Source organism: Canis lupus, chromosome 12 (genome assembly GCF_011100685.1).
Source record: "Canis lupus familiaris isolate Mischka breed German Shepherd chromosome 12, alternate assembly UU_Cfam_GSD_1.0, whole genome shotgun sequence".
NCBI lineage: Eukaryota > Metazoa > Chordata > Mammalia > Carnivora > Canidae > Canis > Canis lupus.
The window spans coordinates 2199860-2344038 of NC_049233.1; the positions used below are offsets into that span (position 1 = coordinate 2199860).

Here is a 144179-nt window from a genome sequence, read left to right on the forward strand (position 1 = left end):
TATCATACTAAATGATGTATCTGTTCTTACACTTCAGCAATTGCTTAAGATCATACCTTATACTTCTTTAAAATACCTCAACTTTTCTCAAGTTACCGTTTCTGCCAACCTTCCACTTCTCTCTATATTTTTTTTGCAGGATAATTTACTCTCTGAATGCTCTGCACTTAAATCTTTGGAGCATCAGTTGTCATTTGTGGTTTTCCACCCTCTTTGAACATTCTCCTTGCTTGCTATAATTTTCCCACATTAGAGGCTTTCCTCTCAAGTGGAACGTAGACACTGGTGATACAGGTGTTTTCTCTAAACAGCTCCCATGATGGCTAGGAGTTTTATTACTGCTCATGTTCATGAGAATCTAGCTTTATAATTACCAAGTAGTTTGTGTGCTATCCTTTAATACAACCCTTTTCAGCTAACATTTCCCAGAAGTAAATTCTTTCCTTTCCAGTTTATTGTGGAGGCCGAGAAAAATTAAGGCCATCCCACCTAAAGTTTAGCATTAGCACAAGTACAGCCATCTTAGGCCCCTGTGAATAACAGCTGAACTTTACAGGAAAAACTGCAGAATGTCCTCAATGTTCTTGGCAGGGAATCCCATGTCAGAAAGACAACAGAGCCCAGCCAGTGGTAGAAAGTCCCATATTAGAATGAGAACAGAGCTCAATGCCCTTAAGCCCCATATCAGAATGTAAACAGAACTTGAGAAATTCCTCCACCCCTTCTGAAAATCCCCTAGACCAGCCTATAAAAAACCCAGCTGGAACCCACTTCGGGGTCCAAGTGCCTGCTCCGCTGTGTCGGGTGTACTTGGACCCAAGCTCCAGCTTGCTAATAAACCCTCGTGCGCTTGCATCGGTGTCACCTCCTTGGTGGTTTCTCAGATTCGCAATCTTGGGCACATTTATGTTGATGGGATCAGTTTCCCTAACCTTGAAATATTTTCCTCTGAATCTCTTGCTCTTTGTTACTTTTCACTATTCAACTGGATTGGATCCACTTTCTTGGTTTAGGCCTCATTTCTCTGGAGTATCATCTTCAAGGTCTTCCTCGGAGCACATGTAGTAGGTAAAATTTCTGAGACCACACATCACTGAAAATATTTTCCCCAAAATACGATTTATACTTTAGCTAACCATTAAAATCTTGATCCCGGGATCCCTGGGTGGCGCAACGGTTTGGCGCCTGCCTTTGGCCCAGGGTGTGATCCTGGAGACCTGGGATCGAATCCCACGTCGGGCTCCCGGTGCATGGAGCCTGCTTCTTCCTCCGCCTGTGTCTCTGCCTCTCTCTCTCTCTCTCTCTGTGTGTGACTATCATAAATAAATAAAAATTAAAAAAAAAATCTTGATCCCTTCAGAAATTAGAAGGCATTGTTTCACTGGATACTATTATATAATGCTGCTGATGGGAAACAAGATGTCAGTTTGAATCATGTCCTTTTATAGATAATCTTTTCATAGAGATTTACTTGGTGAAGATTTCTCCTGGTCTCAGTGTATATATATTGTTATGTATATATAACATTGCATATATATTTCTTTTCACTGTTCCCATTTTTAATCAATTCTTTCTTAATTTATAAATAGGTTAATGAATTTCAAAAATTGTGGATTCCACTATGTGTGTATTTATATTAATTTTTACAATGACTTTTTACTGAAGTATAGTTGACATAACATATTTGTTTTAGGTGTACAACATAGTGATTTGACAATTCTACACATTATGTCATGCTCACCACAATAAGGTAGTTGCTGTCATCATATATTATTACAATATTATTAACCATATTCCCTGTGCTATACTTCTCATCCCTGTGATGATTCTATTTTGTAACTGGAAGTTTGTACCTCTTAATCCCCTTCACCTATTTTGTCCATTCCCCCACCCAATTTTACAATGGTTTTAGATTTATAGAAGAGCCCAGAGTTAGTGCAGGTGTTGCCATGTACTCCATCCTGGTTTACCCTATTAGCATTTTAAACATTTGTATAAAATGATATACGTTTTATATATATTTATATATTATACATTTTTACATAGTGCTATACTCACACTAATAAACCAATGTTGATGCATTATTATTAACTGAAGTTCATGCCTTATTCAGATTTCCTTAGTTTTTACCTAATTCTCTTTTTCTGTTCTAGTATTTTATCCAGATACCATATTACATTAATTTGTCATGTCAACCTAGGCCACTCTTGGCTATGACGATTTCTCATAATTTATTTTTAATTACTTTGATGGTTTGAAGAGTTCTGACAAAGTATTTTATAGAATGTCCTTCAATTAGGGTTTGTCTTCATTTTTCTTAAATGGTTAGACAAGAGTTATGTGTTTTGGGGATGAAGCCCACACTCTATTGAGTGTAGACAGTCACATCACGTCAAGGGTACATGTGGTCAACATGACAACACTTTTGACGTTAATCTTGATCACCTGGTCTTAATCTGGAGTTATCAATTAGTGATAGCAGAGAATGATAGGCAGAATAATGGCCCCTTAAAGATATCTACATCCTTATTCCCAGAATCTGTAAGATTATGTTATATTACATAGTAAATAGGGATTATCTTAATAGCAGAAAAAAATAAGGTTGTCAATCAGCTGACTGTAGGATAGGAAGATTATCCAAGATTATCTGAATGGGCCTATTATAATAAAGATCTTTAAAAGTGAAAAAAGGAGATCAAACAAAGGTCAGAGTGATGCAGTAGGAGATGAATTCAACCTGCCATTTCTGGTTTGAAGATGAAGGATAGAGACCATGAGCCAGAGAATATGAGCAGCCTTTAGAAACTGGAAAGGGAGGGAAACAGATTCTACCATAGAGCTTCCAGAAGGAAATAATGGAATCCTCCCAACACCTTGGTTTTAGCCCAGTGAGATCTGCCAGACTTCAGAACTTTAATATGATAATTTGTGTAGTTTTAAGACACTAAATTTGCGGTAATTTGTTAGAACAGCAATAGGAGACTATTATAAGGATGTTTAAAATTCAAATTGTAATAGTCGATTTATCTATTTCTCCATTTCAGTTCTATTAGTTTTTGCTTCATGTACTCTGATATTCTGATGTAGGTACATATACGTTTAGGATTGTTGTTGTTTTTCCAGAAGTTTTTAATTAGATTCTGTTGTGCCCAAGATTGCGAATCCGAGAAACCACCGAGGAGCCGACACCGATGCAAGCACACGAGGGTTTATTAGCAAGCTGGAGCTTGGGTCCAAGTATACCCGACACAGCGGAGCACCGACTTGGACCTCGAAATGGGTTCCAGCTGGGTTTTTTATAGGCTGGTGTAGGGGATTTTCAGAAGGGGTGGAAGAATTTCTCCAAGTTCTGTTTACATTCTGATGTGGGGCTTTCAAGGGCATTGAGCTCTGTTTTCATTCTAATATGAGACTTTCTACCATGGGCGTGGGCTCTGTTGTCTTTCTGATATGGGATTACCTGCTGAGGACATTGAGGACATTCTGCAGTTTTTCCCATAAAGTTCAGCTCTTATTCACAGGGGCCTAAGATGGCTGTACTTGTGCTAATGCTGAACTTTAGGTGGGATGGCCTTAATTTTTCTCGGCCTCCACAATTCTAGTTAGTTAATATACAATGTAATATTAATTTCAGGTGTAGAATTTAGCAACTCAACACTTATATACAAGGATTATTATGTCTTCTTAGGGAATTAACTCCTTTATATGTATTACACTTCAACTGAAATTAATATAAATACTTCGGCTTTCTTACAGTTACTGTTAGTATGATATATCTTTCTCTATCCCTTTACTTCTAAGTATCTGAGTCTTTATAATTTAGAGTGAGTTTCTTATTGACAATTTAGAGCTGGGTCTTGTCTTTTTTATCTATGCTGACAATCACAGTCATTTAATCGGTGTATTTAAACCATTCATGATTAAGATGATTTTTTTTATGGAGTCAAATTAATATCTACTACCTTTGTAACTGTTTTCTATTCGTTGTATTTTTTCTTTTTTATCTCCCTTCTCCCTTTTCTACCTTTTCTGTTTTCTTATTTTTGGTTTTCTTTTTTTCAGTGCAAAATAGTGATTTTATTAAAGCATGGGGACAGGACCTGGGGGTAGAAAGAGCTGCTGCATGCTGCTGCCCACTGTTCCCTGCTGATGCCCACTGCTCCCTGCTCACCTTTTCTAGTCTTTTTTTCTTTTTTTTTTTTTTTTTAAGATTTTATTTATTTATTCATGAGAGACAGAGAGAGAGAGAGAGAGAGAGAGGCAGAGACACAGGGAGAAGCAGGCTCCACACAGGGAGCTCGACGTGGGACTCAATCCCAGGTCTCCAGGATCATGCCCCGGGCCAAAGGCAGGCGCTAACCCAGGGATCCCTCACCTTTTCTAGTCTTGACAGATCTTTTTATGTGATTCTATGTTACCATCTCCTTTTGCATATCGGTTGTACTTCTGTTAAAAACCTTTCAGTGATTTACCTGAAATTTGCAATATATACTTTTAAATAACCTAAGCTCACCTCAAATAACCCTATACCACTTCATACATAATGTGAATATTTTGTAATAGAGTATTCCCAAATAATTTTTCTTATACCTTTTCTTATACCTTATACCTGTCATTCATTTGTCCATATGCTATAAACACCCAAAATACTGCTGTTATTATTGCTTCGAATGGTTAACCTTTATATCTATTAATAATAAGAAAAAAGAAAGTTTAATTTTATTTTCGCTTTTTTTCTCTGACCTTCTTTCCTTTTCTTATGCAGACCTATTTTTCTGATCTATGTCATTTTTCTTCTGCCTTTTCACATTTCTTGCAGGCCAGGTACACCAACAACGAATTCCTTTGGTTTTTGTACATAAATCTTTATTTCTCCTTCACGTTATTTTTTATTGAGGTGGAATCCACGTCACATAAAGCATATGATTCAGTGGTATTTATTACATTCACAGTGCTGTGCAACGATCACTTCTATCTAATTGTAAAACATTTTTATCACTCCTGAAGGAGACTTCCCACCTATGAAGCTGTCACTTTTCATTACTTCCTTTCCTCAACCCTCAGAAACCACTTATCTGTTTCTTGTCTGTATGGCTTGACCTATTCCAGATATTTTATATAAATTTCATTGTACCACATGTGACCTGGCTTTTTTTACTCAGCACACTGTTTTTGCTGGGCATATAATTCATTCCACTCCCCTGATGGATTCCAATTCACTCTCTACCTTTTCTTGCTTACATGGTTTCTGACAAGAAGTTGACTGCAATTCTAATCTTCATCCCTCCATGGGCAATATGTTTTTCTCCCGTAACTTCCTTTGAGATTTTCCATTTGTCTTTGGTTTCATGCAGTTTGAATATAATGTGCTTAGGTGTAATACTTTTAGTGTTTATCCTTTTTTGGTATTCTCTGAGCTTCTGGGATCTGTGCTTCCATATCTGTCAAATAGTTTAGGATGTTCTCAGCCATTATCATTTCAAATATTTCTTCTGCTTTCTCTCTTCTTCTGGTATTCCAATTGCACAGATGTTACATCTTTAGATAGTGTCCCATAGTTTTTGAATGTTTATAGTTTGTTCTCTTTTTGTCATTCTTTCTTTTTTTTTAACATTTTAGTTTGGGAAATTTCTGTTCATCTCTTTTCAGGGTCACTAACTCTCTCTTGACCATTTTGAGTTCACAGACAAAAAAAAAATGCTGTCAAATTTCTGTGTCTGCTTATGTGGCTTATCTGGTCTTGCATGTTTCCTTTTTTATTTCTAGTGGAGACCTTTTCATATCATTCATAATCATTTTAAATTTCCTGCCTGATAACTACAACTTCTGTGTCATATCTGAGTTTCATTCTGATGCTGAATTTGCTTCTTCAATTGTTTTCTGTCTGTGTGTGTTGTTTTGTTTTTGCCTTTGGCATGCCTTGTAATTTTTTGCTGAAAGTCATACATGTTGGATGAGGTAATAGAAACTAAAGCAATTAGGCCTTTAATAGAAGGATTTATGTAAATCCAATTAAGAGTTGGGCTATATTTAATGTTTTCCACAGCATAGGCACTAAAGGCTTTAACTTCCTCTACTGTCTTTGTTTTTGTCCTCCACTTGGCATTGGGGTTTCACTATGTACTGTTTTTTAAAGTTTAATTCTAATTTCCTTTTTTATTGCTTGTTTGACCCAAGGTTTATAGAAGCATGTTCTTTAGTTTCCATATATGTGGGGATTTTTGCTGTTATCTTCCTGGGTTGCTTTCTAACTTAAGTTTACTGTGAACAGAGAAGATACTTCTTATAATGTATCTTATAATGAATCTTTTTTAATTTATTGAGATATAGTTTGTGGCTCAGAAGATGGTCGCTCTTTGTAAATATTCTGCATGAACTTGAATAGAATGTGCTTTCTTAAGGGGAAAGGAGAGAAAATGAGTGGGAAATATCAGTGAGGGTGACAGAACATGAGAGACTCCTAACTCTGGGAAATGAACAAGGGGTAGTGGAAAGGGAGGTGGGCGGGGGGTTGGGGTGACTGGGTGATGGGCACTGAGGGTGGCACTTGATGGACTAAGCACTGGGTGTTATGCTATATACTGGCAAATCGAACTCCAATAAAAAAAAATATACGAAAAAAAAAGAACGTGCTTTCTTTTGCTCAATGGTATGTCCTATATATGTGACTTTGTTTCACCTAATTTTATCAGATTTTTATTTATGAATTCTGAAGGTCTGTTAGATAATATTAAGCATTTATCATTTATGTTTATTGTAAATGATTATTGTTATATAAACATTTAGTATTATAACGTTCTTATGATGAATGATCCCTTTATTGTTATAGAATGACCTTCTCTATCCTGGATAATATTCTTTCTTTGTTCTATAATCTACTGTGATGCTAATAGAGCCATTTCAGCTATCTTTTCATTAATGTTTGTATAATATGTCTTTTTCCATCCTTTTAATTTTAACCTATTTGTATTTTTGCATTTAAAGTATTTTTCTTGTGGGCAGCATATATTTGGCTATTTATTTTCTTAACCAATCCAACAATCTGCCTTTGCATTTAATGTCATTATTGATATAGTTCAAGTCTATCATCTGTTTATTTTCTGTTTGTTCTATCTATACTATCTTAACTTTTTCCTCTTTTTCTGTTTTAATTTATTGATTATTTTTGATGATCCATTTTCTTGCCTTTTCTGGCCTATTAGCTGTAATTTTATTGTTATTTTAGTGGTTGTTCACAGTTTATGGCATTCACATTTAACTTAAAACATTTTAAGCTTGACTGCTGTTACATTATTTCATGTCTAGTAGGAGACTCACAGCAGTATATTTTCATGTTTTCTTCCTGGACTTTGTGCTATTGTTGTCATACATTACATTTTTTTCTTCTGTTATAAATTCCATTCTTCATTGTTACTATTTTTGTTTAAAAAGTCTCTTATCTTTTAAATTTTTGAAACAATAAAAAGATATCCTTCTATAATTACCCATACAGATATCTGTTCCCAGTGCTCTTCACTCCTTTGTATAGATACAAATTTCCATTAGTTACCATTTTCTTTCTGCCTAAAGGGACTGTCTTAAACAGTTTCATTCATTTCATTTCATTCATTTCATTTCATTTCATTTCATTTCATTTCATTTCATTTCATTTCATTTCATTTCTTGTAGTGTAGGTCTACTGGTGATGACAAGGTTTTTTTTCTGCTTGTCTATAAATAAAAACATTTTTTAAAAGATTTTATTTATTTATTCATGAAAGACACAAAAGAGAGGCAGAGACAGAGGGAGTAGCAGGTTCCCAGCAGGGAGCCTGATGCAGGACTTGATCCCAGGACTCCAGCATCATGCCCTGGGTTGAAGCAGGTGCTCAACCGCTGAGCCACCCAGGTGTCCCAAATGAAAGCATCTTTATTTCACCTTTGCTTATGAAAAATGTTCACTATGTATTAAATTCTATTCTGATGATATATGTTTATTCCAGTACTTTATGATATTCCTCCACAGTTTTCTCAGTTTCACTGCTTACAATGAAAAATATTCTGTCATCTTTACTTTTGTTCTTCTATACATAATTTAATTTTTTTTACTCTGGTTTCTTTAAATCTCTGGGCTATTATTTTAAAAATTTACTTATTTATTCATGAAAGACACACAGAGAGAGAGGCAGAGACACAGGCAGAGGGAGAAGCAGGCTCCTCGCAGGGAGCCCGATGCAGCACTCGATCCTGGATCCTGGGATCATGCCCTTAGCCACCCAGGTGTCCCTAAATCTCTGGTTTTAAGTAATTTGATTTTCATGTGCTATGTGTTTTCTTTACATTGTGCTTTGAGTTCATTGAATTTTGCTACAGAGTGAATGTTTGTGTGTTCCCAAAATACATATGTTGAAGCCTAATCCCCAAAGTGATGGTATTTGGTATGTCCACATTTGGGAAGTAATTAAGAGATAACAATGGAGCCCTTAGAAATGGAACTAGTGTCCTTGTAAAGGAGACCCCACAGAACTCCATCAACCCTTCAGCCATGTGAAGACACAGTGAAAAGACAGCCATCTACAAACCAGGAAACGAGCTCTCACTGGACACCAAATCTGAAGACAACTTCTCAGCCTCCAGAATCATGAGAAATAAATTTCTGTAGTTTATATACCACTGAGTATATGGTATTTTTGTTAGAGGAGCCCAAACAGACTAAGACAGTTTTTTGGGTCTGGAGTTTATAATGATCAAATTTAGAATATATTTTTGGTTCTTATTTTCTCAAATCTTTTTTCTGTCCACTCTCTTCTTCTTTTCAAGGACTTCGGCTGCCTTTGTATTGGGCCCTTTGAAGTTTTCCCATGACTATTGATAGGCTTTGTTTTTTTCAATTCTTTTTTTTTGCGTGTGTGTTTTATAGTTTTTGTTTCTATGTTTTATAGTTTCTATGTTTTATAGTTTTTGTTTCTATGTCTTCCAAATTCACTGATCACTTATTTCTGCAATGGTTAATCTACTGCTAGCCATATTCAATATAATTTTCATCTCACACATTGTCATTTCCATCTAAAGAAGTTAAATTTGTTTTTTTTAATGGATATCTCTAGTGAATTTTTTGAGTATCTGAAATATAGTTATAACTTTTATTTTCATGTCATTGTTTCTTAAATCTAACACCTGTATCAGTTCTGTGTCTATTTCAATTTATTGATTTTTCTGTTCAATTTGAGTTGGGTTTTCCTGCTTCTTTTCAAATCTGTTAATTTTTTATTGGATGTCAGACACTGTGAATTTTATCATGTTGAGCTCTGCTCTGGAATGAAGTTAGATACTTGTAAATAAATTGATCCTTTTGAGTCTTGCTTTTAAGATTTGTTCATCCGTATTGGATATTGGATCAGTTTTTAGTGTAGTGCTAATTATTCTCTGCTACTAGGGCAAGATTTTTCTGGGTATTCTACCCTATATCCACAAATTTACCAGGTTTTTCAGTCTAGCTCATGAAAGTACATTCTCTTCTTACCCCTGTTTAAACCTTAAGTACTATTTCCTCTAATCATCTTATTAGAGGGGGAAAAAGAGCCTTTCCTTACTTCTACTGGTGAATATACTTAGAATTCCCCAAAGTAGTCATTTCCCTTATTAATATCTTTGGCAAAGCAATAAAATGTCTTTCTTTAAATACTTCAATATATTCTCTCCTCTTTGGTTTTCCTAGACCTCTACCATGTTGACGTCATCATATTTGTTAGAACTGGTTTGTGCTTAGATATTTGTCTTTTTCTTTCCTCAAATTATCCTTGTATTTAAGATATAGCTTAGCATGTATCAAATTATAACTTTTCTCCAACATTTGAAAATAGCACTATTTTGTCGCTTTTATTTAGCATTGCTATGGAGAAATGGGAGGAGGTTTTTCTAATTTTTACTCCTTTGAATACTGCTTTAACAGTGCTACTCAAAGTGTTGTTCACAGACCAGTGAGCTATATTAACTATTTCTTACCAGTTCTTTATGAGACAAATACAGAAATAGAATATTACAGATGTTTTAGAACAAATCAACAGAGAAATTTTAAATATATTGAATCTAACAATAAACTAATTACAACTTGTAATTGTATGCATGTTTTTTATTAACTTCATATTTCTAGTAATTTATTTTAGAAAATTATCAGTCTTTGGGGATCCCTGGGTGGCTCCGCGGTTTAGCGCCTGCCTTCAGCCCAGGACGTGATCCTGGGGTCACTGGATCAAGTCCCACATTGGGCTCCCTGCGTGGAGCCTGCTTCTCCCTCTGCCTGTGTCTCTGCCCCTCTCTGTGTCTCTCATGAATAAATAAAATCTTAAAAAAAAAAAAGAAAATTATCAGTCTGTGATATATTAAATATAAAGCAAGAAAGAGCACTTATAACAATAGCAACTACAGCATAAAAATTCTTCTCTGCAATTAAGAAATACTGCTTAATATAATCAGGAACTGTGTTCCTGAGGACTTATGGAGCCTCAACCCGAGAGGCCTCATAATCAGTGAGGCTGAGGTCACGGATTAGAACTGGCATGCTAGGGTTTACAGAGAATGGGCTATTGTCTTCACAGTATAGATTCTTCCTGTAAGTCACTTAATATTGCAGAGATGGGAATGCTCCATGCATTTAAGATTGAAGTAAGGATAGACTGACCCAGAGAAGTTTGTCTGGGTGAAGGAAAAGATGTGGGTGCCCTCAGTCATGTCATAGAAAGAAATGTCATTGTCTTCATAATCCAAAAAAATCACAATCTTTTGTGGACACTTTCCTATCTGGAGACAGTCATCCTGGGAAATGTTTGGGGGGCAACAGGTGAGAGTCCGGTATTCACTTCCTTTCTTCTCTAAGACTCTGAATTTCTTGTTTTGTAGATCTGTGGATAGCTCACTCTTGTCTGTGAGTTTCTCATAAACACCGAGAGTCCACTCATCAATGTCTTTAATATTTACTTCCCAGTAGTGTTTTCCTGAAGTGAAGTCTTCCTGATTAAGTGTGATAAGGTTGCAGTCTCCTTGCTTATCACTAAGAGACAGATCCTGTGTTTCCACTCTAAAGTTCTCATTTCTCTCTGAGTCAGAATTATTCTGATGAAAGATTTCCATGTTCACAGTCACATTGGCTGGGAAGAAAGAAAAGGGAAAGGAAGGGTCAATATTATATATTATATAATATATATGTTATATATATATATTTCAGAAAGCTGTTGTGCTGGTGAAACCTTAAAGAAATTAATCAAGTAGTGAAAGAACCCCTGTCCTCTGAATGTGTGTGTACTGGGAAAGGTGGAGCTGTGGAGTGCTCTCACCATGGGTTCAATGCTACTTAGCTCATTTTATCTTACCTATGCTATTATCAGTGTCTTGGCAGAGTATCAGAGTGAGTTGGGACTTGCAGTGTTTACTTGAGAATAGTGTTCTTCCCAACTTCTCTACAAATTCCAACTATGTTCTTCAATTAGTAATAGGCTCCATGTCAGCTGGCCTCTTTTAAAAGAGCAGCTGTGTTACTCATCATTTTGAGCACTTTTTACACAGTTGGAGATCTCCTCAACTGAGGGGCTATAATTTCTGTTCAGAACCAAGTGCCCCGACCACCACAGGTGAAAAAGCATGGCCAATATGTGAAAGTGGAAATATAACCAGAGTAGCTAATCCTAGCAGCAATTTTCAGTTGAGGCCAACAAATAATGATCTTCATGTTCTTTCCTTTCTTTGCCTCTGTCTTTTTAACTAGGAGATAATGTTGAGAGGGAAAAATGGGATAACAGAAGGCAGGTTAGAAAGGGGTCAAAAGGATAAAAAAAAAAAAAAAAAAAAGAGCTACTCACCACACTGGAAGTGTTTCTTCCTCCAGTCTGAAAAAGAGCAATTCAAATTGAACCTGTGATGGAAGCATGCCCACAGAATGAAAAGGAGGGACACACTTCCTTTCCTATCTCTTCTCAGCTCTCTTTTCCTCCTCCTTTGAGCCCTTTGAACTCTGCAGTGTCCAGAAACTACAAGACAAAGGGTGTACTTCCTGCATGTGTCTCAATTAGAAATGATCCCCTCATTGGGCGGATGCTGGAGGAGTAAGTCTGGAGAACATCTAGAACAGGGTCTAGTGTTCTAGGCACCTATGCTTTTAATACTTTTGTGGCACTCCTCATTGAGGATGAAAGCTATACGATGTCCTTTCATTTTATTTTATTATTTTATTTTATTTCAGGGTTTTCCCAGCCAGTGACCACCTCAGAGAGTAGAGTTTAAGCTTATAACCAGGGCTTTTAAATGTTCCTTTTTTATTTTAATGCTTGTAATCATGTTTTTAATATTTTTCTCCAGAAATTTCTTCATGAGGAATAGAACTACATCTGCTTCTGCCTGGACCCACTTCTCTTATGACAGAACTTGTGACTTTATTTAAAGACTGGATATTCTCTTAGTGTCTTGGGGCAATAGGCAGTAAGAATTTATCCATAGGGATGTCTGGGTGGCTCAGTGGTTGAGTGTCTGCCTTTGGCTCAGGGCGTGATTCTAGAATTCTAGAATGGAGTCCCACATCGGGCTCCCTGTAGGAAGCCTACTTCTCCCTCTGCCTATGTCTCTGCCTCTCTCTGGGTCTCTTATAAATAAATAAATAAATAAATAAATAAATAAATAAAACTTAAAAAAAAGAATTTATCCATAATTCTTGATGGTCTTTCACTGAGATGCTTCTTCAAAGAAGGGTAGCCCTCTATACATAGAATTGATGAATATATAAGGAGGCTGAGATCAGGAAAGCAAAAAATGATTAAATTCTTCAGCTGTGATGGAGCTAAAACTAAAATCTGTATGTCCTCATCCTTACTATACTTTGTTCTCTCCTCTAGAATCATGGGAACATTTTTAAACACCTTCTGAAAGAAAACTATTAGTAGAAATTGCATACTGACTTTAACCCTTGGGAGGGGCACCTTGACCTATTTTATCAAAGTACTTATCACACTGTGAGCAGTTGGCTGGTTCTTACCTTACTTCTTCCAATGGATCTTAATTTCTACACAGTCAGAGATTATGGTTTATGCCATCAACATCTAGAACAATAGTGAGCTTATAAAAATTTCACAACTATATATTTAAGGAAAGACCTAGTATGCTTTTGAGGTCTAACTCTGTATTGCACATGCACACACACTGTCTTAAACACACACAGTACATGGACCAGAGATTAGAATATATAAAATAGCCAATTCCCTCTATCATCAGACAAATATATCTTCACAATGGTAGTAAAATATTTAGAAAGATTGTTTTTCAAACTTTTTCAAATATAAACCTTGTTCCTGTATATTGAACTTTCCTTTCCTTATTTCAAATAGGTAAAATAAATAAAATAATAATTAATATATTTTCCCAAATAGAAAATATAATATATTATCTGCTTTTTAAAACTTTATTGAGAGTATAGCAATGCTGATATAATATAGAGTATTCTTTAGTCTTCTTAAATCTCATCAAAATCACTCTGAGTTCATTCTTCCCTTCTCCATAGTGGATGGGTTAACAATTGATGTTGAGTCATACTCAATAATATAGAATTTATAAGTCAACAGTTATTTCTCCTTTAACCATAGCTGTAAAAAACAACTGAATATATGAGCTTCCAAATACAAAATACTATAGATTGATACCAAATAAATCTTTACAACTTGCAAGTAGATGTGTGTATGTGTGCTTATATCTCTACTTATTGCACTCAGAATATCAGAGACACATAGCAAGATCTAAGTTACTTACCAGGATACAGCAGGGCCTTCTTCCAATCTAAAACATAACAAATCCAGTTCAGACAAGGCAAGACATCCAGAGCCTCACATTCTCCTCCCTCCCCCTTATTTTTTTTCACTAGTCACTCTTAAATCTTTCAGTCTTTCCCTTTGAGGAGAGGGAGCTAAGAAAGTGTTAGACATCAAAACTTTGAGTGGTGAGGAAAACCCAGTCTCTTACCTTCAAGGTATAGTGCCTTTCGCTGTTCTGAAAGAAAGAACATTCAGTGAGTCCTAGAACAGATGTAGAAAGGGGAGAAAATTCTACACAGGGCATGAGAGGAAGTAAGACTCACCAAGCTCTGCCTTGAGTTTCTCTGAAAGAAGAGATAAAAAATCCATCAAATTGGGTTTTGGCTTCTCTTGAGTTCATGGAGTAGCTGAATGAATTCAATGTGGCCCTTCCTCAGAGGTCCCATAGTTAAGTAGGTAAGAACAATTAGCAAACACACATTCAGAATCTAAAATGACAAGTGCTAGGAAAAGTTACATGGGAAACGTCATAAGTTCATTGAGGAAGGAGTGCCCATGCTTCAATGGGAATTTAAGATTTCTTAGGTGTTTAAGAAGCTTATTCTTGAAGGAAGAATAGGAGGAGAAGACAGGGGAAGACATTTCTACAAGGAGACATAACAGCACAGTTTGGGTACAGACGCATGAAGGCCATGGTGTGGTTTGAAGAGCCCCACCTTAGAGGCCTGATAGCCACTGCCCACAACTATCCAAGCTTCTCACATGGTTTCCTCCTTTTCATAGGGCTCCAGCTTTATGGAATTTGAATTTATGAAACAAGGGTATTCCATGTTTCCCTTAGGGTCCTTTGGCAACCTTTTATTTCCTCGCCTGCCTTATACAACCTGTACCCCCAGCTTTTCCATGAACCCTATTTGCTCTGCTTCCTTGATTTACCTGTGGCCTTCTGTGCCATTTCCTTTTCATTTTTCATCTGATCTCTTTCATTAAGTTCTCTCTTCTTTTTCTTTACTTCCTTTTCTTTGGCTTGATGTTCTCTCCAGCCAGTGTAGCTGATTCCAATGAGGAGGAGCATCAGCACAGGGACTGTCCCAGCCAGAGCTGCTTTCCATGGGTCCATCTTGGGGAAGAAAGGCTCTGACACAGGCATGTGAAGACACAGTGAGGACTAGCCTGGAGACCATCCTGCCCTTTCCCCAAAGCTTCTTGAGCCCTCTTTCCCTCTTCCCTGCCCTCATCACACTCCCAACTCTGCTTTGGGGTTTGTGCCTCATTCACCTGGGAGGAAGATGCATGATACTTTCTCTTGTCCGGAGAGGGGATTCTGGATGGAACAGGTCACATTGCCCAGAGAGCTGTCCATGACCACAAGAGATGCTTCCACATGGAAGAGCCCATCTTCATCTTGGGTCTGAGACTCAGAGAGGGACTGTAGATTCACTCCCAACATGTCATTCCACTGTACCTTGGGTTTTGGAAACCAGCCATCTGAAGAGCATAGCACTCGGATCCCACCATCCTCAGGTCCCATCATGTGAACATGAGGCACAGAGCCCAACCCTGAGGAGATAAGGCATGTGTTTAAGGCCTGTGGTCCTTGGGGCTTAGGAGTCCCTGAGGCTGAAGGTTGAAGTGCCCTCACTATACTGATAAGTAAACTGAAGCTCAGAGGTCAATAAACCTCTCACAGTAAATGTTAGGACAACCTGTGATTCAATTTTGAAATCTTGAAAAGTTGATGTCTTTGCACTAAGACTAAGAGAGCTTGGGGTCATTTCAAGGAGAGGAAAAAAACAGGTACAATTAAAGTTAGAAAAAGAAGCTTAATTCTATAAATTGTTTTTCTCTACTGATTGGGTGAAAACTAATGTCTGAGGGTGTCAGTACCTGTCTGAATTAATACTAGTCAATTAATTTTCTGGGGTCTTTTAGGATACCAAAACATATTCAGAAATATTGCCTTATTTGGTGTTTAAAGTGAATAGAATATATAGTCTTATCCTCACTGCACAGCTTAGAAAATTGGTATTCTGCAAGGTAAATTAATGTAAGAATATAAGGATGATCATAAGAAATGCCAAGGTAGGAATCCAGACATCCTCATTTTTCTTTTTGCTTTATACCTTGATATACATATTCTATGCCAAGTTAACATACCTATGACATGCAGCTCCACAATAGCCTCTTGGGAGCTCTGACCATCCTTAAAATGACACTGGTACTGGCCATGATCAGAGGCACGAACATGTTGGATCAGCAGGGCCACACCTCCTCTGTTGATGGAGTCCCTCACCAACTCTGTCCTGCCATGGTACTCCAGCATTTGCTCCCCACCTTGTTCCTGTCCATTCTGGTACACAAACACAGCTGGAGAGAATTGGGTTCGGTACCACCGAATGTGCATGTCAGCTGCACTCTGCTCTGGGGACAGCTGGCAGGGCAGAGTGGCATTTGCCCCTAGCAGAACCATGATGGGCTCAACGGGTCCCTTCACAGAAAACCCAGACACTGCATGAAAATCAAAGACAGATTGGGGAAATGAGTGAGGGGGATAAGACAAAAACACCCATCTTAATTTCTTTCTTATTTGCATTGTTTCCCAAAAAAGTTATATATATATATCCTAACTTTATATATATATAACCTAACTTCTTTAACTATATTCTCCAGAAGTAACAACTACTGATAGTTTGGCATTTGAAAGGACAATTTTTCCATGCATTTACAGATAGTATTTGTATGTAAATTATGTAAAACCTATATGAAAGAGATTTACTTAGAATTAAATGTGGCAAAGTAGTTCATTAAGCAATTATCCCTTCTTTTGGTAGGAGAGGAGTAGAAGGTACTTCTCTCCACACCCATCTCTTTCTCTCCCAAGAGAAATGCTGCAAGCTGAAAATGAAGACTTTGCTTAATTATGGAATAAGCTCCTTTGTCAAGTCACTTAAGGCATCTGCTTGAAAATTACTTTATTTAAAAAAAAAGATTTTTATTTACTTATTTGAGAGAGAGAACACAAGTAGGGTGGAGGGTCAGAGGGAGAGGGAGAAGAAGACTCCCTCTCTGAACAGGGAACCTGATGATGTGGGGCTCCATCCCAGAACCCTGGAATAATGACCTGAGCCAAAGGCAGACACTCAATGGACGGAGACTCCCAGCTGCCCCTGAAAATTACTTTAGTACAGAAATCAATCATAACTAAAAGGTGACTGATGTCCCCTGGGCAAAACTTGTACTGGCAAAGGCCAAAGATGTGGCTTTTTTCTATGGTTAAAGCTTAAAGGCCCACAAATATGGTGACTCTGGAGTGGGAAGAATTCAGAAAGGCATGGCTATGAGGGGACCCAGGAGTGTTGGACCAATGGCAAGGCCACATGAGCTCAAAGGAAAAATCCCATGGTCAATCTGTCTTAGAGAGGGTGGACTAGGCTAGGCAAGGAGCATGACATTGGCCATCAGGCTGGATGAAGGCCATGGTCTCCCTTCTCTCCCATTCCTGTGTAAAACCCAGAGTACTCAACAGATATGTGTTCTTAGTTAACACAGAGCTACTGGCTGTACATGTTGTATGAGTCATTTAATTTAGGGAAAGATATTTGACATTACTCATAGCCACAATGTAGTGTAAAAGTGATTTTATTTCTCTTAAATGGAATCATTACATACCAGTTTCTGTAATAAGGAACATCTAATCATTTTAGTACAGATAGGTTAGCTCTACCTATTGTTTTTGACACAGCATATAGCATCATGTTTAAGCTTTTCCTGTATCAGTGTAAATATTTATGTTGCTTCCAATTTATTATTACTATAAACAGTCCCACAATAAACATTTAATACATATGTACATATACACATGGGAGAACCTTTTTTTTTTTTAAGATTTTATTTATTTATTCATGAGAGACACAGAGAGAGAGAGAGAGACAGAGACAGAGACAGAGGTGGAGGGAGAAGCAGGCTCCATGCAGGGAGCCGGACGTGGGACTCAATCCTGAGTCTCCAGGATCACGCCCTGGACTGAAGGCGGCGCTAAACCTCTGAGCCACCTGGGCTGCTCCAAGGAGAACCTTTTATTTAAAAAAAAAAATTAAAAAAAAAATTAAAAAAAAAATAAAAAAAAAATAAAAAAAAATTTTTTTATTATTTATGATAGTCACAGAGAGAGAGAGAGAGAGAGAGGCAGAGACACAGGCAGAGGGAGAAGCAGGCTCCATGCACCGGGAGCCCGACGTGGGATTCGATCCCAGGTCAGGGATCCCCAAGGAGAACCTTTTTTATGATAAATTGTTGTAGAATTACTGAGTCAACATGTATGGATATCAAACATTTTAATACTCCCTGCTAACTGACATCAGATTAAAGAGATTTTAATTAAAAAATCTCATTACTGTAATCTCATGGTTGATTTCTCTCCAAACTAGAGTCTGAAAACTTTATCCTGAGGGTCCTTTCTATTTTATGAAAGAAGGACTCAAATCCCAGAGGAAAACAAAAATTATTTTTCAAAGATCATAACCAGATAGAGCCCAGGGTTTCCAAATTCTTTGTGCTCAGACTTGGGTTTTCCTCGCAGTGGGGAATGTTATAAAGTATATTTAACTGATAATATTACATTGAAATTAAGCAGGTTTAAATTACCCGAAATCAATAAATAAAGATTTAAATAAACATTATAGCTATGAGTTTTATAAGATCTACCCAGAGTAATAAGGGGTGTTGATATAAAGACCACTCCCATTCTTACCCAGAACCTTCCAGTCTTCGGTTAGCACTAACACAGTCACAGTTTTCTCCAATATAAGGGCCTTGGAGAGGAGGTACATGACAACTGATACATGATCTAAGTTTTGTCATCATCTAAGAAGAATCAGTAAAAACAAGCCAATAAAAAAAAAGGAGAGAGAACACTCACCTGCTGAGTACCATGTAGACACCTCAAGAAGGAGGAGAGGGAGGAGGAAGCCAGCAGGAGAATAACCAGGAGAACCCACCATCTTCTTCAGAGCAGAAAGTGAAAGGACAAAATGTTTACTCTGACAAGGAAGTACTGTGTAAGACAAGGTGGTGAGAAAGCCACAAGAGTGAAAACTTTCAAGAAAAAAAAAAATCCCCTGTTCAAAAATTTACTTTTATACACAGTTTTGGCCTGTTCTTCACAGACCACTACCAACTTCAACCTCTCCCAATGCATTTTCTTTTCTTCTTTCTGAAAACCAACTATTTCCCCAACAGATATAGAAAACTATAAACCATTCTCTTGTGACCCACGGGCTCTCTTGAAATTGAAAAGCTCGAGTTCATTTTGAGAAATAAAGGCAGACACAAAATTAATCCACTCCTATTAGCCAATCTAACTTCCTCTTTCTTGCATTCATTCGTTGATTGATTCATACATTCACATATTTATTTTGACCACAAACACTCTTGTGGCTTAACTCCAGAAAGAGAAGGGAGTTTTCTTACCATGTGACCAGGATCCCAAGCCTTTTTGTTTTTACGGCCTTCATCTCCCTCAGACACATCTCCACATCACCACACATTTCTCTCACCATTCAGATTGAGCCAAGAGACTTCCTGGAAGTTTCTGATCTCCTCAGACTACAAGGTCCAGCTCCAGACACAATTGGTACCTGGTTGCTCTTGTGGTCAGCATCCAAAGATATGGCTGGAAGGGTTGGGAATAGTAGGTTTCTAACCCATTCTTAGACTGGAAAAATATCCTTAGGAAGGGGGTTACAGGCACTGACATGTGAATGCCTCTCCTAGAATGGATCCAGTGAAAAAGTCACAACCTGTCTGCAGTTCTTGCAGCTACTTTGAAAGTGGAGGTAAGAAAGGTCATCCTAGGGGACTTTGGACTGGTGGGGCTATAGAACAATAGTGTGCCTTGGTTAAAAAAAAAAAAAGCTCAGTGTAGCTTCCTCCTCCTACCTGCAAAGGGCTGAAATCACATTATTCAGGAAGAGAGAATCCTCTTCCTGTGTGATATTCAAGGATGTTGGTCATCCCAATGTTGAACTCACAAAGTTAACCGATTGAGGGAACAAGAGTAAGAGATATAGGCTTCTTCCTACCATACCCTAACTGGCACTGAAAGCTGTGCAGGGAAAAATAAGAGTTGGAAAATAAAGGACTTTGTGCTCTGTAAAGCTTAGGGCTGTATTTCCAAATCTTTAGGGCTCCCCAAAGTAAAATGGGAATAATAACACGATTATATGATCTTAGACATAGAATGTGCTCAAAAGGCATTTCTTACTACTTCAATTCTTTCCACATCCAAGTCATGTTTTTTCATGTCACACAAGGCTTACAGATAATTAAGGACACAAATAGCTGTTGCATAGATATTAGTATGAAAGCCACTAACAGAAAGATGAATGGATAAAGAAGATGTGGTCTATGTATACAATGGAATATTACTCAGCCATTAGAAACGACAAATACCCACCATTTGCTTCAACGTGGATGGAACTGGAGAGTATTATGCTGAGTGAAATAAGTCAGTCGGAGAAGGACAAACATTATATGGTCTCATTCATTTGGTGAATATAAAAAATAGTGAAAGAGAATAAAGGGGAAAGGAGAAAAAATGAGTGGGAAATATAAGAAAGGGAGACAGAACATGAGAGACTCCTAACTGGGAAATGAACAAGGGGTTGTGGAAAGGGAGGTGGGCAGGGGTGGGGGTGACTGGGTGATGGGCACTGAGGGGGGCACTTGATGGGATGAGCACTGGGTGTTATGCTATATGTTGGCAAATTGAATTCCAATTTAAAAACATATGTAAAAAAAAAAGGAAAAGAAAAAAAATAAAAAGAAAAATTCAAAAAAAGAAAGAAAGAAAGCCACTAGCAATCTGGCCAAAGGAATACCAAGATCTTAAATAAATATTCTCTAGAAACAGTGAGGTACATCTGACCTTTTAGAAATCAAATTTATGGAGATATAATTTGCATACAGTGGAATGCATGGTTATGAAATGTACATTTCAATGAAGTTTACAAATGTTTACACTCATGTAACTACCACTTCCCTCAAAATATGGAACATGTCCGGGCATCTGGGTGGTTCAGTGGCTGAGCGTCTGCTTTTGGCTCAGGTTATGATCCTGAGGTCCTGGGATCCTGTCCCACTTCAGGCTCCCTACAGGGGGCCTGCTTCTCCCTCTGCCTGTGTCTCTGCCTCTCTCTCTGTGTCTCCCATGAATAAATAACTAAAAACTTAAATATATATATATGGAATATGTCTGTCTCTTGCAAATTTCCCTCATCTCCTTTGTCTGTCAATTCATTCCAGGAAAAACAAACAGTACTCTGATATAAATCATGATAGTTTAACCTTGCCTATTCTAAAACTTCAAAAAACAACAACAAAAAAGAAATTATACAGTATGTCTACTTCTATGTTTGGCTTTTTTGGAAAAACAATGTTTTTTGAGATTCAACCATGTTATGTTTATCAATACATGTAAAAGTTTTTTTATTGCTGTATAATATGGCATTTTTTGACTATAGAACAATATATTCTTCTGCAGTTGTTTTCACATACTCACGCCCTCCTGGCCCAATCAGCCCTCCCCACTGAGGCCTCTGTTTCACTTGGCCTCTGACATCCACTTTAGGTCTGAAGTATTTGGGAATGGGAAGAGAACACTGAATGAGAAATATAAGGATTAAAGTTACTACTTGCTTCTTGTTTACTTTGAAATTTGTGAATATGCATGTGGGTATATTCTATTCCAAAATGTAAATAGTTTAATATGCATTTCCAGTAAAGCTAGAAATATAAATGTGAAAAATTCATATAAAAATCTTAGATAGTTTTCCAAATGATAGAGAATTATTTGAGGAAAGTCCGTTAATTTGTGGAGAATACTTTAATGGAATTACATCATGTCTATAAGAATGCTCACACGTTTAAGGAGGATGAGGAGAGGAAGGGAAAAAGCACTACAAGATATTATTGATTTCAAAAAGCAGTTTGATTAAAAAAAATTTTTTTGTTTCAATATTACTCTTTATTGTTTTTTTCCCTCTCTAGATCCCAGCCCAGGATCACATGTTTCATCTAGTCATTATTGTCTCTCTTGATACAGCAACGGATTTCTAAGTTTTAGTTGTCATTAGTGGCATTGACAATTTTGAAGAATAAAGGGCAGCTACTTTTAGAATATTCATCACTTTGGATTTGTCTGATACTGTCAAAAAGCAGTTTTAAAATGGCATGAACAGTATAATCTTATTTGTGTAAGAAATACGAAAGGATAGACATCAAAATCACAAAAAAATGATATGGTGTGATATGACTTTTTTCTGAGTGATATGATGTTTCTGTTGTTTTTGCTTATGTCAAAAATTTAGATTTTTCTCATGAAAAAGTAAAGACTAATATGTATATGAAGATTTTTTAAAATACAAATGTAAAACACAATAGGAAGGATTCATTTGCAGAAAATGCAGGACTAAAGAAATAATTTGTATTCTTGGGAGTGGATAACTGACTTAAAATAGAAACCAACTAGCACAGTCAGATATTAGAGTAGACACATCTAAAGGTCAAAATATTGGGGTAAGAGCACTGAGTGTTGCATGAAAGTGTTGAATCACTAAATCATACACCTGAAACTCATATTACATTACATGTTAACTAAGTGGGATTTAAATTAAAACTTAAAAAATATATATTTTTGGGGCTAGAAAAATGGAGTTACTGGATTCTTCAAGAATATGATACTTTAAATCAAAAAGATAATATCTAAGAAGCATAAGTTCAAATAAGCACATCAGATCCAGAACTTCAACATTCATCTAATAGGTAGGTTTTCTAAACTGGGAAGCATATTAGGAGCAGAATCAGAAGAAAGGGCACTTTATAAAGAGTTCAATTATTGGAAGAAAAAAATGCAATTTATATGTGAATTTTTTTAAAGTTTTAGAACTACAAACAAACAAAAGCCTCAAAGCTTCTACAGTCCGAAATACCTGTTATGTACAAAAGAAAAAAGAATCAGCTTCCGTTGTACATTTGTCACGTTGAATTCTTTGCTAGAAAACAAATGTAGTCTTTACATTTCCTAGTAGAAATTAGAATGATCTAAGCAACAAAATGAACATCTAAATGTAGGGGCATAGGAAAGAAGTTTTTGAACAGGCAAAGAATTAGAAGTTTCTGCCTCAAAACTTTTCGTATCTAAAGAGTAAGTGTTGCAGGTTTTGAATGCAGGGCTTGGAGCAGGGAGAAGGTTTTGGAGCTACATCCCAAATTCCATTTATTCCACTTTGGGTGGCCACTGTTATTTGAGTTGGAGTAAGGTGGAAGGATAGATTTGGTAGATATTGTCTACCAAAATTAGTTACCTAGGAATGGAGAAGGCACATGCTGACTATATCTGTTTTCCTTTTTCTGGTAGCCTTTCTCAATAGAGTAGATCCCTCCAAGGGAGATTATGTGGCTTTTCTTGTGGTAGTGATTTACTTCATGAATTTAAATTCAAGTATCATTCATATGCATGTCAAATCCCTGACTGTTTAGAAAATGTGAATCCAAATCTCTATTGAGATTAAATACTTAAGCAAGTTGCAAAAAGAATCCTCGAAATAAGAAGATAATTTTGGTATTTATTTATAAAAGAACACCTGGGAAAGATCTGGCACTCCCAACACAGTGTAGGAAGGGGTTAGGTAAGTGTCACACTGGGTCATTTGTACTAATCCATCTTAATTGCCTGCAGTGGATGTATATTAATAAAAAATTAAGAGAAATTATTGGATCTCATAAAGTCATAAAGATTTGGCATAGCATAGTTTATATAATTTAAAACTTCTATAACTTCATTTATATGTTCTATAATGATTCTGTTCATTTCTGACTATGACTATAACTTTCTTTTGGAGTTCCCAACTGATTTTGCATTATTCAATCCATCTGTATGTCATTAGCACCACTTGAAAGTCCATGTTGTTAATAAATGTATCTATTTGAAACGGCAATTCTGTTTCTTTGAATTATTTCTCTCTGAATGTTACTTTTATTTTAAAATTAATAGTACCATATCTACAATTGTATAGAATATGTCTGGTTTGTATTTGTTTACTTCTTGTTTTGCTATGTCTCTTATAAACCATATATAGATATTCAATCTTAGATTCAGAATTTCAAAAATGTAGATTAGAATTTTTAAAATTTTTTCAGTATCTAACTCAGAATTTCTTTCAGTCATTCTAAGCAAGAAACAATTATTCTAGAATTCATAGAACTTGAAGGCTCTTTGAAACAAAAATAATTTACGTAGATAGGGGACAGTAATCTCATCCTTACTCCTTCCATTATTTGCAGCACCGAAGGAAGATGAGAGTCTCAGAGAATCATTTGGGGAATTTTATACTGTTTTTCTTTTATCCTGGTTGAGATGGATAAAAGCCAGATGTCAGTGGAGAAAATTTCTGTCTGGGAGAAGAGTCAGAGAGTGTGAATGTGCCCATGTCTTCTCAGTTCATTGCCTAATGGAATAAGGGGTCCAACTGGGAGATGAAAACTCATCATCAGAATGGCAGATATATTGTGGTAAGGAAGACATTAAAATAAAAATTGCTAATGACCTACACATAATTTATAAGTTATTGATACTCTTCTAAGTGCTTTAAATACATTCATATGCTCTTCACCCAAAACTTAGGGTAGATACTATTATTCAACCCATTCTCACATGAGGAAACTGAGGCTCAGAGAGGTTGTATAACTCACTCAAAATCTTAAGTTGTAAATAGCCTTACCAGCATTTTAACTCTGGTAGTCAAGTTCTATATCTATGCTATTAATCTAGACAATATACTTCTCAGAAAGAAAGAAATCACTTGCTTTTGATCCTCTCTATACTTTGTTAAGTATGTAATCATTAAATAGACTTATTATACATGACAGGTCAAAGTTTGCTTTCTTTAACTTATTTTACTTTCAGTTTTGAGTGTGTCAGGGTGGCCAAAGAGAAGTGTACTGCTGGGAGATTCCCATGCCGGGGGGGTGTCTTTCTCTCAGTTGTTTGAACTACCTTAAAAAAACTACCCCAGGCTTCCTCCTGGGCTCCATGTTTTGTAAAGTCTGATATCCTGTGGGCATTTTGGAGAAAGTCTCACGGGAGACACCTGTGGGCAGCCAAGAACAGGTAAGTGGGAGGAATGGCAGAGAGTATTTATCCCTGGTGCCTGTGGCCATGAGTCTAGGAAGTTTCAGGATGCCTTCATCTCTGTAAGAAGAATTTAAAAGATGTGAGTGTTGCATTTTATGGGTGATGGGCAAGAGAGAGAGAAGTGAGAGCATTTGGGCAAGGATCCTAGAGGTTGGCAGAGAACAGGCCACGTTATATATGCTCACATTCTATCAAATAGGAATGTGGGAAGAGTAGAATTCATTGAGGCCAAATTAATGTTTGTGCTAAAGTCAGCTCTTTCTGTGATTGTTCACTGCCTCTTCACTGTCTCTTTGTCTCTTTATCCCCTGGACAAAGTGTTCTTGAGTTGGAAAAAGAGTTCAGAGAAATTGTGGACAGATTTATCACTGTAGAACATGGCTGTTGAGATGAAGACTGTTTCCTTGAAAAAGGGAAACAAAAGGTATTTTTTTGTGACTGTTAAAACTTCTGTAATATTCCCTGGGAGAGACACACAACAGATGTTTGAGAGCTTCTGGAAGCCATTTCCTAGAATCACTGAACTGCCTTAACTGTGATTGTTTTTACTTTATGAATCCCATTTTTGTCTTCAGTCCAGCTATTTTCAGACCTTACTCTGTGTCATACTGTTGTCTACTCTGGGAAAGATGGTGAATTCCCTGGACTCCTCTCTGCTAAGAGATTTCTTCTCTATCCTACTTCTCCAGGTATCCATGTGGGGCTCCGGTAAGAATATTTAGTATTTTATATTATTATATTCTCTTATTCTTAAACCGAATGATTAAATTACTCCAGCACTACTCATATATGCCTAGGTTAATTCTAAATCCTTTATTTTGGTATAATGATTTATCTGCCCACACACGAGGGCAAATAAGTCATTATATGGTTACTTTAGAGAGAAGGAGCAGGTGGAATTATTTCACTAATTTCTTCTAATTCACTCAGGTCTCTGCTTCATGGAGAATGCATTTTCTGATGCCCAAGACCTAATTAAAAACTCAGGTTTCATGATTTCCCAGCATTATTCCCTCCTCCTTCATAGAATTTATCACCATTGCAATTTTAAAAATCATTTGTCTAACAAGAGGCTACCCTATTGACTGGGTGGAGATCCTTTTTGTCTTGTTCACTGCCATCTTCAGCCTGAATGTGTGCTGCAGAGAAGTGGTGAATGAATGGCAGACTGTCTACGGGGTTCTACTGGGCCAGTAATGCTGCTGTGTTCCAAAATGCCTGGGCAGTTCATTGATATTCTTTTCACTGTGGCTCTATTCTACAGATTCATTCTTGGTTATCGGCCCCTCCGAGCCAATTGTGGCCATGCTGGGCACTGACACGGTGCTGCCCTGTCGTGTGTCCCCACCCCTGAATTTGGAGAGCATGGAGCTGAGGTGGTTCCGCTCCCAGTTCTCCGAGGCTGTGTATGTGTATAGGAATGGAATGGAGCAGGCTGGAGAACAGCTGGTAGATTTCAAGGGGAGAGCGGAGCTGGTGAAAGATTACATCACTGAAGGAAGAGTAGCTGTGAGAATCTACAGTCTCCGGATCTCAGACAATGGAATGTACAAGTGTTTTTTTAAAAAAGACAGTGACTTTGAAGTAGCCACTTTGGAGCTGAAGGTGATTGGTGAGTAATTACCAGAGAATACTGATCACTCTACAGGAATGTAAGTGTTCTGCATTTGATTTCAGGGGAGGATGATGAATAGGACAGAGACGAAAAGGCAGATATTCTTGGAGCTGGTCAACATCCTTGACATTGGATTTAACCTGAAATTCTCCTAATCTATTTATACATTTATTGTACTGTAGTTTAAAATTCAATGACTTCCATAAATATCTACCATAAAAATAGATCATTTATTTCCCGGGTATGTCTCTCCCTGCACATTTTGAAGGAAGCCATCATGATTACCAAAATGTACCATTACTCTCAGAGACCGGAATCCCAGTTGGCTGCTGTGATGGACAGAGGTTCAGCTGGGAATGTCAATGGTAGAGTCTTGAATGCACTGTTTGAAGGAGGTGACTGTGGTGGTCGTGACAGAGTGGACTGGGATTGCAGAGAACAAAATTTGTCATCAGAGGATTGAGGCCAGAAAATAACCAATGCACAGTGGTTAAGTGAAGCAGGAGTAGCTTTTGGGGAATAGAAAGATTCTTGAAGAGAATGGCCAGTGTGAAAAGCTGGAATGGACTGAGATTGGTCCACAGGACATTGACTTGGCCACTCTAAGGTTTATCATCATTGGTATTGTTTCATTTTTAATTATAATAAAATTATAACTCATTGGCTTGAACTCAAACAATTCAGAAACATGAAATATAAATTGATAATCCTTCATTTCCCTTCAGTATTCCTTTTTCTACTCCAAAGTAACTATTAATACCAAATTGTTCTATGTCCTTTCAATTATCTCTCTTTTTAATATATTTATATAAAGATATCAATAATCATGTATTATAATATAATAAACATTATATAATATTATGATATATAATTGTATAATATCTTGATATATAATATATATCAATATCATAATATTATATATTTATGTAGCAGACCTTAATCATTGTCCTAAACCCATGTTTAAAATGTTTGTATTAACTTGTTTAAAGACAAAATTGAATCTTTGAGCCCTCAGCCAATCAGACTAGTGTGAAATTTTGTCTTAGTTCTTACTGGAGCTTCCAGATCCTCTCCCCATGAGTAATAACTGTGCAAAGGTCCTATGTGGCCCAAAGCATTCAGGAGTTAGCTCCAGTCTTCGGCCCTCTCTGGTTGGTCCTAGGAGGCTCATCGTCCAAGGTTTTGTTACATCTCTCCCGTTGACTCCAAAGATTAAGTCACAGATATTATTAGACTTACAAAAAAAAAAGATTTTATTTGTTTATTCAGAGAGAAGAGCCCAATGCAGGGTGCCATCTTAGATCATGACCTGAACTGAAATCAAGAGTCAGATGCTTAACTGACTGAGCCACCAAGACACCCCTATTAAAGACTTAGATGCAGCACTTCAAGAAGCACCTGAGGATCTCTATCTCTTTATTAGGTTTTGAGAAATGTCTCATTATTATCAAAGCTTCCTTCATTGACATTCTTTTCCCCACCTATATTACACAATTGCTTTCACTAATTTGTGCCAAAAAAAAAAAAACCCATAAAAGACACTAGAGAATCCCTTATTACAGAGATAAAAGAACTAAAATCATGTCAAGCTGAAATTAAAAATATAACCAAGATGCAAACAAAAATGGAGGCCATAAAAACAAGGGTGGAGCAGAGGTTCGAATAGGTGATATAGAAGATGAAATTAAGGAAAATAATGAAGCGAAAAAGAAGAAGGAAAGAAAGGTAATGGATTATGAAGGTAGACATAGGGAATACAATGACTTAGTAAAAGATAATAATATTTGTAGATAGATCAATGGAACAGAAAAGAAAACCCAGAAATGGTCAACTAATCTTCAACAGAGCAGAAGAGAATTTCCAATGGAGAAAAGATAGTCTCTCCAACAAACGGTGTTGGGAAAATTGAACAGCAACATGCAGAAGAATGAAACTGGACCACATTCTCACATCATACACAAAACTAAATTAAAAATGGATTAAAGTCCTAAATGTGAGACAAGAAACCATCAAAATTCTAGAGAACACAGGCAGAAACTCTTTGACCTTGGCCTGAACAACTTATTAGACATATTACCACAGGCAAGAGGAACAAAGGAAAATGAACTAATTGGGACCTCATCAAGATAAAAAGCTTCCTCGTAGCAAAGGTAGCAATCAATGAAACTAAAAGGCAGTCTATGGAATGGGAGAAGATATTTGCAAATGACATATCTGATAAAAGATTAGCATCCAAAATCTACGAAGAACTTTTCAAACTCAACCCCCCAAAAACAAACAATCCAAATTTAAAAAAATGGGCAGAAGAAATAAGGACATGCCTTTTCAAAGAAAGCATCCAGATAGCAACAGACACATAAAAAGATGCTCAGCATGACTCATCATCAGGGAAATACAAATCAAAACCACAATGAAATTCCAACTCACACCTCTCAGAATGGCTAAAATTAACAACACAAGGAACAATAGGTTTTGGTGAGGGTATGGAGAAAGGGGAATTCTCTTACACTGTTGGTGGGAATGCAAACTGGTGCAGCTACTAGGGAGAACAATGCTGAGATTCTTTAAAAAGTTAAAAATAGAACTACCCTACAATCCAGCAATTGTACTACTAGGTATTTACCCAAAGGATACAAAAATATAGATTCAAAGGAATACATGCACCCCAATATTTATAGCATCATCATCAACAATAACCAAACTATGGAGAGAGACAAATGTCCATTGACTGATGAATAGATAAAGAAGATGTGGTATATACATACAATGGAATATTACTTAGCTATCAAAAATGATGAGATCTTGCCATTTGCAGCAATGTGGATGAAGCTAGAGTGTATTATACTAAGTGAAATAAGTCAGAGAAAGATAAATACCATATGATCTTATTTATATGTGGAATTTAAGAAACAAAATAGATGAGCAGGCAGGAGAAGGAAATGTAGAGTGAGAGAAAGGGAATCAAATCATGAGAGACTCTTAACCATACAGAATAAACTGGTGGTTGATGGAAGAATGTGGTTGGGGGGGTAGATTAGATGGGTGATGAAAATTAAGGAGGGCACTTACTTGTGATGAGCACTGGGTGTTGTATTTAAGTAATGAATAACTGAATTTTACTCCAGAAACCATTACTGCACTCTAAATTAACTACTTAAAATTTAAGTTTAAAAAATTAAAAACAATTTTAAAAATGGAAAAAAATAAACTGACTTTGTTGAGGGTATTGATCATGAATGGATGTTGTACTTTGTCAAATGCTTTTCTGTATCTATTGAAATGATCATATGGTTCTTTATCTTTCTTTTATTAATGTGGCATAACATGTTGATTGATTTTCAAATATTGAACCACCCTTGCAACTCAGGAATAAATAGTACCTGATCGTGGTGAACAATTTTCTTTAATGTATTGTTGGATATGGTTTGCTAGTATTTTACTGAGAATTTTCCCATCCATGTTTATCAGGGATATTGACCTGTAGTTCTCTTTTCCAGTTGAGTCTTTATCTGGTTTTGGTGTCAGGGAAATGCTAGCCTCATTGAATGAATTTGGAAGTTTTCCTTACTATTCTATTTTTGGAATATTTTGAGAAGAATAGATATTAACATTTCTTGAAATGTTTGGTAGATTTCACCCATGAAACCATCTGGACCTGGACTTTTGTTTTTTGGGACTTTCTTGATTACTGATTCAATTTCTTCGCTGGTTATCGGTCTGTTCACGTTCTGTTCTATTTCTTCCTGTTTCGGTTTTGGTAGTTTATATGTTTCTAGGAATTTATTGGCAAATCGTTTTTCATAATGTTATTTTATAATCTTTTGTATTTCTGTGATGTTGGTTATTATTTCTCCTCTCTCATTTATGATTTTATTTACTTGAGTCCTTTCTCTTCTTTTTGATAAGTCTGGCTACAGGTTCACTGATTTTAATTTCTTAAAGGAATCAGAACCTGATTTCATTGATACATTCTATTGTTTTTTTAGCTTCCATATCTTTTATTTCTTCTCCATTCTTTTTTTTTTTTTTTTTTTTTGAGAGTGAGAGAGAGAGCATGTGAGGGAGGAACAGAGAGAGAGAGAGAGGATCTAAAGGAGACTCCATGCCAAGTGCAGAGCCCAATGAGGGGCTTGATCTTGACCCTGAGATCATGACCTGAGCTGAAATCAAGAGTCAGATGCTTACACCACTGAGCCAACCAGGTGCCCCTGCTGTATTCTTTATTATTGCCTTCCCTTTACTATCTTTGGGCTCCATTTTTTTTCCTTAGCTCCTTATCATATATGGTTAGGTTGGTTATTTGAGATTTGTCTTGCTTGTTAGGGTAGGTTTGTATTGCTATATACTTCCATGTTAGGACTGCTTTTGCTGCATTCCAAAGGTTTTGAACCATTGTGTTTTCATTTTCATTTGTTTCCATGTATTTTTAATTTATTCTTTGATTTCCTGGTTGACCCATCCATTGTTTATTAGCATGTTGTTTAAGCTTTGCTGCATTTTGCTCGTGACCATTTTGCTTTTTTTTCCTTTGATTTGTGGTCTTTCCGGATTTTTTTCTTGTGGTTGACTTCATTTCATAGCATTGTGCTCAGAGAAGTTGCACGGCGTGACTTCAATCTTTTTGTATGTGTTGAAGCCTGATTTGTGACCTAATATGTGATCTATTCTGGAAAATATTCCATGTGCAATTGATAAGAACATGTATTTTGCTATTTTAGAATGAAATGTTCTGATTATATCTATTAAGTCCATCTGGTCCAGTGTGTCAATCAAAGCCATTGTTTCCTTGTTAATGTTTTGTTAAGATAATCTGTCCCCTCCTATTATTGTATTATAATCAATTAGTTCCTTTGTTCTTATTTTATATATTTAGTAGCTCCCATGTTGGGTGCATAAATATTTACAATTATTAGATCTTCTGTTTGGATTGTCCAATTTATTATGATATAATACCCTTCTTTATCTCTTATTACAGTCTTGGTTTTAAAGTCTAGTTTGTCCCATATAAGTATTGCTACTCTAGACTTCATTTGACATCCAAATGCATGGTAAATGTTTCTCCATTATGTCACTTTCAATCTACAGGATTGAAAGAACTAATGAAATTCACCCATTCTGTTTTCTAAGCCAATGGCTTTGGGAAAATGTCTCTCTCTCCCATGCTTCTCCATGACTATAGCCCCCTCCTCTTCATAGCATCATGATCCCTTTCTCCTTGAAGTCACATGTCCCAAACCCTTACGTAGTTCAATGTGGCTCTTATCTCCCTTCAGTGGTGGAGTTTGTTCTGTCATCCTTCAGGTCAATTTCTGGGGTATTTAGGATGATTTAATACTTATCTAGTTGTGTTCATGGGACAAGGTGAGCCTAGGGTCCTCCTACTCATCTGCCATCTTCTTCTTTCCAATGGAAGTTTGTTCCTCTTAATCTTTTTTACCAATTTCTCCCATCCCTACTCCCTTCCCTTCTGGCAACTGCCAGTTTGTTCTCTGTATTTATGAATTCATTTTTTGTGTGTTTTGTTTATTTCTTCACTTGTTTTTAGATCATACATATAAGTGAAGTCATGTAATATCTTTCAATTGTAGAAGTTTAGAAGTATTACACAGTCTTAACTATCAACATTACCATTTATGTCTTTTTAGTTTTTTAGTGCTCTTAGATGTACAATTGTATACCAACATCACAAAAAATATCTCAACCTTCCTTTCTTCTAATATCTTTTCAGGAAATATACTGAAATGTAACATATGCAGAGAATTTACTACTGATTTTAAATGTAACACATAATGAATATTCACAAAGTGAACACACCTGAGAAACCAGCACCCAAATCAAGAAAGAGAGTTTAGTTAGAATCTAGGAAAATCCATTTTTTTTCCTTTTCAATATGATTTCCTCAAGGGTAATCAGTATTTTGATTTCTAATTTCATAGATTAGTTTTTGTCTGTTTTTGAATTCACATATGTGGGCTCTTTTATGTCTGGCATTTTTTGCTCACCATTATGTTTGTGAGATTTTTCTATGTGGTTAAGTGTATGTAGTTTTAGTTAATTTCTATCTCACTTTTATTGCATTGATTTTTACATTTAGATCTTTAATATATGTAAGTATTATTTTGGTATTAAACTTTATAGAATGCTCAAAATATTTGTTCCTAATTATTTTCACTCACTTCTATGCTATTAGCAAATGATATAGAAAATCTGTACTGATTTACAAATGCATATTTTCCATATACTCATAGATATCAGGGAAAATTATAAATTATCTATGTGTTCATAATTTATCTGTTTATTTCTTTGACAATATAATAATGTTTCCATTTTTAAAACTTATTCTCTGCCCAAACTTCTTATTTGCAATGTTTTTCTTCATTTTTGCATGTGTTAGGCCTATCTTAAATTAATACCTCTGATTTGATTTTATCTGACAAGATATCTATAGGCTTATTTTATCCATCTTCATTATGATAAGAAGAATCTAAATTTAGTAGGTCTTGAAGGAAAGAGTAACAAACTCTCCTGAGCAGTTACTGTGATCTCACTCTAGTATCTTCTAAGTAGGAAGTCAAAGCTTTCACCGTTCCAAACATAGCTTCATAGAAGTCATGCTATTTTTTCAGTACCTTTCCCATAACTGTTCATTGACCAATGGATATAAAGTCCAAAGTTTAGAAACGGTTGATTGTATATCTAGACTTACCTTCTGTTCAGTTAAACTTTGCCTAGTACAGCTGCTTCTATGCTCAGGAATGAGCATGCTTTTCTGTTCCTCTTTTTCAACATAGGTATAGTTTTTGCTTGTTTCAACTTGGAGATTCAATGGTTATATTCTTCCACGAGACACAAGGTCTATTTTGTCTAATAATATTTGCTTCCTAAGCTTTGACTGCTGCATTTTGCTCATGACCAGTTTCTTTTTTTCCCCTTTGATGTCTTTCTTCCTATTTTCTCTTCCAATTTCATCCATCCCCCCACTCCTCCCTTCTGGTAACCATTAATATGTTCTGTATAGTTAAGAGTCTGTTTTTCTCATGACAAGTTTCACTCACTTCTATTAATTTTCTTTGTTCAAGAGATTTGGCAACTCCCTTAAGCAATTCTGAAGACTGTCTTTTAGATTGCTTTCTGTTTTTTAGAAGTGTATCCCTCCCAGGCAGATTGGGATCTGATAGTTTAAATTATTAATTTCATTATAATTTTTAGCCAAAAAAAATCTCTGAGGGTTCTAAGATATTTTCTACATCTGAGTGATCAGAGTAGGACTGAGCCAGATCTAATAGGATCCATGTCATGAGATATTAAGTTTAAAAAAGACAAAATAATATATAGCCTTAAATGCCAGGATAGTCATTATTCTCAAGGAGATATTGGAGTCTTCTAGCATTCTAGTAATATAATGTTTTAATATAGGTGCTGGTGACATGGATCCACTAGTATACCCACTAGTAGACTGTGCAAAGTTGAGAAGAAATATGAAAAGAAATAAATGAGAGTGGAAAAGTTAAAATATATATATATATATATATATCCCTCCATGGAATAACTGCACTTGGCTACCTTCATCTTTTAGATGTTCTCTACTCAGAGGAACAAAGAAAACTTGGAAAACATTACAAAATGAGATGTTTAAGGTAGTGATTACAAGACTCCATTGAATCACAGAAAAGTAGTCTTCCTTAAGGCTTCAATAAGTGGAATAGATAGATAGATAGATATAGGATAGATATAGGTATATTGGTGTTTTCCTAAAAGAACATAACATTGGTAAAATTTACTCCACTCTTTTCCTTTTATGACCAATTGCAAGTGTGTGTGGGTAGAGCAGGTGTGATAAGCATCACTATGGAATCCTAGTATCAGCTTCAAATTTCTTGATATCCAGCCACAATTACACATTTATCTCATGAGAGAAGAAAGGAAACTCTCTCTTCCCACCAAGAATGATGATGCTTTGTCCATATCCCCACACTGATGTTACTGTGTAAGATTAGGGACTCTGGACCAAAAGTGTCCAGGTTTCAGATGAATGACTTTCTCCTCTCCAGGTCTGGGTTCTGGTCCTCATGTTTTCATGGTGGGTCCAGAAGATAAAGGAATAAGGCTGACATGCAGAGGCAAGGGATGGTTTCCTCAGCCTGAGGTACAATGGACAGATGCAAGGGGAGAGAAGATACCATCTCTCTCTGAGGATGAGACCCAAGATGATGATGGGTTGTTTCAAATAGAGGCATCCCTCATTGTGAGAGACAGTTCAAAGACAGAAGTATCCTGCTCCATGAAGAACCCTTTCTTTGGACAAGGACAGGTGGAAACCATTTCTATTCCAGGTCAGTGTTGTTCATTTGGGGGACAGAATAAGAGTAAGGAGGGAATATTTAGGAGCTGGGATGGGACAGGATTATTTTGTATATGTTTTTAATCAGGTTTTGGGGGCCTCTGTATCAGAATCCTTCTTCCCTAGGACCTCTCCTTGGAAGATAGCATTTGCTGGGACTTTCCTCATACTTGGGGGTTTTGTGGTTGCTGTTATGTTTTTGGCCTGGAAACAACAACAGGAGAAGAGAAGAGTATGGGAAGTCCAGAAGGAAAAAAAGGAAGAAAGCAAAGCCAAAGGTAAAACTGTGACTCAGAGTTGGTGGGATCTGTGAATTTATGAGTTTGTTAGCTGTGCATATGGATGGAATCTTTTGGAAAATAGAAACATGATTGTACTTACCTAGAGCCTCAAGACTTCTAGCAAGACATGAAGCCAAGGACCTTTATGAGAAAAATATTATAATAGAGTCCAATGGAAAGAGAAAACTCACTGGTATAAACATGGAGTTAGAAAAAATGGTTATAGTATTCTCAGGGTGAATTTCTTGATCTAGGTATATGGAAGTAGCATTCAGGATCTGGATGTAGGTAACACAGTCTAGAAAATAAACCTTGGACTTGTTATCTATAAAATGTTTTGTTACTTTCTTTCCTTTTTAGAACTGCTTGAAAAAGAGCTTGGTAAGTTTTCCATTTTTCTTTGTTCTAGTAAATGAAATAGAGTCCCTACTGCATGCTGTGTATTTTGCATCTCACAGGTTATTATTCCTTTTCAGTCAAAAGGAAGCAATTGTATCAACAAGGTGAGTTATATCAATGTTATAGTTGGACCAATCATCTCATCTGTCTTTCTGTTCTGATCATCTCCTGTTCACCTTGCTAGTGAGGGAAGAATTCCCTACTCTAAGTAAGATAAGGTGGTTATATACAGGACACTCAAGACTGGACATATGAGCTTGACAGCAGTTTAGTAATCACCTATACTCACACCCTGGGGGAGGAGGACACTACAAGTCATGTGGAACCACATGTTGCACTTGGAAACAGAGTGAAGCAGCAGGGGCTGAGGGAGACAAGCTTTTTAGTAACAACAAGATGAGGTGCTACTGGTTTCTGTGGAAATGTGTGACTGGCTTGTTTGAGTAATTTTGCAGGCTGACAGGGAAGTGAAACTCATTAGTTTGAGGACCGGGTGGGGGGGGGCGGGGTTCAGCTGGCTTGACTGATAGGAAAATTAGTTGAGTGTGAAGTTTTTCCTGCTGAGTGGAGACATATCTGGTGAGAGCAGGGGAGCTTACAGGCATTTAGAGCCGTTTGAGGCTTAAAGACATCAGCACATGAAATTTTAAGCTTTACAGTACACTCTCACAAAGTTTATCTTCTCCTCTCCCAAATGAATCAGAACCTTATATTTTATCACAAGTATGTTAGTGCAATGTGGAAAATGTGAGAAATAGAACAGGAGATTAAAGAAGACAAATATCCCAGAATTGTCATTGAGGTGATGAACACAAAAATATAGCACTATCATACATCTTCATATTTTAGAGGGTTGCAGCAGTTTAATACCCTAGAGTGAAGGTACTATTAATGGGAGAATCTAATTCCTTTTTTTTTATTTCAGACTGGAGAAAAGCAAAATTATATGCTGGTGAGTAATTGATGTTGTCTTAGGACTTCAGACACCTCAGAATTTCATGAGGCATATCCAGGGCAATTTTCAGAGATGTGCTATATTCTGGAAATTTTATTTTGAAGGTAGGTAGGAGTCCAAAAAAATAAGGGAATAAGAGTAAAGCATCCAACTAGTTGAGAAGACATGTTTTTGATATAGTTTCCCATATGGTTTTTTTTCTTTTCTTTTTAGACTGGAGAAAGGAACAATTCAAAGTAGGTGAGTGACCTTATTATTTTGTCCCACATAATCTCTTCTATACAAATGAGAAAATCTTATATTTATATAAACTCCCAATAAAACCTGGTTGGGTATTCATTTCATGGCTTTCAGTTCAGTCTCAATCTCATGCTGAAATGTGAATAGATTTCTTACTTTTCTGGTATCATTCATTCATTCAGCATTAATCTATAGAACTATTTAATTAAGGCCAAATAAATAAAGCAGATCTGATTTCTCACTTCATGGGAAAGTACATGTACAAATTGTGATGAAGGTTATAAAGGAATAAGAGATTTCCATGAGAAAAAATGGTGGATTGAAGGAATTTCCCTGAGGAACTGACTTTAATCTGAGACTTAAGTTATATATATGGATTTATTCCTGTGAATAACATTGTGAACTGTAAGGGCAGTTCAGTCAGAAGGAAGTCTGTTACACCAACCTGAGACAAAGAAGAGCTTGATGTATCCCAGTGTAAGTGGAAAAATCTTAGAGTCTTTCAATAATTAATTATTAGTTGATTATCAGTTTCTAGTGCATGTTACCATAGGAGATATGTGGATGGACACAAGACAGAACATAAATTGTTTTACCTCCTCCTCTGTGGCTCTCCCTCCTATTTTCTTTCATTCTCCTTTCCCTATATTTGCATCTTTCCTAAGGCCACTGAGATATGACCTGTATTCCCCCCTATACCTGCAGCTGCTATTACTCTGGATCCAGACAGCGCTCATCCCAATCTCATCCTATCTGAGAATAGAAAACAAGTTTCTTTAATGGAAAATGTTCCTCAGAACTGTGATGCCTCAGTATGCCAAGGACAAGAGGAATGTGAAGCTGTCTTCAGTGTTCTGGGTCGGAATTGCTTTAATACAGGAAGACATTACTGGGAGGTACAAGTCAATATGGGGACAGTAGCTGGACCTGTAAATAAATGGGCTGTGGGTGTTTGCTCAAATACAGTAAGAAGAGAGGGGTGGTTTGTAGAAGGTCCAGAGAAGAATATCTGGGTGGTAGCATATGAGAAAGGAGAAGTCAAGTTTCCTACCTCCCCAGAGTCTCTGTCACTGAAGCAGCATCCTCAAAGGATAGGAGTTTTCTTGGACTGGGAAGATGGAGATGTGTCATTTTACAACATGGCTGATGGGTCCCACATCTGTTCCTTTACTGGACTTACCTTCTATGAGACCCTCTGTCCTTATTTTAGCCTTCGGGGCACTGGCACATCTGTGACCATCTGCTCAGGTTTAGATTACACTGAAAATTGTCCTGATTCTTCTCCAAATACCTCTGTAACTCATTTAAGGAGTTGTGATACAGGTGCCCCCCAAGAAGCTAAGCCTCTATTACTTCCATAAGAAGTGTCAGCACATGTGCTCAGGCTTCTAGTGGTATGTTCTCCAAGAAAGCTGCCCCTGTGTGGAGAGTAGGTCAGCTTCACTAAGTATAATTTCAACCCCTTCCAGAGAGGAAGAGGCAGAAAGAGGAATGGGACAACTGCAAAATGTCTGAAGGAATGTCCTCTCCCGTTATTTTTGGGGAAAGACAGCGTCTTTTTGAGTAGCAACAATTTGTCCCAAGAAAATTCCAAACAAATGCATGATCTCTCTTCTGTTCTAGCACTCAATGTGTATTGAAATAAACATTTTTTGAAATAAATATTTTTAAAGGTACATTTTAAGAGAAATATCTCTCTTCTTACTATTTTCATATGAAGGAGGGATGGTGTTTGAAGGGAAGAATCATAGTTGAGAGAATTCTTAATACATGTTACTAATGTTGGAGATACACAAATTTGCTCAAGTCTTGTGAAAATTAATAGTTCAGTTTGCCTTTCTTCAGGTCCATGCCCATCAACCTCTAAACCTAGAGTTTGCCATGGAGTGGGCAGGATGGATGTAGAACTATAAACCATTTGATCAGAATCCCAGGCCTTCTGTGAGGGAAATCACACACACACACACACAACACATATTTTTAAACAAAATCTCATTGGTTAGTAAGTACTGAATTGTGTTCTATATGAATATATGAATGAAAAATGAATTGATGGAACACCTGGGTGGTTCAGTGGTTGAATGTCTGCTTTTGGCTCAGTGTATGATCCTGAGTCTGGGGATTGAGTCCTGCATTGGGCTCCCTGTGAGGAGCCTGCCTTTCCCTCTGCCTATGTTTGCCTCTCTCCCTGTGTCTCTTATGAATAAATAAATAAATGATCTTTAAAAAAAGAAAAAGTAATTGATGTTGTTTGTGGTTTATATTTTCAGGGAAAAATAGTCAAATATGTATGAAGAAATATTTACAGACTTCATGGAGAAAGTCATTGCTAACACTGGCATATTTTTTTTTCTTTCTGACCATCTTCTTCTCACTATTGAGAGTTTCTTTGCCTTTAATGCAACTAAGGCTTCACTAAGTTTATGTCTTCAAGGATATAAAATATAAGCTTCTTTTGTTAAATGAGCCCCCTCTTCGTGGAGCTAGAAGGACCACTTAGATTTTCTACACTTTTAACAGATCTTCAAACCACAACTCCCATTATCAATCTCTCTGGGAAAATATATCTCCTTCGCAAAATTTCATTGACAAACTTAGAGGTAAAACCAGTATTGGAACCTAGGAAGAATGAAACCAGAGCCCAGAATATTAACTTTACAGACAGTAAAGGGAGGAGTTATATAACAAGTAAGCAAAAATGAAGGCAAGACAGAGGTAAATGAATAGTGGACAAATGTTAATAGCTATAATCAAATGGATTTAGTGAATGAGAAGGGATTTCTGGACATGAGAACCCTTTACATGGAGATAACCACAAAATAGGAACAAATGGGATTGGAATGATATAGAACAGAAAGGATAATGGGTTCCATTTTGGATATTTTACTTTTGTTACATATTCAGAACAATCAGCATGAGGTTTCCAAATGAGCTTTTAAATATCTCACCTGAAGAAACTAAATCCATATTTTGTTCTACAATGAGATTCCTTCACCTGTCATTCCTCCACTTTTTTTTTTTTTAGAAAAGTCAGCATAAACACTTTTATTGTAATTATAAAACTTGAAACACTTATATAGTGTGGGGAGGTGTGAGATAGACAGCAATAATTTCTCTCACCAAATAACTATACAGGACAGCAAAGAGGTGAGAGGGGGACAAAGAGCCAGAAAACTGAGCTCAGCAGGGAAAGCTGAACATCAAAAACCAGGAGATGCTAAAGCTGTGATGACCAGCATCATTTTCTCAAGACAACACTCAAGGATTTGTCATGATGGCTGGGCTTTCATTGGGTGTCTACAAATAGCACCTTCAATTTAAACTTTCAATTAAAGTTCTTAAAATTTGGGAAGTGAAGCTTGGATACCTATGAGATTATAAAAGTCTCCTAAATATCCATCAGAAAAAGCACAGAGTGGATAATAATAATAATAATAATAATAATAATAATAATGATGCATCAGGCTACAAGGAAGGCTTCAGAGGGTCCTGCTGGCCTGGGGACAGATACCTGTAGTATCCAACATCTCAGTGAGAATGATCTACTTTCAAAAGGCATAGGGTTTAAGGGGAGGCTGGGAACAGTCAGCGGAGGCAAAGCTTCTTCCCCTCTCCACTTCAGTTTCAAGTAGAGCTTTTAATTAGACCCAAGGACATCCCTCAACTTGGAGAATAATTTGCCCTCAACAGCACCTCAAATTTGCTATAACTTTGTTATGCAGCAGCAAAAATGTTTAATATATAATAGATAAAATTTCATCCAATAAAATAAAATATTCTTGCCTCCTCCCCTCCACCATCACCAATTTCTATCCTAAAGTTAACCCATTATTTGTGCTGTTAATACCTTACCAGTACTTAAGTGGAAACCTAGATCCAAAAGATTGAAACTGAACCTTCACCCCAAAACAAAAACAAAATAATATGATAAACTTAAGGTTTTGGCATATAGTTTAGTGTCGACACATAGAAAGGAGAAAGGGAAAGAGCAAAGCTGAGTGTCAGAACACATTGAGTCAGTGTCATGTTTATACAAAGAGTGTAGTGGAAAGTCAGGAAAACCTCCACAGGATTCATGCTTGTGTCTAGATGCATCAGATCCCTCCAGGCACAGCGAATGGGGAACTCAGGAAGCAGGCCATTCTTGTCATTCCAGTTTCAGAAGCTCTACGTCAAAGAGGAGAGTGGCATTTGGTGGGATGATGACTGGGTTCTTGGTGGCATCACACATAGATGTAGTCTGGGGATATAGTCAGTTTGGCTCTCTGACCCACACTCACGTGGGTAACCACTTCTTCCCAGCCTCAGATCACCTCCTGCTGCCTAACATAAACCTAAAGAGCTTGTTTCTGTTCTTGGAAGAATCAAATTTCTTTCCATCTTCAAATATCCTCAGGTAATGCACCATGTAGGTCTGACTGTGCTTGGGGAAGGTGAGCCCAACTCTGGGGAGATGGTCTCACCTGCACTCCCATGGTGCCATGGTGGCAGACACTGATCAGGCAGACTGACGATCAGGTGACCTGGGGGCGGCTCCTTGACTCTCAAATGTTGTTGTTGTTGTTAAGTAAGCTCTATGCCCACTGTGGGCCTGAAGTCAAGACTCAGAGATCAAGAGTCCCAGGCTTCTCCAACTGAGCCAGCCAGGTGCCCTTGCTCCTCCATTCATTTTAATGGATTTTGTTCTTCTAAGCTTCGAGACTGGAGATCAAAAGCTAGAGGTGGGCAATGAAATAAAATGTTAAGGTTGATGTTATATTGGAATCATAGTTGTAGAAATACCAGGGATAACATCATCCATCATATCCTTATCTCTAAGGATGGGTAAATCAACAAGCAATGAAGGGTCTCCAAGTAGCCCACAGTTCCTGACAAAGTAGTGACCATGAACTCACCACTTGACTCCATTAATTAAATATTTACTGCTGGACTGCTCTGGCAATCCCATTCTGAGTAAGCTCTATAAGGTAATAATAAGACATTCAAAAAACAAAGAGAAAGACTTTACTAGAATAAAGAACTATATTAGAGCAGGAATTATGCCTTGCTATGCATTTGATCTCTACAGTCCAGCACAGGGTATTCTAAAGATAAAATATTAAATAAATATCCTATTTATGAATCTATTCCTCTATTTCATAAATGTTTATTGATCAACTAATATATGTCACTCTTCTACTTTGTGATGATACACACACACAAAAATATCACTGCCCTAAAGGAACTTAATGTCTACTAACAATGAGGAAAAAGTTCTGCAGAGAGGTTAACAAATTTGGTCTCTGGTTTCCTCTAGTCCTTTCCTTTAAACTGAGCTGCATCCAATCTATACATCTCTTCTGAGAGTCACCATGCTTTGCATGACTGCAACCAGCTCCCTATGCATTAGGAGTGACAGGGAGCTGGATCTTTGATGGGCCAATCCAGTCACTCATCCATCAGGCATAGTGACTGCATCAGTGATTAGAGTGTCTTGATCAAGCCACCAACATTCTCCTTCCTCATGGTTTTTCTTTGTTTTATGATTTTATTTATTTACAGAGAGGCAGAGACATAGGCAGAGGGACAAGCAGGTTCCATGCAGGGAGCCCGATGTGGGATTCGATCCCGGGACTCCAGGATCACGCCCTGGGCCAAAGGCAGGCACCAAACCGCTGAGCCACCCAGGCACTCCCCTCCAAGGTTTTTCTAATTGACATTGGAACTGAGAAATTAAATTAATCCCCTATTTGGTGAGCTAAAGAAAAACATATTTCTTAATACATAGTGAAAGGATTTTACTGATAAACACAATTTTTTTTGAGACCTTCCTAGGGAAAACCTATATATTTACATATTGGGCCTACACAAGCACATAAAACTAACATGCAAAAAGTTAGACTGATCATGAAGGAAGACAAAAAAGAGGGGAGGTAGTTAACCTTCAGATTTTATCAAATAAAACATTTTTAGTTCATTAAATCAAAATAGAATAACATTAAAAATATTTTAAGAAAAAAATATTTTAAGGCAAAGTCAACACATTTACTAATAAATTTGACTTCAAAAATATAAAGGACATATAAGGGTATATTAATGTACCAAAAGTGGTAAATCATTTGTCAAACCTCACAGAATGTACACACAAAAAGTGAACCTTAATATGGACCCTATATAGAGATTATAGTTGAAAATAATGCATCAGTATTGGTTCATCTGTTGGAATAAATGTACCATACCAAGGCAAGGCATAAGTAGGAAATTATGGGGAGAGAGAGGAGGGATATGGAAATGCTCTGGATTTTTCACTAAATTTTTCAATAAACCCAAAACAGCTCCTAAAAAATAAAAATTGTTAATTTAAAAAGGAATAAAGTACAGTACATGGTACAACATGGATGAACCTTAAAAATATTAAGTTAAAAGAAAAGCCAGACACAGAAAATCCATATATTTTATGTTCTATTTATATGAAATAACTGGTATAAGTAAATTCATAGAGACAAAAAAATAGATTAATGGTTGCCAGGGTCAGGGGAGAAGAGAAAAATGGGTAGTGACTGCTTAATAGTTTGGAGTTTTCTTCTGGAGTAATATCCTGGAACTGGATGTTGATGATGGTTGCACACTATTGTGAAGATATATATACCACTGAATTGTATACTTTAAAATGATGGGTTTTATGTTATATATATTTCACTACTGAAAAAATTTAAAACTAAGTCAAAGAAACGTAGGAGAATATAGTTTCAAACATAAACATATGAGTTTAAAAAATAGGAAAAAAATTCAGTGAACCAAAAGAGACACTACAGGATGTGATAGATGAGTGATTTTCGAAGGACAGTAATGACTATCATGGCTACCTCCTAGAAAGCAGCAGTGTCATTAATAGGAATTCCTAATTCTCACTTCAGAAGATTTCAAGACTTTTCCAAGTCTTTCTTTTCCATATTCTTTCTTCTTCTACAGTTTCTCTCCTTTAATTTATTATGGCTTTAAAATATTTTTACTATGTGTTGTATTTATTGCTTATGCTTATTTATTTTATAATTATTAATTTTAATTGTGCACTTTTTTGCTCTAAAAATAAAATTGGCATCTTCATATACACAATACAAAATTTTCTCTTTTTTTCCAGTTTTATTGCAAAATAATTGACATATATCACTATATAAATTTAAGGTGTGCTGCATGATGGCTCAAGTTGCAAATATTGTGAATTGATTACCACAACAGATTTAGTTAACATCTATCATCTCATATAGATACAATGAAAAGAAATTAATTTTCTTCTTGGACTAGAATTTCTTTTTCCTTAATTTTTTTTTATTTAGGTCAACACACAATGTTACATTAGTTTCAGGTGTACAACATAGTAATTCGACAAGTCTAAACATTATATAGTGCTCACAAGTGTAGCTACCATCTGTCACCATATAACACTGTTATAATATTATTGACTATATTCCCTAAGCTGTATCTTTTATTCTTGTGGCTTATTCATTCCATAACTAGAAGCCTGTACATCCTGCTCCCCTTCACCCATTTTGCCCACACCCCTACTCCATCCCTTCTGGCTACCATCAATTTGTTCTCTGTATTTATAGTCTGATTCTGCTTTTTGTTTGTTTATTCATTTGTTTTGCTTTTATAGTCCACATATAAATAAAATAATATGGTATTTGTCTTGGAATATAATTTCTAAAAAAAATTTCCACTCCAAGTCTCCACTTTCTGAAAAAATCTGGCATAGGAATTCTACATTTCATATGATATTCAAGATTATATCTCAGTGATCAGATTTCCTCCTTCTATTCAGCTTTATTTTCTTTTACTCTTTTTTACCTGTATTTTTCACTTCCTCATACCCACTTGGAAAATTGTCAGCTTCATAAAGAAACCTATCAAACAGTCTAGGCCTAATTACATTTCCCATTGGATTTTCTAACCATATCAGGTTGTGATTAGTGGCAGGCTATCAGAGAGCTTGGGATAGGGTATTTCTCTGAAGGGATCAGTCTCTAGATCAGATTTGAAGCCAGAGTAACATTAAAGCATCTTGATTTGATAGCTGGATGATGGTGTGAGCCCATTCAAGCAGCTGGTAAAAGAAGAAGACTGGGACTTGGAATACAAGCTTTGTTTCCAGAATCCAAGGTTATTTTTTTCCCTTGGAGATGTTGCAAAATCTTCTGGGTGTAGGAAAGTTGTCAGGAGAACCTACATTAAGGATCAAAAAATGAAGATGTATAGAGTTTCAGAAAAGAAAAGTGTATACAGAACACTTGTTGGTCATGTTATAAAAGGAAAAGTGTCCAGAGACTAGTCAAGGAAGATTTTGACCCTTCTTAGAGCCATTTTTATGGAGAGGATGCATGGAGGAAAGGTAATGGCCCAGTACTGGTTTCTATAACAACTCATTGTCTGAATACATTCTCATATGACACAGGGATGACTCCCTCCCTCCTTATATAGTCCTTGGCAATGCCTGAGACCCATACAGTCTTGTCCCCAACCTCTATTTCTCAGTACCATCTCCCTGACATGAACCCTTCTTGGCCTGGCACATTGAGCAAGCTGTCAAATCTCTGTAGGATGTATGGCTACATGAATGTTCATGGGTCACATGCTTGTATCCCTCAGAAAAGATCAGTCCTGAGTGAGTGGTATTTAGATACAATGTCATATTTGCTGTAGAGAAAGAAAATCCATTCTGATAATAACCAATGTGGCGAGTATTTTAAATATATTCCATGATACCAACATCCAAACAAGCAAACCAAAGTTACAGTGACATAAGAAATTTGAAGTGAAGGAACTTTATAGGGCACACAAAACAACCTATCACACATAGAAGTTCTTCATCCACAGAGCAAGAATCCTCAATAAGCAAGTTACCATATTTTTAAAGATCTTAGTGAAATATTGATACCAACAGAATCTCAGTCGAGTCTCAACTCTCAGCCTTTAAAGAATGGATGGCTATGCTATTTTTTTCTTCTCCCTTAACTAGGTAACTTGGAAATGTTAACTGAGGGATCAAATTATTGTCTTTTAATCCTTTTGCTTCTATTATCACTGTAAATTCTGATATCATTCAGCACTGATCCTCTTTGAACGTAAGCCATGGACTCTCATGTTTCATTAATTGTTGAATGTTCACTGAATTCCTCTCCTATGTGACTGCTGAAAAGAGAAGTTAGGGAAAGTGCACAGCAAGGCTGCTCCTACAAAAGGTACTCCATACTTGACTATTTACCTGACTTACCTTTTTCACAGCTTTTTCTCTTGACCAGGCCCACAAGTGCAGCAAGAAGTAATACCAAAATAAGCACTATCTTCCATGAAAAATTCATCATGGGCTCTAAAATGGAAAACCCAGAATCCCATTAAGTCATGAAACTGGAAAAATTCCAAGATCGTTCTTTTTATCTAAGCAGCTCCTCAGTTAGAGAGGAGGGTGAGAAGTGGATCTCTCAAGAAGGAAGCTGATCTGTCCCTCCCTACTCTGCAAAAGCTGAGGAAAGACACAAGGTTTATGCTAGCTTTACCCTTTGCTCCTGTAAGAAATACACACACATACAAATACACACACATTTCTTTCCCTTCTCTTTTCCAATTATATCACCACCATCACTGGAATGACAAGAATAGCAAAAGGATAAAATTATTTAATCCACAAGCATGAAGATGGTATTAAGAAAAACAAGTTTCTAATCCTGAAGACAATTCACAATAAAGAAAAAAAAACCCAAAGTGATATTGGCTTCATATCAGAAGAAGAGAGTTTATCCTTACAGTGATGATAGAGTCAATTCTTAGAAGTTAGTGTATGTGCAACAATAAAACCTGAGGGCTTTAGTCAAGTCAAAGGAGGTCAGTAGGATCTCCAGGTGTCCTGATGATCAGTTTTGTAAGAGATAGCAGATGATTTTATCAGAGAGAAGAAAATAAAAATTTAAAAATAGTAGAGCAATAAAATAAGTTTGGGTTTGTCTTCATATATATTTCCCAAAGTTGAGAGAAACACATGGAATCACCAACCTGAGAGAGAAAAATTTGCCATTTTCTCCTCGTCAAGATGGGGGTTGCTAATGGTACAAGTTACATTCACAATAGAGCTATTCGTGACCAATAGAGATGTCTCCACATGGAATAGCCCATGGCTGCCTTCAGTCATAACCTCTGAAAATGCTGGTATTATCTTTCCTTCCATGTCCTTCCACTTTACATGGGGCTCTGGGAACCACCCTTCTGAACTGCATATCAGCTCTATTTCTCCATCCTTTTGTTCTTTTATGGTGATCTGCGGAGAAGAACCCAGACCTGCGGAGTGGAGATCAAGAACAAAACCTAGAGTGTCTAATAAGTGGTTATATAGTCAGTAACTTCACTGAGAAGAAAGAGGGGGATTCAAAGGCTTGGTTGAGAGAACAAAGCTTATAGGGGAATTAAACTCCACTTAGGGATGAGACTAGCTGGAGTTGTTTCTAGGTTTGTTATGCTCATTTATTTTTATTTTTATTTTTTTGTGTGTTCCTAAAGTCATCCTCAGAGTCAGAGGAACAATAAATTTTAAATCCAGTCTTTTCTGTATCTGAAAACAAAATAGTTTTGACCAAGACATGAATCACATGGATAGGATGAAAGAAAGTGAGTAAAAGAATATTCTCAAATATCCAGATTTTATAAATATGTGCATCCAGTGGCAAAAAATGATAGAGTCCATTTAACTTCTCAACATGTGCCCCTCTGGATATTTCATGAATATGTTTATGATTGAGACCCAAAATCAGTGGGAGAAACAAATCAATTATGCAAGATGTTGGCCTTATTTGCTAACCTTGAAAAGTCAACTCTTATTCACAAATATAAACGGGGGGGATTATGATGCAGGGAGCAATTTTGTCTTTCTTCTTCCATCCTGCCACTTCTGTTGATACTTATTATTTTTGCTTGTATGTGAATGCAGTCTAGTCTTCACATAACTATTCTACCTAGTAACTATATACATTGTCCAGAATTTTTTTTCATTGTCCAGAATTTTAAGAACACCCTGTGAAATAATGAGTTCTGTGTAAAGTTCGGGAGTAAAATTCTCAAATTTCACTAATTGTATGGTCATTTTACAGAGATCTGGGGGGAGTGTACAAGTTCTACACCCAGAGAATTAAATCTGGCCCATTTAAGCCCATTAAGTACTGAACTTTAAGTATGTACTACAGTTCCTATGCATATAAATTTGACAAGCGAATGGACATTCCAAAAATTTCAAGTGCCAGGGGAAATTTCCAAGAACTAGCATGTTAAAGCAGTAGGAAGAGAGGTTGAATCCAAAATATCTGGAATCCTTACCTACTACCTTTAGATCGAAACTGGCCTCCTGATAGACACCATCTTTTTCAAAAAGGCACCGGTACTGCCCATCATCTGACACTGTAGCATTGTGTATCTGCAGAGTCAGTCTCCCTTCCTCAGAGGCATCATTCACCAACACTGTCCTTCCTCTATATTCTGACATCTGCTCTTCAGTCACATGTTCCCCATCCGCATACACATAAACAGCAGGATAACGGTGTGATTGGATCCACCTCACCTCCATGCTTTGTGCATTAGTCTCAGGGGACAGATAACAGGTTAATTGTATGTCTTCTCCCACTCTGACAAGGATGGGCTGGGAAGGTCCAATCACTTTTAAGGAAGCTATGAGATACAATAGACAAAACACAATAAAGACACAACATGGAGTAAATAGTGTCATCAGTAAGAACATCTCCAGTGGGATTTAGACTCATGGGCATCCCGGGGAGCTGTGAGGCACCAGGTCATCTTGCAGAGAGAGGGAGGTTTCAGGGGAATCAGGATAGACCTTGTCCCTGAAAAAAGGAACTATTAATAGAACCCACACCTGCCTCTACCTATTTTATTCAGATTACAACCCAATAAAATAATTTTGCAGTTAATACTCCTAGAATAAAATTAACATTTTATCACTTCATATCTGTACGACCACCTTAAACTACTTCTCAATCTGTGTATACCTCAATTTCTTAAACTGTGAAATAAATATATTACCATCAAAATCATAAGATTGTTCTGAGTTAAACAAAATAATCTATATAAAACTTTTGGGTGACTATACAGTGTGAGTGAAGGCATGCAGACCATGAGACGTGAAGGCACAGAATCCAATCCCATTGCCTTGATAAAGAGAAGGGATGATGATGAGTTTCAGGTGGATTTTTAGTAATGAAATATGAAGAAACCTTCCCCTGGTTTGATTTTTATACCTTATAAGTCAGACCCAACTACCATATTTTAGTTCCCTGAAGTCCCACGTATGTGGAGCTCTCAACATACACCAGGTTCAATGTGCTTAGATTATTTTGAGAAACATTGTAAGAGCAAGAACTGGGGATGTTGCCAAAATACAAAACACAAAACAATAATGAATACATAAAAAGTCTAATACTCCCATTGTGAAAATTGGAGATTTTCCCTGATGTCTTTCCTGGACCCCAAACTATGTTACGCTTCCAGTTCATCAGTCTCTGGCCATGCTAGTTTTTCTCTGTTCTAAATTGAGAGTCATCCTTATCTATCAAATGATAAAAATGCTTTCACATAGGTTATGATAATTTCTAATAGGTATATGGGCATAAATTTGTATATTGTTACATGGGAGTCAATGACCAAAGAGAAAATGTAATTAGATAAAATCTGCTAGGTACTTCTTTAGAAAGAAAACTTACACAATATTAATTTTCAGATTATTCCCTTCTATTCTAGCTAAAATTTGACTCCCAACTATTTCCAGCATTTTGTTTGCTTTATCTTTCAATTTTACATAAAACAATATCTCCATTGCAAATGTATCCATTAAAATCTGAAGATGAAAGTAGGATTCAGAAAAAATTCAACTAGGGATTAGTCTGCTGCTATTTCTCCTTCCATATATTTTACAGTAAATTACTTAGTAAAATAGACAATTTCCTAATCTCCATCACCCATATAAGTAGATGCATTATAGATATATGAAACTTCTGTTATTTCAGAATTCAAGTAGAAAATAAAGTTTAAGGTACAGGAAAAAAATCATGCAACTCAATCTGCTAAAAATTGATATTCTACTAGAATACAAGCTCCTTGAGATAAGCTCTGAATAATCTTCTTTAGATACTTTTATCCATAGCCTTCCACACAGTTTGTGCTCACATTTATTGTTTTGTTTTATTTGGGGGGTATTATATGTATGTTACTGAAGTGCCCTGAATGTTACTGAAATATTCACTGAAAATTAAATCCTTTCTGGAGTGTGCAGTTTGCTGAATAATATACCAATTCTTTGAAACCTGATAATCTCATCATCATGTCATATAATCCACTTTCAAACAGCATATTCAATTAAGATGGCTCTCATTTCCTCAATATGCTATATTTTTATATTATATAATATATTAATTATATCATATCATATCATATCCAGAGTTTTAGAGCCTGACACTACATCAGAGATTAAATTAAACATGGAAGTTCCTCAAGAAGTTAAAAATAGAACTACTCTATGACTCAGCAATTGTGCTACTGAGTATTTACTCCAAAGATATAGATGTAGTGAAACTCTGGAACATCTACACCCCAATGTTCATAGCAGTAATGTCCACAATAGCCTAACCGTGGAAGGAGCCATAATGCCCTTCGACAGATGAATGGATAAAGAAGATGTGATACACACACACACACACACACACACACACACACACACTATGGAATATTACTCAGGCATCAGAAAGGATGAACACTTACCATTTGCTTTGACATAGATGGAACTGGAGAATATAATGTTGAGTGAAATAAGTTAATTGGAGAAAGACAATTATCATATGGTTTCACTCACACATGTAATATAAGAAATAGTGAAAGGGACTATAAGGGAAAGGAGGGAAACTAAGTGGGGAAAACTTAGAAAAGAAGATGAACCATGAATGAACCATGAGAGACTCTTAACTCTGAGAAACAAACTGAGGTTTGCTGAAGGGGCGGTGGGTGGCAAGATGAGGTAGCTAGGTGATGGGCATGAAGGAGGGCACATGATGAGATGAGCACTGGATGTTATATTTTGGCAAACTGAATTTAAATTAAGAAAATAAAAACAAAAAAATTAAAAAATAATTATTGTTAGAAAAAGAAATAATCTCTGAAAAGCATTTAGCATCACACCAGGCATATAATTAATATTTTTAAATTAGTCATTATTTTTATAATAAGATTATTTGATAGAGATGAGTGGGGGATGGGATAGGTGAGTGATAGGTATGTAGGAAGGCATTTTTTGTGATGAGCACTGGGTGTTGGATATAAGTGATGAATCACTGAATTCTACTCCAGAAATCAATATTGCACTGTATGTTAACTAATTAAAATTTAAATTTAAAAAGAGATTATTTGCCATAGTGGGACTTCTACAGCAAGCTTAGTCTGCCAGCAGCCACCTGCAGTGGGACCTTGTGTTTGAGTTCTAATTCATGGATTAACACAGTGGTATCTGTGAAGCTCCTGGTGTCCTCAATCAACAGCACTCAAAGCTCCTGAGGGCGCAGCCCTGTATCCCCCACCCAACAGGGAGCCAGGGGGAGCTCCATATTTTCATCATGTTTTACTGTGGTCCCAGAAGGTCAGCACCACTAGGAACAACACAACATCAGATTGTACTTAGCATGCTGGGTCTCCAATGGACCTGTCAAATTGGTTCAAATAACTCAGAGTGACTCTTCACCTAAAGTCTTCCTGAGGGACAGAGCCATGTGTCCACCTGCCCCAAACACTGGCTCGACATTCTGGTCTGTAACTAACAAGTTCTTCTGGTCAAGGTTTCTGTCTTATTATAAGCAGATGCTGCCCAGGCAACAGGGGATCTGACTTGGAAGGTACAGCTTACCAGGGTGCAGCTGTCCATGGATTGTGGAATTACCTTTGACCCTCCTGAGGCCCTTCTCTTTATCTTTATGGCCTAATGAGGTCGAAAGTGTCACACTAGAACTCTGGCAGAGATTGGGGTGTGTTTGCCATCCTGATTTTCCTCAAAACTTCCTACTTGGGCTGAAGAGTATGCTCAAGCTCACCTAATGTGCACATAGGTATATGCGCACACACACATTTCTGTAACCAGTGAGTGGAGGGAGAGCAGGAGATTAGTGGAAAACAAGTGATACAAGGTCATATGTATCTGGGCAGGAAACAGGCTGGTTATCATGGGCTGGGAGAAGAGGTCACAGAAAGGAGGAAGTGGTAAGGAGGCAAAGGAGAAACTGAAAGAGGCTCAGATATCAGTTGGTTACTTTTTAAACCACTTATCTTTACCTTAGGTACAGTAAAGTAATACTGCAGTCCAACTGTTAAGTGAAGAAAGAAAAAGAAAAACAGGAAAATGATTGATTGCCTCAGGCAGTGTTCCAGGCTACATCTGGGAAAGTTATGGCTCCCTCCCAGTAGTGATGAGGTTTGGATCCACTGGGGTGTGCAGAAACCACAGCAGGGCCAGAGGGTTGAGGTGACAGGTGGGGAACTCTAGTTACCATGATGACACTGCCTTCACACTAGAAAGATTTTAAAAGGGTTCCCAGAGTCCCACAGTCTGTTCTATACCATCCCTTACACACACAGGTAGCACCCTTTCCTCCAGCCAAATAAAGCAATGATTATGTCTGTGCCCTTTATAGGTGTCCATCTGAGGCTTACTGGGGTCCCCGTGAACACTTAGTCATGAAGTGCAAAGGTACCTGAGGGAGCCTGTGGAGGCCTGTGTTTTGTCAATCCCCTCTGATACTAACTGAACTTGACTTGGTAAAGTCATGCCTCAGTTTCTCTTCTGGATCACGAGTTGTCATGGTAGCTCCCACTGGCTTTGTCTGAGGTTATTGCTTCCCTTTGGGGCAAGCAGGGTCTCCTCTATACTAGCACATCCAATATCTACTTACCTAGCTCATTCTGGAATTTCTCTGGAAAAAAAAAACAAGAATAATATATTAAGGAATTTGATCTAAGGGAAAGGAGAGAAAATATTTAAAAAGAAAAAAGTTCTAAATTTTATTGATAAGCTCAATTCATAAAAAAATTTTTTTAAGATTTTATTTATTTATTCATGAGAGACACAGAGGCAGAGACAGGCAGAGGGAGAAGCAGGCTCCCTGTGGGCAGCCCGATACAAGAATCAATCCCAGGACCCCAGGATCACGACCTGAGCCAACAGCAGAGGCTCAATCACTGAGCCACCCAGGTGCCCCCATAAAGAAGAAATTAAACACAGAAAAATATTCCTTCCCATGGATCACCTAGTGATCCAGCTGTTTTTCCTTTTATTTCCAATAAAAGCCTCTCAGTTCTATTACCCCACCATAGTTTATTTCTGCTGATATTGAACATATTGATATTTAATATCTTGTCAAACTGATACATATTCTTATAAGTGCATAAAAGCTATAAAAATATATGGACATAGGTAATTATCACCTATAATTCCAAATTGAAAGATAAAACACATATAAAGCATTTATATAATATATATTCAGCTGCTTTTAACATTCACATATGATGTTTTCTTTAAATTATTTAATATATCCATTTATATAAGTAAGAATAACTAAATCTCTATATCTAAATATAGAAGATATACCAAAAGTCTTAGTGCAGTTTTAAGTTATTTAAAGCCATTATTCCTTATGTGATTGGAAATGTTTATAGATAGATACATAGGTGGGTAGATAGGTAATAGATAGATGTAATCTTTATATAAATAGTCCGTCATGAGGATTTTTTCAACCATTAAAATCATTTGAAAATAGCATGTTTCATCAATGCTATAATTTATAGTCACATAAGATACTTAACACTCCACTATTGTATTGTGCCTTTTTAACTGTTGTTTTATTGCTATTTATAAATGAGGCTATAAGTAAGATACTATTATTTAATAGCTGTCTCCATCTCTGATTATCTTCACATGACAGGTTCTTAAAAGTAATTGGCACAATGTGGTACAGGAAAGCATTTTAATTGAAAGAATATAGTTTTATTCTCTTTATCATGTAATGTATATGTGAGTAAAGAAAATTAATTCAGAAAGAAGAAAAGGTGGAATTTGAAAATAACTAAACAAATTAATAATCACTATTTAATAAAAATATAGTATATATTCCAGTCATAAATAGTTTATACTTTTTAATACATATTACTAAATTTTAGATATTTTCCTTGATAAAAAAATATTAGGTGCTATGGAACTGTCCTTTGAGACTTTCCTGCTAATCTGAATACACTGGTCCTAGAGACAGAGCTCTGACCTGGAATGGAGATGACTGAGCTCTTCTTCTCATTGAGGATGGGGTTGTGGATGAGACAGGACACATTCTCCACAGAGTCATTCCTGACCACAAGAGTGGCTTCCACATAGAACAGGCCATTTTCATATTGGATTAAATGCTCAGAAGCAGCCAGCAACTTCTCTCCTGTGATATCTTCCCAATAAACCTGAGGTTCTGGGAACCAGCCTTTTGCAGTGCACACAAGTTGGATTCTACTTTCAACAGGTGCCTCCATGTGGATGTAAGGGGCAGACCCCAGACCTGTATAGGAAAGACACAGCCCTGAGGCCTGGAGACCATGGAAGCACAAATCACGGAAACCAAGATCCCAGTAAAATCGCTCATAGGGAGAGGGTAGGAGTTCATGGGTCCAGGGAACAAGTCATCCAAAAGTCTTCTTCCCATTCAAATTGGATTTCATATACACTTTGCTTGTTCCCCATTCTGGATCTTTAAACTTTAGCATATGAGCAGTATTTTTCTTCAGATCCAGACAGGAGGAGAATAAGAGAAAGGGACATAATGACATTTTGCTTATGTCACTAGAACTGCCAACAAAGATGTGTTATAAATTTATTCATTGAACTTTCCCATGCTACAAACTCTGTGTGGCATTTTAGATGATATCTTGACTCTGATTAATTAGAATGTTTACTATAAAGCTAGAAATCATCTCAATGGGGATTACTCTTCACTTTTTTCTGTTGGTGGTTGTGATCTTAGGGAGCAAGCAGATAACCTGGGCATGTAGATGCCCTTGAGGAGCCTTGGTTTCTAAGTATTCCTTACAATCAATGGGAAAATGTTCTTGAGAAATCCTAGTTTTATGTAATCATGAAATTCTTTCCTTATTCAAAATCGCTCTCAAACCCAAACAAAGGGACTATATTTCCCATAGATGATAACTCTATCACTTGCTGAGGGAAAGAGACTCACTCCCTTCATCTACAGCCTTAGAAAATGTGTGGTTTATTTTCAAAGGTTCCTGATAGTGAACAGCTGCTTTCCTCTCTCCACACCTCAGAAATACATAGATTCTTCCATCCATCTTCAATCACCTAGAACATAACAATAATAATCATGGGTGTTAAGAAAAAATGGTGTTAGGAAGCAGCCTCAGTCTGAGTCAGAGATGGTAATATCTCTAGAGAACTATTTCCCTGAGAAGATAAATAGATTTGCCTGTTTTTCTCTTTAGCATGTGGGGGAATTATTCTTGCCAGGGAATTATTCTTGCCATATAATTATTTACTTTTCAGATACGTGTTTTTCCCCTAGGACAAATAGTTTTGTAAGTCATCCCCTTTTTCTTAACTGTTTCCCACTTTGCTAATACAAAAACATCAGACGAAAGCCCGTCATTCACAGTGGGGATGTCCAATTGCATCTCAATAAAAACATAAAGTTCTTAACCTCTTTGTTCCCAGCATTAGCTTTCTAACCGGGAGCATTCCACAAAGAAAGACAATTTTCCCATTTAGTTACTGCATATTGGAGGGTGGGTAGATAACAATGCATTCCATTGAGATATGGTTGCTGGGCAGTTAGCTAGACTCACTCACTCTATGATTGACCTGCCCTAACACACCAGCCTGATACAGCACAAATTTGTGCCTCAGTAAAATTGCTAATGACCAGATGTCATGGATTGCAATTAGTGGTCAAGAATAGTCAGAATAGTCAATACTGTGTAAGTTAAATTCGAGAAGATTGTTTATAAGTGAGCTTGCTTTGAAGACTTCAGAATCACTTGCCTTCAAAGGAATCAGGACAGAGGACTGGTCATTAGGAATTACCTGGAGGATTGAAAGGGAATTTTTCAACTTATTTTTCAGTTCATTGCCATAAGCTTACCATAAATTAATATACTTCTCCCTCCAAGACTCTATGTCTTTTCCAAGATATTCACCTGTAACTTTAAGCTGCAAGCTTGTTTCTTGACAATAGTTATTCTCTTGGATACAGCACCAGTATTCCCCATTATCGGATGGCTGGATATTGTTTATCTTCAGAGTCACTTTTCCCTCAAGAATGCCATCCTTTATCACCTCTACCCGGCCTCTGTACTCCTCCATCTGCATCTCGGTCACATCAGCTCCATCCCAGTGTGCAAACACAGGTGTGCTGGGCTCTGAGCGGTACCAGGTCACCTTCATGTGCATTGCGGTCCTCTTGGGGAGGAGCTGACAGGTTAGTAGGGCATCTTCCCCAATCCTGGCCAGGATAGGATGTGTAGGACCAATCACTCTCCAGTTTTCTACAAAACAGAGTGAAAAAGAGGTACCAGAAAATGCCAATTGGAAGATTAATATGCTTGCTTTGGGATGTCCAATCTATCAAAATGGAGGCATCTGGAGGAGGGAGGGCTTTATTTTCAGTGATTTAGAGAAATCTAGCACAATGCTTTGCACATTTGGCTGTTAAAAAGACAATTTCGTGTGCTGAAAATAGCATGCAGTTCAAAAATTTGAGTGTTAGTGCTAAATCTGTCACCAGCTGTGTGATTTGGGGGGACAAACCCATTATTTTCAGTGAGGTCTGAGATTTGGAATCTCAATTTCTTCATCTTTAAGGTACCAAAGCCACCATCTCTGGGTTGTTTTTATTTTCAAAGAAGTTAATGTGTAAATTGATTTTTTTACATTGAGAACTTTGTTCGTGTTTTATATTTTATAGTAATTTATTTTATAATTAATGATTTCACTTTATATTGTTAGTGACTGATTTCATAATCATTTTTCCTAAAATAAATTTGTTCGATTTTTCAGCTTTTCAGGAGTAAAGTTCTAGTTAAGAAACTGGGATTATTTTTTAACTTAAAAAGATTTTTGGGTCCGGGGCGACAGAACTTCCATCCTGGAATCATGGCCCAGTTCATCCCGTAACCTCGCTGAGAAGCCTCCGGTGCTGGTGAATGCTGCTGTGACTTACTCGAAGCCTGGATTGGCCACATTTTGGCACTATGCCAGGGTTGAGCTGGTTCCTCCAACCCCTGCTGAGATCCCTACAGCTATTCAGAGCTTGAAAAAAATAGTCAAGAGTGCTCAAACTGGTAGCTTCAAACAGCTCACAGTTAAGGAAGCTCTGCTGAATGGTTTGGTGGCCACCGAGGTGTGGATGTGGTTTTATGTCAGTGAGATCATAGGCAGGTGTGGATCATTGGCTATAATGTTTGAAGACCAATCTTTAACATCTCTTTCTATGTGGCTTATTATTTGAGTGTTCTTGGACCATGTGTGATCAGACTGGTATTTGAATAAAATAAGATAAGGTATAAAAACCAAAAAGATTTTTGGTCTGGAACAGGCAAGACTCCAGTTACTGGAGCTTTATATGTACAATGCTGTTTTTGCGAAGATTTTTTTGTGATGGATTAAAGACAGCAGTTTGTCTAGAGAATCTGTGCCTTTTAATAAAATTTTTGGTCATGTTTGACCTTTTTGTCATTATCTGCAAATCGAAAGGATATTTAATAATCCAGGTGTTATGATGTTTAATAATCTCATAAGTCATATATATTATATTCTTTCTCTTCCTAAAATGCTCCAGGGCCACTTGCACTTGCTCTGCCACATCCAATCATCCCAAGAAGGAACTTCAACTTGCTCCCTTGCTGATAATATCAAACTGATGTTGGTCAACAGCTCAGTATAGAACTTACGGGAGGCCCGCTTGCATTCTTCATTTATAGAATCTAAATACGAAGCTAAATCTGAAGCTAATCCATCTGATTAACTTCTTTTACAGGTTAGGAAATTGATTTATACAGAGGGCTGGACAGCCTCCTGCCACATTACATAGCTTCTGGCAGCCCTCAGTCTGGAGCCTGCGCTTCTGGTCCCCTGTCCACTGTTTTTTCCACTTCTGCTTTGCTGTACTTTTCTGGGGACTCTGATATTTCCCTCTGACACTGAATTTTCATAATCTTTTTATAAGGTACAATTCAGCCAGTGAGATTTCCAAGAAATGGAAATTTCTAATTTCTTGTTTCCAAGTATTTTTATGCTGCTTAATTGATGGTAAGAAGCAGCCATTTTTCTTGTTCCCAAAGTGCTGTCCTGCATGGAGACAGAAAAATAGATGAATAACTTAATGTGTTCTAAATACTACTTCATGTGCAGCCTCATTTAATTCTAAAGCCTGTCCTAGCCTATAAGACATAGGTATGTTGTTATTCTTATTGCAAAGATGAGGAAACTAAGGCAGAAGGCACTCAAGTAACTTTTCAAAGGTAACACAGCTGGAAGTTGAGGACCCTCTGGAACACAGATGCTTTGGTTCTTGGACACTCAGTCCAATATTGTCCTATCCCTTTTGATCTGGAACTCTGCATGTGGACTGTATTGCTGGGGCATCGGGGTATACAGTAAAGAGAAGACCGGCATTCTACCTGGCTGTCTCATGGTGAGCAGCACAAGGAAGAAAGAGGCAACTGCACCTGACAGACTGTATCCTGGAAAATCCACCATTCTCCCTGCAAAAAACACAAGAGAAAAATATGAGTACACCCAAATGAGGCTATAATGGAGCAAGCTCACTTTGTGGTTTTCAACAGCTACATAACCACAATGAGGAATCAACAACATCAGCGCCTCCACAGTCAAACAAGGAATGGATTTGGTTCAATTTCTCTATGGTTACGGATCATTTCTGACTGCTTACTTAGTAAGCGCTGTGAAGTACACTAAGTACTTACTTAGTGTGTTGTACTTTAAACTATTTTTTAGGCCTCTTTAAACTATTTTTTAGGCCTGAGGGAAGATTTCTGATTGAAATGAAAAGCCCTCCTGAGTTAAAGTGACAACAATATTTATTTGTTTTTAAAAACTTTCTAAGGTCCATTTATTCTGAGCAGGCAGAAATTATAGGGTAGGATTCAGATATTTTTTCTTGCCCTCCTCCCAGCCCCTCCTGCAAAGTTCTTCATCACTACCCTCTCCTAGATGTACAGGAAAGAGCAAGAAGGCTCTGCATCCTCACTCTTCCACCAGGAAGCCATCGCTAGTGCCTTGGGAGAGGCCAAGGTCTGGGGTTCACCTTGGAAAGGGAAAGAAAGAGTGATGGAAATGGTACTACAGTAAGATACCTCCAAGGAGACCACCCTCAATGGCCTTTCAGTGTCGTCTTGAAACACATAGGAATGAGTAAAAGAAATAGCCCAACTGCAGAGATTGGCAAACCCAACATGTTCATTACATCAGCATTATAAAAATATTTCCACACAGCTAAAAAGTTTTAAGACTACCAGGACAAAAATCACATGCCAGCTTTAATTTCGAAAACTGAGAAATGCAGAGTGAAAGAAGCCTAAGACTCAATCCATCTGAGTGTCGAGGATCTTACTGTCTCTCACCAACTAGAAGGACTTGTTCAGGAGCTGATGATTGCTTCTCTTTCCCCAGAAGCTAATGCCAGTAAGATTCCAGAGGGCAGGGGAAAAGCAACAGTCACTGAAATAGAGTATAAACCAAGTGATTCAGGAGATTATTTATAACTGTTTTTAAAATGCATGTTTTCATCTAAAATAGCTCTAGGGAAACTGATACAAGCCCAGTCACAACACCTAGATCTCAAAGGCCGTTCAAATATCATTATGAGGGCAGCCCAGGTGGTGCAGCGGTTTAGCGCCACCTGCAGCCCAGGCTGTGATCGTGGGAACTAGGATCGAGTCCCATGTCGGGCTCCCTGCATGGAACCTGCTTCTCCCTCTGCCTGTGTCTCTGCCTCTCTCTCTTTCTCTCTCTCTCTCTCTGTCTCTGTCTCTATGAATAAATAAATAAAATATTTTTAAAAACCCACAAATATCAATATGAAAATAGGACTGAGCGTTAGGAGACAGCATAGACAGCCTGTAGCTCACCACTGGATACATATCAGTCACTTCCCCTCCGAATGAAGGGGATTGCCAATGCCTCCTCTTGTGAAAAGCAGAAACCTTTCGTTCCACCAGGTAAGAGCAAATAAAGCCTGCAAACTTCATCCCAAGCACCACTACTCAGTCGTGTGAACTAAGAAGGACGCACATTTGCTACAAACTGGTTTATAGATAAATGTGTTCCTTTAGGTCTTTCAAGTTAAAACAGGGGGAAACCTACAAATGTAACTTGGAAAAAAAATTGCTCAAATTAGCAAAGCATTTGAAGAAAGTTGTGAAAATGCATCTTAACCTTCATTGGTGCTCAGAGACAAATTCATGAGCAAGCGTAAACGGGGGGGAATAACTGCCTTCGACTAGGGTTCTGAATGGGAAAATTGATAGTCTTGCCCTTGGAGGATCTTTAGCAATTTCTGCAGAAGTTTTTGGTGGTCATAACTGGGGTAAGAGGGCATTCAGTGTGCTGCTAAATATCCTACAATTCACAGAAAAGCCCTTAGATCAAAGAATTATCCAGCCCAAAGTGTCAATAATGCCAAGGAATAACACTGCCATAGATCATAAATCTATGATGAAAACTTTTGGCAGATTTTTTGTAAATAAACAACTGGACTTACACTGCAAACTTTAAATTAAAACATTTTCATTACAAGGCTTTTGACATTTCTATTTTACTATTTGAATATAGGCTGAGAATCAGAATATGGTAAAGTTGGGTATTGTCAAGAAATGTGATCTAATATGTATATATATCATTGAATGTTCAAAAACCCATGTTTCATTTAATTTTCTGAATAAAGTCTAATGTTAAGATGGAATGGTGAGTGATAAGTGGTAGCATGTGTTGAGGTGAATAACAATTCTGAATTCCAAGGTCACTGTTACAATTACTACCAAATAAACTTACAAATTACTATATGTCATGGGTCATTAGAGGTGGGGTTTTTTTTCCAGTAAAAAACCTCAAATGTTAAATACTCAAAATGCCAAGTGACCACAGTAATAACCTGGTGAGAATAAATTTATTAAGTTCACAAAATTTGAAGTTTATATATCTGTATTAATTTTAAAAATAGATATAATTGATTATATGTTAACACATTTTTATAGAGAGAAAGCAAAGTAAAATAAGAATTCTGGAAGACAGGTGACTTTGTGTTTACTTCTGTGACCTGAGAATCTCCTTTTATTTTCTTGAAACTCTCCTTTCCCTCCTCTCATCCCTAACATTTTCTCAGCTGTATCATCACCACATGACACACAAGTGAGGCCCAGAGACACAAGCACAACAACATGCATGACAAATGAATAACATGAGCCTACTTTTCTGAGTTGTAATCTAGTGCCCTCACCCCTCCCACTGCACAGCAATACTATAAGGATCACATAAGCTATGGCAGACTTTGAAAAACATGGAGTGGGGTACAAGTATCTGATGAAAGTTGGAAGGTATAATGGCAAGTAGCAGAGTTTCCTGTGGGGGCTGACTGTCCACATGCTCCACTTCCTCATCTTAGTAGACTTCCCCAATTTCCCATGGTCATCAGCTGCCAGGGACTCATCAAGCCACTCACGTGTCTCTTCTCTCCTTCAGGATGAAACCAGAAGCTGCTGGGTCTTCTCAGTGGGTCTCAGGTGTACCCTTCATCCATGCAGAAGGTGTCCAAAAGCAGGTCAGGGTCCTGAGGGTGCTGACTGGCGTGAGAACTGAGAGACAGCCAGATGGTGTGGAGGTAGCCCCCAGTGACCCCTGGCTTTGGGTGAAGGGAGACTGTGCTGTGTCACCTAAACTAGCACAAACCTAGTCCTGGAGGCCCACCCTGAACATGAGATTCCAAAAAGAATAGCGTGTTCACCTCCTACTGGCTGTAATCCTCAGAAAAGTGAAACTCCGACAAGTGGACTTTGGGTTTCGTTATGAGTTCTTCAGGCTTGCAGATGAGATTGTGACATTAACACTCCTCACCAGGCCCAGAAAGCCAGGGCACTAACACTGGGCCCAATTTGACAACTAGTCTGTGCCATCTCCAACTGGCCCTCACACAGCACCTAGTAGTGGTGGTCTGTCCTCAACCTTTTCTCCACCTCCCACACATCAAGGGTCCCCCCACCTACTGTCGAGTTTGCTTCTGAATGCAGTTTGCTAGGGATTAGAGTTAAAAGCAAGACTGAAAAGCAAATGCCCCATCTCTGCTTTTACTGGTGAGAAAACAGGCTAAAGAAAGGAATTACCCTCCCCAACATCATGGCACCCAGCTAAGGTCTCATATGTGCAAGTTTATTGCTCTTTTTATCTTGATTCTCTATCCCTCTTTGCTGAGTCAGATATTGACTCTGAGATACTAAGAAAACTTAATAAGCTTATCAACCAGATGTTTGGGCACAAAAATAATAATGATTAAAACTACAGGCACACTTTCTTTTTTTTTTTTTTTTTTTTTTTTTTGGCATGTGTCTTTGTTTAGGTTAGATTTTCCCTTAAATTTCCCTTAAGTCAATTTTCTTGAATCAGAGTGCAAGTCTCCCTGGGTTCCGCAGAGATGTTCTCAGGGATTCAAGAGTTCTCCAGAATAATTTAAAATTTAATGTTAGATGTTCATTTCAATATAAAATATAAGCATTTGTGATATTATAATGTGATATGGTTTGAGTTTATTTTTTTTCCTGAAGTGTCTTCACTTCACAATCTGAATGATAAGCCCATATTTGGGCACCTAACTTGAAGTTGCTATTCTTAATGTAAGATTTTTTTCCCTTCATCTTTCAATGTAGGTGAAGACCCTTCCCACTGTGGAGAAAGAGGATTTTGAAGAGGAGAGAAAAATAATTAAACATTGTTGAGGATCTCCTGACTCTCTCTCTCAGGTAGATGGGGCAAGTGCTCCACTTTACTTCTGATTCCTAGAATGGCTGCAGTGCCACATACTTCCTCTCCCACAATAACATGAAGGCAGCAAAGGAAAGTCACCCAACGTAAGAAGAGGTGGACCTTGTAAGGCTCAAATGCTGGAGGGAAAGTTTGCAACCCAAAATGCTGGTGTGGAATGATACAGCAAGAGGATGTTGTGAAAAGAACATCAGCACCAATGTGGGAAGGACAGTGACCACTAGGAGGCAAGATGTTACCAAGGCGTATAGTGGGAGTCAGTGGTGGAAATATGAGGACAGCCTTCCACAGCAACCCTGCATCATCCCTACCTTAGAAATAACCCTAGGCAGAGGGATGTTTTTAAATTATTAATTGTTATGAATGCCACTGACTTTCCTCAGCAATTACTAGCTTAATTCCTCTGCCAAAAGGCATTATAGCGCTTGACATAAAAATTAGGATCAGTAATAGGAAAATACAGAAAATTTTTTACACTTAACTTTGTGGTGTGAAACTATTCTACCCATTGCACATATTCCATATCATTTCAATTATATAGGATGCTGGAATTCTCCCAGAAATCTTTAGTACCTACCTTTGCATTTTATTTATGGTCAGTCACAGTAGTAGCAACTGCCCACTTAAGGAAGCTCATTTAAATTTTTGTACATCTCTTCTCAAAAAGCCCTTACATATACTTTCTCAAGGTCTTCCAGTTTGGAAATAAGAACTCTGTCCTGAATTATGCTATGAATTACAGGTGTCCGGTTTTTTGTAGGGACATGTTGACACGTGGGAGAAAAAGGCAGGAGATGCTGCGGAGACCAGGCAGGCCGAACAAGGATCTGAGAGAAGACAGAACAGAAGGGAAGAAGAATCATGTATCTACTAGATACATGGTCACTAGAGGGCAGCAGAGACACGCTCACCATTTGGCCTTCACTGGCTTTTCCCCAAGACTTGATTCACTATTTCCTCCTCCAAATACTGCTATCATGCATGACACATTCATGACTCCCTCAGACAGTATGACAAAAGGAATCTTGAGCTTAGGATATCTGAGATTTTAATTCTAGTTTTGCTATGAATTTAGGTAAACTTTACTTTGAATAAGTTTATTTGTAGGGCTTTAATTTCCTTAGCTTTAAAATAAGGATAAGGCTAATATATGCACTATTCATATTAAAATGTTCCTAAAAGGTAGTGTGAGAATATAATCATGACACAAAATTCCTATTTAGGTATAGGTTTCAGTAATGGGAGTGACATTGTGGAGAGAAGGGTGACTAAAATAGAGTAGATAGGAAATGGCAAGAAAAGACTAATGCAAGAGGAGTCAGGAGCCCTGCTAATAATTTGGAGAAATTCAGGTGATGGCCAACCATTATACATATATAACATCCTCTTTACCCATTCATTTGTCAATGAACATCTGGGCTCTTTTCATGTTTTGGCTATTGTGACATTGCTGCTATAAATATTGAAGTGCATGTGCCCCTCCAAATCACTATGTTTGTATCCTTTGGATACATACCTAATAGTGCAATTGCTGGGTCATGGGGTAGTTCTATTTTTAACTTTTTGAGGAACCTCCATACTGTTTCCTAGAATGACTGCACCAAGTCTACATTCCTACCAACAGTGTAAGAGGGTTCCCCGTTCTCCGAATCCTCACCCACATCTTTCATTTCCTGAGTTGTTCATTTTAGTCATTCTGACTGATGTGAGATGGTATCTCATTGTGGTTTTGACTTGTATTTCCCTGATGCTGAGTGATGTGGAGCATTTTTTCATGTGTCTGTTGACTATTGGTTGGCCTTCTTTGGAAAAATGTTCATGTCTTCTGCCCACTTCCTGATTCAATTTTTTTTGGGTTTAGGGTATTGAGTTTGATAAGTTCTTTATAGATATTGGATACTAACCCTTTATCTGATATGTCATTTGTAAGTATCTTCTCCCATTCCATAGGTTGCATTTTAGTTTTGTTGATTGTTACCTTTGCAATATAAGAGCTTTTTATCCTTATGAAGTCCCAATAGTTCATTTTTGCTTTTATTTCTCATGCCTTTGGAGACGTGTCTAGCAAGAAGTTGCTGTGGCTGAGGTAGAAGTGGGTGCTGCTAGCATTCTTCTCTAGGATACTGATGGATTCCTGTCTCACATTTATGTCTTCATATATTTTGAGTTTATTTTTGTCTGGTGTAAGAAAGTGGCCCAGTTTCATCCTTTTGTATGTGGCTCTCCAATTTTCCCAACACCATTTGTTGAAGAGATTGTCTTTTTTCCAGTGGATATTCTTTCCTGCTTTGTCAAAGATTAGTTGACCATAGAATTGAGGGTCCCTTTCTGGATTCTCTATTCTGTTCTAGTGATCTATGTGTCTGTTTTTGTGCCAGTACAATACTATATTGATGATTACAACTTTGTACTACAGCTTGAAGTCCAGAATTGTGATGCTTCCAGCGTTGGTTTCTTTTTCAACATTCCTGTGGCTATTCAGGGTCTTTTCTGGTTCCATACAAATTTTAGGATTGTTTGTTCCAGCTCTGTGGAAAATGCTGATGGGTATTTTGATAGGGATTGCATTGAATGTGTAGACTGCTTTGGGTAGCAAAGACATTTTAATAATATTTGTTCTTCCAATTCATGAGCATGAAATGTTTTTCCATTGCTTTGTGTCTTCCTCAATTTCTTTCCTAAGTGTTCTATAGTCTTCAGAATACAGATCCTTTACCTCTTTTGTTAGGTTTGTTCCTAGGTATTTTATGGTTTTCAGTGTAATTATAAATGCGATCGATTCCTTGATTTCCCTTTCCTCTGCTTCATTGTTGGTGTATAGAAATGCAACTGACTACTGTGCATTAATATTATATCCTGCGACTTTGCTGAATTTCATCTGTTTTAGCAATTTTTTTTTTTTTGGCAGAGTCTTTTGGGTTTTCTTTATAGAGTATCACATCATTGCAAAGAGTGAAAGTTTGATTTCTTTGCTGAGTTGGATGACTTTTGTTGTTGTTGTTGTCTGATTGCTGAGGCTAGGACTTCCAGTGTTATTGAACAATTGTAGTGAGAGTGGACATCCCTGTTTTGTTCCTTACTTTAGGAGACAAGCTCTCAGTTTTTCCCAATCAAGGATGATATTCACTATGGGTCTTTCATGTATGTCTTATGTCTTAAGGTCTGTTCCCTCTATCCCTACACGGTGGAGAGTTTTTATCAAAAAATAATGCTGTATTTTGTCAAATACTTTTTCTGCATCTACTGAGAGGATTATATGGTTCTTGTCCTTTCTTTTGTTAACGTGGTGTATCACATTGATTGATTTGCAGATGTTGAACCACTCCTGCAGCCCAGGAATAAATCCCACTTGGTCGTGAATAATCCTTTTAATGTACTGTTGGATTTGAATAGCTAGTGTCTTGGTGAGAATTTTTGCATCCATGTTCATCAGGGATATTGGTCAGTACTTCTTATTGGTGGGGTCTTTGTCTGGTTTTGGGATCAAGGTATGGGCTTGGTATCTGGCCTCATGCAATGGGCTTGGAAGTTTTCCTTCCATTTCCATTTTTTGGAACAGTTTCAGAGGAATGGTATTAATTCTTCTTTAAATGTTTGGTAGAATCCGTCTGGGAAGCCATCCAGCCTTGGACCCTTGTTTATTGGGAGATGTTTGATTACTGGTTCAATTTCTTTTCTGGTTATGTGTCTCTCCAGCTTTTCTATTTCTTCTTGTTTCAGTTTTGGTAGTTTATATGTTTCTAGGAATTTATTCACTCCTTCCAGAATTGTATTTCTTCAGGGTTGTTTGTGATCTCTCTTATTTCGTTCACAACTTTATTTATTAACTTCCTTTCTTTTTGATAAGTCTGGCTAAGGGTTTATCAATCTCATTAATTCTTTCAAAAAACCCACTCCTAGTTTTGTTGATCTGTTGATCTCTTTGTTGATCTGATCGATTTCTGCTCTAATCTTTATTATTTCTCTTCTCATACTGAATTGAGACTATATTTGCTGTTCTTTTTCTAGTTCCTTTAGATGCAAGGTTAGGTTATGTACTGGAGACTTTTCTTGCTTCTTGAGGAAGGCCTGTATTGCTATATACTTCCCTCTTAGGCCCACCTTTGCTGCATCCCAAAGGTTTTGAACTGCTGTGTTTTCATTTTTATTTGAGAAGTCAGTTAAATTTTTTAAAAAGGCAATAGAACTTCTGCAGAGTGGTACTTGAAATACCCAAACATCTAGGCATGGGGAACTGAGCTATATCCTGGTTCTGACAGACCTACAGTCTGAAAGGAAGAGGTCTTTGTACTATCAGATCCACACTGTCTCAGAATCCAAAACCTATGTGACAATCCCATTCCTCTCAAATTAAAAAAAAAAAAAAATTAGTGTATTTTTAAAATTAAATTTTTACTTATTTTACTTTTAAATTTACTTTTATGAAAAAACTATAAAAGTTTAAAAACAATCACTAATATCAACCATGATTTTTTGAAAATGGCAAAATTAAAATAAATGAATTCCACTGTGGGTGCCTGTAGGAGTCAAATCCTGAGAAGAGATACAAGCACCAATGAAGCTCGCACTAGTTGACTAGCAAACCAGCATTGATGCCTCACTTGGGGAATTAGAAAAATTGCAAATGCTGTTAATGCCTTTCCATTCTTCCTAGGACCCGAGAGAGTGCACTCACAGAGATAGTTAGGCATGTCTTGCACTGGAAAGAGGAGAATCTTCTGAATGCTAAGAGAAAGAGTGTTAAGAGAAGCACATCATCCTACCGAACCCCTTGCATTTGCACCTGCTTGCCCTGCCAAACTTCTAGGTTCTTGCCCTGCCAAACTTCTATACTCATTTTCCACTCTCTACACCACATCCAAGAGGGTTACTGTAGTTCCTCATGTGGCCAGTAGATGACAGGCTTGTCCACTGAGTTTTAAGTAGGCACCATGCCTTCAGACTGAGTTGTATCCTAAAACGTCCCAGATCTTAACTTTCAACCTCTTCTTTTCATAAATTGTGGAGAATGGGGCAAGTATAGGAAAATTACTGCGGTCCAGTATGCTTCGGTCTCCTCAGGACCTTAGCAGAATAGGTGACTGAACCACTTGGAGATGAGGATGGGAATCATGAAGAAACATCTCTGTAAGCAAAGATTAGCAATGGAGAGAAATCCAAGAATAGTTGGAGAAATTAGACAGCTCTCCATAGTAAGAGATATTTTCCTCCAGTGTTCAGGTACACTTTTTTTCTGGAACCAGTTCTAGCTTCTGACTTCTGTTGCAGCTTCTGCTGCTCCAGTTACCAGTAGCTGCAAAGCCTGGCTTTAAAGTCCTCTATTTGAAGACCTCTCTGTTTCACCTCCCTTCCCTCATTGGTTACTTTTAACAGGTGCACTGTGCTGCATTGTGTGGCTGTACTCCATTTGTTCAACCAGTCACTTTTAAAGAGCATCTGGATTTTGTTTTCAGTCTTTTCTTATTGTACATAATTTTGCACGAATAGCTCCAGATGGGCCTTGGGCAACTTTCACTGTGGTAGCCTGAGAAGCAATAAAACAAAATAAGGAAGAAGCATGGCAGAAACCTTTAAGAAAGTATTGGAGCCCCCTTTGAGCCCTGGCATGTACCCTAGCACATTGGAGCCAAACTTAGGTCTAATTTTTTTGTTGTTGTTGTCAAAATGCATTTAATTTTCAAAAGTCAGCATACAATTAACTTTAAATCATGTTGAAATCCAAAAAAAAAAAGCCATTTTTTAAAATGGATTTATGGACTGAACTTCTGCACCAGTATTGCTCTAACTTGCCAAAGCCATTCACCTTAAGATTTGCTGAGCATGTGGGTAGTGCCACTTTTCTTCTCAGATTTTCAAGTGTGAGAGATGCCTCTAGAACTTGGATACTATCCAAAGAACAGGCCTCTCAGGGAAATGCACCACAAGGTACCAAATCCTTCACAAAAGAAAGAAAGAATGTATATCTGAGTCTCCTACCTCTTCTCCAGTGTCTCTTGCACTGTGGTACTGGACCTCTGGTGACACCCATCCTTAAAATTTCAGATTTGAGTTCTGAATAGCCTGGGTAGAGATGGGAGCCATCAGCAAACCTATCACCTCCCCTCCATCCTAATCTTGCCACCAGCCACAGCACATTCATCCTGAAACCTTATCTTCACACCTTCATTAGATGGGAGCCAGCATAAAGCAGATACTCTGACTCTGCAGTTTGATTAAGTACCTGCTTATCACTTTTGGGTTTCCTTTTGGTCTCCAGACACACGTACAAAGCTCTGCATAAGTGGTTTCTAGCTGCTGGCCGTGACCATCCATTGCTTTGCTGTCTCATCTATGGCAAAATATAGTGCTGTAGATGGATATGTTGACTTATTTTCCCACACATGACATCAATTTCACAGAAAACTGACAGAAATTCTACCCAACTGCAACAAGAAAGGAGTGCCACAGTGTCATCATCCAGTGCCTGATTATTTAATGATGTGCTGGTTGTTTAGTGAGTACACTTGTGCATGATCCTTGTGTGGCATGATACAGTAGAAATCAATGGAACATGCCTCCACTATTCATGTGGGGTCAACCAACAATGATTCCTGATGCTACTGAAGCTCCTACTCAAGACTATATCCTCCAAATGATGGATAATACATGCCAAAGGGTTAATGTGGTAACCCTTCTCTCACTTTTGCATGGAAGACTCCCTGCTCACTGTATCCCCCACCTCTTTCCCCAGAATCTCAGGGATAGACTCAGAGCCCAAGTGAGGATCAAGCTATGTAAGGGATGGAGGTACCTTTTGCCCATATCTTGCTTGCTGAGGTCAAGAGGGCCCTTTAGGGAAACTTACAGCTTTGTACTAGGGTAAGAGGCTACAGCAGCTCATCTCCCTGGCACTGGGCATCAAAACATTGCAGACAGGATAGCACCAGAAGAACAGGTGCTATGAACACTTACAGAGTAAAGATAATCAATGTTTCTTGCAATCCACATATATTGAAAACCTCAATTATCCATCCAGATAGGAGCAAAGCAAAGTGGTAGGATTTCTTGATTCCAAAAGTAACATTGATAGCCAGTAGGAGTGACTTTCAGCAGAGAAATAAAATTCATTAAAGAATTTAAAGACTAGAAACATCACCCTAAGAACATTCAAACACTGATTTTTAAAACTAGTTCATTTATTCTTTCTTTTTTCTTCTTTCTTTCGTTTTTCTTTCTTTTGTTATATTGTGTGATAGAGATTGAGATAAATCAAAAGAAATGCAAATATTAAATGTCACATGGAAGTTAAACTCATTGCTTATTGGACTTAATTATGAACATATGAGGAAACTACCCACCCCTAAACTTACTTCCACTTTGATCATACACCAAATGGTGGTGATGAGACTTGGCTTGGGCTATGATCTCACTACAGGAGAGTGAAGAAAAAGTGGTCAAAGCAAGGAGAAACATTAGTAAACCCTTTATTTGTATAAATGTGGAAATAGACATTTTAGGGAGACTTTTGATAACACTGACAATCAAGATAGTGAGACAAGTAGCTATTTGAAAGTAATGACAGAGCCAATCCATTCAGAGAGAGCACAGGAGAAGTTTAGAGCTGGAGACAGACTTGGGTGTCACAGTACTTGCAACTCCTCCACTAAGGGCAGCAAGGGACTTCTTATACCACTGGCCTCAGATGTTACTAATTTTCTTTTATTAGTGCTTGCAAGGGGAAATAATTTGGATGGTTGAAATCACTGAAGGATGGCAGGATGGGGATTTACAGCTTGAACAAAAGTCATATCCCTCCAGCTGACATGACCATCATAGCTCTGGAGCCCCTGAGCTTAGATCCTGAGCACTGTTCCCTGCACATAATGATTGCCTGAGAGGGGATGCTTCTGGAACTGAGAACTGCCCAGTGAGTATCTCTTAATATCCGAGTATAGAAACAAATACTGGAGAAAAAGTTTCCGTTAGGATTAGATGGTGACATAGAAAATGACATTTACTGTTTGTTGAAGCAATAAATAGATTTTGGGGAAAGCCCTGAAGTAAATCAGGCATTTCTGCTCTAGAAATATGAGAGTAACATGGTCATTTCTGAGACCTCTTCCAGTTCCCCTTCAGTCAAAACACTTCTAACTTGTTTAAGATCAGTCTTTCCCCCCTGTTTAGCTGAAATTTTCTGTTTGTTCCATACCCTACTTCATGCCTCCACCCCTCCCCCTCTCTTTCCTGTTCCTTCTGATACTAAGGCAATTTAAGGATGATTCTCTCTTCCATAGGCCTAAGAACTTTACTTCACAGTCTGCACTATCCATTTTTGGCCATTTTAATTCTCTGCTGGCCAGTTGAGGTCGGGGAGAGTAGCCTGTAGACAATCCCCAGATGTGACCCACGTGTTGATCTATGCACAGTTGGTGCCATCCCCAGGCTGCCATGCATGAGTCCATGACAAGAGTCAGCTGCTGGATCTGAGCCCTGCCTGGAAAGTGAGCTATAAACTTTTCTTTTCTGTAGAAAAATTTTCCATTCCATGATGACAAACAAATTTGTATGGTTGAGTTTTAATTATAGTTACAAAAATTCATCCTGTGTGAATTGTGTCATCCACAGTATTTTCTATCTGCTATTTATTTATAGGTAGTGAATGAAAGAGATGGAGGTTTTAGAAAAAGGAGGTTATGAAATAAAGAGGTCACCAACCTCTAGAGGGAATATTCACTTTTTATAGCAAGTTGTTCTGAATTTAGGCTGGCTGCTTCCCTTTTTCTTCCCACTCTGAATTGATGGGTATTGTTTTCACTGACTAGTTTCTAGGCATCATGTATATCCCCCCTGGCTTCCGAAATGCTCATCTGGACAAGACTTTTAATTTTAAAAAATGAAGCAGGTATAAAAAAGAATGTATGAAGTGAAAGAAAGAAGGGATGTAGAGAGGAAGGAAAGTGGAAAGGAAAGAAGGAAGGAAGGAAGAAAGGAAGGGAAGAAGGAGGGAAGGAAGAAAGGATGGAAGGAAGAAAAGGAAGGAAGGAAGAAGGAAAGGAGGGGAAGGAGGGAGGAAGGGAGGAAAAGTAAAAGGAGTCAAAAGGAGAACAAAAGGGAATGGGGAACAAATAAAACAATTCTCATGTTTAATAATTTCCAAAAAATTCTTACAATGGGGCCTATTTTATACACAATATAAAATTATACCAGTTCCTTGTAGATACCCAGTTCTATGGTCAAAAATAATATCATTCATATCTGCTCACCAGGTGAATGTGTCCTTTACCTTTTGTTGCCTGATCATTTGCCATCTTCCACATCCTAGCTATCTGATCAAGGATGGATTGTGCAGTATGACCCTCTTATAATAGAGATACCACAAGCACAAAGCCTCACCAAATTTGTTGGAGATCATGATTATACAGATTTATTGGCCCAGATGATGGCCCAGTGCCAGCAATGAAGCTAAGGCCACTGGGTTTGTCTCACTATTCAGGTTATAAAGGCTGGTTAATTAAACCAAATTAATTGGAAATTTTGCAGATTGAAATGATAGTTCTAGGACCCACTAGTGGAACTGTGTGGGTCTCAGACATAGGAAACGAAGCACCTAGTGCATGCCAGCCACATTGGAAAGTGAACTTCATATAAGAACCTTGGGATTTAGCAGCTGCTCTCAGCAGAGGAGGGCCAGGCCCTGATAACTCCTTCAAGGAAGAGGTAAAGGAGCTCTTGCTCCAAAGGAGATTTACCTTGCCCTCACTCAGTATCCACATTGCTCACCCTGAAGGAGGCCCCCACAGGCTACTGAAATGCAAGTACACTCTTTGGTCATGGTTATTACTCTTATTGTGTAGTGCAGGATAATAAGATTGCTAGTAGATCCCTTGGGCCACAGGCTGTCTTAGGAGATGTGCTAGAACAAATTCAGCCAGGGACACAACTGCACCACAGGATGACTGAGCACCAGGCACTCATGGGCTCGGTTAGAAAGATCTCGGCCAGTATGCCACTGGTCATGAATTCTGGCCAAGAGTTGACCTCCCTCTACATTAAATGGTTCAACAGAATTGATGCTCAAATGAATCACTTTGTCTTTATACCAATCTCAAATTAGATCCCACACAGAAAGGCTCTCCCAATGTGACCAGATCAGATCCATCTGGCTGGTTGGTTTGTGCTCTAATGTTCTTACTATGATTTTAATGAGTAATGTCTGGATCATGAAGCTAGTATCCATAGATGTCTCTGCAATTAGTCTATTAGTGGTTCACAATCTATATGCATTATTAGTGGAGTCCCCACAAAGCTTGGTTATGGACACTATGTACTCGTTTGCAAGGTGCACTCCTCATGATCTGATGGAGCTCACTGAGACTGCTCACCTAGTGGTATACCCTATACTTGTAGTTCCAACCTGAGACATGCCTCTAGCACACATACTAAGAATTAAACACCAGCCAGACACTCATATTCTTCATTGATCTCTTCATGGAAAGGCCACTATCCCTAGGTTGGCCTTCACCACCCCAAATACACCAGGTCCACATTAGCCTGACAGCTTACTGTTAGAGATGATTTTACCTCAGATGGTGACACCACAACCCAAGAGAACAACAAAGAAGACAACATGCCCCAACCTCATGGGACATTGGGATTTTTTCCCCTAAGATTGTCCAGATTGTCTCCAGGAAGGAAAGGACTGTATTGATTTTCAACCTGGATGCTGATTGGCAAACATACCTCCAAATGATTGACAAGGAGGACCCTAGAGAGCACTATTTGTTGTTGTTGTTTTTCCAAAAGAGCTAAACATTTGCCTCAGAAAGCTAACCTTTAGCAAAATGCTTATAAACCATAAGTCTCCTACCATCTGTCTGGCAGGACTAGAGATCATTTCACCCTGATGGCAATGAAGCCAAACAATGTATTTTAAACCACATTAGTTATGTAAGTACTTCTTCATAACACCCCTAGCTTGATCTACTCAATTTCATGATCAGTGACCTCTCCATGCTGTTTTCACTGCTCAATGTACTAGTTACAGCTTTGCTTTTCACCTAACACCTCCACAACATACTCAACTCCTCTTTTTGTTTCCACCACCACCTCCTCTATACCTGAAATTGTCACTGCGTTTCTCTCTACATCTTATCCATAAGCCCCTTCCAACACAATCCAAGTGGGCCACAGCCAACTTGACAAATATATTCATACAAACCCCCAAGAGAGCAGCCCAGGCCTTGAAAGTAAAACAATGCTAGGGCTATCACAACAAGGGGACTGACTTACAGCCATGTGTCATTATGCTGCAGCTCTTCCTAGTGATGAGCCTTTTGTGTTAATTCCCTTCAACACCATGAGTCTCATTTAGACTAGACAAACACCTAACCTAGACTCCAAACATGGCACCTGGAGCTCTGCTTAACAAGTATTAACTTGATGGATTCCATGACAGTCCATTTTCTCTCTGTTGTTCAGATTGGTTGATTTCTGTTGTTCAGTCTCCAAATTCACTGATACTTTCTTATCTTCACCTAGCTGTTTAAACCATTCAGTGAGATTTTCATTTTTAATCATTAAATTCAAAATTTTCCATTTGGTCTCTGTATCTTCTAATTCTTTGCTTGACTTTCTAGTTTTACCAATTTTTAAAATTTTAAAATTTTTAAAAATTACTCATCCAAACATTTTTGTGATGATAGCTTTAAAATCTTTGTAAAATGATTTTGACACACATGTCATCTTAGCATTGCTGTCTGTTGATTGTCTTTTCCTATTTTTGTTAAGATATGTCTGGTTCTTGACATGATGAATGCTTTTTTTTTTTTAACATGTCTTGGACATTTCGATTATTTTAAAATACTCTGGATCTTATTTAAATCTCCTTTTACCCAGACTCCCCAGATATTAGGCCAGGAGGAGAAGGGATACCATCTCATTACTGGCAGATAGGTGTGAAATTCCAGGTTCTCCATTTGGCTCCAATGACTCCTGAGATGGTAGGAGTGACTTTGTGACATCATGGTTGGTGTAAAAATTCAGACTCTCCGGGATCCCTGGGTGGCTCAGTGGTTTAGCGCCTGCCTTTGGCCCAGGGCATGATCCTGGAGTCCTGAGATGGAGTTCCACGTCGGGCTCGTGGCATGGAGCCTGCTTCTCCCTCCTCCTGTGTCTCTGCCTCTCTCTCTTTCTCTCTCTCTCTGTGTATCATAAATAAATAAATAAATAAATAAATAAATAAATAAATAAATAAATCTTAAAAAAAAAATTCAGACTCCCCATGAGGCCTCTGCTTATACTACCCAGACTGGCAGATGAGGAGCATCTTGTAAGGGTAGTGGTAAAAGTATGAGATTTCCACTTGGCTTCTTGTGACAATAACCTGGCAGAGAAGGCAAGGGCTGCCTCGTTACCACTGGGTTGGGTAGAAGTCCAGGCCCCCTATAGAGACTTCACTAATGCCACAGTGTGGAGGTGGCCTATTACTGATAGAGCAGTGGTGAAAGTCCTGGATCCTGAGTAGGCTTCCTCTGGAACAGTCCTAATGGGTTTAGAGGGTGCCTTTCTATGGCCAGGGTGGGTGGTAGTCTAGGCTCCCCACTCAGCCTTTGCTACCTGAAATGGGAGTGGAGGGAGGGGACACAGATTTTTCTGTAGTAGAGTAGTATGATTATGCCTACATGTTGTGCCTTGCTAGGCTGCCCTTTCCTGTGTTTTTGAGGTAGAAAAAGATCATTTCCTTAGGATATTTTTGTCTGTGCCTACTGGTGTTTCTTAGTTTCCAGTTTCTCCAACACTTCTTCCTGAATACATTAGGCAAAAAAGGAAAATCCAAGGAACTCACCATATGTCATTCCTCAGTCCCAGGGACTGGAGTGAATCTGCCTCCTTTTCTCCACCTTTCAGAGTCTCCTTTTGCTTGTCTTTACCTGTACTTAATTTAAAAATGGGAAGAATTGTTATCTACTCCATCTTGTCCTAAAACCAAAAATCCCTCACCATAAAATTTTGATATCTTAAAACATAGATCAAAATTCTGTGCACTTATACCTAGATAATTATGATATGTTTATTTAATTTGAATTGTTTAGTAACAAAAATAAAGCTAAAATAAAATAGCAGGTGTGAGATTAATTATGTAATAGCAAACTATGAAAATATGCATATTTTTTCAAAAAGATCACAGGAAATTATATATATATTTATTTATATTTATATATATTTATAACACAACTTATATATTATATATATACATTTTCCATGGATACCATGTCACATACACACATGTGTATAAAAAATAAACTCAAAACTATCTATTATCAAGACTCAGGGATCTTCTTACACTGACTATTCAGATCTCATTATTATCCTAGACTATGCTTGGCTCTCAGATTCACTCAGTAGAATGACAGGAATCAAAGCATGCTAAGGGGACAGCATCAGATGTTTCTCTTCAGTGGGAAATTTATTGAAAAAGTCCATAATACAGTCCAGGTGCTAGTCTCTGCCCAACCCACCCCGAAGTTACAGTTTAGGTGCAAGGAGACGAATTTACACCTATGAGAGTGGAGTCTGCCCTGGCTGAGCATCTTCATCTGCCTTGGAGCCAGTACTTCTAATAACACCTCCATGGACATAACTTTCAGTCCCCCTGCAAGGACATGGCATGCCCAATACAAGGGTCTCTGCATTCAGTGATGCTCAAATTGTGAGCTCCCACCATTTGCTATAATTAACCACATTTTCCTCCCAGGCAAGACCATAGGCAAGTTTGTCTATAAATTCAGCTGACATTCATTCTTTATCAGATTTCCAGAAAATAGCTACAAAACTAGCCTGAGATTAAATTTGTCATGGAGAAGTTTTTAACATATACCCACAAGAATCAATGTGATTTACAGTTAACTTTTTCTTTTTTAGACATCATTTCATTTTTCAAATTATTTAAAAGAAGCACATTCCACATTTTGTATGCTTATTTTTTAAAAAGACATGGTAAAAATTAGTATAAACAGATTTTAAATGTTTTTATTTTTTATTTTTATTTTTATTTTTAATAAATTTATTTTTTATTGGTGTTCAATTTGCCAACTTACAGAATAACACCCAGTGCTCATCCTGTTAAGTGCCCCCCTCAGTGCCCGTCACCCATTCACCCCCACCCCCCCGCCATCCTCTCCTTCCACCACCCCTAGTTCGTTTCCCAGAGTTAGCAGTCTTTACGTTCTGTCTCCCTTTCTGATATCTCACACACTTCTTCTCCCTTCCCTTATATTCCCTTTCACTATTATTTATATTTATATTCCCCAAATGAATGAGAACATATAATGTTTGTCCTTCTCCGACTGACTTACTTAACTCAGCATAATACCCTCCAGTTCCATCCACGTTGAAGCAAATGGTGGGTATTTGTCATTTCTAATGGCTGAGTAATATTCCATTGTACACATAAACCACATCTTCTTTATCCATTCATCTTTCGATGGACACCGAGGCTCCTTCCACAGTTTGGCTATTGTGGACATTGCTGCTAGAAACATCGGGGTGCAGGTGTCCCGGCGTTTGATTGCATCTGTATCTTTGGGGTAAATCCCCAACAGTGCAGTTGCTGGGTCGTAGGGCAGGTCTATTTTTAACTCTTTGAGGAACCTCCACACAGTTTTCCAGAGTGGCTGCACCAGTTCACATTCCCAACCAACAGTGTAAGAGGGTTCCCCTTTCTCCACATCCTCCCCAACATTTGTGGTTTCCTGCCTTGTTAATTGTCCCCATTCTCACTGGTGTGAGGTGGTATCTCATTGTGGTTTTGATTTGTATTTCCCTGATGGCAAGTGATGCAGAGCATTTTCTCATGTGCATGTTGGCCATGTCTATGTCTTCCTCTGTGAGATTTCTGTTCATGTCTTTTGCCCATTTCATGATTGGGTTGTTTGTTTCTTTGGTGTTGAGTTTAATAAGTTCTTTATAGATCTTGGAAACTAGCCCTTTATCTGATACGTCATTTGCAAATATCTTCTCCCATTCTGTAGGTTGTCTTTTAGTTTTGTTGACTGTATCCTTTGCTGTGTAAAAGCTTCTTATCTTGATGAAGTCCCAATAGTTCATTTTTGCTTTTGTTTCTTTTGACTTCGTGGATGTATCTTGCAAGAGTTACTGTGGCTGAGTTCAAAAAGGGTGTTGCCAGTGTTCTCCTCTAGGATTTTGATGGAATCTTGTCTCACATTAAGATCTTACATCCATTTTGAGTTTATCTTTGTGTATGGTGAAAGAGAGTGGTCTAGTTTCATTCTTCTGCATATGGATGTCCAATTTTCCCAGCACCATCTATTGAAGAGACTGTCTTTCTTCCAATGGATAGTCTTTCCTCCTTTATCGAATATTAGTTGACCATAAAGTTCAGAGTCCACTTTTGGGTTCTCTATTCTGTTCCATTGATCTATGTGTCTGTTTTTGTGCCAGTACCACGCTGTCTTGATGATCACAGCTTTGTAGTACAACCTGAAATCTGGCATTGTGATGCCCCCAGCTATGGTTTTCTTTTTTAAAATTCCCCTGGCTATTCGGGGTCTTTTCTGATTCCACACAAATCTTAAAATAATTTGTTCTAACTCTCTGAAGAAAGTCCATGGTATTTTGATAGGGATTGCATTAAACGTGTATATTGCCCTGGGTAACATTGACATTTTCACAATATTAATGCTGCCAATCCATGAGCATGGAATATTTTTCCATCTCTTTGTGTCTTCCTCAATTTCTTTCAGAAGTGTTCTATAGTTTTTAGGGTATAGATCCTTTACCTATTTGGTTAGGTTTATTCCTAGTAATCTTATGCTTTTGGGTGCAATTGTAAATGGGATTGACTCCTTAATTTCTCTTTCTTCTGTCTTATTGTTAGTGTATAGAAATGCCACTGATTTCTGGGCATTGATTTTGTATCCTGCTACGCTACCGAATTGCTGTATGAGTTCTAGCAATCTTGGGGTGGAGACTTTTGGGTTTTCTATGTAGAGTATCATGTCATCGGCGAAGAGGGAGAGTTTGACTTTTTCTTTGCCAATTTGAATGCCTTTAATGTCTTTTTGTTGTCTGATTGCTGAGGCTAGGACTTCTAGTACTATGTGGAATAGCAGTGGTGAGAGTGGACATCCCTGTCTTGTTCCTGATCTTAGGGGAAAGGCTCCCAGTGCTTCTCCATTGAGAATGATATTTGCTGTGGGCTTTTCGTAGATGGCTTTTAAGATGTCGAGGAATGTTCCCTCTATCCCTACGCTCTGAAGAGTTTTGATCAGGAATGGATGCTGTATTTTGTCAAATGCTTTCTCTGTATCTAATGAGGGGATCATATGGTTCTTGGTTTTTCTCTTGCTGATATGATGAATCACATTGATTGTTTTACGAGTGTTGAACCAGCCTTGTGTCCCGGGGATAAATCCTACTTGGTCATGGTGAATAATTTTCTTAATGTACTGTTGGATCCTATTGGCTGGTATCTTGTTGAGAATTTTTGCATCCATGTTCATCAGGAATATTGGTCTGTAATTCTCCTTTTTGGTGGGGTCTTTATCTGGTTTTGGAATTAAGGTAATGCTGGCCTCATAGAACGAGTTTGGAAGTACTCCATCTCTTTCTATCTTTCCACACAGCTTTAGGAGAATAGGTATGGTTTCTTCTTTAAACGTTTGATAGAATTCCCCTGGGAAGCCATCTGGCCCTGGACTTTTGTGTCTTGGGAGGTTTTTGATGACTGCTTCAATTTCCTCCCTGGTTATTGGCCTGTTCAGGTTTTCTATTTCTTCCTGTTCCAGTTTTGGTAGTTTGTGGCTTTCCAGGAATGCATCCATTTCTTCTAGATTGCCTAATTTATTGGCGTATAGCTGTTCATAATATGTTTTTAAAATCGTTTGTATTTCCTTGGTGTCGGTAGTGATCTCTCCTTTCTCATTCATGATTTTATTAATTTGAGTCTTCTCTCTCTTCTTTTTAATAAGGCTGGCTAATGGTTTATCTATCTTATTAATTCTCTCAAAGAACCAACTCCTGGTTCTGTTGATCTGTTCCACAGTTCTTCTGGTCTCAATTTCGTTGAGTTCTGCTCGAATTTTAATTAACTCTCTTCTTCTGCTGGATGTAGGATCTATTTGCTGTTTTTTCTCTAGCTCCTTTATGTGTAAGGTTAGCTTTTGTATTTGAGTTCTTTCCAGTTTTTGAATGGATGCTTGAATTGCGATATATTTCCCCCTTAGGACTGCTTTTGCTGCATCCCAAAGATTTTGAACGGTTGTATCTTCATTCTCATTAGTTTCCATGAATCTTTTTAATTCTTCCTTAATTTCCTGGTTGACCCTTTCATCTTTTAGCAGGATGGTCCTTAACCTCCACGTGTTTGAGGTCGTTCCAAACTTCTTGTTGTGATTTAGTTGTAATTTCAAGGCATTATGGTCTGAGAATATGCAGGGGACGATCTCAATCTTTTGGTATCAGTTCAGACCCGATTTGTGACCCAGTATGTGGTCTATTCTGGAGAAAGTTCCATGTGCACTTGAGAAGAATGTATTCAGTTGAGTTTGGATGTAAAGTTCTGTAGATACCTGTGAAATCCATCTGGTCCAGTGTATCATGTAAAGCTCTCGTTTCTTTGGAGATGTTGTGCTTAGAAGACCTATCGAGTAAGAAAGAGCTAGATTGAAGTCACCAAGTATAAGTGTATTATTATCTAAATATTTCTTCAGTTTGGTTATTAATTGATTGATATATTTGGCAGCTCCCACATTCGGGGCATATATATTGAGGATTGTTAAGTCCTCTTGTTGGATAGATTCTTTAAGTATGATATAGTGTCCCTCTTCATCTCTCACTACAGTCTTCGGGATAAACTTTAGTTTATCTGATATAAGGATGGCTACCCCTGCTTTCTTTTGAGGACCATTTGAATGGTAAATGGTTCTCCAACCTTTTATTTTCAGGCTGTAGGTGTCCTTCTGTCTAAAATGAGTCTCTTGTAGACAGCAAATAGATGGGTCCTGCTTTTTTATCCAGTCTGAAACCCTGCGCCTTTTGATGGGGTCATTAAGCCCGTTCACGTTCAGAGTTACTATCGAAAGATATGAGTTTAGTGTCACCATGATATCTATTCAGTCCTTGTTTTTGTGCATTGTTCCACTGAACTTCTTCTTAAAGGGGACTTTTAAGAGTCCCCCTTAAAATTTCTTGCAGAGCTGGTTTGGAGGTCACATATTCTTTCAGTTCCTGCCTGTCTTGTAAGTTCTTTATCTCTCCTTCCATTTTGAATGAGAGTCTTGCTGGATAAAGTATTCTTGGTTGCATGTTCTTCTCATTTAGGACCCTGAATATATCCTGCCAGCCCTTTCTGGCCTGCCAGGTCTCTGTGGAGAGGTCTGCTGTTACCCTAATATTCCTCCCCATAAAAGTCAGGGATTTCTTGTCTCTTGCTGCTTTAAGGAATTTATCTTTGGAATTATCTTTATCTTTGGAATTTGCAAGCTTCACTATTAAATGTCGAGGTGTTGAACAGTTTTTATTGATTTTAGGGGGGGTCTCTCGATTTCCTCGATCTGAATGCCTGTTTCCCTTTCCAGATTAGGAAAGTTTTCAGCTAGGATTTGTTCAAATACATATTCTGGCCCTCTGTCCCTTTCGGCGCCCTCGGGAACCCCAATTAAAAGTAGGTTTTTCTTCCTCAGGCTGTCGTTTATTTCCCTTAATCTGTCTTCATCGTCTTTTAATTGTCTGTCTCTTTTTTCCTCAGTTTCCCTCTTTGCCATCCACTTGTCTTCTATGTCACTCACTCGTTCTTCCACCTCGTTAACCCTCGTCGTTAGGACTTCTAGTTTGGATTGCATCTCATTCAATTGATTTTTAATTTCTGCCTGATTGGATCTAAATTCTGCAGTCATGAAGTCTCTTGAGTCCTTTATGCTTTTTTCTAGAGCCACCAGTAGCTGTATAATAGTGCTTCTGAATTGGCTTTCTGACATTGAATTGTAATCCAGATTTTGTAACTCTGTGGAAGAGAGGACTGTTTCTGATTCTTTCTTTTGAGGTGAGGTTTTCCTTCTAGTCATTTTGCTTAGTGCAGAGTGGCCAAAAGCAAGTTGTATTGGGAAAAGGAGAAAAAGGAGAGAAAGAAGGAAAGAAAAGAGAAAAAGAAAAAAGAAAGAAGGAAGAAAAAAGGAAAAAGAGAAGAAAAAGAGAAAGAAAAAGAAAGAAAGGGAAAAAAGGGAGGGGGAAGCAAAGAAATCAAAAAGCAAAAACAAACAAACACGGGGGAGTATCTTCTGATTCTGTATATTTAAGTCCCTTGACTTCCCCTGGAACTTGTCCGTCTAGCTGGTATTCTGGGGGAGGTGCCTGTTGTGCTGATTTTCAGGTGTGAGCACTTGGGGGAGCTGCTCTGCCCCTGCCTGGTGCAGGGCTCAGTGGGGGTTGTTCACCCCATGAGGCCACAGGAGGAACAACCGCAGTGGCGGGGCCAGCTCTGGAGCCCTGGAGTCAGCTCCCACAGTAACTACTGAGCTCCCCGTCTGCAGGGCCTGGAGGCTCCGGGGCGGGGCCGCTGCTCTGCTCAGCTCGGGGCAGGAGCGTCCTCGCTGTCCTGGGCCCTCCCGGCCTCTGCCTGTCCCGGGGAAGGCCGGATCCTGGGCTGTGTCCCGGCGCCCTGTGCTCCCGGGGCCTGCACTGTTGGATTCGCGCTCCCGCCCCGCAGCCCCCTCCGCGGAGCCGCCCCCGAGCCCCCTGAGCTGCTCCCGCCCCGCAGCCCCCTCCGCGGAGCCGCCCCCGAGCCCCCTGAGCTGCTCCCGCCCCACAGCCCCCTCCGCGGAGCCGCCCCCGAGCCCCCCGAGCTGCTCCCGCCCCGCAGCCCCCTCCGCGGAGCCGCCCCCGAGTCCCCCCCCCCCCCCCCCCCAGCTGACCCGGGTCCCGCAGTGCGCGCTGCAGCCCTTAGGGAGCTCGGTGCACTCTCCCGGGGCGCAGGTGTCTGTTAGTGTCCCCGGGAGCCCGAGGGCATCCCCGCCCTCCTGGGTCCTGCTCCAACTCCCCGCGAGCCCCTTTCCGCCCGGGAAGGTTGGTGCAGCTCCTGCTCCTCCGGGACAGGGCTCTCCTGTCCTGGGGACACTCGCCCCGGCCTCAGCCCGGCTCCTCGCGGGGCCCCTCCCCCTCGGAGGCCTTTTGTGTCTTTATTTCTTTTTCCCCGTCTTCCTACCTTGATAGAAGCGCGAACTCTTCTCACTGTAGCGTTCCAGCTGGTCTCTCTTTAAATCTCAGGCCGAATTCGTAGATTTTCAGGATGATTTGAAGGTGATCTAGGTAATTTGGTGGGGACGGGTGACTTGGGGACCCTACTCTTCTGCCATCGTGCCCCTCCTCCCCTTAAATGTTTTTAAATTGTATTTAAGCAATCTAATTAGATTAAACACACTCGGGAAGTGTACATGAGGAATAAACTAAAGCATCCCAAATCTTTGACCTTTCAAAAACTGCCTGAATACTCAATGCCAACATTTATGAAGAATTACATGCTATTGACCACAAGAGGGAAGCCTTGTACCATTTTTACCAGGGATTAGAAAAGCGGGGGAAAGAGAAACTTTTTTCCTGAGAAACTTTTAAAATATTCATCCGTAAGTACAGTGTACAGGAGAAAACAATCGTCATCCCCTTTCGAGACTGCATTGGTGGTTGAAGTGGCTTTAGTATTTTGAATACACTTGTTCTTGGCTCCACATGTTACTGGCTACACAATTAGAGACTTGATATATTTTTTTGCACATTTAATTTTTATCTTTAATTAATCCATTTTTAGGAGACATATCACTGTGGAATGTGTACTTTGGATCCAACCAAATCCTGGGTTCAATACCACTGTGTTTACTTCCTAAGTGGGACTTTTCTTTAGAACCCAGGTTTCTCAGAGTAAATTGGAAATAAAATTATTATCTAGTGAATAAAATAGTAAGGTTTAACATGATAGCTATTATTAGTAGTATTTTCAATTAATAAGGAAATACTTATTTCAGTAAAATCATGAAGAATCCTCTGGCCTGGATCTCTCCTTTCTTTTACCTTAAAAATTTCAAAGTTCAAAAGTAATCTCAGAAATACAAAATATAAGTTATTCACTATCATCCCTCTTAGTTTTTCTAAAAGCTTATTCAGCATTAACCACCTCTCATGTATTACCCTATTTAACTCTTAAAATGATATGTTCTTGAGATGCCATTCATCCACTCTAGCTCTCCCATCCTATTATGTTCACTAACATTTCCCATTGTTCTCCATGCTGGACCCATGCCACATTCAGCGCAAACAGAAGCCACCTCCTTCGCATGACATCTATTTTTGTATAAAAAAATTTCCTTCATTGGGCAGCCCGGGTGGCTCAGTGGTTTAGTACCGCCTTTGGCCTGGGGTATGATCCTAGAGACCCGGGATCGAGTCCACGTCAGGCTCCCTGCATGGAGCCTGCTTCTCCCTCTGCCTGTGTCTCTGCCTCTCTCTCTCTCTCTCTATGTGTCTCTATGAATAAATAAATAAAATCTTTTAAAAAAATTTCCTTCATTCATTCACAATATTTAGACTTGAAACTTTTGTTCCAAGTTGTTTTTTGGTGGTTTTTTTTTTTTTGTCATTTTTGTTGTTTTTTGGTGTTTTGTTTTGTTTTGTTTTGTTTTGTCATTTTTCTATCACCTTCCCCTAAACCAGTCCATCAAGGGGCCTAATGATTCACTCTTCATATTTCTTAACATCTCATCTTCACACTCTCTGCCCTCTTAAATTCTCTGTGAGTGTTTTGCATGTTTAGAACCCAGCTCCTTGGCTACAATTGCTGACCAAATTCATTAATAAAACATCTTCAAGAATTAATTGTTAACCAAAAATTATATAAATGTGATTGAATGAAAATGGAGACTTTTCCAGCTCTCCTTACCCCAAACACACACATCTACATTCTATAAAATCATTCAGACCTAGATGAGATTCTACATTTTCAATGTCATGCAATAGAGCATAATATTTAAGAATACCATTTCTTGACTCTCTCTTACATGGACAGTGGAGTCAGGTCACTTCCTATTCCCAAGAGAATAGCTGAAAAGAGGATTCACAGGTGAGGGCGGCACATTTTCAGGACAAAATGGAAACAACTTTGCGTTGCAAAACAATGCAAAACAGCATTTCATTGCAAATAGAATGCCCTGTATTTCTGGGATTTGTGCTGGATTTGTAACAGCACAGATGATATGTGGAGTTGTAGGTGACTCTGAAAACAAGCTGCCAGAATGTGTAAAATACAGGAGCTGGTACTAAGTGAGTGAGTCAAACAATTTATTGGCAATATGGGGGCAGCTTTTGGAGGCAACCAGTCTTAGGCTTCTGTAGTGATTTTTCAACCTAATCTGTCCCTTCACAATCTCTCAGTTATTGAATTCAGCTTGTGCCTTTTAGAACCCACGAAAAAACTTGGGAATTATAAAACAACCTGACTATAGATGTTCAAATCATAACAACAGAACCTGTGGTTGGCTTTCAGGGAAATATTCTGAAATGTGGATTCCAAATTACTAATTTCCCCCCGCCCCAACACACACATATACACACATGTACACTTGTGGCCTTAGGTTCTGTGTGAAAGTTATCTCATTTCCAAGCCATAACCTATTACCCCTAAATACCCTCTGGTTCTAGGTTTGGTACTGTGGGAGGAACAAGAGAGAGGTATACATATTTGCATTTAATAATTTCAAAAATTCCCATTAGCTTTTATGTGTCATCTGTATCACAGGAAATAAAAGTAAGAGTATTACATTTCCCAGGCTCTCTTGCCCAGGATCTGGATGTGGCCAACAGGCTGTCAGTGAAAGTTAGTATTATGAGATTTGGAAGGTGACAAGTAGGTTGAAGCCATCTGATGCAGTGGACACAAGGGCTTCACCGACAGGACTCTTGGGAACAGCCTTGTATTGCCAAGACTTTCCTTTCCCTGGAGCTGTAGAGGAGCTGTGATGTCCGCAGCAGCTTCCCATAGGTTCCTGATCTTGGAGTTAGGAGTCTGCACTGACCTTTGCTCTTTCAGGCTTCCTAAACACTTTAAAGTTATAATTCCCTCTAATACAGAAGAATTGTAACAAACAATTCTATTTAGAGTGTCTTACAAGGCCTTCTATTTTCAGACTGAACTATGACTAGTACAGTAGCTCCTCCCACCATTTGATGTCACTTTTCATACCTCACTGAGGTGCCTTCAGAAATCCCCTCAGACATAGGAAGCTAGAATATGGGAAAAGAACAGGAGACCATGGGTAGTGTCCAGATAGAAACTTCTCTCCTAGCATGGAGAAAGGGAACTGAAAGTATTTTCTAAAGTCTCCCAAATTTGGTAATCTCATGAGAAGAACCAATCAGTATTTTAAATTAAGCCATATCATAAGTTGCTGAGCAACACCTTAGGTTGAAGTTGCTGTTATGACAAGTAAAACATTTTTCTGTAAAGTGTCTCTGAGTTTACCATATACTCATTGAGCTGCTTATAAGAACCAGTCAGTATGATAGCTAGCAAAGGGCAGGCATACAGACATTATACTTGTTTTTTCCTCTGAGAGAGGAGATGACAAGCCTAAATCATAGGACCAGACTCTCAGCGGAGATTGATACTATAAAGCTCTCATCTGGCCCATTCCTTTGCATCCAGAAAGTGTATTCCTTAACAATCTTAGGGCAAAACTGTGCTGTGAGTCTCTTCCACATGATCTAGAAGTCAATGTGAGAGGGTGTTCAAAGTCCTTAGATCCGATCAAATAATCGGTAATGTGTAGGGAAAAAACCTCATGATTTGTGACGGTGGCTGTGGAGCAGGATAATATCTCAGCACAACAGTATAGAAAATCCACCAGGAGCATATGTGTCATGACTGATATTAAACAGCAAACTCACCATCTGAGGAGCTGCCTCACTGTCAGGGCTCTCTCCCTTCATTGGAAGTATTCAGATTCCAAGCCTTTCTACATGTGGTTTAATTTTCCTTTATATTGTACTGTATGGTCAGAAACATGAAGGTCAGAATGATTTAACTTTCAGTTTTTTCAGTGGTGAATATCAAAACAAATTCTTGGGATCAGAACTTCAATAATTTATGACATGAAGAGAGCTTTCAGAATGTTATTACCTGAGGGACGTTACGGGAAAGCTCTCCTGCAGGTTATTATCTCTATTTCTCCCAGTAGAATAAGCTCTGCCATATTTATTCCACCCTATTCATTGATCTAAGTTCCTCAAATGAGGAGTGTCCCCAGCAGTCTACCGCAATGTTTGATCATATTTAAGATGGTAGAGATTACAGTCCACTGTTTCTTATAGCCACTATCTACGGTGTGTCTACCATCCCTCTCTAGCTAGGGGAATGTTGACACTCAGAGTTTCTCTTCTGATATTCTCTCAATATCGTACAGTGCCAGGGATGCCTAGCTGAGTTGGGCTGAGTTGGCCATCTGGGAGTCTAGAGTACTGAAGGAGAATCCTGAAGCAAAAAGCTCCTGAAGTTACTTAAGTGAAGCTCTGTCACCCACTACTGCCAAGAATCAGGCATTCTCCATAGCATGACAACCTACCTTCTTTCTCAGATGCTTTGTTGTCCCTTAAACAAACTCCCCAGCTGTCACAGCACAGAAGAATAATCTTTCACTAACTGCCATGTAGGGTGTTTCCATTGATTTTATTCTCACTAATGTGCTTCAAGTACATCCCTTTCTAGAACTTGGATTAGGATGAAACAGTCTATGGGTGAATGTGATTCTTGAACATTTGTTTATTTTGCTATTTTTATTTGATTATATGTATGAGGTGTTTTTTCTTTTTCTTTTCTTTTCTTTTCTTTTTCTTTCTTTTTTTTTTTTTTTTTTTATTAAGAGCTTTACTTGTTTACCTGACCCTTTGACAAGAGCTCTTCCCTTAGCAACAGATGTATCATCTCAAAAGTTTTTCTGATTGGCTTCAGCTCAACTTATTTAAATTTCAATCAGTCAAACTCTATCATACCATACATTCTCTCTTTTTTTTTAAATCCGTGTCAGTTATACCCTACTCTTTAGCTCTACTGACCTCCCAACAAATCACAGAAGAAAATGACCATAAGTGGAGTCCCAGTGCTAGGATTTTTCATCATGGCTTTCCTGATGGGTCCTCAGGAATCATGGGCTGTCAAAGGTAAGTGCTGAGAGAAACAAAACTTGGGATAGAAATTCTGAGAGCATTGGAGAGATAAATTGTAAATATTTGCAAGACTGTCTTTGAAGTGAAGGAAAAGTGTGGCAGGCATCGTGTGGTCTAAATCTGAAAGTATTAAAAAATTGTAGTTTGGAGGAGTTCTGATCTTATAAATTGAAGTCAGTCACATTTAGTTGAGAGGAACAAAAAATGGTATGGATTAATACCATTGACTTTGAGATAAGGCTGACTTGAAGTGAAAATCTTTTCTGAGAGGTATTAACAAGCTATCCTCTGGGCTTTAATTTCTTTTTCTGGAAAATTAGTAGATTTTGAAATCTCACATCATTTTGTGGGGATTAAATGAGAAAAAATATGAGAAGTTCTTGCAACTGTTTCTTAGACAAATATATGATATTTTTTTTGGCAAGTGAATCCTGTCAGAATATTTTAAGCACAGATATTGCATTGAAGATCACCAGAAAAGGAAGTTACCAAAAGCAACAATCTACCCAAGGAAGAGCAAGGGCAGGTATGCTTATACCAATTGCTCTTAATTTACTTCCTCTTAGGAGAAGGATGGCGCCTTCACCACTTCAGTGGATCTATGATCTATGGTCACAGCTACTTAGTGATTTTCTCAAAAGAGTAGAACAATGAAAAAAGATATGGAAATTCTTTTATTATTCTCTGCCATCTGCAAAGCAAATGTTTACTGCTATGAAGATGTATTGTGAAAAAGTAACCTTTACCCAGACTAAACCCCAGAAAGGATGGCAGTACGCTGGAAATAAGTAATATAATCATCCAGTTCCAAGACCCATGATAGAAACTGTATGTTTCTATTGCCTTGAAAGGGCCACAAATGGAGATGCATATGTGATAAAATAGAGGCTCTTCCCTTGGGATGGAAGAGGAAGCTAGAGGTGTCTCTGTTCCTTAAGTATAAAGCAGTTTTGAACCTAAAATGCTTGTTATAAGCCTGTTGATGTACTAAGAAATTACTTACCTCATCTAATTCTTTTTATTACTATTTTTTTTTTTTTTTGAGAGAGTATGTGATTGCACAAACCGGGTGGGGAGAGACAAAGAGAGAAAGGGGGAAAGAATCTTAGGCAGTCTCCATACTCAGCGCAGATCCCAATTTGGGGCTCGATCTCAGTACCCTGAGATTATGACCTGAGCCGAAACCAACAGTCAGATACTTAACTGACTAAGCCACACGGGCGCCTCTCATTTAATTCTAAGGACAAATTCAAGTTAGAAGCAAAACCATAAGAGAATATAATAGGAAAACCGCAAAGAAGTAGATAAAATAATCCATTTAAACCACTAGATAAGTAAATACCTGAATAAGAATTAAAGATTTAATTAGATCCAGAGTTCAGAACCTAGACTCTTATTTATTTATTTTTAAAGATTTTATTTATCTATTCTTGAGAGACAGGGAGAGAGAACAGAGATATAGGTAGACGGAGAAGCATGCTCCCTCTGGGGAGCCTGATGTGGGACTCAATCCCAAGACTCCAGGATCATGACCTGAGCTGAAGGCAGATGCTCAGTCACTGAGCCACCCAAGTGTCCTTTTAAACAGTGTTTCCCTCTTCTTAATAATCCAGTGCTCTGAGAGAGGCCCTAGAACTCTTGTTTAATTGTATTTAATGCCTGGGAAAATACAGTGAGTGATTCTATTTTAGGAATTGCTGCTAGATTTCCAAAAAGGGAATCATTTCTCAGCTACTAGCATGGAACCTAACAGCAGCTTCACAAGAATCTAGGATTTTCAGCCTTCATTTCCTTCAATGCACCCTACCTCTGCCCTTCATTTCTCCCCTCCTAGTTCTGTTCAACATGGATGTCCTGCACCTGAGCCTCATCTTCCAGCTCATTTCTGCTCTCCATCATTCCTCCATTCCACATGGCCAATCCCTTCCACTGCCCACACCCACATGTTTGTCTCACATCCTGGGTTCTACTTCTTCTCCTGCTCCTGGTTTCCACCCTAACTCTCTTCCCTGCCTTTTCAGAGGAGCACGTAATCATCCAGGCTGAGTTCTATCTGACCCCTGACCCATCAGGCGAGTTCATGTTTGACTTCGATGGTGATGAGATTTTCCACGTGGATATGGAAAAGAAGGAGACGGTGTGGCGCCTTGAAGAATTTGGACGTTTTGCCAGCTTTGAGGCCCAGGGTGCCTTGGCCAACATAGCTGTGGACAAAGCTAACCTTGACACAATGATAAAGCGCTCCAACCACACCCCGAACACCAATGGTACGTGCTGCACTCCTAGACATGGGGATCATAACTTTGAAATAGATGCTTCAGCTTATGTGTTACATTATTGTGACTGACTTTCCCTCCCAGGGGCCTAGTGTGGCCATAAACAAGTCCCTACTTCTCATGCCACAGGCCCAAGAATTTCATATGAGTTTGTTCCTTTCCTGATGTGCTCATATCTTATCCTTACCATCCACAGTCACTTATAGAGCCATTGCCCCAAATCTATGCTGGGGAGGGTGGGCAGGAATGAAATTATCTCCAGTGCCTAAAATATCCTGTATATCTTACACCACAGCACTGGTTCCAGTTCATGGAGGAGAGTATCAGAGATAGGTATCTGAGACTGTAGTACAGATCCTCAGGGCAGAGTTTCAACTGCTTATTCTGTTTCAGTGGGAGGGAGAAGGACTAGCCCAAGCAGGGAAGGCTAATTTCTGTCCTGTGTCCCCAGTACCTCCAGAGGTGACTGTGCTCTCAAACACCCCTGTGGAACTGGGAGAGCCCAACATCCTCATCTGTTTCATCGACAAGTTCTCCCCACCAGTGATCAATGTCACGTGGCTTCGAAATGGAAACCCTGTCACCACAGGAGTGTCAGAGACAATCTTTTTGCCCAGAGAAGACCACCTTTTCCGCAAATTCCACTATCTCCCCTTCCTGCCCTCAGCCGAGGACGTTTATGACTGCAAGGTGGAGCACTGGGGTTTGGATGAACCTCTTCTCAAGCACTGGGGTATGGACCATCCTTCCATCTCCTTTCTTTTATGATTTTCCCCGGTGATGCATATGTCTGGTGCTTTGGGATGTTCCCTAACTCATCCATAACAATTGCTATGACTCCTATTCCTTGTCTTCTCCCATTATTCAGTTTCACCCACCTTTTAATATGCATTTCCTTCATACATCATTCTGTCTTCCTCTTATTTAATTGATTGATAATTATTTTTTTGACTGAATACCCTACCTTTGATTCTAATTGCTACGCCATACACAGTCATTACCTCTGTACTGTACTCTGTTTTATTTTCCCCAGAGTTTGAACCACCAACCCCCCTCCCAGAGACAACAGAGAATGTGGTGTGTGCCCTGGGCCTGATCGTGGGTCTGGTGGGCATCATTACTGGGACCATTTTCATCATCAAGGGCATGCGCAAGGTCAAAGCTGGTGAACGCCGAGGGCCTCTTTGAGGCACTTTCAGGTGGGTTTGATGTAGAGGAAGGCATATATATAGAAAGAATTATCCAAAAGAAGGAAACAGAGTGGGGAGAAGGATATGTGATATCTTTAAAGGAAAATGATAGGAAAGTCATGACTCTTAATTTATCTTTGCGAGAACAGAATCAGACATTGACACCATCTGGTATCCCAAAACTTTAAGACCCCATATTCTCTCCGATACATGTGCACCTATACCACAATCTCAGTCTTAGAAATTATCTCCACTACCCAATACTATTGTTTCACATAATACTAATGAATCAATGATCTAGGAAAGCTTTGAGTACTTTCTGGTATATATTTTCTGAAACAGTACCTCAGCTCAGAAATATTTCCAGAGCTTGGCTCTTTGGGGGTTAGGATAAATTCACTGCATAAATAAAAATCTCCTTAAGGCCAATGTCTGTTTTTTCTTCTCCAATCTGAAAAGTGGTGTTGAAACTTCTAAGAAAGCGTAAGCTCTGGAAGCTCTGGTCTGCTCATTTATGTTCACTTGGAGAGTGGGAGATGCAATTCATGCTAGAAAGTTTCTATTTACTAGATAGAGGTCAAGTGAATATTTAGAGACACTTCCAAAGTCAAAGGATTTTTCTTTTTTTTTTTTTTCTAAAGGGGTTCCAAAGTCAATGGTTTAAGGGAGCAGAGGAATGAATCTGAAAAAAGAGCTTAAAATAATAATCTTAACTCTTTAGTAACTATGCGTATCCTGCTACAGGCAATGGAGTTTCCTAGAGAGAAGATCAGTGAAGAAATTTATGCTTCAATAGCTTTATAAACCTGGCAATACTCCAACTGTTCACCTCACTGAGGACAACCATTTTTTTGCATTTTCCAGACTTTTAGATATTCTAAGAAAAATGATGTCTTCCTGATCTGATATCTAGTTATTCTCTCTTTGCTGACCCTTCTTGGATCCGTTTTCCTCCATTTTCTACCATCATTTTAATATCACCATGCAATGCCTCTGGAATAGACCCCATAGGATCTTTTCTCTACTACGGAACCTTGTGAATGTTCGAAACAGATATCTCTTCTACACTTAGTGCTTTGGTTTCTTCAAATTGTGATTGTGATTTTTTTTTAACACAATAAACTATTTGATGGATCTGAGATGAAGTTTTTATGTCTAAGCCAGTTCTTCACAGGGACAAAGGAATATATGTGATCCTTTCATCCTGAAATTTGTGAATGTTGAATGTATGTGATAAGTTCTATAAGCAGTCAGAAATATCTAGGTTTGGGGCATGGGTGGCTCAGTCATTTAAGTGTTTGACTCTTGATTTTGACTCAAGTCATGATCTCAACGTCCTGGGCTCCGCATGCAGGACAGTGTCTGTTTGAGATTCTCTCACTCCCTCTGCCCCTCCCCCTGTTCATGCTTTCTAAACAATAAGTAAATAAATAAATAATCTTAAAATAAAAAGGAATATCCAGGTTCATTATGACCATGTCTCATTCACAGCATCTGCAAGTAATCCAGTTGCTATGGTCCAGTCCCTCTATGGAAAACTCTAGAGTAGAGTTTGTTTGTTGAGAGATCTCTGCTTAGGAATGATTTCAGAATCTAGTTTTGGTTCCTGATTTCCAAGTCAGTGATACATGTGGATCTTTAGTAGAATGAATGTTAAAGCATAGGGTTTAGCCGCAGCTAATAGGCAAGACTGATGATGGGGAGCAGATGAGAGTGGAGTGGAAAACAGAGGAGGATTTACATGTTACAGGATTTACATATCAATGACACTCCAGGTTTAACGGAAAATAGGATAGGACACTGTGGATCAGCATTACCCATTTTATTAACATGGTCTTTGATGCCTGTGTCATTACTAGATAAATGGTCTGACTTATTCCTGAAACAATCTTGTATTGGATATGTATCCCCATGCAGAAAAATCAAGTAAAAAGTGGAAAGTTGGGGGAAAACATGACATTAAAATAGAGTGAAAAAATGTTTGAGATACAGTGAGCTCTTGCTTACTTCTCTGTGAAACTATTACTTGAAATTTATTTCTAACTAGTTACCAGAGCCTACCCCAAACCATAAAGATCAATTATCCTGACAGTTTGATAGAGTAGCAAATACCAGATGTTGAATTGACGTCAACTTGGGCTTCATCTTACTCTACATTTACTAGCTGTGTATTCACTGATACCTTGCTTAACTCAACTTACTTGATTTGTTTCATGAAAATACTGATGGCGATTTTTACACACTGAGTTATTATAATATTAAAGGACAAATGCAGAACACCTGGGTGGCTCCGTGGTTGAACATCTGCCTTTGGCTGGGGGCATGATCCTGGGGTCCTGGAATAGAGTCCCACATCAGGATCCCTGCAGGGAGGCTGCTTCTCCCTCTGCCTCTCTCTGCCTCTCTCTCTAGCAGTCAGAAATAAATAAAATAATTTTTTAAAAAAGGAATTAAAGGACAAATGCAAGAAAAGTAATTATGTCTCATGCTTAGTGATTGCAAAAAATTATAAATTCCATTATTTTTTTCTCAAAATGTTTATAACCTGATGATAAAAATCCCAGAAATGCACAAATCAAAGCAAGATCACTTTGAAGGGTAGCAGAATAACTCATCTCAAAATATGCCACTCTGGCATAAGGCTTATTTTGAGGTGATAAGGCGTTTGAAAAAAAAAAAAAAGGCGTTTGAGGTAATAAAATTGCTGTAGATTGCTTGTTAGCTGAAGAAGGAGTCAATGCCATAGCAAATACCTCCTGCTGCTCCTGGATCAATACCTCTGATATTATAGAAAGTCAGTACAAGAAATTAACAAGCCTTTTGGCTAAAACACATTGATACCTACTGGTCTGGTTCATGGAGGTCCTGACAAAAAGCATACTTCCCTCCCTTGGTATTCTCGTCCTGATAGTCATCATGAAGCTGTGTTCCTTCAAGGGTCTCAAACACATGCTCAGAGCCATCAGCAGTATATCAGATGGTCTCACTGCATTTGGAGAAACAGAAATGACATGAACAGTGAGGTGCAAACACCTTTCACAAACCTTACTTTATAACCTATGAGTTTCACAGGGAAACAAGAACCACTTAACCCTGATAGTGCCTAGAGTGATACTAATATCAAATTTTTGGTCCACCTCTTATGTGTACAAGGATAACCAAAAGGGGATAATTTTTGGGTAATTTTACTAGGAGGCCATTAAACTGAGATGGCTCTAACAGCTTGGTAACAACTTACATAAGCAAAGTGAAACCTAAACTAGAGTCAATCCCTGTAAGCACTCGTATGCCAGCAAATTCACCAATAGCCAAATGGGCTTTTCCAGGTAAGGCAACTGAAGAGAATATAGCCAATCAGGGAATTGGTAAAGCAATTTCTGTGCTTTGCCTCTGCACCTGTTCTACCAAAGCCTATTCCTCCAGCTCTTGTCACAGAACTCTTCACCATTTTCAGGTTGGCACAGCCAGACTTGAATCATGTTCTCAAGTAAACACTTAGAAATTGTCTTATGCCTTAGTTTATCTAACACCTTAAAGGACTTACTAAAAACTAGCAAGTTTCTGTATTCTGTGGGTTAAAGAATCAAGGCACATCTTTAGAAATTTGAAAATAGTCACAGGTGTTTCTTTTATGTAACTCCCATTTTTTACCATAAATAGGTGGCAATAGAGAATACACTAAAACTCAGACATATGTGGCATAAAAAAGAAAACATCTACAACCTCCCATATAAAAAGACATTTTTTGAATACTTTACCTTTAATGAGCAGTTTTAGGTTCACAGAAAAATTGGGCACAAAATACAAGAGTTCCTGAATATCCCCATCTTTCCCCCTCCCTGCTCCATACAGTTTCTCCCATTATTGACACTTGGCAGCAGGGTGGTACATTTGATCTTACCACACTGATGAATCAACATTGATACATTATTATTTACAGATGTCTATAGTTTAGAATAGGGTTCGTTCTTTGTATGATATAAATCTCTATAGTTTGCCTTTTCCAGAATGTCATATAGTTGAAATCATACAGTGAGAGCTTTTTAGTCTAACATGATTCTTTCATGTAGCAATATGCATTTAAGGTCACCATGTCTTTTCAAAGCTTAATAGCTTTTTTCAAATTGCTGAATAACACTTCATTGTATGGACGTTCCACAGTTTATCAATCCACCTGTCAAAGGACATCTTGGTTGTTTCCAAGTTTCACAAAGATGCTATAAACATTCCTGTGCCAGTTTTTGTGGGGACATATATTTTCAACTCATTGAGTAAATACCAAGGAAAACATTGCTGGACTGTAATATAGGAGCATGTTTAGCTTTGTAAGAAATCACCACAGTGTTTCTTCCAAAATAATTGTAACATTTTGCATTACCATCAGCAAGGAATGAGATCCCCTATTGTACTGCATTCTGGCTTGCTAGCATTTGGTGTTGTGAGGGTTCTTGATTTTACCCAGAAGTCCACCTTAAAAAATTTTTTTAATTTGAAATAATTATAGATTCACCAGAACTTGCAAAGACAGTATAGATAGACCCTATGTACGTCTTATCTAGTTTCTCCAAATGATTATATATTAAAAATTATAATACCATATCAAAACCAGGAAACATATTGGTAAATGTGCCTGTTTCCTCCCATGAGTACATCTGTGTGACCACCACCATAGTCAGGCACAGAACTATTCCATTACCAGAGAGTTCTCCCTCATGCTGCCCTTTGTATTCACAATCACTTCTCTTCAGACCCCATCACCTAACAACCGCTAATTTGCTCTCCATCTCTATAATTTGTTATTTTGAGAATGTCAAATAGATGGAATCATTGAGTATGTGGCTTTCTGAGCTTGGCCTCTTTCAATTAGCATAATGCCCTTTAGATCTATCTAAGTTGTTGAATGTACCCACAATTTTTCCTTTTTATTGCTGAGAGGCTTCCATGATATGGACACACTTGTTGCAGGGCCTTTTGGTTGTTCCTAGTTTAGGGCAATGACATTTAAAGCTGCTATGCAAATTAGTGTACAGTTTTGTGTGAACATGAGTTTTCATTTTTCTGACATAAAGGCCATGAAATGTGACTCCTGGGACAGGAGGTAAGTGTATGTTTAGTTTTTAAGAGATTGCCCCAAACTATCTTCCATTTCACATCCCCATCAGTGCAGGAGACATCCAGCTTCTCTGCATTCTCATCATCATTTGACCTTGTCATTATTTCATATTTTAAGTGCTTCAATAGGTGTATAGCGATGTATCAGCATGGTCTTAATTTGCATTTTCCTAATAGCTAGTGATGTTGAACATCATTCAATGAGCTTATTTTCCATATGAATATTCTTTCTGATAAATGTCTCTTTGTGTCTTTCTCCCATTTTGTAATTAGAGTAGGTGTGTGTGTGTGTGTGTATCTTTACTGTGGAGACTTGGGAGTTCTTTATTGATTCTAGACATATTTGTTATGTTTGTTAAATTTGCTCTTTGTTATATTTTGGATGTTTAGATATTTTGTCTTTGTCTATATCTAACCTTTTCAGTCTCTCAAAAGGATTTTTTTTTTCTCAAAATTATTTTTTAATAATTTTATTTATTTGAGAGGGAGAGCGAGTGAGTGAGTGAGTGAGTGAGAGAGAGAACATTAGGTGGAAGAGAGGCAGAGGGAGAAGCAGAAGCATAGGGAGAAGCAGGTTTCCTGCTCAGCAGGGAGCCTAATGCAGGGCTTGATCCCTGGACTCCAGGATCACAATTTGAGCTAAAGGTAGACATTTAACCAACTGAGCCACCCAAGTACCCCAATAGGATATTTTTCAGAATAAAAGTATTTAATTTTTATAAGGCCCAATTCATTGATGTTTCTCCTTTATGGATCATGCCTTTGATGTTATGTCTAAGTAGTCTTCACCAGCCCAAAAATTTCCTGCTGTTTTCTTCTGAAAATTTTACACTCCCATGTCAAGCTCCTTGCATGGAGCCTGCTTCTCCCTCTGCCTGTGTCTCTGCCTCTCTCTCTCTCCCTCTCTGTGTCTCTCATGAATAAATAAATAAAATAAAATCTTTAAAAAAAAATAATGATAATTTTTTCCTTTCCTTTTGTTTTCTTTTCCCTTTGATTTTGCTTGTTTGCTTTGTTTTTGTCTATGGATATCTATTTTGTCTATGGATATGAAATGTGTTCCAACACCATTGTTTGAAAAGATTATGCATATTCCATTGATTTGCACTGCACCCTTGTCAATAGTGAGTTGGTGTGGGTCTATTTCTGGACTGCCTATACTCTTCCATCAGTCTATGTGCCTGTCCCTTCATAATACCCATTAGTCTTGATATCATAAGTATGTATATAAAGGTTTTAAATCTGGCTGGCACAATTATTCAATTATTCAACTTTATTTTTCTTTATCAAATTTAGCTTCATCTCATTCCTAATTTCATTGCTTTTTCATATATATTTTAAGATATTTAAGATATTTAAGATAACTATTAGAATTTAGAATAACTATCTACAACCATTAAAAATTTAGCCGAGATACGGATATTAATATTAATTGCATTAAATGGGGATATCAATTTGAGTGAGAATTGACATCTTTACTCTGTTCAGTTTTTCAACTGATGAATATGGTAAATATCTTCATTTATTTAGACCTTCGATTTCTTTCATCAGCATTTCAGATAGAAGTCCTGTGCACACTCTGTTGGAATTCTTCTTTAGTTTTTCTGTGCTTTTCCTTACTTTTTTTTTTTTTTGAGTGATTTTAATAGTATTGTATTTTTAATTTTTGTTTTATATCTTCCTTACTATATATAGAAAAACAATAGATTTTTTTCTGCTGATCTTTAATCCTGCCTTCTTATTAGTTTTTTTTTGTTTTTTTTTGTTTTTTAGGTTTTATTTGTGTGGTGGGGGAGCAATTCCTTGGGATATTTTATGGAAACTATCATCACATCAAATTAGTGTAAATATAGTTTTATTTCTTCCTTTCTGATGTGCCTTTGTTCTGAATACCTCCTATTCATCTTGTTGATGATGGGGGGTCCCCCACCCTAAAGAAGATGAGATGGTTTATGAGATTGACATGGACAGATGAGATTAACAGCTGTTACATGTACTCACAGCCTGAGAGAGAAGGACACTAAATTCTATATAGGGGCCCATGAAGTTTGCATTCGGGAACACAGGGAATCATCAGGGCTGAGAGGCAAGCTTTGTAGGAACAAGAAGATGAGGTGCCTCCGGGTTCCCACAACTGGATGTTATTGGTTTTTTTGAATAGTTCTATGGGCAGGCAAGGGAACTGAAGCCCTTAGGTTGAGGAACAGGTGGACTGTAGCTTTTCAGACTCAGAAGTAGCTGAGTGAAGTCTTTCCTTCCAGGTTGAGGAAAGATACCTGGTCTAAGTGTAGGCACTCATAGTTATGCTTTCGGCGGCCCTTTAAAGGCTTTGCCACAGTAATTAGTCCCTTCTGTCTTATTGATGGCAAGGATTGAAGGAGTGCTCAAATGAGGTGTTTTGAGACAACAAACACTTTAGTAAATGCTCCAGGGGATTGATGCTCCTCAAAGTAGGCTAAAAATCCTCACTGAAGGAAGTCAGAAGAAAGGTTTTAATAGGATAATACTGAGGATGATTTTAAATGGGCAAAGGAAAGCCTTACCTAATCAATCTATTTGCACACCCAAATTGAGAAAGCTGCTCATTAAACTAAACAACCCGAGTGAAATACTGACAAAATTGAGCTCAAAAATATCAACTCCTGTGCTCGCTTCGGCAGCACATATACTAAAAAAAAAAAAATAATAATCAACTCCTTCATACTTCCTACTTCTCTACCTTCTTCTTATCCTGTAAATGAGATACCAGGGATTGAGGCATTAAAATCAAAATCCTCCTTCTCCTCACCATGCTAAGGCAATGAAAGTTCTGAGGTCAAGAGCTGGCTAGAGTAGAAGCTGATATTAAGAGGCTGATAGGAATTCTTGAAGGCCTTCTCCATTAAGAACAAATTAGGACAATGTACCCAGAGAGGAAGAAGCAAATTGAAGGCAAAGTGATCAGATGGATAGATCAACCGATGATGTCTTTTAAGTGACCACCCAATTCCCTGAGAGATTGAAAACAACAGTTACCCTAAAAAAGAAAACATCATTGCTAAACATGAAATATAGGCCCAGAAGGAATTCAAAGTCCTTCAGGTTCTCTAGGAACTCTTATCTAGACCATTCTCTGTTCCTAAGCCTGAAGAAAAAAGGGGTGGCATGTAGGGGATGGGGTGGTGTGGGGGTTCTGTGGAAGCTTCTTAAAATTCAACTGGCTAGAAAAACACTCTTGCTCCAAATCTAACCCAGTTTCCAGAAGATTACTTGTCAAGGATACATACAAATCTTTACTATCTGTGTTTATATATATGTTATAAATATGAGATTGCTCTATCACTGGATATTGATAAAATTAGTTTGTAAAATAGCTTTTTACAGTTGGTGTGATGACAGGTATTTATAAGAATTAGGCTTTTTAAAATTTACAAGTCACCAAACAACAGATGTTGACAAGGATGCAGAGAAAGGGGAACTCTCTCACATTGTTGATGGGAATGCAAGCTGGTACAGCCACTCTGGAAAACAGTGTGGAGGTTCCTCAAAAAGTTAAAAAAAATAGAGCTACCCTATGGCTCAGCAATGTACTTCTAGGTATTTACCCCAAAGCTACAAATGTAGTGATCCGTAGGGATACCTGCACCCCAATGTTTGTAGCAATGTCCACAATAGTCAAACTATGGGAATAGCCCAGATGTCCATCAACAGATGCATGGATAGAGAAGATGTAATATACATATACAATGGAATATTACTCGGCCATCAGAAAATGAAATATTGCCAATTGCAACAATGTGAATGGAACTAGAGTATTTTGCTAAGTAAAATAAGTCAGAGAAAGACAATTACTTTTTTAATAAATTTATATTTTATTTGTGTTCAATTTGTCAACATATAGAATAACACCCAGTGCTCATCCCGTCAAGTGCCCACCTCAGTGCCCCTCACCCAGTCACCCCCACCTCCCACCCACCTCCCCTTCCACCACCCCTAGTTCGTTTCCCAGAGTTAGGAGTCTTTACGTTCTGTCTCCCTTTCTGATATTTCCTACCCATTTCTTCTCCCTTCCCTTATATTCCCTTTCACTATCGTTTATATTCTCCAAATGAATGAGAACATATAATATTTGTCCTTCTCCAATTCACTCATTTCACTCAGCATAATACCCTCCAGTTCCATCCACATTGAAGCAAATGGTGGGTATTTGTCGTTTCTAATGGCTGAGTAATATTCCATTGTATACATAGACCACAGCTTCTTTATCTGTTCATCTTTCGATGGACACCAAGGCTCCTTCCACAGTTTGGCTATTGTGGACATCGCTGCTATAAACATCGGGGTGCAGGTGTCCCAGCATTTCATTGCATCTGTATCTTTGGGGTAAATCCACAACACTGCAATTGCTGGGTCATAGGGCAGGTCTTCTTTGATCTGAGTCCTACTTTAACTCATATAACCATCTCTATTTTTTTGTTAATTGTTTTCTATGCTTATCTTTTTCCATTCCTCTATTTCAGTCTTCCCATATTATTAAGTTTGAAGTGAGCTTGTTGTAGACAGCACACAATTGGATCATTTTTCTCCAGTCTGGTGTTTGTCTGTTAACTGATGTTTTTAGATCATTTACATTTAATGCAATTATTAATATATGAGCACTTATGTTGGACATTGTATCATTTGTTTTGAGTGTACACAGCTCCTGAATCTTTAGGTGCATGACTTTTGCCAAATTTTGGAATATTCAGTCAAGTTTCCATCAAAAAGTTTTTCAGTATCACTTCCTTTTCATCTCCTTCTTGGTCTTGAATAGCACAAATATTTTATCTTTATTTGTAGTTCCACAAATTCTCCTACATGAAGTAATAATAAATATTATGAGCAAGTTTACAAAAATAAAATTGTATGTAGTGGATAAATTACTCAAAATGTGCAATGTATCAAAGCTCACAAACAGTATATAAAATTAAGAGTTCCACATCGAATGAAGAAAATAAGTCCATTATGCAAAACTTTTCCACAACAAAACCCCAAGTTTAGCTCTCCAGTAAATTCTTAAAAGTATTTAAGAAAGAAGCCATCCTAATTTATACGAACTTCCAAAAAAGTGAAAAGAGAGAAAACACTTGCAAATACTTCCTATGAGACCAGGATAATCTTTTTTTCAAAACCTGATGCTGTAACAAAAAGAAATATACAGACTCATCACTTTCATAAAGACAGATGCCAAAATCTTATGAAAAAATTATCAGATTGAATCCAGTGACATTCAGAAAACATGATACATCATGGCTAAGCGGAACTTATTACAGGATTGCAAGATTCTTTTAACGTTTGAGAATTAATTAATGCAATTTACCATATTAAGTTAAAGAAGGAGACAAGAAATATAATCATCTTGATAGAAAAATAAAATATCATTGGACAGAATTCAACACCTGTACTTAATTTTTCAATATCTAGATTTTAAAAATTTTATGAAAAGGGAATTTTCTTGATTTAACAAAGAATAGCTACCCTACTACACACATCAGACTCATTTTATTACCCCCAATTTCCTACCTTTGGCAATCACCCATCTGTTTTCTGTATCTGTGAACAAGGCTTTTTGTATTTTTGGGTTTGGGTTTTTTGGGGGTTTTTTTGTTTTGTTTTGTTTTTTTGGGGGGGTTCAACATATAGGTGAGATCACTTTAATTTGTCTTTCTTGTTGTGATCTATTTCACTTAGCATAACGTCCTCAAGGTCCATTCATGTTGTCACAAATAGCAAAACTTCATTCTTTCTTATGGCTGAATAATACTTTTTAAAAAAGATTTTGTTTATTTACTCATGAGAGAGAGAGAGAGAGGCAGAGACATAGGCAGAGGGAAAAGCAGGCTCCCTGGAGCCTGATGTGGGACTCGATCCCAGGACTCCAGGATCATGCCCTGAGTCGAAGGCAGACATCTAATCGCTGAGCCACCCAGGCATCCCAGGAATAATATTTGTTGATGTATGTATACCATACTTGCTTTACTCATTCATCTCTTGATGGACATTTAGATTATTTCCATATCTTCACCATTGTAAATAATGCTACAATGAATAAGGGGATGCAAATATCTTTTCAAGTTAGTGTTTTAATTTTCTTTATTTAATCACCCAGAAATGGATTGCTGGATCAAATGATAGGTCTATTTTTCATCTTTTTGGAGAATTTCCACACTGTTTCCATAGTGACTGCACCAATTTAATTCATGCCAACAGTGCACAAGGGTTTGTTTTCTCCACATCCCTACCAACAACCCTTGTTATTTTTGTCTTTTTGATAATAGCCATCCTAACAGGTATAAAGTGATATATCATTGTGGATTTGATTTCTTTTTTCCCTGATGATTAGTGATGTTGAGCATCTTTGCATGTGCCTGTTAGCCATCTGTATGTCTTCTTTGGGAAAATGTCTATTCAGATCTTCTGCTCAAATTCAATTGGATTGGGGTTTTTTTATTGCTACTAGTTGAATGAATTCTATACATATTTTGGATATTAACCCCTCACCAGATATATGATTTGCAAATATTTTCTCCCATTTTGTAGGTTGCCTTTCATTTTGTTGATGGTTTCTTTTACTGTGCAAAAGCTTTTTAATTTGATGTCATTCCACTTTTCATTTTTACTTTTATGGCCTTTGACTTTCGTGTCCATTCCAAAAAAAATCATCACCAAGATAGATGTCAAGGAGCAGACTGCCTATGTTTTCTCTCACAAGTCGTATGATTTCAGGTTTTACATGCAAGGCTTTAATCTATTTTGGATTAGTTTTTGTGTATAATGTAAGATAATGACCCATTTTCATTTATTTGCATGTTGCTGTCCAGTTTTCCTAATACCATTTATTAAAGAGACTATTCCTAGCCCATTGTATATTCTTGAAATGCTCTACTTTAAACCTCAAGTGTTCATAATCTACTTCTGGAGTATGCTATACTGCTGTATTTAACCAATAAGGAATCAATCCCAAAGAGTGTCAAGCAAAATTGATATATAACAGGTTTAAGCATTTTATCAAACTTAACACTTATTGTCTTTGAAAATTTTCTGGGAAATATATTTTTCCTTATAAAATTAAGTATTAACATGTTAACTTCTAAGAACAAATAGTCCTTTTGCTTAGTTGCTGTTTTTTTCATTATAATTGGGTTTATAACTGCATTTTAATACTCCGTGTTAAAAACAAACCCTCAAAACCTTTATTGATGCACCCCTCAACCTATCATCCTTCATGATGAAATAATTAAAAATACTAACACTCTAATAGTTCCAGATACTATAGTTTCCTTACCTAAAATTGTTCTCTTCTACCCGCTCTCACATTTCTTTCTTTCTTTCTGAAGATTATTTGCTCCCATCTTTCCAATGCATCAAATGAGGCAGGCCCCACAAAGCATGAAGCATAGTTTGTCTGAGACTACCACTGTCATTCTGTGGTCCTCTCAATGTGTGGAGGAAGTAGGTCTACTGAGAACACTTGAAGAAGGTTTAGTTCTCCCTTATAAAAATGTATGAGGGGGATCCCTGGGTGGCGCAGCGGTTTGGCGCCTGCCTTTGGCCCAGGGCGCGATCCTGGAGACCCGGGATCGAATCCCACGTCGAGCTCCCGGTGCATGGAGCCTGCTTCTCCCTCTGCCTGTGTCTCTGCCTCTCTCTCTCTCTCTGTGACTATCATGAATAAATAAATAAAATCTTTAAAAAAAAAATGTATGAGGAGAAACTGTTCCCTTTTCCTGTCTTTGGAAGTTATGAAGAAAATGAAGCCTAAAGCTACTGCAGCCATCCTACTACCATTTCAGGAATACTGACTTGTGGTGTATGATAAAGAGAAGAGATACAAAGTCCCAGGATCACTAGCAACACCATTGGCCTGATGAACTCACCAGCTTGGAGGTTAACTACCCAGGGTCTATCTGCTACGTGAGACAAGGAGTTAAAGTCAAATAAAGCCAATTAAATTGATTTTTCTCACTAGCAATAGAAAGCATCGCCACTGAAATATTCCTGCCATACTTTTAAATTCTACATTATAATGTCACACCATAGATCTCAGATAAAATGAGACAACTCATTTCTGCATCTTAAAGAACACAACAAAAGTAAAGTTGCAACCCTGGGATCAAACAGCATCTGATTAAACCATATAAATATTGAACACATGACTGTTAGCTTATTAAATTCCCACAGGAGGATAACCTGTTTCACACATTAATGCATAATAGAACTATAATATTTGTAAAATAAACTTTGAATTGGTCTGTTGTCTCTTATAGTGGAGAAATTGTGCTGAAATAGCTATTAACTTGAATTGAACTTCTGAATCTATTGTCTACTCTTTAGATTTGATTTACTTTTCAAAATGACTTGTCGACAGATTATGATAGCAAAACTCATCATCTCCTTAACCAATTTAGGTGTATTCTCTGAAACCTTTCCAACTTTTTTATATTATTGAAGTCTATGGAATCTAGAACTATATACTGATTTACAATTATAGTTCCACAGTGTCCAAGCTCCAAAAATACTTGGTTTACTTTTCTAATTTGTTTCCATTATGTACTTTTTGTCACATTTTCTTCATCACTACAGTTTGGTTTTAATTTTTACATATTGACTTTTTAAATTTTTTAAGTTATTATATAAAATGTTTTTAGGATCCTCAAACTAAAACTATTAACTAAGACATGTTGAGAAGATCCAGCTCTCATCTCTGTTCCCTTCAACCTACTCATTCATTTTGCCCAAGAGGCAATGGTTTTTAAAAAATCCTTCCATTGTCATATATAGAAAAGTAAGTAGATTAGATAGATGAGAGATAATTATAGCTGGATGTTATAGATAAAGTGATATAGCTATATATTCCTATTCTCTTACTCTATCTTTTAAACAAATCGTTGTGTGATGTACAAACTCTCCTGTACCTGTGCAAATGCCTTTTGGAGATTATTCCATTTCAGGATGGTTATTTTTCCATCCAGCTGCATGGTATTTCATTGTTTGCATGGACATCAGAGTATTCATAATTTCCCCTTTCTTTCCCAGTTTTCCTCTGATTTCTGCTAATTTCCCCTTTCTTTCCCAGTTTTCCTCTGATTTCTGCTAAGATAATATCTATCTGGGATGTTCCTGTAGATGGTAAATTTATGTACAATATGAAAGGTCTCAGAAATGCATCTTTTCCCCTAGAGTTGTGGTTTTGTCCTGATGGTCTGAGATCTATTTATGGGGAAGGATGCATCTCAAGTCAAAGTGTCAGCATGCCACGGATGTTTATCTGAGAGACAGAAAAAGATGGAAGTGTAGATAGAGCTCCCCATCAATATAATGAGAGGGGTTTACTCAGTTTTAGATACTTTCCTATAAAACTCAAGAAGGGGGAATTGTGAGCCTCCCGCATTAGGCATGGAGCCTACGTAAAAAATAAAATGAAATTAAAATTTAAAAACTGAGGCAAAAGACAGTGATTATAAAAATTCTGAGGGCATCATTTCCTTACAAGTTACTTGTATGACACTGCAGGGATATTTTTTGTTCCCTTTCCTCATCCCATGGTGCAAAGGGACGTTTGTGTTTGTGTTTGAGAACACAGAGATATAGGATACCACTGTCACATAGGTCATCAAGGGCTTCCTCCTAGCTCCAGAAAACATGCCTAAGTACAGAATGCTTAGAGCCCATGATTAAACAGAGAATGAAGCAAGGATACCTTTCAGATGCATATCTGAACAAAATTTAAGAATATAAATAAAAACCATTATTTTTTTGTGATGAATCCTCCCATTCTCCCTCTTTTTTTTTTTTTTTTTTACTTCTCTTCCTTGAAAACACATGAAGCAGATGATTTTCAATCCACATTTATTTGAGAAAAGCTTATAAAGAAACATGAGCAGAAGGTGAGTTCCCATGCAAGGGAAACATAAGGGCTGCATAGGAAGAAGAAGGAGAGAATGCAGATAAGGTACTGCAGTCAGCACTGGGGGTTCCAGGTCAAGGACAGGGCAGAGGGAGCCATTGGGGAACACAAGCTGTGCAGGGTCACTGAAGCCAGGGCAAACCAGATCCTGAGAAAGCGCTGTATTTGTAGAAGAATAAGAGCCAAGCTGGAAACCTTTGGACTCTGAGAAGAAGCTGGAAAGGAAGGTTTTTTCTTGAGGGTCACCATCTCCACTTCAGCTCAGGAGTCCTGCAGAAGACAGAGCAGAGTATTGTTCCAGACCCACCTCTATAAGCAGCTTCTTCTCCTCTCTCTCAAGACCTCATGTCAAAGCGCTGCAGTAATTACATATTTTTAGGTCTCCTTGGGCCAGAGCTATTTTACAGCGCAGGCCTTTCACTAAGTGGAGAGAGGTAGCGTCAGTATAAACTGCCAGATCAGAAGTCAGATCCAAAGTCTTTCCCACTGGGATGCTTGGGTGGCTCAGTGGTTGAGCATCTGCCTTCAGCTCAGGGTATAACCCTGGAGTCCCAGGATCGAGTCCCACATCGGGCTCCCTACAAGGAGCCTGCTTCTCCCTCTGCCTGTGTCTCTGTCTCTCTCTCTCTGTGTCTCTCATGAATAAATACATAAAATCTTTTTAAAAAACAACAACAACAACAAAGTCTTTCCCATTATTTCTGTCTTTTCACCTTTACTATCTGCTCCAGGATAACCAAATCTATCTGTAAAGGGGATGAAGGAGCATTACCTGTTGGCTGAAGTCCAGAGTGTCCTGGAAAAGAGAAGGGAAGACATAGACTTAACAGATATGGAGGTAAATCTGGCCCCATAGACAAGATTCCAGCCCCAGACCTGCCTCCTTAGATTTCTCTAACAGCCCAACCCATATTGCATGATGCCAGGGGAGAGTGGAAAGTGAAAGATATGACCCATGAAGTCTCTGTCACACAAATCCAGTTTCATTAGCTTTAGCGTCTCTTCCTGCATTTGGCCCAGGATCTCAACCCAAGATCCTCATGCTTGTTAATCTCCTTCTTAGCTCTACAGAACACATGACCTCTTAGGCTGTGACACAGTAACCATGGACTGCTGACTTCTGGATTTCTAGGGAATCTGAGGTCAAATTGGGAAAGAATGGCTTTATACAGGGCCATCGGTACACAGAGAGCTTTTGATCAAAGCTGTATTTCTCTCCACATAGTCTCTGGGGAGTCTCAGCTACCAACAGGTGCCTTACCCTTCTGATTTCTGAAGTAGATGAACAGCCCCACTGCAAGGAAGAGCAGACCCAGGACAAAGCCCCCGATTCCACTCAGCATCTTGCTCTGTGCAGAATCAGACTGTGCCCCTGAAAGAAGAAGCAGTTTTAGTGCTTTTTACACCAAACTGATGGACACTGGGATTGAGAATGTCACTTTAGTGATTTTTACACCAAACTGATGGACACTCAGTTTGAGAACTTTGAGAATGAGGAAGGAAGGCTGCCTTGGAAGAAGTAGAATAATTAGCAATTTCTGGAAAAGAAATCTAAAATCACATTGAGTAGATACGAAGTCTATGCATTGACCTTTTTAAATATCACAATTCTGACAAATCCACTACTTCAACATCTATGGATGAGGAGCCTGGGACTCCGTGAAGTACAAGTAGCTTGTGCAGGGTGACAGAGCTAATAAAAGGAATCCAAGATTGGATTCCCCTCAAGTCAGAAAGGTCCCTACAATGTAAAGGATTCTCAGATGACAATGAAGAACTCAGAGCAACAGTGCCAGAAGCACAAGCCCAGCCAAAGGCAGTGGACTGGTGCCCAGTGTCAAGATGGAACTCTGACCTGTGAACCATGGAAAATCTGAAAACATGGATAACCTCCTTTCTGCCTGCCACATCTAACTGCCTCCCCAAAGACTGCAGGATCTGTAGAAATAATCACAGGATATCTTAAATTATCAGAGGACATCACTCAGCTACCCCCAGGGACCTGTGCTAAACAGAAGAGAATACGGAGGAAAAGAAAATATGGTATAAGGAGAGAGAACCCTGACACTCAGAAATAAGCAAATCCCCTCTTTGGTAGTTGAGGAACTTATGTCAGGAAGCTTCTCACTCCATTCCACGGTGACAGGGCTTGTCAAACTTGGGTGCTCCACTTGGCAGGTGTAGACCTCTCCGCTCTGAGGAACTATCTCCAGCATCACCAGGATCTGGAAGGTCCAGTCTCCATTACGGATTAGGCCTGTGGACACAACCCCAGCTTCCTCTTCCTGGCCATTCCGGAGCCACCTGACTTCAATGTGGCCTGGATAGAAACCATTCACAGAGCAGACCAGGAGGTTGTGATGCTGCAAGGTCTGAGTCTTCGTAGGATACACAGTCACTGTAGGCTCGACTAGAAGAGAAGTGGTAGAGGGACTCAGTGAGGAAGACAGACAAAGCAAGTCTCCCTGGTTGGCTGCCTTGCTGCCTCCAGTCTCTGGTCACAGGCTGCATTTCAAGCAGGCTTCCCTCAAAACTGACCATGTGGCCCAATAAGGGCCAGTGTCATGAGCCTTTTTTTTTTTTTTTAAAGATTTTATTTATTTACTTGAGAGAGAGAGCAAGCAATAGTGAGAGAGAGAGAGAGAGAGAGAGCACAAGTAGGGGAGAGAAGGAGAAGCAGACTCTTCACTGAGCCAGAAGCCTGATGCGGGGGCTTGATCCCCGGATCCCAGGATCATAAGGTGAGCCAAGGAAGACACTCAATTGACTGAGCCACTCAGGCGCCCCCAGTATCGTGACTCTTGAATTTAATCCTGACTGCATGAGTCCATTAGATTTAAGTGATGTTGCAGAAATTTGTGGGGTTTGTTTTTCATAGAGTGAAACAGTTTCTTGTTGAATTGAGGTGTTTACAAATTTTGCAAGGCATATAATGTATTTAAGTAAAAGCATGATTTCTAGAGAAGCCTGACTAAATTCACGTCCAGACTCTATTACTTTACTGATTCATCCTGGGAGAATTTTTACATTCTTCTGTGCCCCAGCTTTTTAACCTATCAAGGAGGATAGTAATACTAACTTAGCTCTCAGGGTTACATGATACTAATGCACCCGAGGTATATAAAACAATAACTGGAATTTAGCTTTCAATATATGTTACCTTATTATCCTTTTTAATTGGGGAGAAAATATGATTTGAAGAAGTGTTGTTAAAGTGGGGAACACCCTAAGATAGATGGGGGAAGAGAGTAGGACATCCTGGGAAAGCCACACTCACACCTTAGAACACCATGGAAATGGATCTACCCTGGGAAGCAGGAAAGACAGAGGTGCTTCTCTAGGTCTGGGAGCTGAGTCCCAAGGACAGTATGAGTCCTGAAAGGGAAAGGAGCAAAGGAACTCATTTATTTAAAAAAGTTCTTATAATTGCATTTGCCTGATTACTCCTTCTTCTTTGCAATACGAAAATATCCATTATTATAATTGTCATCATTTCATTAATTTATTAATTATAAACTGACATTTGAATTCAGGGGAGTGTCTGAGACTCATTAAAAGGTATCCTTAGAGCCTAAGATAATCCCTGACACTACAGCCTCCATAAATACAATTTCCGTTTTTGTAAAAGGAGAAATACAAGGAAAACCTTTTACAAACCATAGAATTATAGATCTAAGATTGATGACAAATCATTGCCAACTATTTTGTAGCAAATTTCATTCAATAAAAATCTTTACATTCCTAGCATGAAAAGTAATAAACAGAATCAAAATATAAACCACAAACTAGGGAAAATGTTGAATCAAATATCAGGAAAGCTTTAATAATCTTATGCATGGAAACACAAAATCACTGAGGAAAAAATGAGAACTCTACAGATAATAGACAGGAGATAATGTTTACAGTAGCAACAACAATTAGCCAATAAATATGTGAAATAAATGTTCGAGAACCATATAAATCAAACAAATATAAATTAAAAATAAAAAAGATAAATGTCTGGCAATATGGATAAAAAGGTTCTAACAAAGGGGAATGTGAGGTGAATTGTTATGACTATGTAAAGAAATCACATGCAACTCCTTAAATACTTTCATCATCATAAAATAGGAACATCGGTATGTTAAGTAAGAAAGTTATAATTAAAAAATCTGATTTGCGGACGCCTGAGTGGCCAGTGGTTGAGCCTCTGCCTCTGCCTCAGGGCTGATCCTGGGGTCCCGGGATGGAGGTGTTCCCCCCACCCACCCACCCCCAGGCTCCCTGCGGAGCTCTGCCTGTGTCTCTACCTCTCTCTCTGTGTGTCTCTCATGAATAAATAAATAAAATATTTTTTAAAACAAACAAAAAACACCAGCTTTCACAATCATTTCATGTAAGAATACATACACTAGGAAATACAAATCAAGTAGCTGAGACCCAGAGGAAGCCTCAGAAAGATCAGAGAGGCCTCCGAGGTTCCCTTACCCCCTCAAAACTTAGTGGACACTTTTTCTCAGTGAAATGGTCCCCCCCCCAGACACAGGCAGACCTACTTCAGGGGGTTCAGGGTTAAGAAGGGTGTGCGCCAAGCACAGAGGTGAGTGGTCTCCTCACTCTCTCCCCAGTCTTTAATCTGCCCTGCCCCCTCCCCTAAACCTGCACCCCAGCCTGGACACCTGCCACTTCCCCTCCCAGGTCTCCAACCACCTGCCTGGTGTTCCCTCCAACTGGAGCTCTGAGCCCCCTCCCCTCTCCCTCAGGACCACCCACCATGCCAGCTGTCCCCTCCTGTCCCCCCCCCCCGCACCCACTCTTCCAACCCATCCCCCACATCCTGCCCACAGCGCCCCACACCCATTCTCTGTCCCCCTCACTTCACAGCATACCCCTCCCCTCCCCACAGTCACACAGGGACACGGCTACGCAGTCTCCACGGTCACACAGGCACAGTGACACTCCTGAAACCGGGCTCTCAGAGGGACCCTCCTCACTTGTACCGGCTCGAGACAGTGCCCCTCCGGGACAGCCTCTGTCTGTCTGTCTGTGTGTCACACACCTCAGCACCAGGCGCCCGCTGCGCTCACCTCGCCGCTGCACCGTGAAGCTCTCGCCCACCCGGTAGTTGTGTCTGCAGTAGGTGTCCACCGCGGCCCGCCTCTGCTCCAAGAGCTCCTTCTGCCGGTTCCAGGACTCAGCGTCGCGCCGCCCGAGCTCCGTGACCGCCCGGAACTCCCCCACGTCGCTGTCGAAGCGCACGAACTCCTCCCGGTTATAGATGCTTCTCGCCAGAAGCCGCACCCGCTCCGTCCCGTTGGTGAAATGGCACTCGGCCTTAAACATCTTCACGAAATGTGCTGTGGGGACGGGGGGATCCGGTCACCAGAGGCTCCCGGAAGACACCGACGGCGGCACCCCGCGGTGCTTCCACCCGCACCCCAACCACCAGCACCCACGGTTCGTGTTTCCTCCGCTGGCGGGGGAGGGGAGGCGGCCCGGGGGGACGAGACCCCGCTCAGGGGGGCCTTTGGCGGCCGCTCGGCTCCCGGCTCGGGTGACCCGACGCCCGCCAGCGCGAGCAGCCGCGGCCTTCACCCCTCCCCGCCGCCTCCCGGACGCCTCCCCGGGACAGACAGCCCCTGGCTCCTCGCCCTCGCCCCTGGCTCCTCGCCCTCGCCCCTGGCTCCTCGCCCTCGCCCCTGGCTCCTCGCCCCTCGCCCCTGGCTCCTCGCCCTCGCCTGTCGCCTCCCGCAGCCCTTTACCTGTCCTCAAACACGTCCCTGCTGCTTCCCCCTGGTTTGGGCTGAGCCGCCCCTGTGAATCCAGAGAAGGGAAGACACACGTCCCCTCCGCTCGGGGAGCTCAAAATGGAGGGAAAGTGACGGACCAAACCCAAAGTGGCAAGACTTTGTACAGAGGTGAGGAATGTTAGAGGGATGAAGTTCTAGAACTGAGAATAGTTGGGTGGTCTGAATTACCTGGGTGCCAGAGAAGTAGTTCAAGGGTGACGTGAGATGTGACATGAAGGATGAAGTAGATGCGCCGAGAGAGAGAGAGAGAGAGAGAGAGAGAGAGAGAGAGAGAGAGAGAGAGAGAGAGGGAGAGAGAGAGAAGAGTTTGGGGACAAAGGGAGGCACCATTCAGGTCAAGGTAAATGTGACTGTGCAAGAGCCTGAAAGAACTGATGAATTTCCTCAAGAACCCAGAGGAAACAGTTGATGGAAACACAGACAGTGAGAGGAAGGAGAGGGCAGTTTCGACTGGAGTCATCAAATGGAGCCCACAAGAAAAGCCCGTGGGTGGTGACAGCTTTTGACTTTTATACTAAATTCAATGGGATATGACTGAAGTTTTAACGAGATTAAAACCATGATCGCAATACAGTTCTCAATCTTTTACCTACGTTTCCAAATTCAGAAATCTCAGAAAACCAGATCTTTCTAAGAATTTTGATGCAGAACCCGTTGGCAAATCTAATCTGATGAGGTAAGGGTCGGTCAGAGCTCTTACTGGTCAGTCACGTGTGCTTCTGTAGTTTCAATATATGTAAACACACACACATCATAATTCATGTATATATATATGCAAACATGTATGTATATATTTTGATATTTATGTTTTACGTTTAATTAAATTAAGACAAGTGTTTTATTCAAGTATAATTAACATGAAAATTTTTAAAATATGGAAAAAATAACTGTTTAAAAGGGAGACAAATAAAAGAGCATCTGACATTATTAATAGACTAGATTGTAGAATTAGTACAAAAGTTTGACATATTTTACTAAAAAAATACTTGTGGCAGTCACAATTTATGACAGAGATGGGGCTGATCAAGAAATCATGAAATACTGAAAAACGTTGCATAAGGCAAAAAATAAAAAACAAAAATCTTGGCTTGCATTGATTGAATCGGCTCAACAAGAAATTGGTGAATTTACACAATTTTATACTTTATTACTTCTGTATTTAAACAAACTAAAATAAACCACAAAGGCCTGAATTGGAAGGTGAATGTGTGTATAAAGTGTGAGTCAAGAATTTTTAGAAGCCCCACAGTATATAAATCAGTGTTTTTGATCTCAGCATTGACATTTAGAGTTAACATTTTAGAGTTTTTGTCTGATTCTTTGTTTGAAATCATACCCTGTATATTTTCCAACCACAATGGTACACAACCAAAGAAAATAAAACAAAACTGGAAAATCTATAATGTTAATATTAAATATTTATTTGTAAATATTAAACAACACATTACTATACTAGCAATGGGCCAAAAAAAATCAAATGGCAAATCAAAATATGTCTTAAAGCAAAAGAAAAAGAAAACATAAGTGAAATTTATGCTATAAATGCTTGTATTAAGAAAGAAATCTCAGCTTTCTTCTCCAGCCACACAAGATGCTGAAAGGAAAGGAGGCTAAGGGGAAGAAGGTGGCCCGAGCCTCTGATGTTGTGAAGAAGTAGGAGGCCAACAAGGTGGTCAATATCCTGTTTGAGAAAAGGCCCAAGAATTTTGGCATCTGACAGGACATCCAACCCAAAAGGCACCTTACCCTCTTTGTCAAATGCCCCTGCTACATTTGGTGGCAGTGGCAAAGGGCTATTCTCTATAAACGTCTAAAAGTGCCTCTCACGATTAACTAGTTCACCCAAGCCTTGGAAGGCCAAACAGCTACTCACCTGCTTAAACTGGCCCGTGGATACAGACCGGAGGCAAAGCAAGAGAAGAAGCAGAGATTGCTGGCCCGGGCTGAGAAGAAAGTTGCCAGCAAACGGATTTCCCCACTAAGAGGCTCCCTGTCCCTCAAGCTAGGGTTAATACTGTCACCACCTTGGTGGAAAACAAGAAGACTAGCTGGTAGTGACTGCACATGATGTGGATTCCATTGAGCTGGTTGTCTTCCTGCCTGCCCTGTATCATAAGATAGGGGTTTTCTACTGCATCATCAAGGGGAAGGCCAGACTGGGGCATCTGGTCCACGAGAAGACCTGCCCCACTGTCACCTTTATACAGGTTAACTCAGAAGACAAAGAAGCTCTGGTTAAGCTGGTGGAAGCAATTAGGACCAGTTACAATGACAGACATGATGAGACCCACTGTCCCTGGGGAGGCAACATCCTGGGTTCAAAGTCAGTGGCTGGCATTGTCAAGCTGGAAAAGGCAAAGGCTAAAGAACTGACCACCAACCTGGACTATGGGTGTAGTGTTGAATTTTCTGTACATAAAAGCAATAAAAAGTACTCTTTCAGCCAGTGTCAAGAAAAAAAAGTTCAAACAAACAACATCACACCACAAGGAACTAGAAAAAGAAGAAACATGGGGGAAATTTAGGAGAAGAAGGAAGTAACAAAGAAAAATCAGAGATAAATAAGAGACCAGAGGGGATCCCTGGGTGGCGCAGCGGTTTGGCGCCTGCCTTTGGCCCAGGGCGCGATCCTGGAGACCCGGGATCGAATCCCACATCAGGCTCCCGGTGCATGGAGCCTGCTTCTCCCTCTGCCTGTGTCTCTGCCTCTCTCTCTCTCTCTGTGTGTGACTATCATAAATAAATAATAAAAAAAAATTAAAAAAAGAAAGGCTAAGCTTTGTAAAAAAATAATTAAATAAATAAATAAGAGACCAGAATAACATTGAAAGTAATGACTAGTTTTCCCAAAAAATAAACAAAGTTTCCAATGCTTTATCTACATTAACTAAGAAAAAAAAGAGAGAGAAGCCTCAAAACCTGAAATGAAAAATGGAAGAGAAAATAATACAATAGATAATCACAGCAGTTGACAGTTTGGACAAGATAGTGTTGGGAAGCCTGTTCTGTACATTGTAGGATGTCTATCAGCATCACTAGCCTCTACCCACTCAATGTCAGATGAAACCTCAGCTTAAAAAACCAAACAGGGGCTCCAGACATTGCTATATTCTCTGGGGAGGGGGTACCAAAACAATTCCTGCATAAGAACCACTGTTATATTAACTGAAATATATGCGGTGAAAAAACTGATGCTAATTATGGAACAGCTGAGTATTACATTGAAAAATTTGCCAATATCATATCTGATAAAAAGCTTATCCTAAGGAAATGTATTTTGCTATAAAATAGCTCAGTGCTGGGATCAGATTCCTAAAAACCATTCATAAGGCCTAATAAGAGAGTATCAAAAAGCTGCTAAGAAGTCTAACATAAAGATGATTGTTCTTGGCTGTGCTCATGCATCAGGCTCACCCAGAACAAAGTGAATGGTGATTGAAAACTAAAATCCAGGCACTCCTAAAAGCTGTAACTATTTTACCTGTGCATTATTTTCAAACAAGGCAATACAGATAATCAGATACAGATTTTCTAACTGGCTCAATCACTACTTTGCATCAGTGACTTACATTCCTGATGGCCACGCTGGACTGTGAGAAACCTGGAATGTCATTATTTCTGGATAATTGTGCCACATATGGCTCCTCTGAACTTCTTGTAAAAACTAAAGCTTTTGGCCTTGAATTTCCCCCAGTATGATGTCTGTGTTGAAATATTGTGACCAAGGCATTTTTATCTCTTCAAGAGCAGGTATAAACAATTTTCAAATTCCATTCTTTTTTTTTTAAACTCCATCTTTTTTTAAAATTTTTTATTTATTTATGATAGTCACACAGAGAGAAAGAGAGAGGCAGAGACACAGGCAGAGGGAGAAGCAGGCTCCATGCACCGGGAGCCCGACGTGGGATTCGATCCCGGGTCTCCAGGATCACGCCCTGGGCCAAAGGCAGGCGCTAAACCGCTGCGCCACCCAGGGATCCCCCATTCTTATTGCAGTTTACAGAGAAGCCTACAAATCCATGGCTTTCTGAGAGCAATCAGTTACTAGTGCCTATTATGTATATGTGCTGCCGAAGCGAGCACGCTAGTGCCTATTATGAAGCTAAGAATTAATTAAACAACTTTAACAAATGTTTGGCACAGCCTTTAGGTTACGTTCATTTGTGCATGTGAAAAACTGTCATGTCATTAATGAAAAAAAATCACATCAAAACTTCAATATAAGCTAGAGTTAATGAGATAAAAATCTAAATAACATCAAAAAACACTGAGCACTGACAATGAGGCCATGTTGGGCATTCCCTGAGTGCTGGAAACTTGGTAGTGGTGACAAACAGCACTCCCCAGCTTCCTCCCTACAATCCAGCCTCTCTAGTCTTCCTTTTCTTTTTTTCTTCAAGTTTATTTATTTATTTATTTATTTATTTATTTATTTATTTATTTGAGAGAGAAAGTGCATGCATGAGCAGGGGGACAGGCAGAGGCAGAGGGAGAAAGAAGAAAGAGAATATAGAGCAGAATGCCCTGAGCATGGAGCCCAGTGTCTGACAAGAGGCTCAATCTCATGACCTGAGCCGAAATCCAGTCAGATGCTTAATGGACTGAGTCACCCAGGTGCCCCTCTAGCCTTCCTCTGTCTTTTAAACTCAGCAAACATCTTCCCACACTTTGGCCTCTGTCCTGTTCTCTCTTCCCTCAAATTCTTCACATGGTGGACTTTTCTTCATCAGTCATGTCTCAACTAAATGTCACTTTCTCAGGGGGAGCTCCCTAGCCACTTGCAATGTAGTCAGGTGAATCCAGTTCTCTCTATTTCACAAACCTGGTGTGTTTTTCTCAGAGCACTGATTGCTCTCTGAAATTTTTTCTTCTTTAAATGTTTTTTGGGCTTTCTACTCTGTCAGTACACTACCACTTATGATGGTAGTGATTTTATCTTATTCAAATAGAGTTCACTGAGCCTAGAACAGAACCCATTACAAAATAGGTGCTCAGAAAAATATCTGTGATTTAAACAAATAAACTCAGTGTTCTGAGAATCAGTCACTGTAAGGATCCTGGGAAGTAAAAAGAGGCTTTAAGCTTCAACACTCCTTTATTTTTATGATATATTATTTCCCTTCTACTTCCTGGGTGAAAATCAAACAAACTTCCTCTTTCTCCTACTGTTCTAAAAAATATCACTGATAAAGAAAAGTTGGCTTTAAGAAAAAAAAAAAGAAAATTTCAGGCAGCCTGGGTGGCTCAGCAGTTTACCATTGCCTTCAGCCCAGGGTGTGATCCTGGGATCAAGTCCCACATCAGGCTCCCTGCATGGAGCCTGTTTCTCCCTCTGCCTGTGTCTCTGCCTCTCTTTCTCTCTCTCTCTCTCTCTCTGTCTCTGTGTGTGTGTGTCTCTCATGAATAAATAAATAAAATCTTTAAAAAAAATACACAACATTTTTTTAAAAAAGGAAAATTTCATTAGGTTTCAGCTCATCCTGTTTGTGATAATGCTGAAGGTCTGTGCGAACACTGGGCATTCTCAGTAATGGTGATGACAGAGTTAGGAAAGAATAGTGACAAACTGGAAGTGGAAGCAACCAAATACGGCTATTTAAGGAAAAAGAAAACATGATGAATGAATCTATGCAATTTGAGACCAAGACCTCAGTAAGGTAGTAAGTTCAGTTTTTGCTCTTGGCTTTCAGTCCTATAAAATGTAAATAACCTTCACTCTTTCTGTACCTTGCTCAGGGTTTGCAGTTCGAATACATGAAATTCCTGATATTTAACTAATTTTGGCTTTCAAAAACATAATTTCATATAATTTCTCCAATACTAGTTGAACCCCTTCCTGTGGGCTCAGGGCAAAATGGGAATATGCAGGAGAAAGTGACTCTATAGAAAGGTTCGAAATAGATTCATAATGAAAATTAACCTGTGCCAAGTTCTTGGAAGAGATATTAAGTTCTTTAAGACACCAAAGAACACCCAATATGTGCTTCTTATTTACTGTATTATTTCAAGTACTAAAGATCACTGCTGTAGCTCCAGGGTGAGATATAGAGATAAAAATTAACCCCAACTTTTTTCAGAGAACCTCCAGTATAGGATAAAGGCCTTATAAACTTTGGGGCTCAGGAGAAAGGAAAGGAGATCATGGGAGAAACCTCTTGATACATTCTCACATATTAGAAAGAGACACCAACATAACTGATCCAATGAAGACATAAAACAGGGTCTTCTCAGAGAGAACTTTCTAATTCTTTTTCATTCACCATAAAATTTTCAGAGAAGCTTTCCTACTTTCTAGCATAACTCAACATAATAAAGGGAACTACTTGATGGGAATTAATTTGGAGTCATTATTTCTAAGTCTTCTCAAGACCCTGATGGAATGAGATGCAAGCCTGAAAAGCTTTTATTGGAGGAGAGTTGAGAAGAAATGGCCTATATATATGAAAGACCCCTTAAGCAACTCTTGTAGAGGGCAAGCCGGTGAACTCCTTTTGTTCTCAATAGAATTGGGGGTCTATATATAATAAAAATTGGTGGTTATTGAAGAAAATATCACAATTTTCTAAGGGACATAGCCTGGACACAGTGGCAAAACTAATTTCTTTCTTCCCTCCAACCCACAATATCTTACCACCCAAAGTGTGCACTTACGTGGGGTGTCCCTGGCCCAAGCCAAGGGAGGGTTCAGCACCATCAGTATCAGCATCAGAGCTGTCATCCAGGAGCCTCCAAGAAAACACAGACACACCATGCTGGAAAACAGAAAGGACAGGGTGCAGGGGAGCAGTCAGGTGTCACTCAGTGAAGACTGGGACCCTACTTTGGCCACATCCTAAATAACACTAACCAAAGAATTCATTTCATTGTCCCTGGATTGGGTAATCTTGGTGATAAGAACCAATCAGCAACAGCAATATATTGCATCATCAGTTGCTGGTCAGAGATTCAGTATGAAGAGCCTCTTCTGAAACTTTGATTTTGTTCATTGAAAGGATTGTTTTAACTTAATACTTTAAAGATTTGATCCAGGTGTATATGAAACATTTTATTGGACCCCTATTGTGAGCCAGTTCTGTGCTGGGCAGTGATGTGCACGAAAGTTCGAGCCTTCTAAGAGTATTCATGTCTCTCTTGAAGACAGAATTGTTTTGATCCATGTAATGTGTTTTTAGGAGCTGAGGACATGGAGAGTGATTGCAAGTCAAGAACCCTTTGCTCTGGACCTTGCTGCACCATCACTTAGTGTTGTAGATTTGAGGAAAATATTTAACCTTAACCTTGAAATGAAGGCACTGCAATCTTTCTGGTACTTCGATATGGAAAGTGATGTGATTCTCTGGACAGCCCAAGGAGCAGCATCTCCTGGTAACTGATGATATAAAAGAATTATGGCTATTGATTGGAGAGTATAGTATTACCTCCTTATATGTAGGGAAGTCTCTGGTAAAGCTAAAGGAATTGAAATTCAGTCATTAAATTAACCTGAGTTAAAAGGTCCTTCAAGTTTATTTCCTGATACAATTGATGGGGGAACAGAGGACTGGCTGAGGACAAAGCAGGAGCCCAGGGCAGCACATTGACAAGCCCTTGAAACAGGCAGAGAGACATTCCTCTACGGACTCAACTGCCTCGATGTTCATACTTTGCTAAGGAGAAAAGGGAATCTTAGCCAGACCCCCAGGATCCTGTAAGTCTACTTTAACATAAAATTCCTTTAGAGAGTTCCTTTATCTCTAAACCCCAAAGATACATGTTGGCAATCATCCCCCAAGCACATGGCCCACCCATACACATCTGAAGGGTCTCATGACTCAGGTTTTATTAGACGGTAATAAGTGACCTTTTCCCAACAATAACTAGCCCCCAGCAAGGTCCAAGCAAGGTCCTGGAAACCTTGCTTCCAAAATCCCTTAGACACTTAACCTATCCCTAACCACCTCCCAACTCCCAGGTATATAATAAGCCACCTTCACGGGCCAGGACAGCAGCTCTTCCTGCCCACGGGTCCTGTCCCCCGGCTTTAATAAAACCACAATTTTGCACCAAAGACGTCTCAAGAATTCTTTCTTGGTCATTGGTTCCAGACCTCACCTATATTCCAAAAATTCATTACTATCATTGAGTTTGGAGGCATCTCCAGAATATGCATAAGGAAAGGGCTTAGAACATGATCTATGTGGAATAGAGGGTCTTGAAAGTTCCTTCATATAGCACTTAACCTAACAAAGTGATAAGGCCAACTGCCCAAATCTACACTTACAGGGAGCTAAGAGATTGATAAAGGACTCAAAGTCAGCTTCTAGCGTAACAGCTCTGCTTTTGGATAATTAATATATATGTGGCAAATATGTTCAATCCATACTCCTGGATCCCATTCTGTTTTCCTCATTTTACTGGATATATGTTTTTAGTGTGCATCTTCTCTTGCTTTGTTTTAAGGAGACATATAAGAAGCTGGTGCTAATGAATACATTATAGAATGTTCAGGAAATAGAACACAATGGAAATATTATGAATTATATCCTTTGATATAACCATATAATTTTAAACATATATTTCCACTTTTAGAAAATTATTATACATTATATTAATATAAATGTAATATCTCAGATTCAGAATGGACTTTTTAAAAGATTTTATTTATTTATTTATTTATTTATTTATTTATAAGAACACAAGCAGAGGAGGAAAGGGCAGAGGAAGAGGAAGAAACAAGTCCCTGCTGAGCAGAGAATCCAATGCAGGGCTAGATCTCAGAACCCTGAGATCATGACCTGAACCAATGTTTAGCCAACTGAGTCACCCAGGTGCCCCCAGAATGGACTTTAAAGGACAACTATCTATCTAAACTTCTGCATTAATTCACATTCTACCACAGTCTGATAAACAGTCCTTTATGGACTAGTGACAAACTATGGATACCATGTTGCAATAACATGACTAATATTTACTAAGCAAATTTTGAGCATTTTGCTTTGCACCCAGATTATAAAAGGGCTATTTATACATCATATTTATATTTAATTCTCACATCACCTCAGTGATTTGAGTACCCTTTGCATCCTTATGGATGGAAAGAATAAAATGATAAATGACATTAAAAAGCTTTGGCAAGGGCAGCCCGGATGGCTCAGCGGTTTAGTACGACGTTCAGCCCAGGATGTGATCCTGGAGACCCGGGATCAAGTCCCATGTCAGACTCCCTGCATGAAGCCTGCTCCTCCCTCTGCCTGTGTCTCTGCCTCTCTCTCTGTCTGTGTCTCTCATGAATAATTAAATAAAAAAATCTTTAAAAAATAAAAAAGCTTTGGCAAGGACACAAGGCAAGTAGATGGTGTATTCCAGATTGAGCCAAGTTATATGTGAGTCTAAATCCCACACGTCCAACCATTACACCTTACCATCTCACATTTAATTTATGATGAGAATAGTGACCATTATGTTAAAACTATTATTGTCACTTTAATTCATGGTTATGGATGTCTATGTGACTACTCCTTTTAATGAATACAGAACTTTATATAAATTGAGGCAATTCCTCTGTGGTAATTGTAGTTCCTCCCAAAGATTCCTCTCATCACTATCATAAACATCTTGTGAAAATGACAAACCATGCATTTATCTTATGCAATGGCTCCCAAAGCTCCTGCAAATGTCCTTCTTATTAAAAATAACAGCGGCTCCAAATTACTAAATAAAATCTATTGTTCTCAATCATAATTTCAAATTTCTCAGCATGATTTATTACAAATTTAAATAAGTCAAGAATAGATAGAAATTTTATCTCATATAGTTTGGAAAAATGTATTTCTGCTAATGAGGAAACTTCAAAGTATCTTGTACAAGTGGGATAAAAGTCATTGTTGTCCCTGGATTTCAGAAGAAAGTATGTTCCTAGACCCCAGTTTTAATTCAGTTCTATTGTAAGTTGTACAATTGCAACCAGGAGAATGCCATATTTAATTTTAGAAATTAAAATAATAATTTACTCCAAATTAACTGCTGTACCAGTGACAATCTGGGAGAGTCAAGCTTAAATTCACCATAAATTATAGGATAAAAGGAATGGCAAAGAAAAGTAATTGTGTGTCAAGAACATACATATTGAATATATTGAAATATCAAAGAGAATACTATCAAAACTTGCCCATATAAGTTTGACAATTTACAAATCATACAAATTTATTTTTGAAAAAAGTAGGCCAGCAACTATGACCTAAATTCTGCAGTTGCATACATTTATGAGTAACAAAATGTGTTGCTTTAAATATTATATATTTCATACTTTTCTTCAACATTATTTCAGTATAAGGAAAATTCAGGTAAAAGAATATAACAACTTTTACCAAACCACCAATCCTACAGGTGTCTAAGCTGAACTTCTTCCCGTGAAGCAAAAGGAGCAGTTCTCAACTTCTGCTGTGTATAAGGAGTGTCAAGTAAGACTTTATTTCCTGAAGAAGAGATGGTTAAATCGGTTTCTAGAAGAGTGGTTATCAATACACAAGTTCTACAGTTTCTGTTCTTGATACATGAAGTGATAGGTTTGTTTTCATTGATAATAAATCAAAACACTTTTGGGAACTAACAAAAGACATCAGAAGCACAAGCTTTTGTTGAACACAGGCAGGTGGAAATTTGCAGCATCACAAAATGTCTTGAGTCCTACCAGTTATCACAGAATGGGACTCATTTGTGGTAAGCCTGAAAAGTTGCAATATATCTGGGAAATCAGCAATCCACAGAATGTTAGCACAGAATGTCCATCATTTATCCAAGTAGTCTCAAAATATTCTCTGCAGTTCTCAGACAGCTATGACCATGAATATGGAACTGAGAAGTGAGAAGCAGGTCAGAAGTCCCTTTATCTAAGAAAAAATAGTAACAATAAGAAGTGGATAAATGCGGCCAATTTCTTCTACCATGGAAGACATGTATCTTTGGCAGAAGACTGTCCCATTTACAGGTCATATTAGCACTTAGCAGACTTGATAGGACCCTCTCCAGTGAGATCTCATCAATGATGTCTTCTATTGGGGAACTTTGGATGAAGCCAGTCTTTATACTGTGGCATTACCTAAGTCAATAGACAGGGCTTCTCCAACTTCTGAATGTCATTTTTTGACTCAATTTTTCTGTGTTTTATAATACTTAACATGCACTCTTTTTTAGAACCAGAATGTTTGCTATTGACTAGTCACAGAAAGAACAACTAGAATTCTCATAGGCCTGTCATTAATATCATATGTAGGAAGAATTTTAGTTTACTTTCTTTTTGTTCTAGGCCATGTTTTAATTGTACTATGGCAAAATACTTATCTCTTATCTGGTACAAATACTGGCCATATTATTTTTCAAAATTCTGCTTTGTTGTTTCATTAGTCAACTGCCCATTGATTCTTGTTGTGTGCCTGGAATGTTGTCTGTTTTGTTCAAAACTAATAAAATCTTTTAGCTATTTGACTAATAGTTCAGCAGCCTATCTCCTTATAAACAAGCAAGTTTCCACCCTGAGAAAGTAAATTTATTAGTAATTATAATTTCTTCCTACATGGTATGCCTGTCAAAAAAAACCCCAACTCTTTCAATATTGGAGAGCAATTTTGAGAACATTAAAACATAAGACTCTCACTAATTATCGCTGGCATCTATATTTTGGTCATATGTTCATTCCATAGTTTATACAAGCAAGAAAAGGAGCATAACTTGGTGCTATTACACTTCCACCTAAAGATGCTAAAGCTGATTTGGGTGCAATGACAACCTCTCAGTTTTTAGAGTTCAGAATTTAGTACCTGACCTTAAAGAAAAAGTTTTCAGATGAATTATGTCAGTTGTTAAAATAGGATCCAAGGGGAATTTAATTTAAAAAATATATATATTAGCCAAGGAATTTAATTTTAAAAAATATATTAATATATATATTAATTCAAATTTAATTTACTTTAATTTAAAATATATATATATATTAACCAAGGAAAAATGTTTCCTAATAACCACAACAGAAGATAACATAAAGACACTTAGAAAGTTTAAGCTTCTTCAGAAGTGAGGATCCTTATTGCTTTTACAATTTTTAAGCTATGAAAACCACAAAAGGATTAATAAGGATCAATCCTATAGGCAATCGATTCTGACATGCAGCAAAATACATAGCTGTTGGTTTATTTTCCATATAGAACAGCAGTTAAACACAAAATTATTTTAACTGTCAACATATCCTTTAGTGCTATTGCTGGTTTAATTGCAATATCATTAATATTAACCATGGTCTTTTTAATCTGAAGTTTTATAGCCATGTGACTTCAAACTATCAGAAACAAGCTCCTTGTGGACAATTCCCTGGAGTGTTTACATAGATAGGTTTCTTTCTTTCTTTTTTTTTTTTTTAAGATTCTATTTATTTATTCATGAGACCCAGAATGAGAGAGAGAGAATGAGAGAGAGAGAGAGAGAGAGAGGCAGAGACACACAGGCAGAGGGAGAAGGAGGCTCCATGCAGGGAGCCCCACGTGGGACTTGACCCAGGGTCTCCAGGATCAGGCCCTGGACTGAAGGCGGCGCTAAACTGCTGAGCCACCCGGGCTGCCCCATAGATAGGTTTCTAAAGGTGAATCTGGTTTCTCTATTAGTTAAAAACAGAATCACTACCATGATAAAGATTTAAGTAAGTGAGTTGTAAAATTCTAGATGTGTTTAAGAAAGTTCAAGTAGGCCATTAAATGTTGGCAGAAATTTGTGGCATGCTGTGATCTTTGGCACACCTCTGACAGATCACACTTAAAATGTCACCTATGAAGTCTAAATATAAAACTTCTTGGGAAAGTGAAGAGATATAATCAAACTCTCCATAGCTTTTCCTAAACAAGAAGTGCTGAGAGTTGTGACCATGATTTTAATTTCATTCAATCAACTATAAAAATCAGGAAAATTGGCAAAATTTAGGCTGATTTCATAAGGGCACAAATTGATAGTCCTCTCTGTATTGGGCCTCCAGATTTGAAGTTTACAGCCAGGGAGAAACTCAGAACCCTTCCAGAATGCAATCCAATATAGATTCCAAAGAGTTCAGTGAAAATATTCTTAAAATGATAAACTTCAAATATCTTAGTGACCCTGTAACCTTTGGGCAGAGATACATTGAGTTCCATAGAAGGCAGATTGCTGCACAGATTGCTGTGCTAGTGGTATCTGCAGACAACAGAGTAAACTTCAGCTTTTCAAACACCCTGATCAGAAAGATGAAAAATATCCTTGGTAAGTATGACAATATCCTTAACTGTGTCTGATTATTACCCCCAGACCCACCAAAAAATGATCTCTAAAATTGACAGCAGGGTAGTAATGAAAGTTTCTCTAGATTAAGAAGCCTCATGCAAAAGGAATAAAAATTCCTCAAAAGAAGCGTCTCTGGATCCCAGCTGCTATGGAAAGTCTGAGGTTGAAAAAAAAAAAAAAAAAAAAAAAAAAAGAAAGTCTGAGGTTGAGAGTTGTCTTTTATTATCATCTCCAATTCATTTCCCCATCTCAAACATGGGGAGCATTGCAGATCATATATTTTGATAATGTTTATATTATAATAATGCTCAAAAGCAACAGGGTCACAGTGTCCTGATTTTCAAAATAGCACATGTGGCAAACATGAAAGAAACAGCTATTAACTTGCAAGGCAATTTTGTTTCCACTACTCTTCACAGCATCACCCCCCAAAACAGGTGCCATCAGTCAGCTCAGTGGCTTAAAAAGCCTATACATAGATATCCTATAGCCACATGAAATCACCATTTGTTAGAGGGTGCCAATTCCACCGTGGTAATCATGGTAGCCATCAGCTGATAATAAGTCAATAATCCCTCTAGTAAAAGCTGAATGAACCTGTGCCACAGCCAGCCAGCCAGACTAGCACCAGGTCCTGAAGATGTTGAAGAATGCTTCATGAGCACTGATGATGATGCTTACCTCTTCTGAAAATAGCTTCCAGAACCAATGAAACACTGATTTTTATGTTTAAGAAACTCAAAATCTACCAAGCAATATAAATAAAAAAGAAAACATACTAGACATACTCTAGTAAAACCATAGGATACCTAACACAAAGAAATTTTAAAGCATCAGAAGTGGGAGGAATGCAGTTTATCTTCAAAAAGAAGAAATTAGACTAATTGCTGACTTTTCATCAGCAAAAATGGAAACCAAAAATAGTACAGTGATGTTTTCATGATGTTTAATAAAAATAACTGCCCACCTATGAATTTTATACTTGGTGACTCTATTTTTCAAGAATGAGGAAAGCATTTTCAGATGAACAAAAATCAAGATCATTTGCCCTCACATATTTTAATGAAGAAAATTATAAAAATATGTACTTCATGCAGAAGGAAGGTAATCCCAGATACAAAGTCTGGAATGAAATGAAGAACAAAGACAGTTAGTAAATATATGAGCCATGCTAACATATCTCAATTTATAAAATCAAACTAATTATCCTGTGGAGTTTTAAAATAATATGTAATTTAAATAAGAATATGTAAATTGAGAGAGAGTATAAAGTGTTAAATCACTTCAACATCTTTGTATTGGTTTTCTTCTTTTTTTTCAAAACAGAAATAATTATTATCCATATCAGCTATCATGTCTTCCAGAGCAGAGAAGAGGCTGATTTTATTTATTTAGATGAAAAATACTAACACCAAATCACACTTAACAATGTAGGCCTAGGCTCAGTCTCTCTCTTGCTTTCAATAGTGAGTAACTAATGGAATATAATATGTGGATTCCTGGGATCAATCCTGTTCAAATCATGAAGCAAGAATGTACAAACTAGTACCAGTAGCAGTAAGTATTGCACTGGTAATTCTAGCCAATGAGAGATATTTGGAACAAAAGAGTAAGCAAATCCCAAACTCTTAAACTTTCCTTTCCTCCTTAGAGTAACCTTTTGAAAAGTATAATAAAAATTCAATTAATTTAATATTAATAAACTGTATCCAAGTCATATTGTAATAAGAAATATTCCAAATATTATGAAGAAATTCTACTACTGTATTAAACAAAAATGTATTTAATTCCAAATAAGGAAATCAAAACAGGAACTCTCTGGCACTCTTTCTGGGTATCAATATATATTTAATTTTTTTTTTAACATCTTCGTTTGTAATGGTGCTCTGGAGTCACACACTGGACTCTTTTTTTTCCTGAAGATTTAATTTAATACCAAGAATCCATTTTAAAGGTGATTGAATATCATATCTTTATTTATGATAAAGAATGTTATCTGTGGTATGGCTGGTAAGAGAATGGGTGCAAGGCTCATCATCAGTGAAAAATTCAAAGTTATTAGAAATCAAGCAGGGAAGAAACTCTCAAATGTATGGAGAATGAAGACAAACTCTCAAATAACTTCTAGAGGCACAGCTCAGGTGAGACATGTACAGAACATATATCTGTTCACAGCTGTGCCATCAATACTCTGTTCACTGCTGCCACCCTGTTTCAGACTGTCACCAAATTGAGAACTGGCATTCAAAAGTGGCACCAACCTGACATTTTCTCAATTATGTATAAAGTACTAAACATATATAAAAAATTTTAAATGCATAAAAATAAAACAGTATTTTTAAATAAAAGGCCTTGGAGAACTGGGAATATTTTTGTGGATATTGGAGCAGATAAAAGAAGGTAAGTGTGGAAAAGGGAGGTAGGAAAGAAATATTTCCTTGCGTATAAATGTTGGAGAGAGGGGGTGGGAGCTGGGGGAGAAGCTGAGCATGGTGTTCTATGATAAAGAACGTTCATGGGGGGATCCCTGGGTGGCGCAGCGGTTTAGCGCCTGCCTTTGGCCCAGGGCGTGATCCTGGAGACCCGGGATCGAATCCCACGTCGGGCTCCCGGTGCATGGAGCCTGCTTCTCCCTCTGCCTGTGTTTCTGCCTCTCTCTCTCTCTCTCTCTCTCTCACTGTGTGCCTATCATAAAAAAAAAAAAAAAAAGGAACGTTCATGGTTCATGGGAAGTAGCATGCGTGAATCATAGAAGTACCATAATATATGGAGAATAAACCAAAATGGTGCCCTAGGCCAGTTATCAAAGTCTAGTCAAAAAATAAAGTAATAATTCAGTAGCAATATTGAATAAAGTTAGTGAATAATGTAAAAATGAGAAAGTATTGAAATAAGATTACTGATTACTACAGGACTCTCTTCTTTTTTCTTTAGAGAGAGAGATGGGGCAGAGAAAGAGAGAGAATTTTAAACAGGCTCCATGCCCAGTGCGGAGCCTGACTCAGAGCTTGATCTTACAACTCTAAGATCATGGTCTGAGCCAAAGTCAAGGGATTGGGCATAGAGATTAGCATGATAACAATAGGAATGGATCTATAGGAATGGACAATACGAATACCATGCATTTTGGGGCAGCTTGGTGACTCAGTGGTTGGGCATCTGCCTTTGGCTCAGGTCGTGATCCCAGAGTCCTGGGATCAAGTCCCACGTTTGGCTTCCCTTAGGGAGCCTGCTTCTCCCTCTGCCTAATTCTCTGCCTCTTTCTGTGTCTCTCATGAATAAATAAATAAGATCTTTAAAAAATGTTTTAAAAGGATACCGTGCTTTTTTTTTATTCCCAGGCATGCATTAGAAACTAGTATTTGGGGTGCCTGCAAGGCTCAGCTGGTTAAGCATCTGCCTTTGGCTCAGGTCATGATCTCAGGGTCCTGGGATGGAGCTCCAAGTTAAGCTCCCTGCTCAGCGGGCAGTCTGTTGGTCTTTGTTTCTCTGCCCCTCCCTCTATTTATGTGCTCTCTCTCTCTCTCTCAAGTAAATAAATAAAATCTTTAGAAACTGGTAATTGATGAATAAGGAAAGAACCTGAGTTTTTTTCCCTAAAGAATGTATTTTGCTTTCCTTTTGGAAATAACACCCAAAGGATCAGACTTTGTATTGGTGTAGGTGTTAGCTTGTGGGTAAGACACATTGGAGAAAGGGAAAGATAGAGAGAGAGAAGTATGCTGAAAAATCTCCATCCTTTCTCAGATAATTGTTTTTCTCTGTATCCAATGGGGATAAAGAGTAAGGCAACATCACTTATTTCTAGCAGATCCACCTGACTAGAAGGTCTTCTTTAAAGTCTGAGGTATAGAGAATCCAGAAGTGGGCCCTCAACTTTATGGTCAACTAATATTCGACAAAGGAGGAAAGACTATCCACTGGAAAAAAGTCTCTTCAATAAATGGTGCTGGGAAAATTGGACATCCACATACAAAAGAATGAAACTATACCATTCTCTTGCACCATACACAAAGATAAACTCAAAATGGATGAAAGATCTTAATGTGAGACAAGATTCCATCAAAATCCTAGAGAAGAACACAAGCAACACCCTTTTTGAACTTGGCCACAGCAACTTCTTGCAAGATCCATCCATGAAGGCAAGGGAAACAAAAGCAAAAATGAACTATTGGGACTTCATCAAGATAAGAAGCTTTTGCACAGCAAAGGATACAGTCAACAAAACTAAAAGACAACCTACAGAATGGGAGAAGATATTTGCAAATGACCTATCAGATAAAGGGCTAGTATCCAAGATCTATAAAGAACTTATTAAACTCAGCAGCAAAGAAACAAACAATCCAATCATGAAATGGGCAAAAGACATGAAGAGAAATCTCACAGAGGAAGACATAGACATGGCCAACATGCACATGAGAAAATGCTCCGCATCACTGGCCATCAGGGAAATACAAATCAAAACCACAATGAGATCCCACCTCACACCAGTGAGAATGGGGAAATTAACAAGGCAGGAAACAACAAATGTTGGAGAGGATGTGGAGAAAGGGGAACCCTCTTGCACTGTTGGTGGGAATGTGAACTGGTGCAGCCACTCTGGAAAACTGTGTGGAGGTTCCCCAAAGAGTTAAAAATAGATCTGCCTTATGACCCAGCAATTGCACTGTTGGGGATTTACCCCAAAGATACAGATCCAGTGAAACGCCAGAACACCTGAACCCCGATATTTACAGCAGCAATGTCCACAGTAGCCAACCTGCGGAAGAGCCTCAGTGTCCATCGAAAGATGAATGGATAAAGAAGATGTGGTCTATGTATACAATGGAATATTACTCAGCCATTAGAAACGACAAATACCCACCATTTGCTTCGACGTGGATAGAACTGGAGGGTATTATGCTGAGTGAAATGAGTGAATCGGAGAAGGACAAACATTATATGGTCTCATTCATTTGGGGAATATAAAAAATAGTGAAAGGGAATAAAGGGGAAAGGAGAAAAAATGAGTGGGAAATATCAGAAAGGGAGACAGAGCATGAGAGACTCCTAACTCTGGGAAACGAACAAGGGGTGGTAGAAAGGGAGGTGGGCGGGGGGTGGGGGTGACTGGGTGACTGGCACTGAGGGGGCACTTGATGGGATGAGCACTGGGTGTTATTCTATATGTTGCCAAATTGAACACCAATAAAAAATAAATTAAAAAAAAATAAAGTCTGAGGTAGAAGTCAAGGGAGGGCAGAATGACTAAGTTAGATGACTATTAAGGATAAGACAAGCTGAACATTTCCTTGGATGGAATTATTTAGGACATAATTAGGTGGTTAGCTAGGAAAAGATATTGTGGAGTAAAGCAAAATGTGGAGTGAGGATTGGAGGAACTAGGCATTTAGAATGGCAGAGACACGATGCCTGTTTTTTTGTGCCTATGTAGGAAGTCCCTGGCTATGATTAAAAAGCACAATTAAAAAGCTCTGATGTTGGCATCTCCCTGCTATTCCTGTTGTAAAAGAGATGGGGGATGGGAAGGTACTCAGTTGGCTGAGGGTCTCATTCTTGATTTCAGCTCAGGTCATGATCTTAGGGTCCTGGGGTAGAGCCCCACATGGGCTCCCTACTCAGCAGAGTCTGCTGGAGGAGTCTCTCCCTTTCCCTCTGCCACTCCCTCTGCTCACAATTCTCTCTCTAAAATAAATAAATTTCAAAAATAAAATGTATAATTCAGTGTGTTTTGAAAAAAGATGGGGACTATGAAAGAAATCCATAACCCCAACTACAGTTGCACAGATAGACAAAGGGGGAAGCAAATAGGGAATTATTTATTTTCTACCAGGCACTTAGTTATGGCCTTCCAGACACCTGATTTCATTAATTATCCCCATAATTAATTTGCAATAGGTGTATCATATCACCTTATACCATCAGTTTACTGCTACATCACCAGCACATTTAAGAATGCTACCACTCATAGTACTCAATAAATAGTGACTACTAGAAGGTCAGGAAATTAAATGTTTTACATTTTTCATACTTTTTAGTGAAATAGACCACAATATAAAAAAGCGCATAAAGCAAAAATGTACAACTCATTTGATTATTATAATGCAAACATCCATGGAACCTCCCTAGATCAAGAAACAGAACATTGGGCCAACACCCAGAAGCCCATCATATGCCTCTTCACATCCCCACTGAGATAACTCACTATCCAAACTGGTACAGCAATCACTTCCTGGCTTTTTGATATGCCTTCACCCTGCGTTATTTATCTCTAAACATGTTTAGTAGCAGTATACAAATTAACTTCTGTGTGCTCATTGTTTTCAACTGAGCAGCCAGGAAAGGATAGTCTTGTCAATAAACGCTGCTGAGCCAGTTGGAAATCTTTATTAAAAAAATATATGAGGGGAGTCGGCGCGCGGCCAATAAAAAAAAAAATGAAATTTCACACCTCTTTCACACCATACACAAATTAATTCCAATTAAGATATATTTGTATATACAAAAAGCAATGCAATAAAACCTTCAGAAGATAATATTAGAGGCTCTCTTTATAACCTTGAAGTTGGAAATAATGCCTAACATAGGATCCAAAGCTCACTAGCCATAAAGAAAACAATTAGCCAGCAGTCACAAGTATAACATTTAAATGAAGACAGTAGGAAATTATTGCACACTACTAGAGAGTGTCATGGGATACACTAGGAAAACTCCTGATGTAGATCTTCAACGAGCAGATGACACCGATGCCAGAAGCCTCTCACTAGCTGGGTTTCAATATTTTTGGTTAAGAAAAAGAGAAATAAGTCGACAGGGGAGCACACCCTCAGATACTTTGGAAATCACTGAAGGGAAAGGGGTGGTTAAATCTGTGAAACAAGGGGATCCCTGGGTGGCGGTTTAGCGCCTGCCTTTGGCCCAGGGCACGATCCTAGAGACCCGGGATAGAGTCCCATGTCGGGCTCCCGGTGCATGGAGCCTGCTTCTCTCTCTGCCTGTGTCTCTGCCTCTCTCTCTCTCTCTCTCTCTCTCTGTGACTATCTTAAATAAATAAAAATTAAAAAAAAAATCTGTGAAACAAGATGACTTTTAGGAAGGTGATGAACTGAAAAGCAAAGAGGGAAGGAGAGAGTGGCATGTCAGTGGCAACCTCTCTAATTATCACTTCCAAAGTCAGAGAAGGAAATTCTTCCTCATTATCCACCTTAATTTCTCCTTGATGCAATGGTATCAACTAAACAATAAATGTTACCCAATCACCTACAAATGTCAAGCGTTATGCTAATTACTGTGTGAACAATGCAAGCATGGAATACAATTGGTGAAATTCAAAGAGCAAATATTTATTGACCACTTCCTATGTTCAAAGGACTGTGAGAAGGGTTAGGAATACCAGATAAAGATCTCAATAAGGTCAATATCTACCAGAATAGAAACACACATAGAACAGAAACTCCATGAGTTGGAGACTTTATATTCTTTGTGTACCATTTCCTCCTCAGTCTTACAGAAAGTCCTGGTTCAAAGCAGATAATCATAAGTAGTTGCCAAATTAATAAGTAATATATTAAGGATAAATATAGGCATTTATAAATCACAATAAAGATACAAATGGGTGGGCAGCCCTGATGGCGCAGCGGTTTAGCGCTGCCTGCAGCCCGGGGTGTGATCCTGGAGACCCGGGATGGAGTCCCACATCGGGCGTCCTGCGTGGAGCCTGCTTCTCCCTCTGCCTGTGTCTCTGCCTCTCTCTCGCTCTCTGAATGAATAAATAAATAAATCTTTAAAAAAAAAAAAAGATACAAATGGGTATAATTTAAAAGTAACAAAATTTTATTTTATTATTATTTTAAGATTTTATTTATTTATTCATAAGAGACACAGAGAGAGAGGCAGAGACATAGGCAGAAGGAGCAGCAGGCTCCCCATGGGGGACTCAATCCCAGGATCCTGGAATCACAACCTAAGCCAAAGGCAGACTCAACCACTGAGCCACTAAGGTGCCCCAAAATTTTAAAATAGTAGAGAGATAGGATATATTCACAGATTTTGTAATATTTAGAGGAAACTTGAAAATTTGCAGAAGTGAGACTTGAGGCAGAAAAGGAAGAGGTTGTGATTCAGAAGAACAGCAGGGGAAAAGGAACAATCATGAGCCACAGGAGCAAAAGCAGTACCAAGTGGGGTGACTTAATGTAAGGAGCAACTCTGATTGGCTGGAGTGAACATTCAGATTAAAGAACAGTATGGGATAAGAGAAGATAGGCAGAGAGGACCTGCTGTAGAAGAGGCCTTGGAGGCTGGGCAGAGCAGTTACTTCTTTTGAAAGGTGATGAAATGACTCATACTGAAATATATTACATTTATAAATGCAAAGCAACAGAATCAACTGTTGGTAACCCACGTGTCTTGTAGGCATAGGAAGACCATCAAAACTAGGAAGATTAACAGTGAGACTAGGGGGCTGGCATTACTGAAAGTCTTGTGTCTTCACAAACGTGTACAAGGTACTCCTATCAGATGAGTAGGGAAAGAAAATGTAAAGCTTTTTAGAACTGTCTCTTTTCTTTCAGGAGTAGCATCCAGAGACTCAGTCCTTGAACTTCAAGCTGCTTCTCTACTCTGTACCCCCAATTTTTTCTTTTAGGTCAGTTTTCTGTACAAAGCACTACTTAAAGTTCCTACTACTAATCAATTTTTTTCCTACAACTGTTGGGTGGAGTAACATGACTTGTCTTCACCAAATAATGCTACTTCAATAGCTCTAGCACTAGTCCAGTTTCAAGATCTTGTGAGAAAGTGGAGTAGGGGCAGGTGAGTTACACAAGGAGAGGAAGGTCCAACACCTGAAGTTTGTGGTAAGAAACAGGACATTGGCAGTATGGATTGTCAGAGACTCTCCATATTTGGTTTTCAAGCACAATTTAGATGGGTGTACAGTGCTATTAATCAGGATACTTGTTCTTTTTCAGGCATAGTTGGAAAGCCCCTGGCCAGAGTTAAATGGAAAGGAAATTGCTGTGGTGCTAGTGTGTCTTTGCTGGTAAAAAAAAAAAAAAAAAAAAAAAAAAAAAAAAAAAAAAAAAAACTCTGTAGTAAAAAGAAGATTAAAAGGAGAGAGTAAGGAGGGAGTGAGGATGGGGGGAGAAAGAGATTAAGGGCCATCACTTCATTTGCTGATCATCAAGAGAAAGTGCAGGGGTGATGATGGAAAAGGCAATCAATAGTTTTGGGCCTTGATTAGGCATTTTAAAATTATCGCATTTAATCTTTAAAAACTCTGCAAATAAAAATTTATACCATTTGCAGAAATGTTAGTAGGAATGTGGGAATTACAGCTTGATTTCAAAAAGAAAAAATGTTCTTTTTGGGAAATATAAATTTAGTACAACTGTATTAGTACTGCAATCATGCAAAGCATTTTTCAAGGTGCTGGCATTACAAGGATGAATGGGATCTGTCGAACTTGTTTCCTAGGAGTTCAGAACCTACATAATCTTGCTATTTTATACTGCAACAAGAACTGCAATAAATTTGTTTATGACATACAGTGAGTAAATGGGTAGGGCTATGAGTTTTCAATAGTGGGCAAAATTGTTTAAGTGTTTTACAAACCTATAAGAACCTTAAAAATTAAAGACTAAGCTCTCTCTGTACATGAAATAATAAGGGAAAGAGACTATATCTCAGATTGATTAAAGAAGCAGAAGGGGCAAAGAAAATATAATGAAATAATATGCAGAACAACAAAAGATAAAAGATGCAGGCAGGGAGAAGAGTCCTGCCTGGTATTAGAGAAAAGTCTTCCTTAAGGAATGAGAGCAGATATACAGAGTGGGACCACCCCAACAAAGCAAAGGAATTGTGCAACTGCAGATAGAAAAGGAAACAAACCGAAAAGTCGTTTTGGCAATTCCAGTGTAGTTACAAGGCTAGAAAGTGACAGAATGGAGTTTCTGGATTTGTAGAACACTAAAATTCTCATAGTCATGCTAGCAAATAACATTTGCTTAAGAGAGGAATTCATCTTCTCTCTTTTTAAAGCAGCACCTACAGACTCAGCCCTCAAACCTAGAATCTGAGTCATCAGCTAGCTAGTCCAGGTTCAGGTTAATGCCTTCTTGGGAAGGTATTCCAACTCTTGCACTGAGGCATTTTAAGAAAGGAAAGTCATCCTGGAAATCCCCATCCCTTTATTGACCAATAAGGATAGAAAGTGAAACAGCATCACTTGTCTCCAGCAGACGTATCTGCTTCACAGGTCTGATCTGATTCTAGGTTCTAGAGAGAAAATCAATAGGAAGCAGGATGACTGATATGTGGTGAGAGGATTGGCTGACCACCTAGTTTCAAGGAAAGAAATGATATGTCATGTTGGAGAGCCAAGAAACTACATTTTATAATTGTGAAGCAGAGTAGAGAGTGAGGATCTAACTATTTAGTGTTGGGTGGTGGAGGGGAGGGTACCTGATATTTTTCATGCATCTGTGGAAAGTCCCTGTTCAGTTTAAAAGAGAAGGAAATGGGTATGACATTGAGCATTCCCTGCTAGTGATATGTGAGTACCTGTGGTGGACAAGTAGAAAATTGTGAAAAAAATCCATGATCACCTGCTGATTTTCATATGACAATTTGAGGGAAAGTCACAATATCATATACTAACATTTGTTCCAGCAAGGCAAGACTTCCAGATATGTTATTTCTCAATTAACTATCATAACAGACTTGCATTTATATTAACTGCTCAGTCTCCAGAATAGTCCTTTTTTTTTTCTTAGAATAGTTCTTTATATTCAATATATGGTGGGTCAATTAATTAATAAATGGGGATACTAAGAATTAGTGAATTTAAGAGACATAGGATCATAATTATTAGGATCCAATCCCAGTTCTGCCTACGTCTAAAACCCAGGAATTAAAAAGATTATCTGAGGTCAAAGTGTATCTGGAATAAAACTTGCATCTTCATTCTATGAATTTTACACACTTCAATTTAATATTTCTTCTTCCAGTATCCCTCCAATACAAAGCAATATTTCGCTTTGTCAGACTTACTCTGGAATTCAGTTAGGAAATATATATTGCAAATTAGAAAAAGAATTGTGTTCATTGTCATGAGATTAGAATTCTGGCAATTGATCTATATCTTCATCCATGATCTACTCTTTTAAGCTTCCATTTCTTCATCACTAAAATTAAAAGACGGAATTACATTTAATTCCCCGTGTTAACACCTACCTGGTTCCTGGACTACGATACCTATTAATAAATATTTAATTTCTATTTCACTTACATTCATCATTTCAGTAACAAAATAATCACATAAAGGGGAAAGGAAAATGGCTTAAAAACTGACTTGAAAAAAAAAACTGACTTCAACAGAAAATAAGGATAAATTCTTTTTTTAAAAAGATTTATTTACTCAATCAAGAGGCAAGATGGTGGAAGAGTAGGGTCCCCAAGTCATCTGTCCCCACCAAATTACCTAGAAAACCTTCAAATCATCCTGAAAATCTACGAATTCAGCCTGAGATTTAAAGAGCGACCAGCTGGAATGCTACAGTGAGAAGAGTTCGCGCTTCTATCAAGGTAGGAAGACGGGGAAAAAGAAATAAAGAAACAAAGGCCTCCAAGGGGGAGGGGCCCCGCGAGGAGCCGGGCTGAGGCCGGGGCGAGTGTCCCCAGGACAGGAGAGCCCCGTCCGGGAGGAGCAGGAGCTGCACCGACCTTCCCGGGGGAAAGGGGCTCCAGGGAGGTGGAGCAGGACCCAGGAGGGCGGGGATGCCCTCGGGCTCCCGGGGACACTAACAGGCACCTGCGCCCCGGGAGAGTGCGCCGAGCTCCCTAAGGGCTGCAGCGCGGGTGGCGGGACCCGGAGCAGCTCGGGGGGTGGGGGGCGGCTCCACGGAGGGGGCTGCGGGGCGGGAGCAGCTCGGGGGGCTCGGGCGGCGGCTCTGCGAATCCAACAGCGCAGGCCCCGGAGCACAAGGCGCCGGGACACAACCCAGGATCCGGCCTCCCCCGGGACAGGCAAAGGCCGGGAGGGCCCAGGACCCCAAGGACGCTCCTGCCCCGAGCTGAGCAGATCAGCGTCCCAGCCCCGGAGCCTCCAGGCCCTGCAGACCGAGAGCTCTGTGGTTACTGCGGGGGCTGACTCCAGGGCTCCAGAGCTGGCCCCGCCACTGCGGTTGTTGCTCCTGGGGCCTCACGGGGTAAACAACCCCCACTGAGCCCTGCACCAGGCAGCAAGCAGCTCCCCCAAGTGCAAACACCTGAAAATCAGCACATCTGGCCCCTCACCCAGAAGACCAGCTAGACGGACAAGTTCCAGGAGAAGTCAAGGGAACTTAAAGTGCACAGAATCAGAAGATACTCCCCCGTGGTTTTTTTGTTTGTTTGTTTTGCTTTTTGATTTGTTTGCTTCCTCCACCCCTTTTTTTTCCTTTCTTTCTTTTCCTTTCTCTTTTTCTTCTTTTTTTCCTTTATTTCTTCCTTCTTTCTTTTTTCTTTTTCTCTTTTCTTTCCTTCTTTCTCTCCTCTCTTTTTCTCCTTTTCCCAATACAACTTGTTTTTGGCCACTCTGCACTGAGCAAAATGACTAGAAGGAAAACGTCACCTCAAAAGAAACAATCAGAAACAGGCCTCTCTCCCACAGAGTTACAAAATCTGGATTACAATTCAATGTCAGAAAGCCAATTCAGAAGCACTATTATACAGCTACTTTTGGCTCTAGAAAAAAGCATAAAGGACTCAAGAGACTTCATGACTGCAGAATTTAGATCCAATCAGGCAGAAATTAAAAATCAATTGAATGAGATGCAATCCAAACTAGAAGTCCTAACGACGAGGGTTAACGAGGTGGAAGAACGAGTGAGTGACATAGAAGACAAGTTGATGGCAAAGAGGGAAACTGAGGAAAAAAAAGACAAACAATTAAAAGACCATGAAGACAGATTAAGGGAAGTAAACGACAGCCTGAGGAAGAAAAACCTACTTTTAATTGGGGTTCGCGAGGGCGCCGAAAGGGCCAGAGGGCCAGAATATGTATTTGAACAACTCCTAGCTGAAAACTTTCCTAATCTGAGAAGGGAAACAGGCATTCAGATGCAGGAAATCGAGAGATCCCCCCCCCCAAAATCAATAAAAATCGTTCAACACCTCGACATTTTATAGTGAAGCTTGCAAATTCCAAAGATAAAGAGAAGATCCTTAAAGCAGCAAGAGACAAGAAATCCCTGACTTTTATGGGGAGGAATATTAGGATAACAGCAGACCTCACCACAGAGACATGGCAGGCCAGAAAGGGCTGGCAGGTTATATTCTTCCTAAATGAGAAGAACATGCAACCAAGAATACTTTATCCAGCAAGGCTCTCATTCAAAATGGAAGGAGAGATAAAGAGCTTCCAAGACAGGCAGGCACTGAAAGAATATGTGACCTCCAAACCAGCTCTGCAAGAAATTTGAAGGGGGACTCTTAAAATCCCCCATTAAGAAGAAGTTCAGTGGAACAATCCACAAAAAAAGGACTGAATAGATATCATGGTGATACTAAACTCATATCTTTTGATAGTAACTCTGAACGTGAACGGGCTTAATGACCCCATCAAAAGGCGCAGGGTTTCAGACTGGATAAAAAAGCAGGACCCATCTATTTGCTGTCTACAAGAGACTCATTTTAGACAGAAGGACACCTACAGCCTGAAAATAAAAGGTTGGAGAACCATTTACCATTCAAATGGTCCTCAAAAGAAAGCAGGGGTAGCCATCCTTATATCAGATAAACTAAAATTTACCCCGAAGACTGTAGTGAGAGATGAAGAGGGACACTATCTCATACTTAAAGGATCTATCCAACAAGAGGACTTAACAATCCTCAATATATATGCCCCGAATGTGGGAGCTGCCAAATATATCAATCAATTAATAACCAAACTGAAGAAATATTTAGATAATAATACACTTATACTTGGTGACTTCAGTCTAGCTCTTTCTATACTCGATAGGTCTTCTAAGCACAACATCTCCAAAGAAACGAGAGCTTTATTTTATTTTATTTTATTTTTTTATTTATGATAGTCACAGAGAGAGAGAGAGAGAGAGGCAAAGACATAGGCAGAGGGAGAAGCAGGCTCCATGCACTGGGAGCCCGACGTGGGATTCGATCCCGGGTCTCCAGGATCGCGCCCTGGGCCAAAGGCAGGCGCTAAACCGCTGCGCCACCCAGGGATCCCAGAAACGAGAGCTTTAAATGATACGCTGGACCAGATGGATTTCACAGGTATCTACAGAACTTTACATCTAAACTCAACTGAATATACATTCTTCTCAAGTGCACATGGAACTTTCTCCAGAATAGACCACATACTGGGTCACAAATCAGGTCTGAACCGATACCAAAAGATTGGGATCGTCCCCTGCATATTCTCAGACCATAATGCCTTGAAATTACAACTAAATCACAACAAGAAGTTTGGAACGACCTCAAACACGTGGAGGTTAAGGATCATCCTGCTAAAAGATGAAAGGGTCAACCAGGAAATTAAGGAAGAATTAAAAAGATTCATGGAAACTAATGAGAATGAAGATACAACCGTTCAAAATCTTTGGGATGCAGCAAAAGCAGTCCTAAGGGGGAAATATATCGCAATTCAAGCATCCATTCAAAAACTGGAAAGAACTCAAATACAAAAGCTAACCTTACACATAAAGGAGCTAGAGAAAAAACAGCAAATAGATCCTACATCCAGCAGAAGAAGAGAGTTAATTAAGATTCGAGCAGAACTCAACGAAATTGAGACCAGAAGAACTGTGGAACAGATCAACAGAACCAGGAGTTGGTTCTTTGAAAGAATTAATAAGATAGATAAACCATTAGCCAGCCTTATTAAAAAGAAGAGAGAGAAGACTCAAATTAATAAAATCATGAATGAGAAAGGAGAGATCACTACCAACACCAAGGAAATACAAACGATTTTAAAAACATGTTATGAACAGCTATACGCCAATAAATTAGGCAATCTAGAAGAAATGGACGCATTCCTGGAAAGCCACAAACTACCAAAACTGGAACAGGAAGAAATAGAAAACCTGAACAGGCCTATAACCAGGGAGGAAATTGAAGCAGTCATCAAAAACCTCCCAAGACACAAAAGACCAGGGCCAGATGGCTTCCCAGGGGAATTCTATCAAACGTTTAAAGAAGAAACCATACCTATTCTACTAAAGCTGTTTGGAAAGATAGAAAGAGACGGACTACTTCCAAATTCGTTCTATGAGGCCAGCATCACCTTAATTCCAAAACCAGACAAAGACCCCACCAAAAAGGAGAATTACAGACCAATATCCCTGATGAACATGGATGCAAAAAATCTCAACAAGATACTAGCCAATAGGATCCAACAGTACATTAAGAAAATTATTCACCATAACCAAGTAGGATTTATCCCCGGGACACAAGGCTAGTTCAACACTCGTTAAACAATCAATGTGATTCATCATATCAGCGAGGGAAAAACCAAGAACCATATGATCCCCTCATTAGATGCAGAGAAAGCATTTGACAAAATACAGCATCCATTCCTGATCAAAACTCTTCAGAGCGTAGGGATAGAGGGAACATTCCTCAGCATCTTAAAAGCCATCTACAAAAAGCCCACAGCAAATATCATTCTCAATGGAGAAGCACTGGGAGCCTTTCCCCTAAGATCAGGAACAAGACAGGGATGTCCACTCTCACCACTGCTATTCAACATAGTACTGGAAGTCCTAGCCTCAGCAATCAGACAACAAAAAGACATTAAAGGCATTCAAATTGGCAAAGAAGAAGTCAAACTCTCCCTCTTCGCCGATGACATGATACTCTACATAGAAAACCCAAAAGCCTCCACCCCAAGATTGCTAGAATTCATACAGCAATTTGGTAGCTTTGCAGGATACAAAATCAATGCCCAGAAATCAGTGACATTTCTATACACTAACAATGAGACTGAAGAAAGAGAAATTAAGGAGTCAATCCCATTTACAATTGCACCCAAAAGCATAAGATTACTAGGAATAAACCTAACCAAATAGGTAAAGGATCTATACCCTAAAAACTATAGAACACTTCTGAAAGAAATTGAGGAAGACACAAAGAGATGGAAAAATATTCCATGCTCATGGATTGGCAGCATTAATATTGTGAAAATGTCAATGTTACCCAGGGCAATATACACGTTTAATGCAATCCCTATCAAAATACCATGGACTTTCTTCAGAGAGTTAGAACAAATTATTTTAAGATTTGTGTGGAATCAGAAAAGACCCCGAATAGCCAGGGGAATTTTAAAAAAGAAAACCATAGCTGGGGGCATCACAATGCCAGATTTCAGGTTGTACTTCAAAGCTGTGGTCATCAAGACAGTGTGGTACTGGCACAGAAACAGACACATAGATCAATGGAACAGAATAGAGAACCCAAAAGTGGACTCTGAACTTTATGGTCAACTAATATTCGATACAGGAGGAAAGACTATCCATTGGAAGAAAGACAGTCTCTTCAATAGATGGTGCTGGGAAAATTGGACATCCACATGGAGAAGAATGAAACTAGACCACTCTCTTGCACCATACACAAAGATAAACTCAAAATGGATGAAAGATCTTAATGTGAGACAAGATTCCATCAAAATCCTAGAGAACACAGGCAATACCCTTTTTGAACTCAGCCACAGTAACTCTTGCAAGATACATCCATGAAGGCAAAAGAAACAAAAGCAAAAATGAACTATTGGGACTTCATCAAGATAAGAAGCTTTTGCACAGCAAGGGATACAGTCAACAAAACTAAAAGACAACCTACAGAATGGGAGAAGATATTTGCAAATGACGTATCAGATAAAGGGCTGTTTCCAAAATCTATAAAGAATTTATTAAACTCAACACCAAAGAAACAAACAATCCAATCATGAAATGGGCAAAAGACATGAACAGAAATCTCTTAGAGGAAGACATAGACATGGCCAACATGCACATGAGAAAATGCTCTGCATCACTTGCCATCAGGTAAATATAAATCAAAACCACAGTGAGAGATACCACATCACACTAGTGAAAATGGGGAAAATAAACAAGACAGGAAACAACAATGTTGGAGAGGATGTGGAGAAAGGGGAACCCTCTTGCACTGTTGGTGGGAATGTGACCTGGTGCAGCCACTCTGGAAAACTGTGTGGAGGTTCCTCAAAGAGTTAAAAATAGACCTGCCCTACTACCCAGCAACTGCACTGTTGGGGATTTACCCCAAAGATACAGATGCAATGAATCGCCGGGACACCTGCACCCCGATGTTTATAGCAGCAATGTCCACAATAGCCAAACTGTGGAAGGAGCCTCGGTGTCCATCGAAAGATGAGTGGATAAAGAAGATATGGTTTATGTACACAATGGAATATTACTCAGCCATTAGAAATGACAAATACCCACCATTTGCTTCAACGTGGATGGAACTGGAGGGTGTTATGCTGAGTGAAATGAGTGAATCGGAGAAAGACAAACATTATATGGTCTCATTCATTTGGGGAATATAAATAATAGTGAAAGGGAATATAAGGGAAGGGAGAAGAAATGTGTGGGAAATATCAGAAAGGGAGACAGAACATGAAGACTCCTCTGGTAAATGAACTAGGGGTGGTGGAAGGGAGGAGGGTGGGGGGTGGGGGTGAATGGGTGATGGGCACTGAGGGGGGCACTTGATGGGATGAGCACTGGGTGTCATTCTGTATGTTGTTGGTAAATTGAACACCAATAAAAAATAAATTTATTTAAAAAGATAAAATAAAACAATGACATTTAAAAAAAGATTTATTTATTTTTTATTTATTTATTTATTTATTTATTTATTTATTTATTTATTTATGATAGACACAAAGAGAGAGAGAGAGAGAGAGAGGCAGAGACACAGGAGAAGGGAGAAGCAGGCTCCATCCCAGGAGCCTGATGTGGACTGGATCCGGGTTCCCAGGATCCCTCCCTGGGCCAAAGGCAGGCGCTAAACCGCTGAGCCACCCAGGGATCCCAGGATAAATTCTTTTTTGAGAACAGATTTATATTTTACCTTTTAAATTTTTTTATTTATTTACTTTTTAAATTCCAGTATAATTAATGTACAATTTTGTATTTGTTTCAGGTATACAATACAGTGATTTAACATTTCTATACATTCATTACTCAGTGCTCATCACAATAAGTGTACCTTTAGTATCCTTACCTATTTTACTCATCCCCACGCTGACTTCCCCTCTAGCAACCACCAATTTGCTCTCTATATTTAAGAGTCTGTTTTGTATATCTGCCCCTTCTTTTCTTTGTTCACTTGTTTTGTTTCTTATATTACACATATGAGTGAAGTCTTATGGTATTTGTCTTTCTCTGACTGCCTTATTCAAAAATGATTAAATATTTAAATGTGGGACATGAAACCATAAAATTCCTAGAAGAATCACAGATGGTAATCTCTGACATCAGTCATAGGAA

General features: G+C 38.6%; 5 protein-coding genes, 1 long non-coding RNA gene and 2 pseudogenes across 18 annotated transcripts; 4 read left to right on the top strand and 4 right to left on the bottom strand.

Moving 5' to 3' along the window:
• Nucleotides 1–10089: 10089 nt before the first annotated feature.
• Nucleotides 10090–19613, bottom strand: LOC481728 (butyrophilin-like protein 1). Of its 10 annotated transcripts, none has more exons than XM_038553682.1 (10): nt 19405–19613; nt 18687–18771; nt 15926–16276; nt 15047–15328; nt 14705–14905; nt 14092–14112; nt 13977–14003; nt 13767–13793; nt 11834–12001; nt 10090–11125 (listed from the first exon to the last, which is right to left on the bottom strand). In XM_038553682.1, exons 2-10 carry the CDS (start codon nt 18766–18768, stop codon nt 10596–10598), a joined length of 1689 nt encoding a protein of 562 aa, XP_038409610.1. In that variant the 5' UTR covers nt 18769–18771; nt 19405–19613; the 3' UTR covers nt 10090–10595. The 10 variants fall into 10 exon arrangements, with proteins under 10 accessions (XP_038409610.1, XP_038409607.1, XP_038409608.1 ...); XM_038553679.1 differs by having other exon boundaries at nt 19324–19613; XM_038553680.1 differs by having other exon boundaries at nt 18687–18768; nt 19238–19613.
• Nucleotides 19614–24742: 5129 nt separating this feature from the next.
• LOC100856021 (butyrophilin subfamily 1 member A1) lies at nt 24743–38466 on the top strand. Of its 2 annotated transcripts, none has more exons than XM_038553319.1 (10): nt 24743–24935; nt 25278–25667; nt 26224–26571; nt 34626–34907; nt 35026–35193; nt 35557–35577; nt 35673–35699; nt 36521–36547; nt 36764–36790; nt 37496–38466. In XM_038553319.1, exons 2-10 carry the CDS (start codon nt 25589–25591, stop codon nt 38149–38151), a joined length of 1635 nt encoding a protein of 544 aa, XP_038409247.1. In that variant the 5' UTR covers nt 24743–24935; nt 25278–25588; the 3' UTR covers nt 38152–38466. The 2 variants fall into 2 exon arrangements, with proteins under 2 accessions (XP_038409247.1, XP_038409246.1); XM_038553318.1 differs by having other exon boundaries at nt 25535–25667.
• A 2456-nt stretch (nt 38467–40922) lies between these two features.
• On the bottom strand, nt 40923–61887 carry BTNL2 (butyrophilin like 2). Of its 3 annotated transcripts, XM_038553689.1 has the most exons (10): nt 61582–61887; nt 59486–59582; nt 58523–58606; nt 56042–56389; nt 54112–54393; nt 52750–52770; nt 48128–48475; nt 46817–47098; nt 46041–46136; nt 43899–44992 (listed from the first exon to the last, which is right to left on the bottom strand). In XM_038553689.1, the coding sequence occupies exons 3-10, from the start codon at nt 58599–58601 to the stop codon at nt 44931–44933; spliced, it is 1518 nt and encodes a 505-aa protein (XP_038409617.1). In that variant the 5' UTR covers nt 58602–58606; nt 59486–59582; nt 61582–61887; the 3' UTR covers nt 43899–44930. The 3 variants fall into 3 exon arrangements, with proteins under 3 accessions (XP_038409618.1, XP_038409617.1, XP_038409616.1); XM_038553690.1 differs by lacking the exons at nt 43899–44992; nt 59486–59582 and adding an exon at nt 40923–41505; XM_038553688.1 differs by lacking the exon at nt 59486–59582.
• Nucleotides 40938–41198, bottom strand: LOC111098217 (annotated as a pseudogene).
• A 26119-nt stretch (nt 61888–88006) lies between the features above and the next one.
• Nucleotides 88007–91558, top strand: DLA-DRA (MHC class II DR alpha chain). The gene is made up of 4 exons (NM_001011723.1): nt 88007–88088; nt 90116–90361; nt 90822–91103; nt 91404–91558. Exons 1-4 carry the CDS (start codon nt 88007–88009, stop codon nt 91556–91558), a joined length of 765 nt encoding a protein of 254 aa, NP_001011723.1.
• Nucleotides 91559–106529: 14971 nt separating this feature from the next.
• On the bottom strand, nt 106530–119175 carry HLA-DRB1 (MHC class II DLA DRB1 beta chain). Its single transcript, NM_001014768.1, is given in 6 exon segments — nt 106530–106867; nt 107370–107393; nt 107859–107969; nt 108726–109007; nt 111664–111933; nt 119038–119175. Coding segments are annotated over 6 exon segments (801 nt in total). The 5' UTR covers nt 119138–119175; the 3' UTR covers nt 106530–106853.
• Nucleotides 112259–123791, top strand: LOC119874143. Its single transcript, XR_005367547.1, has 3 exons — nt 112259–113062; nt 119559–119751; nt 122752–123791. It is a non-coding gene; the product is annotated as an uncharacterized LOC119874143 (long non-coding RNA).
• LOC106559558 lies at nt 113972–114916 on the top strand (annotated as a pseudogene).
• Nucleotides 123792–144179: the final 20388 nt, after the last annotated feature.

Excerpts from the sequence above, each read along its gene's own strand:
- LOC481728 (XM_038553679.1), bottom strand. Across the intron at positions 15,329-15,925 it reads TGTGGAGCTGCATGTCATAG|GGTTGGGCTCTGTGCCTCAT; the intron begins GTATGTTAACTT and ends TTATCTCCTCAG. Across the intron at positions 14,906-15,046 it reads ATCATGCATCTTCCTCCCAG|AGCCTTTCTTCCCCAAGATG; the intron begins GTGAATGAGGCA and ends TGCCTGTGTCAG.
- LOC100856021 (XM_038553319.1), top strand. The coding sequence starts at position 25,589 with ATGGTGAATTCCCTGGACTCCTCTCTGCTAAGAGATTTCTTCTCTATC. Across the intron at positions 34,908-35,025 it reads GGAAACCATTTCTATTCCAG|AATCCTTCTTCCCTAGGACC; the intron begins GTCAGTGTTGTT and ends CCTCTGTATCAG. Across the intron at positions 35,700-36,520 it reads GAAGCAATTGTATCAACAAG|ACTGGAGAAAAGCAAAATTA; the intron begins GTGAGTTATATC and ends TTTTTATTTCAG.
- BTNL2 (XM_038553688.1), bottom strand. The coding sequence starts at position 58,601 with ATGGTGGATTTTCCAGGATACAGTCTGTCAGGTGCAGTTGCCTCTTTC. Across the intron at positions 54,394-56,041 it reads CTTGCAGCTTAAAGTTACAG|GTCTGGGGTCTGCCCCTTAC; the intron begins GTGAATATCTTG and ends TTTCCTATACAG. Across the intron at positions 52,771-54,111 it reads CTCAGTCATCTCCATTCCAG|AGAAATTCCAGAATGAGCTA; the intron begins GTCAGAGCTCTG and ends TTTTTTTTCCAG.
- DLA-DRA (NM_001011723.1), top strand. The coding sequence starts at position 88,007 with ATGACCATAAGTGGAGTCCCAGTGCTAGGATTTTTCATCATGGCTTTC. Across the intron at positions 90,362-90,821 it reads CCACACCCCGAACACCAATG|TACCTCCAGAGGTGACTGTG; the intron begins GTACGTGCTGCA and ends CTGTGTCCCCAG. Across the intron at positions 91,104-91,403 it reads ACCTCTTCTCAAGCACTGGG|AGTTTGAACCACCAACCCCC; the intron begins GTATGGACCATC and ends TATTTTCCCCAG.